We start from the raw sequence: 125,864 nt of genomic DNA, 5'->3' as shown, positions 1-125,864 counted from the left end.
TCCACCCTGCTTGGTACTGGGTAGCCTCTAGTGCACAGGCCTATGTGTGCTTTCAGACCCTTGCCTTAAAATGGCAACTGAGAGGGGGAATAGCAGATAGTAAGGTGGGGGCGGAGGAGAGAGCCTCTACCCCTCCACACACACAGTGTAGGCTTGGCTAAATATCCCTGACTGCTTGTGCCCACCATGGTAGTCTGGCCATTGCTCCATTCAATCACGTGTTCTGAGATCCAGAATGGAAGAACTGACGTAGAGATGGGTCACAGAAGGTGACCTGAAAGCTTATGACCTGAAGCTTCTCTCTGGGCAAATCTGGAGGTATTGCTTCTGGGTTCTGGTTCTTTCATCAAGGCACCATTGCTCTTCTCTAAGGATTGACAAGGCCACCAAAAGGTGAAGGGGCTCCACACACTGCCACACAGTGGGCTGCTCTTGTGGGTGAGTTTAGCCAGGCTGCCCTGTGGGTAGAGGAAGGAGAATGGAGCCCGAGGGTCAGACCCATCTCTCTCTGCCTGTGTTGACAGGACCTGGCCAGATGCTTCGCTTCTGCTCTCCGGGCCTCAGTTCCCCCATACCTGACAACTGGCTTTGTCTAGCCTGTCTTTGTTCAGAAGGGGCTTTCTGGGTTTGTCCTGATTTCTACGCCAGCTCAGCTGGGTGTCCTGTTTCAGCTATGTCCCTGCCAGGAACAGTGAGCCAGTCACTTGTTGGACCAAACCCTGTCCCCAGGGTCTCCGCCCTCTATGTTGGACCATTGTCAGCAATGGAGTCAAAAAAGAACTTTCCACTCACACCACAATGATTCCCCCAGCCCATTGTCCAGCAGTGACGTGGGCCATCTTCCTGCCTCAAAATAGCCCCTGTGCTCATCCTTGGGGCCGCCCTACCCTGCTCCTCACCTCACACTGATATAATTTCCTGAGGCTGTTGACACCTGATGGCTACAAAGCAGCATAAACAGCTTGTTTGGCTGTTCCAGAGGACTGCAGGCCCAGAGAGGGTTGTGGCCCGTTCAAGATCACACAGCAGTCAGAGAAGAGTCAGCCTACATGTGTCCAAAATCACACAGAAGTCAGGGTGAAGCCCAGGCAGAGCCCATAGCTTGTAGAAGGAAACGGCGGGCTGCGTAGACACTCCTCCATCAATAGCTGCTCCTTCTACCCCAGTCATCCTCATCAGCTCTAGTTGGCCTTCAAAGGCCCAGGGAAGTGGGACTCCTAGACATCTAGGTGGCGGGGGGAGGGGAGGTAGCAGGACTGAATCTCTGGTTCTCTTCTTTGAGTAAAGAACTCAGAGCAAAAGCCTGAACTTCCATCCTGAACTTCCAGTCTCATTTTTACCAAATGTGGCTCTTGGGGACTCAATGTGTCCTCCCCAAATTCATGTGCTGAAATTCCAACTGCCCGCCTGCTGGATGTAATGGCGCTCGCCAGTGCCATCCCAGCAGGTGAGGCAGGAGGATCAGGTTCAAGGCCATCCTTGGTAACTTAGAGGGTTCATTGAAGACCTGCTACATAAAACTCTGATTCAAACAAACATCCAACAAATTTTAATTATTAGATGTGGGGAAGGGAGGCCTTGGTGAGGTAGCTAGGCCATGAGGATGGAGACCTCGTGAATGGGGTTAATGGGGTCAGCCTTCTGTTGCCATAACGAAATACTCGGAAGAATAAACTTACAAAGAGAAAAGGTTTGGGGTTGGAAGAGGCTGGGGTTAGGTTGAAAGAGGTTAGGGTTTTTTTGTTTGTTTTTGTTTTTGTTTGTTTTTTGTTTGTTTGTTTTTGTTTTTTGTTTTTTCGAGACAGGGTGTCACTGTGTGGCTCTGGCTGTCTGGAACTTTCTTGGTAGACCATGCTGGCCTCAAACTCACAAAGATCCTCCTGCGCCTGCCTCCCAAGTGCTGGAATTAAAGGCATGTACCACCACTGCCCAGGGGGTGGGGTTGTTTCTTGTTTGTTTTTTGAGACTGAATCTCATGTAGCCCAGGCTATGTGATCTTCCTGTCTCAACTTTCTGAGTGCTGGGATTACAGGCATACATCAAGTCCTAGTAGAAAAGGTTTATTTCAGCTCAGAATAAAGAGTTTCCATTCCACAGTTGTTTTATCCTGTGGCTTCAGGTAACCCGAGAAGCCTAAGTCTGATCACTGGGCCCATGGTGGAAAGAGAGAACCAACTTCAGTATGCTGTTCTCAGACCTCCACACATGCACCACGGTGTACGTGGTGCCACAACACACTCCAGCAAAATGATTCTAAGAGCTGTTAGAAGGGGACCTAGAGAGCCAAGGTTGCACAGAGAAACCCTGTATTGGGCAGCAAAGCATGGGGGGGTGGGCAAGAGACCCCAGGAAGCCCTCTCATCTCTTGGTGTCATGTGAGGGTACCACAGGAAGTTGGTGTGCTGTAACTAGGAACAACCCAGTCATGTGACCTCAAACTGCTGGCTCCCAGATTGATGAGAAATCACTGTCCACTGCGGATAAGCCATTGAGCTCGTGGCATTTGCTGCAGTAGCTTCAGGAAAGACTGTAGCTTGGGTTACAGAGCCAGCTGGGTGGTTAAAAACACTTGTTTCTCTTGCAGAGGACCCAAACTTACTTCCCAGCACCCATGTGGTGGCTCACAGTAATCCCTCACTCCAATTTCAGGGGATCTGATCTCCTCTTCTGACCTCTGCGGACATCAGGCACACATGTAGTGAACATACATACATAGATCCGGGCAAAACACTCATTCACATAAAATAAATGCTATTTTTAAATAGACAGTGGCTTCGTCTGTGCTGAGTTTGGAGTTTGAGGGAAAGCTCTAGGGAAAGGAGTTGGCCAAGGAAACAAGGACACATGGGGACGGGGCAGATACCATTACCCCTACCTAGGGGCACCCCTAATTCCGGCTCCTCCTCTGCCATGCGGGGCTAATCCTTCTCTCCCAGGATTACTGGGATTACTCCCAGATGACTGAGGTCTGCGTGTGATCAGCTGAGCTGCTGCCGGCTGGTGTCCGCGTTCCCTTCCTGGGCACTGTACTCCTCACCGGCTCTAATGCTCTGAGCCACCTTTGGTAACTGATAAAGTGCATTGGAATTGAGGTCTCAGTGCCTGCTGGAATTAATGCTCAGCCTTCCCTCTGGGGTTTGTGTCCTTTCCCACCCCTTCTTCCTCTGGGCACCTCTCTCTGGAGGCCGCTGGGCAGGGAGTAGCCGGAGACTGTCCAAGGCAGGGGCTCATACATCTGGCTTCCTGCTGCCTGAAAGGTTCCTTTTAGTGGCTTCCACTTGGAGGAAGCCAGTACTCTTGACTTTACTACAGAAAAGAATTTCCAGGCTAGCAAGATGGGTATGCTTGGCTGCCCAGGCCTCTGCTAAGAAAGTTAAAGTCCCAGTCCTAGAGAGGCAGATGCAGGAGAATCTCTGTGAGTTCAAGGCCAGCCAAGGCTACACAGTGAGACCCTGTCTCAAAACAAAACAAGACAACACAACAAAAAAGAAATGAGCCAGTCACCAAGCCTGACAGCTTGACTTTGATCCCAGGGACTCACATGATGGAAGGAGAAAACTGACTCACATGTTGTCCGCTGACCTCCACATATATGCCATGTTGTGCGCATGTGCATGTGTGTGCGCGAACACACACTTAAGGCTCGAGGGGGGGCAGGTAATAGGAAGACGAAACTGAAGATCCTGCTCAGTGGGTAAAGGCCTCGTCCGACCCAGGACCACATAATAGGAAGAGAGAATTGACTCCTACAAGTTGTCTTCTGACCTCTACACACACAGCAAATAAATAATAGGTGTTCAGGGAAGTGTGAGTGTGGTCTTCTCGAGAGAAAATCAAGATTAATTGTCTATAAAATAATTGCACACATACACACAAACATGTACACGCAAGCACACACACACACACACACACACACACACACACACACAGTTGTAGAGTGCTTGTCTGTCATGTATAAAGTCCAGGGTTTGAGCTCTAGCACCACATAGAACTGGGCATGGTGGTACATGCCTGTAATCCCAGCCCTCAGGAGACAGGGGCAGGGCTCAGAAATTCAATGCCAGCTTTGGTATCATAGTGAGTTTGTGGTCAGCTTGGGAAATAAAACCTTTATCTTTTGTGTTGTTGTTTGTTTTTCTGGACACTGTTTCTCTCTGTAACAATTCTGGCTGTCCTGGGACTCCACCTGTAGAGCAGGCTGGCTGCTCTGCCTCCCATTTGCTGGGATTAAAGGTGTGAGCCAGCACTGCCCATAGAGCCTCATCTTAAGAAGAGATTTTTATTTTAAAAAATTTAAATCACCATATTAATAGGCTTCCTGCCCCACCCCCTGATGTTGTGGGAAGATGCATTGCTGTGTTTGGTGTAAGAAAGAGCTGAATGGTCCATAGCTAGGCAGGAGGTATAGACGGGACTTCCAGACAGAGAGAACTCTGGGGAGAAGGCAGAGTCGCCAGTCATACACAGAGGAAGCAGCATGGGCAATATGGAGAGATGGGGCAACAAGCCACGTGACAGAGTGTAGATGAAAATCAGTGGGTTAACTTCTGAGAGTCAGTGGGACATGCCGAAGCCAAGGCCGTGCGTTCATAATTACAGTCTCTCTGTGCTGTTATTTGTGAGCTGACTGCATCTCATTAATAAGTTCCTCCATCAACACAGGAGCCGGAGCAAGCCAAACAGAAAAACGTAAAAGCAGCGTTATTGAGCAAAGTAACTCCAGGTCAGAGACCAGAGAAGCCGCACAGCCAAGCCAGTGCAGGAACGTTGTATAGACTGGATGAGGATGACATGCCCGCCACAAACTGGGATTGTGTCCAAGTATGGTCAAAAGCTGAGGACTTAGGCAGGGATGTGGGCTGCTGGCGCAATCGTGGAACTGGTTTTTTGTTTTGTTTTGGTTTGGTTTTTGGTGCCTTTTCTTTGTTGGGAGACTCTCAGAGCAGGCAGGGTTTGGAGAAAGAGTCAGGAATGGGGCTTCCTGGACCATGCAGTGGTGAGCCTGAGACTCCAACCAAACACATATATACAATTTTGATGTTACATTTTTAAGGTTGCTAGAAAATGTAAATACAATCATAGAGTGGTTCCTGATGTATGCTGTTAGTGCTGGTGGGTGCAGTCTGGGGCTGCGTGAAAACGTAAGACTTTTTTTACTATAAGCAAACAGTTATAGTCTTATTTGTGAGAGGCCCAGAACATATCTCGGCAAGGAGGCCGTAGACATTCAGCCTTTAATCATGTCTCATGGTTATTTTAGCATTCTTGTTTGAAAACATCTCCACATCTCCACCAAAAGGCTGTTATCTCAGGGTTGGAGGGCTAAGCCAGCTGTTCAAAGTGCTAACTGCTCCTGCAGAGGACCTGAGTTTAGTTCCAGCACCCATGCCAGGCTGTGACTCCAGCACCAGGGGACTCCAGTGCCTCGGCTTTCTTAGGCACCTGCACTCATGTGCACACACTCACACACTGACACTCATACATACAATTAAAAACGATTAAAATTTAAATTTTAACAAAAGAATATTGGCTGGGTGGTGGTGCATACCTTTAATCCCAGCACTTGGGAAGCAGAGGCAGGCAGATCTCTGTGAGTTCGACTCCAGCCTGTTATACAGAACAAGTTCTAGGATAGCCAGAGCTACACAGAGTAACCCTGACTCAAAAAACAAAACAACAACAAAAAACCCACCAAAATAAAAAGAATATTATCCATTTATGTCCTTGTCAACCTTCACAGTCAATGATAACTGTGCAGATGTTTTTTTGTAACAGACTCTCATTTTATAGTCCTAGATGGCTTGAATCCTGCTATATAGACCAGGCTAGCCTCTGCTTCCTAAGTGCTGGGATTAAAGGCATGCATTTGATTCTCAGCTGGCCAGTGTCTCATCCAGAATCTGGGGTTAGAGTTATTTTCCCCTTCCCACACCCCCTTAATTTGCTATCATTTTAGCATGCCTCAGGACCAGCATGCCTTTTCTGATATGACTACTACCCTGCTTCTCCTACCATGCACAGCCCACATGTCCTTCTGGGTGAAGGATCTAAATACCAATGTGCCTTCATGTAAAAACAAAACAAGAAAACAAACAAACAAACAAACAAAAAACCCTTCAGGCTAAAGAGACAGCTCCACCATTGAGAGTGCTCATTGCAGGAGTAAATCCAGCCCTGGAAGCCAACCCAGTCCCCAGACACTGACAGATCAGGATTGAGCCAGTGACCAGATCCAGAGTCAGCAATGTTCAGCAGAACAGGTACAAGGGAGTAACCGCTAAGCAAGTAAGTCAGAGCCAGAGACCCCTGAGGATCCAGAGGTGAATCTGGGACCTTCAAAGGAGCAGACCTAAACCAGGCCCCCAATGGGTCTGGGCGAGAGTCTAGGACCTCCCGGGAACTAGGCCTGAGCCAGGACCTCTGTCAGCCTGGGTAAGTGAACCTGGGTGCTCTGAGGGAATAGGCAAGAACCAGAGATCTCAGTGAGATTCTGGGTCCTCAGAGGAAATAGGCCTGAGCCAGGACCTCTGTGGGTCCGAGCATTGGTCTGGGACATCAAAGGGAATAGGCAGGAACCTGGAACCTCTGCAGGTCTGAGTGCGAGTATGGGACCTCTGTGGGAATAAGCAGGTCCTCTGCTATTCCAACTGCACCCAAGCCTGGGACCTCCAAGGCAGTAGGCCAGAGCCAGAAACTTTTCCAGGTCCAACACCAACGCAGGGACTTCTGCAGGAGGGGATCCAGACCAGGATTTACAGAAACAGGGTAAAGCCGGCAACCTAGGCCAAAGTAGGCCTGAGACAGCAAACTTCAAGGGAGCAGAGCAAAGCACAGGATCACTGAGCTATCTCCAGGAACATGGAGTAACCAACAGGGTAACTAGAACTGTGGCACTGACTGTACCACGAGGAACAACCACCTGAGCTTTGGATTCACTGTCACCTAGAATATTATTGAACAGAATCTTAGACAGCCCCAACCATACCTATTAGAGAAAAAGATGAGTAGAAGAGATAAGAATACACGCGATACCACAAAGAGCAACACAAAACCAGAAAAACCCAAAGACCCTACAACAGCAAGACCTGAACAACCAAATATGGATGAAGCAGAAGAAAATGACCTAAAAATAACTTCAAGAGAATGTTTGAAACACTAAAAGAGGAAATGAGAAATTCCCTTAAAGAAATGGAGGAGAGGACACACAAAAAATTGGAAGATGTCAGCAAATCACTTAAAGAAAACCAAGAAAAAGAAATCAAACATATAAAAGAAACTATTCAGAACTTAAAAACTGAAATAGAAACACTAAAGAAATCACAAACCAAGGGAATTATAGAAAGAGAACTCATGAGAAAATGATCTGGAACCACAAATGCAAGCATAAACAGCAGAATACAAGAGATGAAAGAGAGAATCTCAAGCGCTGAAGATACAAGAGAGGAAATAGACTCATCAGTTAAACATTAAATCTAATAAGATCTTAACCCAAATTATCCAGGAAATATGGGACACCATGAAAAGGCCAAATTTAAGAATAATTGGTATAGAAGAAGAAGTTCAATTCAAAAACACAGAAAACACATTTAACAAATTCATAGAAGAAAACTTTCTCAACCTAAGGAAAGATATGCCCATGAAAATACAAGAAGCTTACAAAACACCAAATAAAATGGATGGAAAAAAAGTCCTCTTGCCACATAATAATCAAAACATTTAACATACAGAGAAAAGAAATAATATTAAGAGCTGCAAAGGAAAAAGGCCAAGTAACATATGAAGGTAGACATATCAGAATTACACCTGACTTCTCCATGAAGACAATGAAGGCCAAAAGGTCATGGTCAAGCATTATGCAGACATTAAGAGACCACAAATGCCAGCCCAGACTACTATACCCAGCAAAACTGTAAATCACCATAGAAGGACAAAACAAGATGTTCCATGACAAATCTAAATTTCACTAATACCTAGCCACAAACCCAGCCCTATACAAAATACTAGAAGGAAAACTCCAAACTAAGTAAGTTGGCTACACCAACGTAAATACAGACAATTGATTGTCTCATAGCAGTAACTCCCAAAAAAGGGAAAAACACACAAATTAACATCACCAACAATGAAAACTAAATTAACAGGAGATAGCAATTACTGGTCATTAATATCCCTTAATGTAAATGGACTCAACTCACCTATAAGAAGACACAGGCTAACAGATTGGACACAAAAACAGAATCCATCCTTCTTCTGAATACAAGAAACACATCTCAACCACAAAGACAGACATCATTTTAGAGTAAAGCGTGTAAAATATACCAATCAAATGAACCTAAGAAACAAGTGGGCATAGTTATCCTAATGTCTAACAAAATAGACTTCAAGCTAAAATTAGTCAAAAGAGACAAAGAAGGTCATTTCATATTAGTCACAGGAAAAATCCATCAAGAGGAAATTTCGGTACTCAACATCTATGCCCCCAAATACAAGGGCACCCTCATGTGTAAAAGAAGCACTTCTAAGCTTGGTGGTGGTGGCACACACCTTTAATCCCAGCACTCAGGAGGCAGAGGCAAGTGGATTTCTGTGAGTTCGAGACCAGCCTGGTCTACAAGAGCTAGTTCCAGTACAGGCTCCAAAGCTATAGAAAAACCCTGTCTTGAAAAAAAACAAAAAAACAAAAAAAAAAAAAAAAAAAAGAAAGAAGAAAGAAAGAAAGAAAGAAAGAGAAAAAGAAACACTTCTAAAGCTTAAATCATACATTAAACTCCACACACTAATAGTGGGAGACTCAACCACTATCAGCACAGAAAGCTGGGATAATGGCACGTACCTATGACCCCAGCACAGAGGTAGACACAGGAGGACCGGAAGTTCAAAGTCAGCCTTGGCTGCATAGTGTGTTAGAGTCTCCCTGGAATAGTGAGACCATGTTCCTTCATTCTCCACCAGAAAAAGGTTCTGCGGTCAGCGTGCATGCTGCCATGAAGCATGACAACCCGAGGTGGATCTCAGGGACCCACATGGTGGAAGATCACAGACTCTCAAAACTGTCCTCTGACTTTCACCCGTGTGCACAGTACTATAAATAAATAAATGTAATAATGATAATAATAAAGCCAGGAACTGGCAGAGGACAGGCATGGGGGAGGGCACGGAGGGCACTGGCTGCAGAAGACAGGAGTACAGGCAGGGTCCCGCTGCCGTCTCTCCTCTTCCCTCCTCATTCCACTCATTCCTCCGGTTTGCACTTCCTGTCCCCACAATTCCTGGCAGCAAAGGGATGCGGATAGAGGCAGTTCAAAGCTTAATTTTTACCCAACTGTCCGTCCTTAGCTATCTGTGCCCTCTTTCAAGGCTGTGCTTCGACGATGGGGGGAGGGGGGGAAAAAAACAGGGTCATTTTTTTTGACACTGCACTGCTGCACTCTGGTGGCCAAATCCTGCAGAGGCAGGGGTCGTCTATTTCTATCTATCTGCCAGTTTGGCGCTCAGGCTGTTGCTGGATAAGGGGTAACGGTGGGAAAGTGAGAGAAGATTGAAACAGAAGATGCACTATGTTTCTTGTGATTTTCCAACTTGGTGATGGTGGCTGCCTCTGCCATGATTCTGCTTCCTAGCTTCCTAGTCAGGGATGAAAGTCATTCTGTCCTGGGCTTTTAGACACAGCACATCTGTTCCTCAGGTCACGGTCATAAAAGGGTGCAGCCACAAGTAATCTCCAGACGGGGCTCTTCTATCTGCCTTGTTCTAGCTTGACACCCCACCAGAGACCCCTGCCCTCTCTGTCTTCCCACAGTGCGGCTGCCCTGGGAAGTGTGGCTAGCACAGCTGTTTTAGCAGCCTGTGACATCGGCCTTCATCCTATAATTTGGATGCTCCACTCTCAGAAGTAGATACAGAATATCCGACTGATGTAGATGTGGTGTCTAACGTTGGTCCAGGGGCTGGAGCGAGATGCACAATGAAGAGCGAGAAGCCTTGACTAGAGCTCCAGGCCCCTCCTGTGTAGCACGAATTCTAATTGTTCCTAATAAGAAAACTCAGTCAGCTACCAAGGGGCGAAAGCTGAAGGATCAGAGAAGCAGAGCAGCCAGCCAGTCACTAGAGTTCTTACCTCTATCAGTGCCCAGAAGAGCGCATGCTTGTAGGTGACACACAGGTATTTACCAAATGAATGAACACAGTTTGCAATGAGGAATAGATGAGTGCATTGAATGTGTTGGCAAAATACCTTACAAAGACAATTTAGGGGAAGAAATACTTTGATTCGCAGTTTCAGAAGGGCTATGGTCCATCGTAGTGGACCGAACCTGGAGGCAGCTAACACATGTCTGCAGTCGCGCAGCTCGGAGAACGCTGCACTCAGCCCCCTTCGGTTTCTCATTCAGTTTGCGATTCCAGTTCATGAGCGTGCCACGAATCTTCAGGATGGATCTTCCCACCTCAGCTACTCCTCTCAGGAAATGCCTTCAAAGACAAGTCCAGAGGATGTCTCTCATGTGGACTGACTCCTGCAGGTACTCGTTAGACATCAATGCCCTCCTTACAAAGTAAGTACAACCCAGCTGCAGGTACACGCCAGGGCAGGAGTGTAGTGAGCTTTCTTTTGGGCCACAGATCAGCTCCCAAATCATGACATGGAGACTTAATATCTTATGCTTGTCCCACTAGCTCTTACAAACTAAATTAATCTGTTTCTCTTCAATTATGTTTTGCCTCAGGGGTTTTTTACCTTTCTTTAATTCTGTACATCCTATTCTGTGGCTTCCTGGCTGGCTGGCCGGCCTAGTCAAGGTATCTCCCTCTCTTTCTCCCTCACTCATTCTCTCTCTCTCTCTCTCTCTCTCTCTCTCTCTCTCTCTCTCTCTCTCTCTCTCGTTCTCTTCCCAAGCCTAGATTCCTCCCACTTATTCTTTCTGCCATCAAGCCCCACCTATCCCTCTCCTGCCTAGTTATTGGGCATTTAGCTTTTTACTGGATCAATCAGGTGCCTTAGGCAGGCAAGGTATAACAGCAAAACATCTTTACATAATTTAACAAATACAGCATAAACATGTGTAACATATCTTTACATAATTAAACAAATGCAGCATAAACAAATATAACACACCTTTACATAGTTAAAGTAATATTCTATTCTACAACAAAGGTGAAAGCAGGAAGATTGGAAGTTCAAGATCATCCTTAGCTGCATAGTAGAGTGTGAGGTCAGCCTGAGCTAAATAGAGCCTGTCTGAAAAAGGAAAGAAGGAAGGAGTAAGATGGCTCAGTGGGCACAGGCACATGTTGCTAAGCATGACAGCCCAAGTTTGAATCCCAACACCCACATGGTCGCAAAGAAAGCACACTCTCCAGAACCCCGGGAACCCTGCCCACTATTAGTTCTTTCTCACTTTTTCCTTAGTAAATCTATGTTCCCTCTGCTAATAACAGCAATAATAAATACTTAATAATACTATGTGCCATACTTTATACTATAATACTATACTGTAATACTAGTGGCACACAGCTTCAATCCCTCCTCTCAGGAGGCAGAGACAGATTTCTGTGAGTTTGAGGCCAGCCTGATTTACATAGCAAGTTTCAGGTTAGCCAAGGCTACACAGAGAGAACCTGTCAAGAAGAAGAAGGAGGAGGATGAGGAGGAGGAGGAGGAGGAGGAGGAAGAGGAGGAGGAGGAGGAGGAGGAGAAGAAGAAGAAGAAGAAGAAGAAGAAGAAGAAGAAGAAGAAGAAGAAGAAGAAGAAGAAGAAGAAGAAGAAGAAGAAGAAGAAGAAGAAGAAATAAAAATGAACCTACTATCCATCAGGCATTTTCAATATGCTTGGAAATAAATCATTAATGAATAAAAATTTCATAAATGCTGCTTCTGTCTCTATAGGACAGGGGATTAATAATCAATAATATTAAAATATAAATTATATGCTGTAGTAGAAAGGGCAGTTGCTGTGTGGAACAACCAGAGCTGGGAGAATTGAAAGCAGAGCAGTGGTAGTTGTGATGTTGGCAGTTTTCTTTTCTTTTCCTACAGGGTCTTGTGTATCCGGGACTGAACTCAAACTTGCCATATAGCCCAGGATAACATTACTATTTGGATCCTCCCGGCAGTACATGATTGTAAGCATGTGCTGCCCATGCCTAGATTTATGCAGTGCAGGGAATTAAATCAAGGCTTCATGCATGCTGGACAAACATTCAACCAACTGAGCCACATTCTCAGCCCAAGATCCTTGTTTGTTGGTTGGTTTGTTGGTTGGTTGAGACGGGTCCCATGTAGCCCTGGCTGGCTTCCCTATAGCTGTGTAGCTAAGAATGACCTTGAACTTCTGATTCTCCTACCTCCACTTCTCCACAGCAGAGATTACACCTGCACCACTATGCCCAGCTTGAAGCCAAGATAGTAAGGAAGTCTGATGAGGTGTCTTATAGCTTATCGATGGGAAGCAGTGGAGTAGAGGAGGATGGGGTCCAGATGATAAGAAGGCCTCCAAGTTTGGGAGAGGCCTCTGCACAGTGAAGGGAAGGGCTCTTGTCATTTCCACTCATAAACCAGTCCTAGAGCAGCTGGGAGTTGATTTGATCAATGTTTTTTTCCTCTTCCTCTGAACTTCCCCTATGATGGCCTTTTAATTGTGTTTATTTGTTCCCAAAACCATGGGCTGAGCTGAACAGATGCCAGGTTATTTTCCAGTTATTAAGTAGATTAGGAAATGGGTATCCGTCTTGGCCAGAGAACTGAGAGCAGCTGAGCAGTGTACCCAAGGAGCACAGCCCTCCGCACTTAGCACTGTGCCCTCTGGGCACCTGCTTTTCTCACAGCCTTTGTCTGCAGGGCCCTTCCCTTGTCCTGCCCTCTCGTGTGGGTTGCAGTTAACTGTTTGGTGTTCACAGTTTTCTGATGTTGGAAGTACTGTTTCCAGCAATATCTCATCGCAACTAACATCTGCATTCTCTTTCTTGCAGAACTTTTAGTTTTTCCTGGAGTTAATGATTCCTAAGTAGGACATAGTCTAAAGACAAAGAGAAGTATAAATGAATCATAAATAATACTTTCAGCTAGATGGCTCAGTGGTTAAGAGTGCTTGTTATGCAAGACTAAGGACCTGGGTTTGAGGATCTGAGTTCAAATCTCCAGGACCCATGTAAGAAGCTACACATTGTCACATGCATCTGGAAACCCAGCCCTGTGGGAGGTGGAGACAGGGATCACTCTGACTTGTTTGCTGCCAGCCTAGTTCCAGATACAGAGGGAGACATAGTAGTAAGGGAATAAAATCAAGTGATATAGTAGGAAAGGGATGGTCTCCCATGGCCTCCTCGAGTACACGCACCCTCTTACAGACAGATACACATACATAAATGAAAATAAAAGCAGATCTTTAGGGGTTTTTAACTCAGTTATAGACTGCTTGCCTAGAAAGCACAAGGCTATGGGTTCTGTCTTCAGCTCTGAAAAAATTAGGTTAAAAAAATGTTTTCTTTTTTAGAAGTGTAGGATCTACAGTGGACTGAGACAGACACAGATTGGATACTCATAATTCTCTTCCCTATAAACTTTATAGGGATTACTGAAATGTTTAATATTTTGAATATATATATATATATATATATATATATATATATATATATATGTTATGGAATGCTTAAATCAAGTGAAGCATTTCTTTGGGGTCCAAAGAAATTGGAGTCCAATTTGCTTCTGAAAAGCAAAACAGCCAGTCACTGCCTCTTATCTTCACCTCAGTCTAAAGTGGCGATCCTGCCTCCAGGAATCTCAGAATGAGACTGTGTCTGAAAGCTGTCTCTCCCCATTTTATACCCCTCTCTTGGGCTGGGATGAAAGGCATGCAGCTCTGGGATAAAGGCATGCACCACCCGATCTCCATGGCATCTAATGTGGCTACTGGGATTAAAGGTGTGTGTTACCATAACCTGGTCTGTAAGACTGACCAGTGGGACTGCTTTATACTCAGATCTTCCTGCAGTCTTTATTTATTAAAATACAGTTGAAATGTCACTACACTTATTGGTCATTTACACATGATGAAAACTTTCCCAGAGGGCATTTGGTCATCCTGATCTGGAGTACAGGGGATTGTGAAATACTAGACATGGGTACTAGAAACCAAACTTGGGTCCTCTGTAAGAGCAGCAAGTGTTCTCAACCACTGAGCCATCTCTCCAGCTGCCTTTCTAGATTTTTAAAATGTACAATATGATTATGTACAGTGAAACTCATGATTCTACCCCAAAGCAGAGAGAGTCCTTGTAGCACACCTCTGTAACCCCAGCATTTGAGAGGCTGAGACAGGAAGATTAAGAGTTCAAAGGTTAACATGGGCTACAAAGTGAGTTTGAGGTGTTCCAACTAATACAGTCTGTCTGATTATTTCAGGTCTGAGTGACCAGGAATGAATGAGAAGCCTCTGCGAACAGATCGGTGCCAGTGTGGTCGACTATATCCACGAAAAACCTGAGAAAAGGAATTCTAGACCCAAAAGAACAGAGTTAAGTGGGGCTTAAGAAAACAAAGTTTAACACAGCTTCTTGCTCAGCACTCCCTGCCTGGGCAGGCCATGGGATTGGGTCTGCTAGGAGTGCTCAGGCAGCAGGGCATGGCAGATTCCCACCACCATACACAGAGATGTTTCCAGGCCATGTAGTACGCTGCATGATAGATTTAGCTTTTACTCAGATAAAAAGGGTTTATATGATGCACAGTGCTTCCCAGAGTTGAGGTGGCAAGGACGGCTCCTACCTGGCAGTCTCAGAGGCAGTGAACATGCCTCTGCCATGTTGGACTGGGTGGAGCCAACAGGCAGGGCTACTCCAGGTCAGAAAATAATTACAGATATGCACACAATAAAGACAAATTCAGATGGAAAAGACCTCTGAATAGGTCACAGTGTTGGATAAATATATGTAGGCTTGAGAGAGAGAGGAAAAAGAGTATAGATAGTTATAATATAAAAGAGTACAGACATTCATAGATTAAAGGAGTAGAATAATAAAATAAATATTAAACTTGTAGAAAAAGCCACGTAAGGTGGAAAATTCACAGAGAGTCTGGATTATGTTTATTATTGTATTTTCTTTGAATTTTTTGACTGTGAATGAGCTAAGTACAGAGAGCTATTTCATTGTATGGGCTGCTAAGCTAAACCAAAATATAAAGGTATCTTGATTTCAAATTTTGAGTCTAAGGATATGTTGCTTTGGAAAAGAGGTTCTACTTTTGTTTCCACAGAGGATGGGAACCTGTGGATTCCTTCCAGAATAATGTGGGTTGATCAAACAAGACCCCCTGAAACAATGCCCAGATGGTCCATCATCCATGATGGCTTCAAGACTGCTGACTGAGATGGACTACCACACAGAATACCCCATGACAGACCTGATTAACAGCTCCCCCAATCAGCAGGAAGTAGTCTAGACAATAATGCCCAAATTCCCTAAATGATTATCTATAAATGTTTGTTTTTATTTAAAAGGGGATATGCTATAGATACGAATAATTTGCATTGGTATGGATCTTGGTTTATTGATACAAATTTAAGGTCAATTTTGTTATATATTTCTGCTCTTGATTAAGGTATTATGTTTGTGCAGCTCATTTAAAAATGAAATGTATAATTAAGAAATATGAGTTAATAGATAATCATCTATAGTAGTCAAGCCTGTAGTCATGTTAGTTAGGTTTTCTAGATGTACAAAGATATATTTCATATGGATAACTTTCAGATCTTTCAAAGACTTCAGAATACGGCATTTAAAATGTTTTAAGAATTTAGGATTTTAAGAATTTTCATGACAATGAGACACATCTGCTCCTGGCAGCACCAATCTACTTCAAGAAGATGATGGGCATTGAAGAGGATCCTCATGGAGTTTGTTAACCATTTGAGCAATAAACTGCTCTTGCCTGGACTGCTTGATGTTATGCTGTATGAACTGGACATGCAGGACCCATGAAAAAATGACTGCTGAACTTGCTTAAAGGTGAGATGGCCCTTTGGGGTTCCTGCTTCATGACATTCTGCAAGACACAAAAGAAAGTGACTGACACACTGCCAATATAAGTGGAACTGCTTTTGAAATTTCCTACTTCATGGAAAAGTCTGCTGGATACCATGGAACTGTAGGCTGAAGATGGGTGCCCCCCAATGTTACAGAAGAACTTTGGGTGACTGCCTAGGCAGCGAGATATCTCTGTCTACTCTAGACTTTTGGAAGTTGCTTACAATGCACTCCTGTTAACTTAGGTAATATTATGTTCTTCTGGAGTCCTTGATGGAGTTGAAGAATAGATAGTTATAATTATAGTTTCCTTTAGTTATGATAAAAGATAAAGCAGATATAAATATTGTAATTATAATTCTTGCTTGATAACTGTTTTGTTAAATGTAATTCTACTATGTTAAAGTTAAAACCTTCTTTTTTATTTAGACAGAAAAGAGGAGATGATATGAGAAGTCCTTCTGTATATGTGTTGCTTTTATTGGTTAATGAATAAAGAAGCTGCTTGGGCCTATGACAGGGCAGAAAAGAGTTAGGCAGGAAAACTAAACTGAATGCTGGGAGAAAGAAGGCATCATCAGTTGGATGCCATGTAGACACCAGAGGAGACAGACACTGGGACTTTGCCTGCTAGACCATGACCTAGTAGCAATACACAGATTAATAGAAATGGGTTAATTTAAGATATAAGAGCTAGCTAGCAATACACTTAAGTAATTGGCCAAAAAGTGTTTTAATTAATACAGTCTGTCTGATTATTTCAGGTCTGAGTGGTTGGGGAACAAACAAGTGGCTTCCACCAACAGCTTGGGCTATATAACCAGACCTTGTTTTAAACAAAGAAACAAAATATTAAAATAAAAGCAAACAAATAAAAACTTCACAGTACATTTTTTTGTTGTTGTAGCATGCAACTATGTTTTTCTGTACTGTGAATTAGACAGAAAAGGGCCTAACATTTTTTTGTTCTCTTTGTATTATCTTTATTTATTTTCATTGAGCTCTACATTTTTCTCTGCTCCCTCCCTGCCTCTCCCCTCTCCTTTAACCTTCTCCCATGGTCCCCATGCTCCCAATTTACTCAGGAGATCTTATCTTTTTATACTTCATGTAGATTGGATCCATGTATGTCTCTCTTAGGATCCTCATTGTTGTCTAGGTACTCTAGGATTGTGATTTGTAAGCTGATTTTCTTTGCTTTATGTTTAAAAAACCACTTATGAGTGAATATATGATATTTGTCTTTTGGGGTCTGGGTTACTTCACTCAAAATGATGTTTTCTAGCTCCATCCATTTTCCTGCAAAAGTCAAGATGTCATTTTTTCTGCTGTGTAGTACTCCATTGTATAAATGTACCACATTTCCCTTATCCATTCTTCAGTGGAGGGGCATTTAGGTTGTTTCCAGGTTCTGGCTATGACAAACAAAGCTGCTATGAACATAATTAAGCACATGTCCTTGTGGCACGATTGAGCACCCTTTGGATATATACCCCAAAGTGGTATTACTGGGTCTTGAGAAATGTTGTTTCCTAATTTTCTGAGAAATCGCCACACTGGCATCCAAAGGGGCTATATCAGCTTGCACTCCCACCAGCAATGCAGGAGTGCTCCTTTTACCCCACAATCTCTCCAGCATAAGTTGTCATCAGTGTTTTTGATCTTAGTCATTCTTACAGGTGTAAGATGGAATCTCAGAGTTGCTTTGATTTGTATTTCTCTGATGACTAAGAATGTTGAACATTTCCTTAAATGTCTTTCAGCCATTTTAGATTCCTTTGTTGAGAGTTCTCTGTTTAGGTCTGTATTCCATTTTTAAAATTGGAATGTTTGTTCTTTTGATGACAATTTCTTTGTATATTTTGTTCTTTGTATATATTGAGTTCTTTGTATATTTTGGAGATCAGACCTCTGTCTGATGTGGGGTTAGTGAAGATCTTTTCCCATTCTGTAGGCTGTCGTTTTGTCTTTTTGACCATGTCCTTTGCTTTACAGAAGCAGCTCAGTTTCAGGAGGTCCCATTTATTAATTGTTTCAGTGTCTGTGCTGCTGGTGTTATATTTAGGAAGTGGTCTCCTGTGCCAATGCATTCAAGTGTACTTCCCACTTTCTCTTCTATTAGTTCAGTGTGGCTGGCTTTATGTTAAGGTCTTTGATCTATTTGGACTTGAGTTTTGTGCATGGTGATAGATCTATTAATAGAAATATGGATCTATTTTCATTCTTCTACATGTTGATATCCAGTTATGCCAGCACCATTTGTCAAATATGCTTTTTTTCTGTTAGATATCTTTTGGTTCTTTGTCAAAAATCGGGTGTTTGAAGGTGTGTGGATTAACATCTGGGTCTTCTATTCAGTTCCATTGGTTCTTCTGTCTGTTTTCATGCCAATACCAGGCTGTTTTCAGTACTGTAGCTCTGTAGAGGAGTTTGAAGTCAGGGATTGTGATGCCTCCAGAAGTTCTTTTATTGTATAGGATTGTTTTGGTTATCCTGAGTTTTTTGCTTTACCATATGAAGTTGAGTACCGTTCTTTCGAGGTCTGTGAGAATTTTGCTATGATTTTGATGGGCATTCATTGAATCTGTAGCTTGTTTTTGGTAAGGTTTAAGGGCCTAACATTGATTCAGTCCAAATTACGTTAGACTGAAAATGATGAGGAAACTTCAGTGTTTGGCCTCTGTTTATTTTTCCTTTTTGGGGGGGGGTGTCTCTCGTATTTCACTCTGATCTATGTAGCAGAGGATGATGTTGGACTTCTGGATCTCCTTCCTCTGCCTCCTGAGTGTTGAGATTGTAGTGTGTACCAAACCTGGTTTTATGTGACACAGGGGCTCAAACCCAGAACTTGTGCATGGTAGGCAAATGCCCCATCAACTGAGTGCTCTAAATCCCCAGACGTCTGCGATTTTGTTTGTTAAATTAAGAAGAGTTGGAATTTATTAAAAGACATTTTAACGCCAGGTGGTGTTGGTGGATGCCTTTAATTGCAGCACTGGGAAGCAGAGGCAGCACAAAATCTCTGTGAGTTTGAGGCCATTCTGGTCTACAGAGTGATTTCCAGGACAGCCAGATACACAGAGAAACCTTATCTTAAAACAACAACAACAATCTAAAAGTCATTTTAACATATATTGTATTTATCGTTGGGGGAGGGTTTGTAAAGCAGTCCAAGGATAACTGAACAAGGTCAGTTCTCTCCCCCGCCTTTAGCTTCCCAGGCATTCAGGGCAAGCACCTTTACCCGCTGAGCCGTCTGCCATCTCTGAGCACAGATTTTAATCACTAGGGTTAAGAGGAAGATAAACTTTCCGGGAGAAAGTGAGACATGTCTGAGAGCATGGTGTGGGCGACTCAAAAGAAGAGTTACAGGGTCTCACTGAAGAGCCCAGACTAAACTGGAACTCACCCTAGCTGGCTGCTTCAAACTCAAGACACTCCTCCTGCTGTGGCCTCTTGAGTATATATTTGTTATTATAATAATAATAATTATTATTATTATTATTATTAAAAATGTCTTATGGAGCCAGGGCTGGCCTCGAACTCCTGATTCTCCTGCTTCTGCCTCCTAGTGATGAAGTCACAAAAACGAACCACCATATCCAACAATAATTGAGTGTTCTTATTTTATGTGTGTGTGTGTGTTGTGTATGAGTGTGTGGTATGTGTGTCTGTGTGTGTTCTATGTGTGTGGTGTCTTAGTTTAGTTTCTATTACTGTGATGAAGACTAAGAACAGCAGCGACCTAGAAAGCAAAGAGTTCATTCATAATCCCAGCACTTGGGAGGCAGAAGTAGGTGGACTTTTATTATGGTCAGGGGCCTCATCCCAGCCCCTGGGACCCATCTTTGGAATGGAGCAGGAAGCTCCATTTCAAGCCCCCTCCACTGGGAGTTGCCTTGGTCCAGACTCCACCTCCAGGAAAACCTGCCAAGCAGTGACCCCTCCCCAAAGAGGGTCAGGACCACTCCCACAGGCTATTTAGGCTGCCCCCAGAAAAGGAACATGTGGTTTCTGTGTTTTGCGTGGTCTCCCCTTCTCTCTTCCCCTCTCCATGCTTTCTCGGGGCCACCCAGGACCACTGCATTAGACATGGGCATCTTTTATTTGGTCTAATTTGGTCTGATTGAAATTATTTGCTTCAGCAGAGAGGCTCATCTTAAGAAATATTCCTAATATATGGAGGTTCCACCGAGGGGGTTGTTTTTCCCACAGGCCCAGGGTCACATGTTGGAAAATGCCCTTATTGTGCCTGCTGTCTGCCAGGCTAAAATCAGCTTCTGGGCTAAGATCAGCTTTGTCTCAGTAAGTCCCCCTTATTTTTTTTTTTTTTGCTTTATAGCAGTAGAGGCATTTATTTTTGTCGATTTTTCAGGCTATCTGTTAAAGTCGCGATTGTGCTGTGAAAGTCCAACCCAAGTATGGAAGCTGGGCTTCGCTGAGGTGGGGAATTGCATGGATCAGAGATGTCTGCTACTCATTTCTCATGAACCCCCATTTTTGACTCAAGAGCATTGTCTGGTGGATGCATTGTGACAGGCTTGAGGGCCATAATTTGGTATGGGCTTCTAAATGGGTTCTTGCAATTCCAAGCCAAATCCTCAGACGCCCTTGGGTGGCCTTTTACAAAAATCCTTGTAAATTGGGGCTATCTAACATCTAACTTAAAAGCAAACAAGTCTTCAAAAGCCCATGGTCTCTGCCACAGGCTCCCGCCCCTCCCTGCTGTTTGCTGTTTGTCTCACTGTGGGATTCTCTAAAATGGACCTGTTTCCCTGTCCTTCCACTCTGTCCTTCTGTTCTTGCTCCCCTTGCAACATCTGCTAATCCAGGCTTTAATGGGACTACCTCTGTGCTTCCGCAGCTCTGTCACCTAGTTACATCAGGATTTTAAGTTGGTCAGCTGACACAGGTTTCCAAAAGTGTTTTATTTGTCTGTCTGTTAGAATTATGTGGCCACAGTATGTCTGTGTGAGTATGTGGCTGTATTTTCATACTATGCTTGATTTATGTTTCTGTGTGCATGTGTGTTTGTTTTAAGATCAGTAAAAATTATAATTCCAGATTACAACAGCTCTGGAAAATACAAACATGTGGGTAACCCCCATTTTGACCCCACCACCATCTTGGATAAGAGTACCCACATGTGCTAGTATTCTTTGACTTATTAAAATATCCCTTTTAATCTTCTTACATTTACTAGCATTGGTAAGCTGTAACTAATTGGATAAAATATACATCTATATTTAGATTGTGCCCAGTTTAAAAATAACAGGTAATGGTACCCAATTCTCAAGTGCCTTTACAGATCTGAGAGTGTGGCATTTAATAAAAGAGTCTCCAACATAGAGACATGCCAGCTCCCGCAGCACCCTTTAGCTCCTCCAAGAAGATGCATGGTTACAGAAGACCTTCCACCTCCAGGCTTGCCTTTGGGTTTGGCAAAGCCACCCACACAGCAAAAAGCGGCCTTTCACCTCTTCATCTTCCTGGATGCCACCCAGGTAATTGATCTTCTCATCCTGCCAAGACAGGTAGACTAAATCTTCCCCCCTACAGGAAAATCTTTGGGCCTTTTGTCCTGAGCAGCTGACAGCAAGCACTGCTTGCTGCTAGACTGGTGTTTTCCATGGACTAAGCAGATGCTGGGGATTGCCTGTGTAGCAAAAAAAAAAAAAAAACTGTCTCGTTTTTGCTCATTTATCCCCTTAGATCTGTTAAATGGCATTTGATGACTTAAGGTCCTGTTAACTTATTACTTCATCCATGACATTTGATGACTTAAGGTACTGGTAGCTCATTACTTTACTTGTTAAGTTTCCTGCTAAAATACAGAGAACTGTGCCTCTTTAACAGCCTTCATAGTTCAGGATTAACAGGCTTCAGGTGTATCTTTAAAAAAAAATTCAGAGTTCCCAATTTCTTTTAATTGTCTTCTAAAATGTGCATGCCTTTTAACCTAAAGAAATAAAAGAAATAGTCTTTTGCTATAACACCAAGATGTAAATCTGTTCCAGCTGTTTTATAGATATCTGCAGGTTCCTGGAAAAAGTTCTGCTGCTGTATCAAAATCAGGTCTGGAAAAAAAAACTACCAGTCTTCAGAGCGTATTTTAACACCACCCAGTTTTTAAAAATATTTATTTACTTATTATGGATACAATATTCTGTTTGCATATATGCCTGCAGGCTAGAAGAGAACACCAGACCTTATTACAGATGGTTGTGAGCCACCATGTGGTTGCTGGGAATTGAACTCTGGTCCTTTGGAAGAGCAGGCAATGCTCTTAACTGCTGAGCCATCTCTCCAGCCCAACACCACCCATTTAAAAGCATATTTTACAGGTTACTCCTGCTGTCTGGGCCAAGACCAACTTACAAAGGGCTCTCCATACAAAGCTAACACCTACACCAGTTCCTGGGACTTCACCTTTGGTACCAACTTACCAACTAAAATCTGGTTTTATCTGCTACTGTGTCCCAGTTATACACCTGAGCCTGACCTGTACAATCAGGGCACTTCTCTTACCATTCTTTCTGGCAGTTAATGACTTCCCATGACAAGCCCCGTTCATAGGGCCAAAGTAACAATATTTCTTTTCTCTTTCCACCTGCCTTTTCATCTCCCTCAAGAAACAGCTGCCTGAGGTCTCCAGGATGACAGTAAACTGGATGCCATTCCAGCCATGCCTCTCACTGAGCATGAGCCCACCAACTCCCTCTCCAACGTTGCCCCATGCCCGCAGAAAGTAGCTAGATTTGAGCCAACTCCCCTATATCCAAGGAGTCTGGGCTGTTTAGTCTGATTGAACCCCAGCTTCCTAACACAAAGAGTCTGGAATATTCGAGTCAGGCGCCTCATCCCAGCCCCTGGGACCCATCTTTGGAATGGAGCAGGAGTTGCCTTGTTCTGGACTCCATCTCTGGGAAAGCCCGCCAAGCAGTGACCCCTCCCAAAGGCTATTTAGGCTGCCCCCATGAAAGGAACACGTGGTCTCCGTGTTTTAGTGGTCTCCCCTTCTCTTTCCCCCTCATCATGCTTTCTCAGGGCCACCCAGGAGCACTGCATTAAACATGAGCATCTTTTATTTGGTCTGATTGGAATTATTTGCTTCGGCAGAGAGGCTCATCTTAAGAAATACTCCTAACAACCTTTATGAGTTAGAGGCAAGTTCCTGGAGAGCCAGGAATGTTATACAGAGAAAGATTCTCGCTCCCCTGATGTGTCTGTAGTTTGTGTCAAGTTCACACAAAAGCAATCAGCACACGTAGTTTATGGATACATATGCATGAGAATACTCACCCATCCTGGTGACCTATATGAGAAGCATCCTCCACAGGCTTAGGCATTTGAATACCGGTACCCAGTTGGTTTGGGAGGTTGTAGGGAGACTCGGGCTTGCTTGGGGAAATACCTCTCTGGAGCCAGTCTTTGAGAGTCTGAAGCCTCACCGGACTTCCGGTTTGCTCTGATAGCTCAACATCCTGCTCCTACTGCCGCATCTCCCTCCAGAATAGGAAGCAAACAAACTTTTCTCCCGTAAATCGCCTTGGTCGTGGAGTTTGATTACAGCAGAGAAGAGTGACTAAGACATCCGTGCAGTCAACTGCAGAGGCCAGAGGACATCCAGCTCCTGGTCCTCCTGCCTCTACCTCCCAGAGGACCCAAGTTCCACTCCCAGCTTATAGCTGTGTGTAATTCCAGTACCAGGGGATCATACGCCCTCTTCTGGCTCCTGTGGGCACTGCAAAACAGACAAAACACTCATATACATAAAATGAAAATAAGTATTAAGAAGAAAAAAATGTCATCACTACGTCCATGAAGGAGTTTTGGAATATTTCTAGAATGACATAGCCTTCCTTGCCTACACCGTGATTGGTGTCACTTGTTCCCTTCTAGTAAAAACAGCCTGCTGATACAGACGTCTTCAGGAGCCAAAGGGACTGAAAACATTGGCTTTTCTTTACTACATACTTAGAAAAGTACTTAGTACTTTACTATTGGTGGGTGAATCAGCACTTGTGTGGGCAGCTGGGATGCAGTGAGACTGTGAAGGGGCAACTTTTAGGAGAGGTCTCCCAGTAGGACAAAGGCTGGTCATGCTGCTGGCCTACAGAGCTATCTTGGGGCTCCTGGACCTCAAGAAGGGAGGTGGGTGCTGGGAACATGCTGTTTTTGAAAGTGCAGCATCCGAAGGCTGGGAATGATAGGGTTAGGGAAAGACTCAGTCTCTGGAAATGCCAGACATAGCCTGTCCAGCAGCACGTCTTGTTGGGTGCCTGCCAGCTGTTCTGGCCAGTCTCTCCAGGCTCTGAGGCAGAGGGCTGACTGGAGGAGGAAGGGGGAGGAAGTAAGTTCACTGCCAGGCATAGTTTGAGGGAGGGCTACTGACCTCTCCTGGGACTTAGGGCTGGGTCTGGTTCCTGAGCCAGCTCCTGCAGATCTCCCCCATCCAGGCCACTCACTAATCCTCAGTGACAGTGACCAACTCTCTCCTCTCACTTTGCTGGCTGCACTCCTTCAGTCTCAATCTCTTCTCCTTCACCTCTCCATTCCAAAGACAGCTCAACCAGTCTGGGACCACACCTGCGTCTCCAGCCAGTTGTGCTTTGAGGTGAGCGTTGGGATCAAATCTCTCACTGAGTTTCATGGGGATCAGGTGTGGCAACTGGAGCTCAATCTCTATAGAAGTTTGGATGATGTTCTGCACACTCAGAAGGATCAGGGACAGTGGGTCAACCAGGAAGGATTGGGCTAGGCATTGGAGCTTATGCCTTTAATTACAACACTTGAGAGGCAGTGGCAGGCAGATCTATGTGACTTCAGCTCCCACCCTCCTCTACATAAGGAGTTTCAGGCCAGTCAGCCAGGGCCACACAGTAAGACTCTGTTTCAAAAAAAAAAGGAAGGAAAGGAGAGAGGGAGGGCCAGAGGAAGGGAGGGAAGACAGATGTTAGGAAGCTGTCGGGGTGCTCCCGGTCCAGATCCATCTCCCACTATGGCTCTTGCAGAATTTTTCCAGGCACCACCTGTAGAGCCTGTACCCCCGACCCTGCAGCAGCTGCTGTGGAGTCATTTGTACCCATCTGCACCTGATGGAGAACTCTCATTGGCTAATAAAGAAACTGCCTGGCCCATTTGATTGGCCAGCCCTTAGGCGGAGTAGACAGAACAGGAAGAAGGAAGTGAGGTAGATGGCTCAGTCAGATGCTATGCCTCTCCTAAGTTAGACAGACTGCCATGCCTCTGCTCAGGGAGAGAGATGCGATGGAGCCAGCCGTTCAGACATGCTGAATCTTTCCCGGTAAGAAACCACTTTGTGGTGCTACACAGATTATTAGATATGCGTTAGTCAAGATGTGAGTAAGAGGCTGAAAATAATGGGCCAGGCAGTATTTAAAAGAATACAATTTGTGTGTTGTTATTTCGCGTGTCGAGCTAGCCGTGCTGGAGCCAGGCAGGATGAAAAGCAGGCCTGCCCGCAGCACCTCACTACATGCACCCACCCCTACCCATGGGCTCCTCACCAGGAAAGATCAGCTCAGCTCTGCCCAGTGTCTTTCACCAGCTTTTGTAGCACCCAGGTCCTAAGATCAATGCCACCATGCCAGCCAGCATCGGTAGACAGATGTTTCAGCTTTCTTGTCCTCAATGGAGGGTGACGAGACATATTAGAGACATTCTGTGGGGCTCCCCACCCCAGAGATTCCCAACAGTTCTGCTGGGTCACCACCCTGAGTGGCCTCCTTCCTTTCCCTGGATCCCCTCCCAAATAAACCACTTGTGCTTGAACCTGTGTCTCAGGGTTCCCAGAATTCATTATGCTCAACCTTACCCTGGGTTGGTTACTTGCTGTCCGCTCTCCAGAAACTTGTCCCCTGCCTCTGTCCAGAGAACCTAGTCACTTTGAAAACTCAGCTAAAGACATTCTTGAGCCTCAGTTTCCTAAGCCTGTGCACACGTCTCTCTGCCCCAATACCCACCACGACAGCCATGAACTTTCACCTTTGTCTACCCAGTGCCCTACACAGGCAGGGACTCATAACAGGCATTAGTTAATACATGAAGGAGGAGGACAGCTCCAAACCTCCAAAGAATCCTATGTGATTCCTTCACTCAGACATCTACAGAGTACTGGGCCAAATGTGGGGAGTCTGGCTCATAAATTGTAGACACAGTGACTGTCCAAGAGAGGCAGCATTGGACCAGAGTGGTGGGTGTATGACAAGCCAACATGGGGCATTTCAGGTCCTGAGGGAACCTCCACAGTGTCTGAGGTGGGGGGCAGAGAAAGCCTGATTTGGGGGTTCTGCCCTCGTTGTGCTAGCCCCACTCATCCTTTTCATCCTCACAGAGCTGGAGAACCAGGAAAGAACGACTCCTACAGTCAGGCCTTTCTTTTCTTCAAAGACAACATCTACCCTGCTGGTCTTGCCTAGTCATGTCTTTGCATGCTTTCTGTATGAGTATAATATTGTTTTGTATATTTTGTTTTTACTTGTTTGCTTATGTGTGTATTTATTTTGAGATAAAGTTTCACTGTCTAGTCCTGTCTGGCCTAGACCTCAGTATATAGACCAGGCTGGCCTTGAACTCAGAGTGACCTACCTACCTCCCCTGAGATTAAAGGCCTGTGCCACCATGCCTGGCCTTACTTTGCATATTTTAAAACTTTATGGTCCTAATATCATACTGTTGTACTCTTCTCTCTGTATGTACGTATGTTCTATCACACTGTGCTTTTGTGATCTTAGCTTTTTTGATGTTTTTTTCCTAGTTCATTCATTTTATCTAGTATGTGTATCCACCACTATGTGTGTATGCATACATATACATATGCATAGCCCATAATTATGTGTATACAGTCACCCTGCAACAGTAAAATAGTTATTATTTTTATTATGTTTTCATTTATTTTTTATTAAATTTGCTTCTTATTTATTCATTTGTGGGAAGGGGGCATCCACATCACCACACACGTCTGTTAGAGGACAATGTTATGTTATCTCTTCCTATCTTGTGGGTCTCTAGGGTCAAACTCATGTCACCAAGCAGTAAGTGCCTCTGCCCAGTAAACTATTTCATAGGCTTAAAATGATATAATTTGTTTAAATCTGTCTAAACTCTCAATCGTTCTAAATATCATCACAATTCTTTAAAAATATTAGTAATCATTTCTGCATACTATCAAGTTTCACGGTCCAATATGGCATCTATTAGTCACATGGGGGCAGGCTTTCTCTCTCTCCCTCTCAACTCTGGAGATGAATTCAGGGCCTCCACACCTGCTCTACCACTGGGCTACATGCAAATCCACAGCTTATTTAAATTTAAATATAAATTGTTGACTTCCTGTGCTTAGACTCTGTATTAGTAGACAGAAAACACACTGTGCTGGACTTCTCGTTACAGAAGACTAAAGCAGTCAACCACCGATGACTTTGCTGGGACCTACAGGTCAAAGGATGAAACTTTAGAGACAGGAAACTGGAGGTCGCTTTCCACTAGCCAGATCGATCTGAAGAGTCAGAGCAGGAGGAGAAGGAAGGACAGTGGCAACCTGAGGGAGCACCAACTCTGTCAGGCACTGCCCTGTTCTGCTGCCCATCATCATTCCCACCTTTAGTCTGAGGCTGAGTCACCACTGAGTGGCCCAGAACAAGCCACAGTCTCAGAAGTCCTGTTTCTTAGTCTGTAAAATGGACGACTAACACTGAATTCTGGATGTCCTGAACGCCAGGAGGCTGCTTACCATGTAGAACCTGTGTAGAACATGTCGGAAACCCATATCGGGCTCTGGAGTCAGATTACCTGGCTCCAAATCTTAGGTCTGCCACTTACCAAGCCATGTGACACTGGTAAGTCACCTCAACTCTGTGTCCCAGCTTTTCCACTTTTAAAACAGGGATCATGAGAACCCAGTGGTGGTGGCACACACCTTTAATTCTAGCACTCATGAGACAGACTTCGAGGCCAGCCTGGTCTACAGAGCCAGTTCCAGAGCAGCCAGGGCTACACAGAGAAACCCAAGAAAACAAAAACAAAAACAAAACACTCTCCTAGGGCGAGGATGCGGCTCTGCAGAGGACGTGCTTCCCCGGGTGCAGTGTTTGACTAGCATGCACTCAGCACTGCATAAATCTAAAGTGCTCGCTCATGCTTGTAATTCCAAAGCACAGGAAGTGAAGGCAAGAGGATCAGAAGTTCAAAGTCATACCTGGGTACATATCAAGTTTGAGGTCAGCCCAGGATGTAAGAGACCCTGTCTCAAAAATACAGATAAACACATAAATAATAAAATAAAAGCATAGCCCCTGACACATAGAAGATAATGGTAAAGTTATACTAAACCTCTCCCTTCCCCACCACTCCATCCTCATCACCCCAGAATTATAAAACTCAGAGCTGGGGAGTTGGGGAAAATCACCATTCTCTCTCTCTCTCTCTCTCTCTCTCTCTCTCTCTCTCTCTCTCTCTCTCTCTCTCTCTCTCTCTCTCTCTCTCTCACACACACACACACACACACACACACCACAAAATAGGGGAAAGAGGGAGGAGAGGGAGATAGGGAGGGAAACTGAGACCAGGAGAGAGCTGGAGTAGCTAGGGAATCCAGAATTCAGCATAGCGGCACATTCCCAGCCCAGGAGCCCTCCTCTGCAGACTGCTGCTTGTTCAACAATCTGTCACCGCCTCCCTGCCCCACCAAGGGCGGGCAGCCCAGCCCTGTCCTAGCTGGGCGGGACTCCAACGCTCTGTGCCAAGGCCACCGGGCTACAGTCTTGCTCTGGTACCGCAGGGGCCCAGGGACTCTTAGGGCCAGAGCTGCAGTACCACCCACGGCCCCTAATTCAGATGATGAGTTCACCTCCCAGATCCGGAAACCCTGACTCGGGACCGCGCCGGTTGGCGCTGAGCAGCTCAGGTGAGCGTGCAGCGGGGCGGGACACGCTGTCGGCTGTAGGATCGTGGTCCCCTCCCTGGAGGAGAACTAGGGGAACAGTTTCTTGGGGGTAACAGTGTAAACAGTGCCTGATTACTGTGTGCAGTTAGTGTATGTGCGTGTGTGCCTAGTGTGTCACGTGTGGCGGACGAATTGTGCACCTGAGTGACTCCAAGAAGTGTGTGGTGTCTATGACTAGGAGTGACTTTGCCAGTGTGACACATAGGTTCCACAGTGTGGGTGCTGGAACACCATGGTGCATGGCTTTGCTAGTTGGGGTTGTGAGGTGTCTGCTTTGTCGGGTATAGGTGCCACCATTGCCAGGTGCTGCACTAGATGAAGGAAGGCGACCAGCATCTGTGTATTGGTACCACTGAAAGCCTTCCTCCCCTCCCCTCGCCCTTTCTCTCCCCAGATGGGGTCTGCTGTCGCCCTGATGAGCCCTCCCTCCATCCACCTCCTAGTACTAGAGCAGTGCTTCTCACCCTTCCTAATACAGTTCCTCATGCTGTGCTGACCCACAACCACAAAATTATTTTTCTTGCTACATCATAACTGTAATTTTGCTACTGTTATGAATGGTAATGTAAATATCTGTGTTTCCCAGTGATCTTAGGAGACCTCTGTGAAAAGGTGGTGAGGATCCGGTGTGCTAGAACTCCTGTCCTCGCTCAACCAGCTGCTGAAAGGGCTTCAGAAACTGCAGGCCACTCTTGCTTGCTTACCCAGGGTTTGGGAGAGTGCAAGCTCACCGTCCATAAAGAGGAGTGTCAGAAGCCAGGCTCCCTGACCGGCTTCATCTCCTGCCCCTTCAATATGCAAGAGACACTTCTCTGAAACCTCATCCAAAATGCCTGTGGATTCCTCTCTAGTGTTCCAGCATTTGATTTCTAGTGAAAGCATCTCTCTGGCAGGGCTTTGTCTGGAGGAAGGACTTAAGCTTGGCAGTGTTTAACCAGGGATTGGGTCATCCAGCACCCTGCAGATAGACAGCTTCCCTCACCCCCAACTGACTTGGAAGGGCCAAGCACGTGACTTCCTAGTCAGGTATGTAGTGTGTGCTATAGGAGGGTGTCTTGGTCACTTCTAGTGCAAGAACAGAAGAGCCGGATTTCTAGGGAGAATGAGGGTCTCACTTTTATGGCACCTGCAGGACCCTGGAGGGCCATAGAGAAGGAGCTTCCATAGCAGCCTGGAACAACAAGGGCACCTTCTCATCCCAGTGTGTTTCAGCCCCCAGCTCTTCTTTTGTACTTACAGGTCTTTGGGGAGGTAGTGATGTGATGCCCCCAGTACCTTAACTCTTTTCTTTGTAGAATAGAGATGTTAAGAGTATTTGTCCTATAGGGTTATTGTGAGGCCTGGCCAACTTCCAGGATAGAAAGTGTTTGTACACTACCTGACTCATTAAAACACTTAACAGCTGGTGTCAAAACTATGATAGTAGTGGAGGTCCCCGCACGAATGGGTCCCTGCGCACCTCCGGGAACTCACTTCTCAGAGTCAATGGCTCTGGGAAAATCTCAGAGTCTTCCAGTTTGGGCATCTGTGGAGTCATTCCTGTCCCCAAACTGCATCATCTCAGTTGCTTTCTCAGCGACTCTGGCTCCTAACAAGTCACAGGCTAAGAGGGGAAGTTCCATGGCTGGGGACAGAGCGTGGGAGAGAAGCTGAAGAGACATGAGGGCAGCCCAGGCCTTAGATGGGTGTATCTCCATTCTGATAACCACTGTGAGGGACAGACAGATGACCTGTGCGCTTGGAAACTATGAGGAGCAGAGGATAGCGTCCCCCTGCATAGAATAAGAAAAGCTGAGGGGTGCAGGGTGCAGATGTTTGATCATTGATCCAAGGCAGTTTTTGGTAGTTGGGGCAGGCTGAGATCAGAGCTGAGCTACTGGTCCACACGGACCAAGAAAGTCTTCAGGCTAGACTTTATTTCTGGGGTAAAACATTTGTGTTGGCAGCATAAGAGTCCCTATTCCTGCTGACTTCGTAGGGCCAGTTTGGAGATGGTGTGCTTTGGAGGATAAGGGGACATAAAAGGCAGTGTTGGGAGCTGTGGGACTATTTTGGGGGAGGGTATGTAAGTACATCTCCTGTGTCAGGGTGCTGTAATGGAAGCTGGAAGGCTCAGACAGAAGCAGGGCCAGTCATTGTCCCTGTTGTCCACTGTCCCCAAGCAGGGATCACTTCTTTCCCAGAGATCCCTTGTGCTATATTCCACATGGTCTGGAGGACAGAGCACAGCTGAACAGGAGGTCTGGTCCTCACCGGACGTGCTGAGTGCCAGTGAAGCCAGTTCTTCCTTCTCAGCTGTTAGAAGGTGGGACCTGGTGATGTCGACTACTTTTCTGGCCTGCTTTTCTTTAAACTGTAATTCTGGATGTACTTGCTTATGGTTCTAGTCCTAGTGTTACTTGGAGATCTGTAAACCCACTGTCTCCATTTCCCTGTATTTCAAAAAGAAATTGGAAAACAGAAATTGGTAAAAGTAAATGAATTTATTAACAGTTTGGCCAAACCATGAGGGGTGGAGGTCTAATTTCCACTATGCCTAGGACTATCTTAGAATTTACAGAAAGCCGCAAGAGGGCCAGGTGTGGCATGTACCTTTAGTCCCAGCACTTGAGAGACAAAGCCAACCTGGTCAGGATAGCCAGGACTACATAGAAAGACCCTGACTCAAAAATAAACAAATAATAAATAAAAAGCCACAAAACAAAGGTAAGGATGCACATAAGTTTAGCTGTGAGACAAGACAGGTTAAAGGATCTGTTCCAGAGTCGCAGGTGGCCTGGCCTGAGGTGGTCTCCATTCTCCCTTATACAGAGAATTTCATTTAAACCCAAAGAGAAAATAGAATCTTGCAGATCCTGCACGATTTTTTTTTTTTTTTTTTTTTTTTTTTTTTTTTTTTTTTTTTGCTTTTGGTTTCAGGGGTGTGGGGATTTGAGAAAGGATCTTGTGTAGTTCAGTCTGACCTGGCACCCATTACAGTAGAGGTTACTGATCCTCCTGCCTCTGCTACCCAAGTGTTGAAATGACAGGTGTTGGCCACTATGGCCTGCAAGAACTGCCCCTCCTGTTTTGTTTATAGACAGGGTCTCATGTATCCCAGGCTGGTCACGAATTCACTGTGGAGTAGAGGAGGATCGTAGAGGAGGATCTGGAACTTCTCATCCTGTCTCCACCTCCTGAGAGCAGGAATCACAGGCATGGACCGCCACACTCAAGTTGAGTCCAGGGCTTCATGTGTGCAAGAGAGGAGCTCTGCCATCTGTGCCTTGTGCCTCATGCCCACGCTGTGCCCAGCCTTAGAGAAAACACTCCTAGGGTATCGTGAGGTGTAAGATTCCTGCCTATTCTGGGCCCAGAAGAATTCCTAGTTGTTGGTTCTGCTCTTCAAGACTGAAGAGAAACCTTTTCCAAGTCTTTGGAGGTCAGCATCAAGCCTGACTCCCGTGTGCCCATGAAGCACACTCATTTTTGCACGTGAGGAAAGAATGGAACAGGAAGAGACTCAAATGTCTTTTCTGTTTGTTGTTTTGGTTTCTTTGAGACAGTGTCCCACTATGTAGCCTTAGCTGGCCCGGAACTCACTATGTAGACCAAGCTGGCCCCAAACTAATAGATATCCACCTGCCTCTGCTTTTGTGCTCTCCCAGCTATGGATAAGTGTCTTTTAGAATATTTCCTCTCCCACCAGGGCTTCAGCATACTCACCCTGAGTCCATGACTATCCAAACATTCGAAATGGCTGGAGCCTAAACTCCAACTTTCTATGCTCTTACAGTAACATACCCCCATTCCCGTTCTAATGCTCCAGAGTTCTGCACCCCAGCACCTCCCATCTTCCTTGGAGAGGCTCAGGAAAGGTCTCTTCCCTTCCAGGTAGACTGAATAAAGGATGGCCAAGTGGTTCCCAGGAATGACGACAGTGAGCCCAGAGCCTCCCCTGCCCCCCCAACACACCAGGCAGTGAGCGTGGCTCTCAGGGTGACTGAACTCAGTGGAGGGGAACATGTGGGTGCTGTTAAGGTTACACAGGACACCTCTGAAGGCCGTTGAGAGGAGAACAGAAGAAAAGAATGGATGCAGCGAAGGAACCCCAAGGCCAGTCTGTCCCTCGGAGACATACATACCTGCCTCCCCATTGGGTGGACAAAGAGTCTCCAGTGGCGCTGCAGGAGTGGGCTTGTGCAGCTTTAACTGTGTGGTTTTTATAAGTCTGGTCCCCTCTCCTGGACTGAAAACTTGGCAAGCAGGACTAAAACTGCCCATGGTCCTCTTTTCAAAAGTTTCTGTGCGGCAGAACGCCACAGAGGAGGGCAGTCCTCAGACACTAGCTGAGTTATCTGACGAGAGAAGCAAAAACAACTACCTGGTCATTCCCTCCTCTACCAGCCTCCGCCCACAGAGAACCTGATCTCAGAACTAAGACTAACAGCCTGTGGCTTGGCTTGTCCTCTGGGATAACACAGAACCCCTGAAAGTTCATGTGGGGACTGGGCGTCACCCCTCCCCCCGAGGCATTTCCACACCAGTCCTGTCTGTAGCTTCAGAGGCAGTCCAGACAGCAGGCAGGAACACTCTAAAGATAAGGAATGAGTGGAGGGGTCCTGGGTCCCACAGCTGGGAAGCAGGATGAGTGTGGGGGTGGCCCAGGTCCGAGGAGTAAAAAGATAGACGGGAAGGGTGAGTGGGCAGGGCTCAAGCTCTAGGCTCCCCACAGTTGGCTTCTCCAGGCTCTTTGACAGGAAGAGCCTATTGGATACATCCTGGGCCTCTACCTTCATTTCCCCTGCTTCCCCATCCAGCTCCACTGGCATCTCTCCATCAGTTCTCTCATCTCTACCCTTGGCAGGATCCCAGCTCTAGAGCCCTCCCCAACCCCTCCCTTGTCCTTTCTTCTATGCTCCCATCTAGCACAGGGCTTCTCCAGCACACTGCCCTGCGTCTCTGCATTCTTCACAGATGCCACTGGGCTCCTCACTGTCACCCAAGGTGACTCACCCCACTTAACATGTGTCTCTTCCAGCTGTGTTTAACACCTCTTCTTCCCCACTGCCTGCCGTGCCCTGAGGTAAGAGTGGAAAGATTTTTTTAAAAAAGGAAAAGTGGGTACCTTTTGGTGGGACCCTGCAAAGGTATGCCAGCAAGCAAACACACCCGGTCAGCCGAGTTAGTGCAAGAGGTTTTTACTGAGGCGGGGCGGGGGGGGGGTAAAAGAGTGAAAGGGCATGTCATAGTGGGGACAGGAGGGAGGCAGCAGACAGACAGACAGACGGAGCGAGCTGTGCCTAGTGGGCACTTGTGATGGGTGCACAAGCCGCATAGTGGATGGTGGAGAGACACCCGGAGACAGGTAATGGCATAACTGCTTTGGCAGCAAAAGCAGGTTGCTGCCATGGTGGAAACTACCAAAGTGTCATGGCTGCGGGTCCAGCTCAGGTCTCTCCACAGGACAAGGCCCTGTAGCAAACAAACCCTTCCACAGGTAGCACCTGCATGCCACACACACCCTTAGTGAGCTCTGACTATGGAACCCTTCACTGCCTCTGACCATGGCACACTCCCCATTCCTGATGGCTAACCTTGACCTCACCAGAGGGCTGGAAAGTAGGGACATTGGAAGAGAATCACAAAGAACCATTCTAAGCCAGTGCACTGGCATCTTGGCTCCTGGACTCCAGCTGGAGGCCCCCAAGCACTCGATCTTATGTGTTCTTTAGTTCTTCACTTAACTTCAGGGAAGAGTCCTGTTGTGAGTGCACCTCCCCTGAAGGCCCATCACCTTGTCATTCCTGCCCTGTGACCAGGGCCTTTATCCCCAACCCCAGGACCACAGACAGAAAGAGGAAAGCCCTTCAATCCCGCGGGCCACTCAGCCTTCTTCCTGGAAAGCTCCTGGGTGCTGGAGTCCCCATCAATCACCCAAGGCAAAACTGAAAGGCAGCCAGAGTGTTTCCCCAAAGCACATGATCCTCATGGGGCACACAGATACCCCTCACAGAACGCAAAGACCTTCAGATATAGAGAGGAGTCGCGGGCAGGCTTGCTTTTCATCCTGCCCGGCTCCCGGCCACCGGCTAGCTTATGCCCCAAAATAACAACACACAAACTCTATTCTTTTAAATACTGCCTGGCCCATTAATTTCAGCCTCTTACTCACATCTTGACTAACCCATATCTAATAATCTGTGTAACACCACGAGTGGTGTCTTACCGGGAAAGATTCAGCACGTCTGACCTGGTGGCTGGCTTCATGGCATCTGTCTCCCTGAGGAGAGGCAAGGCAGTCTGCTCCAGAGAGGTGAGGCATGGTGATTTATCTCACTTAGGAGAGGCGTGGCATCTGACTGAGCCATCTACCTCACTTCCTTCTTCCTGTTCTGTCTACTCCACCCACCTAAGGGCTGGCCAAGGCAGTTTCTTTATTAAAACAGAAGACCCTCCCACATCATTCAGAGCTCAGCAAAGGACGTTCTCTTATGTTCTTCAGAACGTTCTTTGGCTCAAGGTAAAAAAAAACTTCTATCCCATCTCAGTAGCCCTTGCTCAGTAGCCCATAGAAGTTTCACCAAGCACACATCCTTGATAGTAAAACGATTGTAGGAGAGTCTATATGGTGACTTGGAAATGTTACAACCTTGTCCTTTCCCTGTACCCTGTGGTAGTCTCTTTATTCCTATCTATCCGTCTATCTACACATCCATCTATCTATCCATCTATCTATCTATCCATCTATCTATCCATCTATCTATACATCCATCTATCCATCTATCTATCCATCCATCTACTTATCCATCTATCTATCCATCCATCTATCTATCCATTCATTTATCTATCCATCTACTATCTATCTATCTATCCATCCATCTATCTATCACCTAGCATCTGTATCTTTATCTATCATCTATCAATCAATCTATCATCTATCTAACATTTATCATCTATCTATCTATCTATCTATCATCTCTATATCATCTCTATATCTATCATCTCTATCTTTATCTATCATCTATCTAACATCATTTATTTATCTGTCTATCTATCTACCTGTCTATCTCTGGCAACTGGAACTCACTAATGTTTAACTGATTGTGGTGCCCTTCCCAATGAACACAGGATTATCCTCATGGTTGGCTCCACCCCCTCAAGCAAATATTTGCTTTCTTTTTATCTGGGAGTTTTTCTCTTTCACTTTGGCTTCTAGAATATTTGGTTACCATCTTATCCTGTGTTTCTGCCTTTGATGGGATCATGTGGTACACTTGGCTATTGTCTGAGCCATCCAGCTCTTTCTGGACAGGAATGGAGTAAATCTAAAGCAATCAATGACCAACTCTTCTGAGAAAGTCCACTGGCTTCTTGGACGTTCTCCTTTTTCCTATTGTCTTTCCAGCAGCATGAGTCGTGAGACACTGCTCAAATGGGACAACATGGACCAGTTCAAAGCACTGTGCTCAGATCCTTGATCTGCCACTTGAAACTTTGAGAGTTTCAGAGAAATCACCCAGAACATCGAAGCTAACACTGCAGCTACCTTGGCTAGTATGGGAAGGCTAGCTGGGCCAGTCTCATCACTCAGAACCATCAGTTCCTGGCCCATCCCAAGTGTTGTCCTAGAGAGCCTCTGGTGAGGAGCTGACTCTGTCTGGAGCTAAGCTCCTCAGATGTTAGAGATGCCTTTTGGTAAGTTAGGTCAGGGCTTCAGCCTGCAGCTCTTACACTTCACAGGATGCTCTCAGACACAAAGTTCACACCGTTAGTTGACTGAGGTTGAGATGATCTGTGGCCAGGATTCTCCAATAGTTTCAGAAGGGAACGGAGGAGGCTGGGCTAGTGCCTTTGCCCTCATGCCTACCCTGAGTTCCCCAGTGGCTGGATTCTGAGCTGGGCTCTAGAATTACCAGTCATTATCCGTATAGAGATTGGGTCTCCATATTTAGCCCAGATGGACCTCTGCCTTCCTAGTGTTAGGATTACAGGCACGCACCACCACATTCAGCAAAACTGTGTAGTACTCTTGCTCATTGCTAAGTCATCCAGAAGAGCCCACCAAGCACAGACAGCAGGAAAGAACCCAAAACACGAGAAAGTGGAGGGTGAGACTTCACTAGCGTGAGAGGCCTCCTCTGCCTCCTCGGCCTGGGAACGGCCCTCTCCCCTCCACAGCTCCCACTAGCCCCCATTCTGTCCTTTGAACTCCACAATGCAGAGTGGCTTTTAAAGATGTGTAGAAGGAGTGGCGGCCTGTGCACCCAGCCACCGGCTAGCTTTACCCAAAATAATTACACGGAAACTGTATTCTTTTAAAACACTGCCTGGCCCATAGTTTCAGCCTCTTATTGGCTAATTCTCACATCTTCCTTTAACCCATATTAGTGATCTGCATAGCACCACGAGGGGTGGCTTACCAGGAGAGGTCTTAACCTGCATCCATCTCGGAGAGGAGAGGCATGGCTACTGCATATGGCGACTGCCTGAAGTGTCTTCCCACTCCTGCTACCCAGCATTCTGTTCTGTCTACTCCGCCTACCTAATTTTCTGTTCTCTTAAAGGGCCAAGGCAGTTTTCTTTATTAATTAACCAATGAAAGTAACATAGATAACTCTCCTCCATCAAAGATGTCATTCATTTTTACGTTGGTGTGCATACACATGCCTGTGCCACGGTGCACACATGGAGGCTGGAGGATGACTTCCTTGTCTCTACGGCTGCACTGTGTACTTTAGGCTCAGATGTCCTAGAGGGTTCTCAAGTGTCTCTCCTGTCGTTGCTGCCCGTCTCACTGCAGCGTTACAACGCATTCCACCCTACGTGGCTTTTTATGGGGTTCTGAACTTAGGCCAGGCTGTACAGTGATATTCTGCCCACTGAACCATCTCCTAGGTCTAGCATATTACTTTGCACCAGCGACTGAGAGTCACCTTCTGAGGGACTTTTGTTTGTTTTCTCTGTGTGGTCTGAGGTGGGCCCACCATACTACTAAGTGGCTTGCGCCTAAGGGAAACCTTATGGCCTGTGTGTGGGGGAGCGAGGGTCTAGCAGCCCTGTGAGAACTCGGATGCATTCCATTTATCTCTTTCCTGGTTCTGCAAGAGCCTTGCATCATCTTGCTGAACTAAGCTTAAACCCTGTGTGGGTTGGGCTGGACATGTATGTACATGTATGTGGGTGCACATGTGTGCTGTAGATCTGTGAACTGAGTCTGAGTGTGATGGAAATGCTTCAGCGGGGTTTACACCATGGGCACAGGCTCCCTGTTCCTCAGCTAGATGCCTGTACTTCCCTAAGATGGCCCACAGCAGCCCCTGGATCTTTGGATGGGTTGAAGGAGCGGGATGGCTTGGCCAGAGCACCCCAGCGCCTTCCAGTCTGAGTACATCATCCAGCTTACTAGCCAAGAGTTTAAAGTAGTGCCAACACCCAGGGCTACATCTCCTACTGGGCCCCGCCAGGCCTCTCTAATTCCAGACAGAACACTGAAGAGAGTGCTGTCCCTCTCTTACCTTTAGGGCAGCAAGGAGCTGCTGGATAGAGATCTTAGAACCTAGGATATACAAGAGAGTGTCCCTGCCAGTGGCACCAGCTTAGTTCCTGCTCTGTGTGGGCAAGAAAGAGTTCTCATCTATCGCTGTAGAGAGCACACTTCTAGACGGGGAAAATGTACCCAAGGAAGGTCAGCAGGGAGACATGAGTTTGAGCTGGCCGTGTTCATCAGGGATGGGAGCACCTGACTTAGAACAGATGATTCTGGCCAGAGAAGACATGTGAAAGGCCACTAAAGGTCTAAGGACAGTGGGGCTTTGACCCTTCCAGAGGAGGCCAGGACTGAACTGGCAAAGCCTACTTGGCCCTCTAAGCCTTCCTCCTTCTCTTGTGCATCTGCCTTTGTTACGGGGAAAGTCGAGGAGCCTGCTATCTTACAAATATCCCGTGACATCTGGGCTGCTCCCTGATTGTGGCCTGGGGTCCCAGGGCACACCAGAGTGAGGTGTGTGGGCAGCACAGGCAAGCACTCCACCCCACGCACTGTGAATCCACATGCTGACTGGCCCACACGTGTGTACCCAGCCCTCCTCCATATTGACTTCCATGTCCTCTCCCCCTTGGGAGCCTGGCCCTCAGATACTTTGGGGATGTGACCCTGCTCCCGGTATCCCTTTCAGGATATTCCCTTACCTTCTCACAGGGACAGAGGGATCTTCCTGTCAGTGGCCTCCTGATGTTTGGAGTGATGGCATCTTTTTCTCTGAAGACAACGTATTTCCCAGCAAGAGAACAGGCCTGTTCCAAGGTCTATTATCTTGGTCTGCACACTGCCTTTTTGTTGCTGTGATGACCACTCTTCATGGCAGCACCAAGATGCAAATGCTTCAGTTACCATCATCATCATTTGATTTGATTTGATTTGATTTGTTTGATATCTTGCAGACAGGAGAATCACAATCCAGAGAGGGACAGACACTTGTTGAGGTTATACCATGCTTGGGTTAGCAGGAAGGAGCCATCAGCCTCTGGAGCTTAGGAAATGAACTTAGTTTGAAGCCCAGGGGATGGGGCAGGCTGGGACCAGTCGTGTGGGGACTCATCTTCCTCTGCTGGTGCTAGGCTCTCTAGGCCTGGCACACAAATCAAAGCCTTGACATTTGGAACTGAAGCAGTCTGGCCTTAACTCCTCTCCTGCTCCGATCCTGTAGGGCAGGGCTTCCTCCAGACTGGGTGGGCTTTTCCAAAGAGAACTAGGAGGTAGCATGGGGAAAGGGAGATCTAGGGAGTCCTGGTGTGCCTGCCTGAGGCGCCCCTGGCTCTTTGCTTCACACTCTTCCCTACAGGACTCACCTCAGTCCCGAGCCCTGGCTTTGCCTTCCCCTCATCTTGATGCCACCAGAAAAGAGCAGGGGCATGGTACATGTGAACAAGAAGAGGAAGGAGAGAAGGAATAATCCTATTGGCAGGGAGGGGCTGCCCAGGCCAGTCAAGGACCCATTGCCTTCTCCTGGTCTTGGCCAAGCTCTAGTATGGACTGAGGCTGGGGATGGGGATATCTATCCTGGTGTTGCCCTTCATCCAAGCTACCCTCCCTCTGAGGATCCATCCATCCTAGTCCCTTGGGCGTGGTGTCTGGACCTGCATGGTTGCAGTCACAGACAATCGATTTGTTAATCTGGGGGTCTGAATCTCTCTTAATGGGCTGAGAAACCATGGTAATTGTTCCCTGTGGCAGTAATGAGCAGGAGCAAGTCTGTGCCCGAACTCAAGAGAGACTAGGAGCAGAGCTGATGTGTAGCTAGGAGCCTCCTTGTGTCCAGTCCTTCATCCTCCCAGCAACCCTTGGGCTGAAAGGATAGTCCAACAGTATACATTGCTTGGGGTGACTGGCTCCTAGCTGGGCAGTGGCCCAGTCAGCCTTGTGCCAGACACGTGAGCAAGATCTCCGGATTGAGTTCTGGTCCTGCCACTCAGAGCTCCCTGAGACAGTGTCACTTCCCTTCCTGGCAACAACAGTTTCCTCATCTGCCACCTCCCAGACTCCTGCAGTCTGTGGCACAGGATCTGCCCGGGGGCAGGGTCTGCTCCAGGAGTCCGGCTTACCCCAACTCTCATGAGTAGCAGGAGTTGCCGAAGCAGGGTGAATTTTCCAGGTAACGGTGCTTTCCTCCCCAGGGCTGGCCCCGTGAACACCACTGCAGCCCTGGCTGGTGTAGTGGCTGAGCAGGTGTGGGTGGGTGTGGGGGCCTCATTCCTTCTCATTTCCTCACCCAGGTCTGCCCAGAACTGAACTGTACACAGGACTCCAGTGGGGGAGACAGGGCCGTGGGGACCTTACTGTGCCTTGGCTGGGGCCGTGGGGAAATACTGAAACAGGATTTGGAGATTTGGAGCTGTAGAGTCTGAGTTTGAGTTCTGAATGTCACAAGACATTCTTCCTTCCTGAGCCTGAACTTCTTTTTTTGTTTGTTTGTTTTGTTTGTTTTTGATTTTGTTTTTTGAGACAAGGTTTCTCTGTGTAACAGCCCTAGTTGTCCTGGAACTTGCTTTGTAGACCAGGCTGGCCTTGAACTCACAGAGATCTACCTACCTCTACCTCCCGATTGTTGGGATTAAAGAATTGTGCCACCACCACCAGGTCTCTTGGCCTGAACTTCTTACTTGGGGCAATGTCTAACTGTGACTTCTAGTAGCTGAGTATTTAAAGACTGTTCTGTGCTAGATGGTGTAGCACAAGCCTTTAAGCCCAGCAGAGGCAGGCAACCTCTGTGAGTTCAAGACCAGCCTTTTCCACATAGTGCATCTCATATGAGTCCCAGGCCAGTAAGACTCTGTCTCAAAAAACAAGCAAACAAAACAAACAAAAAACCTGTTCTTTGTCAAATTCTAAAGAGTACAGAGGGTCCCTGGGAAGGGGCTGGATGGGGTTCTCAGAGCTCCGCAGGCGCCCTGGCAGGAACAAGCAAGAAGGGTGCCAAAACACAATGCAACCTGAAGCTGACCCGGCTGAGCAAACTGACTCCCTGAGTCCAGGCCTGACTTGTGATGGGGAGGAGAAGCAGTGAATGGGTGGGTCTGGGGAGTGGGGCTAAACCTTTCTGTTGACACTGGACTCTGCTAACCTGGATCCAGGGAAGGCAGACAGAGGCCCTGTGTTCAGTACTGGCCTCCTGAAGGTATATGGAATTCATACAACTCAGAGACTATTCTCCATCCCTCAGTATCAAATGAGATGAAAAGTGAAAGGCCCTTTGCAAGCTATGAAGTGCTATACTTTCTTCTTTTTGAGATAGTCGTACTGTGTTTCCCAGGCTAGCTTTAAACTTGACTCAGCCTTCCCGGTGCTGGGATTACAAGCATGTACCAAGATGCACCTTCAGTGGTGCATCTGCTCATGTGTGCAAGGTAAAGGTGTAAATGTGTAGTTTGTGAGCATGTGTGGAACATGTGTGACTGTACACAGTCGCCAGGCCTGCGGTGGGAGCTTCTCTACACTGCTGAGACACGTTTGGCTGGGGATGCGGTCAGCTTGCAGCAAAGCGTGCATGAAGCCCTGGGCATAGTGGTAAACAGTCAACATCCCACAACTCAGGATGTAGAACCACAAGGGTCACATATTCAAAGTTATCCTCAACTGTGTAAGGAGTTCGAGGCCAACCTGGAGAAATGAGACTCTATATTTTTTTCTTTTTTGATATTTTTTTACTATTTGTTAATTTCCTAGGAAGGGGGCAGGGACCACAGACTAGAAAGTAGCCCTAGCTGCTGTCTCTAGCTTGTCCCCTTGCCTCATTCTTAGACTGCTTCTACAGACTCCCCTGAGAGCTCCCTGCAGGTCATCTGCAGGGCTGGCAATCTGTCTGACTCCTCTGTGAGGTCCACCAGCCGCCACCTTCCCTCTGAGGCTCAGATATGACCAGGAGCCTCAATTGTCCCATTGAATCTTTGTGATATCCAATGTCTTCTGGCGGTGCTACTAGTATCCCATTTTACAGACAAGAAGATAGAGGTCTGTGGGGGAAATGCCTGTCTCAGGACTTGGGGATCCAGCTGGCTAGCAGTAATACTGGATTTCAACTCCTAACTCCAAAATTTAGTTTCATTGTTGCAGCCTGGTCAATCTTGGCTGTTTGGCTAAGTGAACAACAGAATGAAAGAGGAAATGACTCCTTTGACCCAAAGCTGGAAGTGTGGGACTGGGGGGGATGGCTCAGTGGTTAAATCATTTGCCAGACAAGTGTGAGGATGGGAATTCAGATCTCTAGAACCCAAGTAAGTGAAGTAGCCCCCTGTAATTCCGGAGCTCAAAGACTACAGCAGTGCCAGGCTGGCTGGCCAGGGTAGCTGTGCTAATGAGGCCTGGGCCCAGTGGAGCCCATGTCAGTGAATAAAGTGGAGAGCAACCGAGGAAGATTACAGACGCCAAATCTCAGGCTTCTGCGTGTTTGTGCAACACACAGCCATGTATCCCCACACATGTGAACATACATACACAAATATCATACATATATACACATGATAAAAATAGAAAGTGCCTGTTACTTTATTGAGTACCCAGCGATGGCAAGTGTCTCCATGAAGTGTGCACAGCCAGGATGAGCTGGAGCTTACAGAAACTGAAGCACCTTTCTGACTTCGGCAGGATGGCCATGCTGCAAAACCAACCTGGCTCCATAGTGAGCTCAAGACCAGCCTAGACTATCGAGTAAGTCCTTGTCTCAAAAACAAAGCAAAAATATTACTCGGATGAGTAAATTAATCAAGCTAAGGATAGAGGCACACATCTGTAATTCCAGCCCTTAGGAGGTGGAGGGAAGATCCGCCATTTGCAGAGTTCACATTCAGTTTGAATGACCTTGTTCAGACCTAGGGTCTGGGCTGAGTTTTCTCGTGTCTCTGGAGGAGGAAGGAACTGACAGAGTCTGTGACAGGCTCCCATTTGGGAAAGGGCCTGGGGCCTGTCACAACTCTTGTGGAACTAAGTCCATAGGGTGTGTCTGCATGACAGGCCCCCTCAGTGCCCCGTCCCTGGGCCATTTCCCCATTTGTCTTTGAAGCAGGTTTCTATTTCTGTCTGGGTGGACTGGCAGCCCAGAATCCGACTCTTCCGTTCTGACTGTTGGTGTCTAGTTAGTGCCCGAACCCTGACCTGGGCATGTGGGCATGGCGTGTTTACCTGCTTTCCCTGCTCAGTGCTGATCTGATGGTAATAGCTGTGTGGGAGGCAGGCCCTGTGCCAGGCATGTGTGACTACATCAGTGGCCTTTGTGCCCAGCCATGTGCTGGGTACCAGAGCCCCAGGAACTAAGAGACCCACTGTCCGCTTAAACACTCATAGGCTGGGGACAAGTGCAAGAAGTCTGCAGCGTGGACTGGTGAGACTGCTCACTGGGTAAAGACACTTCCTGCAGATCCTCACCTGAGTCCAATCCCTGGGACTCAGGAGGAGCGATGGCAGAAAGACAACCAGCTCCTGAAACTTGTCCTTTGGCTTCCAAATATATGCTGTGGCAAGTGTACATACACACACACACACACATACACATATACACACACATACGCATGTATGAACACATGCATACACACATGCACACACATACACACATGCGTGCACACATACACACAAACATACATGCATACATACACATATGCAAACATTTACACACATATACACACAAATATACATATGACATACAAACGTATACACACATGAACACATGCACGCATGCATGTGCACTCGTAGATAATAAATAAATAAGCGTAACGAACAACAACAAAGTCTGTAGCAGCTGAGCCAGGCATCCCATGACAGCACTGGTTTCCACGGCCTGGGATAGGGTAGGACTTTTCTGTGACACTGAAAGTAGCTTTCAATCCAGAGTGAGGGAAATGCTCTCTGTCATATCAGAGAAATAGGAGTCCTGGGGTCCTGAGTGCCCTGTGCCTCCTAAAGGCGGATGGCAGAGGTGCTAAGGGGCATTGGAGTCTAGGGGAAAGAGAAACAGCTGGGTAGGAATCCAGAATCTGCCAGTCATGTGGTTCTCATACACATTATTGTAACCCTTAGGATCTTAGTTTCTTCATCTGTAAAATGGGCTCCTAGGGCAGGCAAAATGAGAACATGTAATTAACATGACTTGCAAGTTCTTAGGAAGGGCATCCTGGAGGAGGATTGTCTCTGAGCAGAGCTGAAATCTGAGGCAAAACACGAGACTCCTAAGATATTAAAACCTAGGGCCAGTTCTGCTGCCTGCTGTGTTATGGTTTGGATCTTAAATGTTCAGACTCAGAAATCCCCCTGCCTCTACCTCCCCAGTGCTAGGATTAAAGGTGTGCACCATCAGTGCTGGCTTAAAATTTATTATTTTATGTGTATAAGTGGTTTTGCCCGCATGTTTATCTACAACTTGTGTGCAGCACCTGCAGAAGTCAGAAGAAGGCACTAGATCCTGAAACCGGAGTTACAGATGGTTGTGAGCCATCATGTGGGTGCTGGGAATTGAACCATGTCCTCTAGAACAACCAGTACTCTTAGCCCCTGAGCTATTTCTCTAGCCTAAGGAAGGGTTGCAAATATATATATATATATATGTATATATGTATATTTGCTATATATATAGTGTGTGTGCATGTGTGTGTGCGCGTGCGCGTGCGTGTGCGTGTGTGTGCAGGTACCTGAGGAGACAGAAGATAGCATTGAATCCCTCGGAGCTAAGGTTATGGGCAAGTTGTGAACACCCTGCTGAGGGTGTCTAAACCTGGGCCCTCTGTAAGAATGGCAAGCAGTCCTGGCTAGTGAGCCCTCTCTCCAGTCCCTCACTTTGTTTTGAGACTGCATCTCAGAAGCGTGTCTCAGGCCGTCCTCAAGCTGTGTCAGTTCTTGTGTCTCAGCATCTCGAGTGCTGCTACTATGGAGAGTTGCCACTGTGCCTGGTTTGTGGAGCTATTTTCACTTTTCTTGGTGTGTACCTGGAGTGGAACTCCTGCTTTATATGACAATTTTAGGTTAATTTTTGAGGAACTGTTTAATTGCATTCCTAAGAAGCATCACTGGGTTTCCTGGCAATTGATGTGAAAAACGAGAAGCAGCCTCCAAGAAGAGGATCATGATGGATCCTTAGAGAAGCTAACCTTTCAGGGGTGAGAGTCCCAGAAGGGCCATTGCATCATAAAAATAGGTTTCTTATGCCCCCCACACACTCCAAAGTTCTGATGCAAAGAGAATCAAGAACTTTGAGGGGCCTGTTTTTACCACATGTGTGTAGCCTGCTAGCCACATGCTAGCCTGCACCACTTTCATGAGTGCTGGCCAAAGACATAAAGCTGGTAGTTAAGGAACTTAGTTCCTCACAGCACAAGGGATGAGCAGAATATCAGTCCTTGGGCCAGCTCTTGAGCTGCCACAGACCAAGGCAAAGGTGGCCAAGTAATACCTGTGTGTATATGGGCTGGGGGGGACATGAAAGGAACCTGGAGCTTAGACATTGTGTCTTCTGTGATGGGCGGTCAGCATGCTTGAACTTTGTCTCAGAGGAAGACATCTTTCTTGTACCAGACGGTTGACAAACCTGACACTATCACTATCTTCCAATGCTGTTTCTCTGCTCATGAGCTCTGCCAAGCTCTGCTGAACCAACGGAAAACTGTCCCCAGTGCAGATGTGCTGGTCAGGGCATCCTTTCCTCCCTTCGTTTGTTTTGTTGTGAATTTGTTTAAAGCTATACACAAAAAAACTTATGTCATTAACTTTTTGTTTGATTTTATCTTGTTTTGAGACAGGGTCTCACAGTGTAGGCTCAGCTGGCTAAAATTTGTTACACAGATCAGGTTAGCCTTGAACCTGTGGTAACCCTTCAGTGACTTCCTGGTTCTGAGAGGCTATAGGCACAGGACAACACACCCAGCTTAACCTCTTTAAAAGAATTTTTTTAGATTGTATTATTGTTTTATGTGTGTGAGTGTTTTTGCTTGCATGTATGTAAATGCATCATATGTGCACCTGAAATCAGAAGAAGGTAGCAGATCCCATGGAACTGGAGTCATGGATGGTTGTGAGCTACCATGCGGGCTTTGAGAACTAAACCCAGGTCCTCTGCAAGAGCAGTTAGTGCTCTTACTGCTGAGTCATCTCTCCAGCCCATTTAACCCTTCCTGAGAGCATACAACTAAGTCATATTCAGCACATATACATTATTGTACAGTAACTGCCAACATCCCCAGAGCTGCAATACAAGCCTGAGGCCAGCCTCAGCCACACAGTGAGACCTGGTCTCAAGCACAAAATACTCTGGTTCCCCACTGACCCCCGGTCCCTGTACCACTGTTCTGTCTCTGAGTTTGTGGACTCTAAGTTCTTCCTGTAACTACAAGTGTCCATTGTTTTACTTGGCACAATATGTTCACAGTCATCCATGTTATTACAGGTCATTCTCAGAACTTCCTCCCTCTTTAAGACTTTGGTTTGGATTCTAGAGGTGGAATTGCTAGACAATCTGCTAATCCTGAGGTATGCATTTATTTATTTTAAGAAACTTTCGTACTGTTTTTTTTTTCACTGTGGCCGTACCATTTTACATTTGTGCAAGTAATGGGAATCCAGATTTCTCCATCTCCTCATAAATATCAAATGGTATTTTCTAGTTTGTGGTTGGGGATTTTTAAAAAAGTATTTATTTGTTTTTGTTTATTTATTTATTTATCTGTCGTGTGTGTGTGTGTGTGTGTGTGTGTGTTCACACTGGTGAGTGTATAAGTGGAGGTGATCATGAGCCACAGCGCACACACACACACTCTCTGGAATAAGTTCCCTCCTTCCACTCTGTTTTGGAGGCAGCCTCTCTTGTTTCCACTGCCGCGCTACATAGAAATGACCTTCCAGCCATTTTCCTGCCTCTACTCCTATCTTCATAGAAGTGCCAGGCCACAGAAGCATGCCAGCACATCTGGCTTTATATATGCATTCAAGGAACAAACACTTTTACTGAGGGAGCCATCTCCCTGGTGCTCATCCCCTCTTCAGTGGTAACCCTTGTCCTGGGAGCCTCTTGGCTTTGATTCACGTTCCTCTGATGATTAGTGAGGTAGGGTATCCGTTCAGTTCTTACTAACCACTTGCAGATCTTCTTTGGAGAAATATTCATTCAGTTCTTCACTGAGTTTGGATTTTTTTGTTTTGGTTTGTTCTTTTGTGTGTGTATGTGGTTTGTTTTTGTGTTTTGAGACAAGGTCTCTTCATGTACCCTTGGCTGGCCTGTTATTTGTTCTGCAGACCAAGCTAGCCTTGAACCTGTATTAACTCCTAACCAGACAAGATTTTCAAATACCATCTCTCATTTTGCAGAGCTTTCTACTCTGATGACAATGTTTCTTTTTGCACAAAGATCTTAAGTTTTTTTTAAAGATTTATTTACTATGTATACAGTGTTCTGTCTGCAGGCCAAAAGAGGGCACCAGATCTCATTAGGAATGGTTGTGAGCTACCATGTGGGAACTGGAAATTAAACTCAGAACCTCTGGAAGAGCAGCCGATGCTCTTAACTGCTGAGTCATCTCTCCAGCCCAAGATTTCTAGTTTTGATGAAATTAATGAATCCCATTTCATTGTCATCACCTGTGCATTTAGTGTCAGAGTGGCAAGGGCTGGTTTAATAGAACAGTTTGTCAGCTCACGTAAAAAAGGTTTGGGTCTGCCACATTCTCTTTTTCTGTTCTCCCTCCTATCTTCGCGGTGTTTCTACACGCTCACTCAAGTTCTTCCCCGAAGCACCACGTTGTCGCCATTCTCACGATGGCCTAGGAGAAAAGAGAGAAGTCTTCCAAGCTAGGCACATAAAAATTCTTGAGGCACAGTCTAATTGGTTACCTCCGCAGCCATCACAGGTGAGTGGTTTGGAGGGTGGCTCTGATTGTTCAGCTCTGGGTCAAGTGGAGTAAGATTACCACTAAGTAGGAAGAGCCCCTAAACAGGCAGAAGGTACGTAGGAAGCTGATGGGCATCCTAGGTTGGTCAGGGAACTCTGCTTCAGAGGACAACCCTCATGTTGGTCTTTCCATGGATACAGGGAGATTCCTTCTAGTTGGTTCTGAAGACTCCCTGGAGAAGGCAGCTCTTATGGAGATCTGTAAATGATAGAAAGGGTGAGCCCAGGGCTGCTTTCTCCGCCATCTCAGGCCTCCATAGCACAGCCATGGTGATGTGAACTCTCGAGTTCATACTCAATAGCCATTCCTCTGTGTGTCTTGTGTCTCATCCCGAGGAGATAACGAGCAGTCCTATCTCACAGCGTCTTATGAAGCTGGAATGGTTACGCAAAAGTTCCAATCATCTGTCTCATGCTTATCTCTAGTTTCTGCCTTTTTTACCCATAGTTGCCAGTATACTGCCTGGCTTCTCCTGCTCTGCTCACCACCTTCAGGGCCCTCTGCCCTCTGTTTACACTGCCTGAAGTACCCTTGGCCTCCTGATTCACTTAGCTGTTTCCCTGCTACTTGCTCCTTGGTGAGGCTTCCCTGCCTGCAGAACCCCTTGCTGCTTAAGTTTCCCACTGTCTGCTTACAGTAAAGGGCAGTGTTCCTGTCCACACTGAACTCCAGAGGGCAGGACCTGGTTGCCCTGTCAATGCATTTGCTTTCAGTGGGAGCCTGCCAGCCACCAGTATGAGAAGAGTGCAGGCTAGGGACAGAAACACACTGGCCACCCATGGAACAAGGCAAGCACAGCTGGTCCCAGGGTTTGGGGATGTTGCCTGCGTGTGAGAGACAGGGTGGGTGGGTGCTAAGAAAAGAAGTCAGCAGCCTGGATTATGTGGAACTTGACTCTGGGAAGTTAGAGGACAGGGAAGACAGTGAAGATGTCAGGGTTTTGCTGAGCCAGGTCTGCTGGTTTGTGAAAGAGGATGAGCTGACAAGTGAAAACACAGAGGACAAGCAGAGCCTGGGGGCTGCTGCAGAGCAGGGCCCAATGCTCCCAACAAGAAAAAGGCAACAGACATGCTCCAGTCTATTAGCCTCTTCTTGGTAGGATGGAAGGACTTTTTTTTTAAGTGTCTTGTGTATCCAGGCTGGACTCAGTCTCACTGTGTAGCTGACTCTGGATGTGTGTCACCATGCATGGTTTATGCAGTGCTAAAGTTTGAACCCAGGACTTCAAGAATGTAAGATAAATGCTTTACCAACCGAGCCGATCCCAAACTAAATAGTAACTATCTTCCTCGTGTCATTCCCTAGATTCTCTCTGTCCCTTCCCCACCCCGCTTAGGGTCCAGATCAAACGAAGACTCAGGGACTTGGTCAAATTTGTAGGCTCCAAGACAAGCCGGGAGGGTGGGGAGATGCAGGACCAGGACACCAAAAGCTGGTACTGTTGATGATATCACCACACTCCAACTCCGACTGACTGGGTGTGACCCTGAGCTCCACCACCCAAGAAGAAATCAGACCAGGTCTACAGTACTCTGGAACAGATGGCCCAAGGTTCTTTCTTGTTTTTCCCTGTCCAGCCTGCCATTGCAGAGACAAAGCTTATCATGGAAGGGAAGAGCTTCTCGGGAGCCATGCTGAATGACAGAGTCAGGCAGGGGCCAGAGGCTTTTACCATTTGAACTCTGCCCTGCCCCAGCTGAATGTCTTTGGGGTTCATGAGCCAGCTGCCCTCACACCCACCCCCAACAAGCAGATGACTGTGATGTCCCAGAACCAAATGCCTCTCTTCCCTTGGTCTCAGTTTCCTCTCCTGCAAAAGTGGGTGCAACACAAACAAATGAATTCTAAGGGCATCCCTCTGCTCTCACAGACGGATGACCTACATGGGCCTCAAGGGGATCAAGTACTGGAACCTTCCAAATTCCCAGAAACCTGAGTCAGTACCTTGCTTTTCCTGGAGCAGGGAGATAGACCAAAGCAGTGGGAGTGGGGATGGGACACAGAGGTGCAAAGGTCCCTCCAGGTCCACTGAGGGCTCCTCCAGAGGGTACCATAGAGCCACCTAGTCCCAGAGTCCTGCTAGTCCTGCTGCCTTCTTTCTTTCTTTTATTTTTCTGTTTTTGTTCGTCTGTTTGTTTGTTTTTCAAGACAGGGTTTCTCTGTAAAACCTTGGTTGTCCTGGAACTCATAATGTAGACCAAAATGGCCTCAAACTCACAGCGATTCACCTACCTCCTGAGTGGTGGGATTAAAGTCATGTGCCATCATGCCCACCCAGCCCAGTCTCCTCTTTCTAAAGTTCCCATGCCCCTCCTATAAGGTCCAGGCAAGGGCTAGGCCTTTTCCAGAAGCCACGGAGCGGTGCTCCTCAGCTGGCCCCACATCAGCTTCACCTGCAGCTTCTGCACCCCACACCCCTCCAGGGTTGTCAGGTCATTCTGGAGAGTTCTTTAGGAGCGCCTTAGTCTCATCTTGACTCATCTAGGGGACTGGGAGCTTGCTGTCTCTCCTCACTGTGCCCTGTGCTTGACCATGGGGGTGTGAGCAGTGGGTGCAGGCAGGAAGTGTTGGATTCATTCACAAGCATGACTATGAAGGAGGAAGAAGCACACACAGCTGGAAAGACAAGTGAGGTCAACGGAGAAGCTTTGTTGAGATGAAGTGCAGGCTGAGGGTAAGGAACCAGCATCAGGGAGCTAAAGAGTGGAAGGGTACAATGTAGGGGGGTGGGAGAAGAGGGAGGGGGAAGAGCAGATGGTTCATTAGGTGGCAGGAAGTTGAAGCTGGCTTATCTGAGGGCTTCTGGGATCAAAGGTGTAGAAGTGAGAAAAGAGATTAAGTAGAGGGGAGTGAGTTCATGACAGATCAGGCAAAAGGTTTAAGAGTCAGCACGGGGGAGACAGCGGGACCCTCATGTCCTCCAGCCATGCTTAGCAAGGTGTGAGGCTGAACCGTCCTAATGGTGTCATGCTAAGGGATAGTGACTTTACTAGCTGTGTACATGTAGGTCTGGGTCCTGGAGTGGGGTGCAGGTGGCATAGAGAGTTTGGGGTGCTACTGCACCAGGGGCTGGATCAGGGGCCAGACAGAAGCAGCTCCAGGAATAGCCTGTACACACACCATCTCTGCTGATCCTGGTCCCCCAAACCACATACCGCAAGCTCTCCACACAAAGTTCAAGCCAAGTTCCCTGCACCTCCCAGAAGATTTCTGTTCCTCGTGCCAGTGTACACGTACTTGAGCCACGCCTGGAATTCAGTTCTCCAACAAGTACTACTGCACACCTACTACATGTCCGGCACTGTCCCAAAGGAAGGGCGAAAGCCTGGCAATAACATCCCGGTGGAGGAGGCAAATCAAATCAATCTACAAATAACTCGAACAGTTGTTCACAGATGTAAGTGCAGCATAGTAACGTCCACCTGAAATCCAAGCACTTTAAGAACTAAGACAGGAGGATCACCATGAGTTCCAGATCAGTTTGGGCTACAGAGTAAGACCCTGCTTTAAAAACACAAAAAATAGTGTATAGCTCAGTCAGGAAAGTGTTTATCTACGAATCCCTGGGTTCATTCTCAGACTGCATGAGCTAGGTGTGGTGGCACACACCTGGGAGGTGGAGGCAGGAGGATGAGAAGTTCAAAATCATCTTCAGCTACATAGTGAATCTGAGGTTAGCCTGGACTATAAGACTGCCTGTCTCAAAAAAAGGACAGGCAGTGAGGGCAGACACCTTTAATCCCAGCACTTGACTTGAGAGGCAGAAGCAGGCAGATCTCTGTGAGTTCAAGGTCAGCCTGGTCTACAGAGCGAGTTCCAGGACAGCCAGGGCTACACAGAGAAAACCTGTCTCAAAAAAACAAAAAAAAAAGGAAAGAAAGAAAGGAAGGAAGAAAGAAAGAGAAGAAAAGGAAGGAAGGAAGGAAGGAAGGAAGGAAGGAAGAAAGGAAGGAAGAAAGGAAAGAAGGAAGGAAGGAAGGAAGGAAGGAAAGAAGGAAGAGGATGTGGTAAAGAGGGATTGCTGATGACATGGCCCCCAAGCTTACCTAAGGTCAGTCTCCTAGACACGCATACTAGGAGAGAACTGACTGACTCTTCCGAGTTGTGTTCTGACATTAAAAAGCACACATATAAATGAGTAAATGTAGTAATAAAAATCTAAAGGTACTGAGAAGAAAAATATAACAGATTGGGGAAATCCCTCACATATGGAGGAGGTTGTGATTTTAGCTAGAGTGGCAGAAGAGAACCTCCCAGGGACAGTGTGTCCTTTGAGTGACACTTGAGTCACCAAACAGCCTCCCCCATTTCACACTGAGTCAGGTTTGATACCCTCCTAATATCCCTCCCAGCCCAGCCTCAGACACCTACAAACCCCTCTTCCACCTCCATGGGTTGGCCTCGGGTCCACAAGGTTCACAGCGGAGGTCGAGAGCTGTGTGACAGAAGGAACTGCCTACCTCTCTGGTGCTTGGACTCCAAGTATGTACCACACTTGACCACAAGATTTGTTTTGACGTTTTCCTGTCAACATAGTGTGTGGCCCAGGACACACTATGAGTTCGGAACCCAGTAGTAGCAATGAGGAGCTGCTGACAAATGGTCTTGGCGCGAGCTCCCCAGGGTGTCTCAGGTCCCAGACACAGGCAGTGCTGGAGATAACTGGTAACTTAGCAGCATAGTTCAGGTAGCTTCGTTCTCAACAGCGAGCATTCTCTACATAGCCTGTGGTAACCGGGGAGAGGAATAAGCTCCACGTCAAGGGGCGTATGCAAACAGGGGCCAGACAAGTCACTGGGGAGGCTTCAGGGGTCTCCTCTTGGGGGAGAAGAGGGGTTCTCAGATGATCTTAAGACCTGTCTGACCCAGCAAATCCAGAATACAGAGTCTGGCACTGACCCCTGGTTCTGGGGTCAGAGGACGTCTTGTCTCTGTCAGGTGGGATCAGGCTTCAGGAGATGCGAGGGTCTAAGACAGGACTCTGCTTCTCATGAGAAGAGAGGGGTCCTCTGAGGATCCCTCTGACCTAGCCTTACACACAGAACCTTGCATGGAACCAGGTACCTTTGAGCCTCGGTGTCTTGTCTCTGAAATGGGCAATAGACAGTGTGTGTGCACAGGCTGTGGAATTAGGCAGGCTAGAAGTAAACTCCTGTGGCCATTCCCCTAGCCCCCGGAGTATATGTCATCAGTGAAGATGGCTCAGTGTGTAAAGGTGATGGCCACCAAGCAACCTGAGCTCAATCTCATGTGGTGGAAGGAGAAATCTGACCTGTGGTATGCACACACACACACACACACACACACACACACACACGGTAATTGATTGAACCCAATGGCATCGAGGATGGAGCCCTGTGGCATATCTTCATGGACAGGATTCACTCATCCAGGATCCTCCAGTATTTCCAGGGAGCTGGAGACCTAAAAGCAAAGCAGTTCTTGTGTCCAGTATCTCACAAAGTAGGAGGGAGGAAGTTAGTCTTTCTGATCCAGACCCGTGGCCCTGACTCTTAACCTCCATTGTTTTAACCTATTCCCGGGAAATGGTGCCACAAGGGGTCTATTGTGTACACTGACAAACTCCTGAGCACTTTGGTTTCAGGTTTCTGGTAGGGAAATGTCACCTCTCTTCCCAGCACAGACTCTATCATTACTCAAATCTGCATCCAGCTCCCAACTGGCCACTGAGTCACTGTCACCTTGGACAAGCCATCAGCTTGTCTAAGCCTCGTCATCACTGTGACAAAATCAGAGAAACAATCACTTAAGGATTCATTTTGGTTCATGATTTCCAAGCTTGCTCTCTCTTGGCCTGCAGCAATGCAGAAACGTTATAGCAAAGGGCATGGTGGAACAAAGCCGCTCCACTGTGGTGGCCAGCAGGTAGAGAGGGAGAAGAGGAGGAGGAGAACAAGGCATGTACTTTAACGTCTCACCCTCTTAACCCACTTCCTCCAACCTGTCCCTACCTACCCATCCAACGGGAACCGTGCGAGAGCCAATTCATAGAGGTCAATGCCCGCAGCATCCAGGCACCAGTCCAGTGTTACCAGCTGGGGACAAAGCTTTTAACACAAGGTTTTGTAGGGCGACAACACATCCAGACAACAGCTACCTGACTCCTTATCTGCAAAGTGGGACCAGTATAGCCATCCCATGTAAGATCCTGGTACCAGAGTCCTTATCCCAGTTCTGGCTTCCATTGAACAGTCATGAGATTAGCAGTATCAGGGACGATGGGGACCCAAGGATGTAAAGTGACCTTTCTAGAACATAAGCAGGTGGAGCCCAAATGGGTTCTGCTGTTCCACCAGAAGCTACTGAGGTGACTGTGGTCACTCTGAGAACTGCCACCGTGCTCCACCAGACAGTTCCTCTGCCCCACCTGCCCTGCTGTTCTAGTTTCCCAGGCAGAGATGATGGGATTCTGGACAAAACTCTGTGAGAGAAGGTGGAGACCTTACTGCAGGTCATAACTACAAACAAGATGGTGATTTAAAAATATATTTTTAAAGCAAAGTGGTGGTGACTTACGACTTTAATCCCAAAACTAAAGAGGCAGAGGCAGGCAATCTTTGTGAGTTTAAAGCCATCCTGGTCTACGAAATGAGTTCCAGGACAACCAGGATTGGTGCACAGAGAAAACCTGTCCAGAAACACACACACACATTATTTTTTCCTTCCACGGGGTTTCTCTGTAGCTTTGGAGCCTATCTTGAAATTAGCTCTTGTAGACCAGGCTGGCCTCGAACTTATAAAGATCCACCTGCCTCTGCCCTCCGAGTGCTGGGATTAAAGGCGTACGCCAGCACTGCCAGGCCACACACATTTTAACTATATGTATAGATATGTGCAAGTGAGTGTGGGTGCCTGCAGATGTCAGAGTATCAGACTCCAGAGAGTTATAGACAGTTGTGAGCACTTGACTTGAAGGCTGCGAACCAAACTTTGATCCTCTGAAAGAACAGTATAAGCTCTTAACCACTAAGCCATCTCTCCAATCCCTTCTTTTCTCTTTCTCTCTCTCTCTCTCTCTCTCTCTCTCTCTCTCTCTCTCTTTCTTTCGTTCTTCCGTTCTTCCTTTCTTTCTTTTTGAGATAAAAATTTCATGTATGCCAGGCTGGCTTTGAACTCACATAGCTGAGGATGACCTTTGACTTCGGGTCTTCCAGCTCCCGTGCCCAGCGCCTGTGCTGTCCCGCACTGTGAACTGGAGCCAGGGTTTGGTGAACGAACATTAAGCGAGCACTCTACTGACAGCTACATCTCCAGCTCTTCTTTCTAATTTGCTACGTAGCTGAGGATGACCTTGAACTCCTAATACCCCTGACTCTACTTCCCAACTCTAAGGATTTCAGGCCTGCACCACCACACCTAGTTTTGGATGGTTGATGTCAAAGGACAGAAACCCAGGTCTAGTGGACTGAGGCAAAACAAGAATTGATTGGCTTGTACCACTACAGTCCAGTAGGAGGCTAAAGCCTTCAGCATAGCTGGATCCAGAAGTCCCATGGTGCTCTCTGTCCTTACTCCACCACCCTTGGATTTTGACAGCCTGCTCCTCGTGGTTGTATCTCCAGGACACAGCATCATGCCTGGCACACAATCCAGGCAGCAGTGGCAACTCCAGCCTCACTCCTCCCAGCTTTGCAAGCCTGACAAAACCTCTCTCATTCTCAACCATTGGTCAGAACTCCAGTCTGGACTTCCAAGAGCCCAGCAGGAAGTCCCACCATCCCTGAGGTGGTCACAGGGCCCAATGATCCCACTCCTCTCACATGGGCAGGTCATGTTCCCACATCCTCAAGGCTCTGAAATGATCTTTTCCAGGTTCACCCGCAGGGCAGGCCAAGTGCTAGGCCTGAGCCCTCTCTTCCACCACCACCGGAAGCCTGGTTCCTGGGGCTCTATGCTCTGCAGTCCTCAGAGCTGAGCAGCAGGCCCTCACTGGGTCCACAGTGAAAGGAAGGGATGGCAGAGCCTGTGGTCCCAGAAGGAGGGTTATGGAATTTCTACCCAAGGAAACAAAGGAAGAGGCCCCAGTCCCAGGCTGCAGCTGCTTCTTCATACTCAAAATGAGCTTTCAGTTCCACTTGGTCCCGGCTCCACAGAGGGGAAAAGGGAAGTAAAAAGAGAGAAGAGAAAGCAGATGCCTGTCCCCCTGCTGCCTTGTGCTGGCTTTGCCAACTGTAGCCTGGTGGGACCAGAACTGTCCTAATGGGGATTCTGTCCCCTACCTACTGTCCCCCAGGCACCAGGGACTGGCATAAGGAACCGACCTCAGTCTGTCTGGAGGTGGGTTCCAGGGTACTCAGGCTGGGTGCCACACAGGGTCAGGGCTGTGTGGTACCTGGAATAGAGGGTGTAACCCTGTAAGGAAGGAAACACAGCTACCGTAAGTTTCTCAGGCTCAGAGGGGTTGGATAGGAGGCCCTAAGCCACACAGCAGGCTGGGTCTTAGCCTGACTCAGAAGAAGGAAGCCAAGTCTTAACCCCACCATCCTGCACCTTTGCTGCTAAATTCACAAGGCTGGGATACAGCAAGGGGGTTTCCCAGCGTGACTTCCCAGCAGGCAGGGATTCCAAGTTTGGAAGCCACATCTCAGGTCCAGCGGGAGCAGGGAATGTTAGTAGGTGGTGACTAAGGCTTCCAGCTCCTGCCTCTGTCCCACAGGCTTCCTTGTCCCTCCAGACACGGAGGATCAGTCAAAGGGCGTCCTGCGACTCCGGGATCTAAAAGTACCAAGAGCGCTGAGTCAGTTCTTCCTGGCGTCTGCACTCAGTTGACGGTGCTGCAGAACCGACCTCATAGTTGTGATCTGGACTAAGAAAAGGAAGCAAGTAGAGGTTGTCCCTCGGTGGGGTGAGGGCTGCAGTGTTTTTGCTGGTGGTTTACCCAGGTACCTGGAGTAGAGATGGGCAGAAGATGCCTGGCATCATAGCGATACTCCTGGCTGGACATGCAAGTGGCTGCTGTGAGCTGCATTGAGAGGGTGAGGTTCAGACAGAGGCCTGAGCTTGCTGAGGTGGATAAATAAGAGGAAATCTGAGGAGGGCCAGAGGAACGGGGCTTGCTCAGCACAGGCCTGACAGGAGGCCCCTGCAGCACGGGCACTAGTCTTGTCCTCGTCAGCTGTCCACTAGCGCCATCTCATGGCTTCAGGCTCTTATTGCAGGAACCATCTCAGTCCCGGCAGGAGCCACAGCTTTTAGAAGTATTAACCCATGCTTTGCTCCAGGGCCAGCACCCCATCTTCCCTTAGGTCTTCAAAGTTGCCTCAACCCTGACTGACCCTGGGCCACAGGAGACTGTTCTGGGAACACCACAAGGAGCTAACTACTGGGAAGAAGGTAAGATTGCCGAGCCTGCTTGGATCTCCTGGCACACACCCAAATAAACTGTAGGTGCCCAATTTATACACAGCTGGCCAAGTTTTTACCTGCAGTTCAACCTTGATCTTTCTTTGGTTCAAAATTTTGGCTCTCCCTTGGTTCTCCAGTCCTGTAAAGTAGGCTTGGGGTAAGCTTCTGCATGGATGGCTTTCTAAATGTCCCTTCTACAAGTGACAGAGTAAGAAGAGTCCTTGTCTATGGTATTTCATCATACAGGTGGCAACTGTCACATTGTAGCCAGCAGCTGAGAGAGGCAGTGGGAGCAGAGGACCAGCTTGGATCCATTACCTGAACTGCCCTCCTAACCAAAACCCATCTTCAGGCCACCCTCCCTGAAGAACTGAAAGATCTCTCATCCTTTCTCTCATCCTCCCGTTGTAACAGCAGCTCCAAAGCCTCATTTCTGTGCCCGTCTCCACACCCACTCTCATGCGCCTGGGTTTTTGTACTGTGACTGTTAATAGGGATGTGTGCGGGGAGTTGATGACATACAGTAGGTGCTTAATAAAGGCTTGTGGCAAAGGGGCATGTGGGAAGGGAAGCATGAGAAGCAGCTGGGTAAGGAAGGACCTTACCAGTGGATTGCCATCTCGAGAGAGGTGCAGACAGGATGTTAGTAGATGACCTACCAAATGGATGGAAAATGGAGGATGGGTCCAGGATACAGGATCAGAGAAGTGAATGGATTCCTGGTGGCTCAGGTGTTACAGCTAAGGGAAAGACTGGGAACTGTCATAACACATTTAACAGATAAGAACACTGAGGGAGAGCTGGGTCTGTGAGGCTGGGTCCCTTTGTGCCCTCCTCTCATGGTTGGACAGAGTTCTGGGAAGGATGCCTTTTTTCAGCTGTTTCTGCCAGGCTAAGGTGTGGGAGTGGCAGGGAGGTGCCCCCCCAAGGGCTATTTCAGTCAGAGCCAGCAGGGTCAGGGAGCAGAGGAAGCTGTGCAAAGTGATGCCAGAGATGCTACAGTGTGGCTGAGGACAGGAACAAGGGCAGCCCGTGTCTGAGTATCCTTTGCCCCAGCACATTGGTACCATGGACCCAAGATGGTGATGGAATGCTGCTTGTGAGTCTGTGTCGTGAGCAAATGGGCCAGTGCTGGGTGGGACAGGCATGGCTGGACACCTTGGCCACCTGGGTGGGTTCTGTTCAGCTGGGAACTCAAAAGGAGGGCCGAGATGAGACGGCCCTGAGCTTCAGAGGTGGACTAGGGCACACTGTGAAAGATCAGCACAGATGAACAGGCCAGCGATGGTGCAGTGTTGGGAACAGTGTGATGAGTGAGGAAGAGCAGGAATGAGAGGGATGTGGAGAGGACTTGGGGATCTTCGGACAAAGCCAGAGGGCTATACAAATTAGGTGTTTCCTCGAGAGCAGAGGAACCTATTGCAGGCAGCATAGCTGGATTCCGGAAAGAAGCTGTGATTTGATAGTCTAGGCCTTAGGGCCCAAGAACAAATGACAGATATGATAGCCAAAGTCAGTTACCACTCACAGTTGGGGTCAAAGGATCCCTCCCTCTCTTCACCCCCTGCAGGGGTGGGAACACTCAGCTCTTGGTCCTTCCCAGGGGATGAAGTCCTAGAAGGACCAGTGTCTCCGGAGGCTGGAGAAACAAGAGGCCACTACAGTTTCATCCATGTGAGACCAAAACTCTCTCTGGCAGTGTGGTCAGAGAGCCACCGGCCTCCCTAAGGAAACTGCACAAATGCACAGGAAACTGCAACAAATGCACTGTGAAACATTGGGTCATCTGAGCCATCTGTTCCTACTGGAGATTTTTCAGGGGGTCTTCCTTGATCAAACCTTATTTTTCTTAACCCAGAATGAATCCATAGACTCTCACTTCCTGTGGAAACAAAAGCAAAATCTCTTCTCCAAAGTAACATATCTATTGACTTAAATTTTGAAGTCAAGGCATTTTCAAAATATGTAGGTTGGATTAATCCAGCAGCAATAATAATCAAATGTCTTTTAGCAGCTGCTGCTCCTTCCTCAAAAGTCAATCAATTCAAAGACAACACAGTAATATACAGTACCCAGATTCTCTGTGTATTTTCAGTCTTTATATGGAAGCTAAGCTAGGGAGGATGGGAGCTGGGAACACTAGTTTTTCTCTTGAACCAAGGTAGCTAGGTTTGGGTTCCAATTCCTAGAACTGAAATTTCAATCCCAGCTCTGGTTTGGGCTCATGGCTAGAAAACCTCAGGCAAATGGCTTCTTTGTAAATTTGTGCCCTAAAATGTTGGATGCCAAATGAAGCACGTTTAATAACTCAGGGTCAGAAATGGGCTCAACTTGAAGATCTGAAAAGCAAAACAGCCAACTATTGGCTCTTACCTCAACCTCAGTCTGAAATGGCTATCCTTCTTCCAGGAATCTCAGAATAAGACTGTGTGTTGAGAGCTCTTTCCTTCTGTTACATATTCTTCTCCAGGGCTGGGATTAAAGGCGTGCACCACTGGGATTAAAGGCACGCACTGCCCAGTTTCTATGGCAACTAGTAGCTATAGGGATTAAAGGTGTGTGTCATTATGGCTACTGAGATTAAAGATGTGTGTTACCATAACCTGGTCCGTAAGGCCGACCAGTGGGACTGTTTTACTCTCAGATCTTCAGGTAGTATTTATTTATTAAAATACAATTGAAAAGCCACTACATACGGAAACATTCTCCTGGGAAAGCTTTTTATTTATTTATTTGTAACATTTACATCTAGTTTCCATCTCTGTAATGCTGGGTCAGCATGATTCCTGATTGGTTTCCCTCTGAAAACTGGAGTTTCCCTCTGGCCACCAGGAACCACCTTTGCTTGTTTTTTTTTTTTTAATGCCTTTTGTGTGTCTTGCCTGCTTGAATGTCTTTGTGAGGGTGTCAGAGCCCCTGGAACTGGAGTTACAGACAGCTATGAGCCGTAATGTGGGTGTCAGGAGTTGAACCTGGATCGTCTAGAAGAGCAAGCAGTCAGTGCTCTTAACTGCTGAACCATCTGCATGTATGCCTGTGTATGTTCATTCATGTGTGTGCAAATAACACAGGTATTGGCTTCTTTGAAGCTGGAATTACAGACAGTGTGAGCCTCCTGGCTTGGGTACTAGAGCAGCAGGGAACAACCCGAGCTGCTCTAGCCTCTGCCCCACACTCATCCACACAACCCCACTCCCATCCACTAAAGTCGACTGGAAGGCAGTTTCCCGGATCACCTGAGTCACCTCTCCTGTTTTACAGATGAGCTGTGACCGAAAGAACACGGGTTTTGAAGGTAGCATTCAGGCTGGCATCATTGGCGTTTTCCTCAGTGAGCTCTCTGTGTGTGCACTGTCCACAGGAGTAAACTAAGAGCCACCAGAGCTTTCTGTCCTGGACCTAGTGGAGAAACACCAAACCTGGTACTTCCTCATAAAGGTCTTCCATCTGCATGAGACAGGTACATACCATTACCACAGTTCTACCCCCAGAGGTCTCGGACGTCTTCTAACTCAATGACAACATTCTTATTCCTCCAACAGTAAGAGTGGGGAGGTAAATCCCCACTCCAAGGTCACAGCTGTGATTGGAACTCAAGCCCACCAATCCCCACACACAGAGAGAAGAGACAATTGACTAGGGTTGTGAGAGATGAAGAACTTCACTAGGAACACTGAGGGAAATGAAATACTAGAGAAACGAAATGACTTTGATTTCTCTCAGGCTTGAGCTTCATTGGAATACACATTTCCATAGGAATTCTGTATGGATCTTTATGGGGCAATGAGCCTTAAGAGGAGACAAAGTTAAGGACTTAGTTGTTCAGATATCTCAAGGCATAGTGCCAAGTGAGTTAGTGAGCATGCCACTGAGAGGGTGTGTTTTACTTCCCCAGATACTCCAAGCATAGGAAAAGCAGTTGGGCAGTAATGGAGCGGGACAATGGCACCATCCAGGCACCAGGCTTGCCGCCCACTACGTGTGTCTACCGTGAGGATTTCAAGCAACTGCTGCTACCCCCGGTATACTCAGTGGTGCTGGTGGTCGGCCTGCCCCTGAACATCTGTGTCATCGCTCAGATCTGCGCATCCCGTCAGACCCTGACCCGCTCAGCTGTGTACACCCTGAACTTGGCACTGGCAGACCTGCTGTATGCCTGCTCACTGCCCCTTCTTATCTATAACTACGCCAGAGGGGACCACTGGCCCTTCGGAGACCTGGCCTGCCGCCTCGTGCGCTTTCTCTTCTATGCCAACCTACATGGTAGCATCCTGTTCCTCACCTGCATTAGCTTCCAGCGCTACCTGGGTATCTGCCACCCCCTGGCCCCCTGGCACAAGCGTGGCGGCCGCCGTGCTGCCTGGGTGGTATGTGGAGCTGTGTGGCTGGCTGTGATAGCTCAGTGCCTGCCCACCGCAGTCTTTGCTGCCACGGGCATCCAACGCAACCGCACTGTCTGCTACGACCTGAGCCCACCCATTCTGTCCACCCGCTACCTGCCCTATGGCATGGCTCTCACGGTCATCGGCTTCTTGCTGCCCTTCACAGCCTTACTGGCCTGCTACTGTTGCATGGCCCGCCGTCTGTGCCGCCAGGATGGCCTAGTAGGACTTGTGGCCCAAGAGCGGCGCAGCAAGGCAGCCCGTATGGCTGTGGTGGTGGCGGCTGTCTTCGCCATCAGTTTCCTTCCTTTCCACATCACCAAGACAGCTTACTTGGCGGTGCGGTCAACACCCGGTGTCTCTTGCCCTGTACTGGAGACATTTGCAGCTGCCTACAAAGGCACCCGGCCCTTTGCCAGCGCCAACAGTGTACTGGACCCTGTCCTCTTTTACTTCACACAGCAGAAGTTCCGGCGGCAGCCACATGAGCTCCTACAGAAGCTCACAGTCAAGTGGCAGCGGCAGAGTATGAGGCCCCAGGGCAAGCCCTGAGGCATGGCAGCTGTGTATTTGCCGTGGGGGCCATGGTGCCAGAAGCTTCCCCCACAAGCCCAAATTATACAGAGAAGTAAAACTTGGTTCAACCGGCCTGGATCCAGCCCTAAAGAAGTTCTACATCAACCACAAAGCTAAGACACCCGTATTTCAGGGGCTGGTCAGTTCATGCTTCTTATCCCAGAACTCAGGATGTTATGACTGGAGGAAAGCTCCAGGCCAGCCTGATACATGGGGAAACCCTGCCTCAGACAATCCAGAGTTGGGGCTATAGTTCAGTAGCACATGCCTAGAGTGTGCTAGCCCCTGGGTTCAATCCCTAACACTGCAAAATTCAATAAGGGTCTTTTCCCCCCAACCCTTCTTGTTTACAAGGTGAAGGGGAAGGCTGGGGCATGATCATGAACATAAAGGCAAGGTCTTGATCCCTGGGACCCACTTCTTATAAGGAGTGAGAATCTGGGGGAGGCTCGTGTTCCCATTCATTTGCCAAAACTTTTGCATAAGAGAGATAAATAAATATAATTTTGTTGGTTTTGTTATTTTGCTTTTGTTTTTAGGCCATGCCCTACCCCCCAGTAAAAATGAACCCTTTAGTCAGATTTCATCACCCCACAGACAAAGGCAAAACAGTGATTTAATTGAAACAGGGTTTAAGACATAGGCTGGAACCTGCAGGGAACGAAGAACTATGGTGTAGTGCGGGGTAAGCAGGCCTGCTTTTCATCCTGCCCGGATCCTACATGGCTAGCTTTACACCCGAAATAACAACACACAAACTGTATTCATTTAAACACTGCCTGGCCCATTAGTTTCAGCCTCTTACTCACATCTTGACTAACCCATATCTAATAACCTGTGTAGCACCACGAAGTGGTGGCTTACTGGGAAGGTCTGACCTGGTGGCTGGCTCCATGGCATCTGTTCCACTGAGAAGAGGCATGGCAATTACCCGAGGCATCTGCCTCACTTCCCTTCTTCCCAGCATTCTGTTCTGTCTACTCCACCCACCTATGTTCTAACCTATCAGGTCAAGCAGTTTCTTTATTAATTAACCAATGAAATCATCAGATAGATAGAAGACAAACCTACATCACTATGGGTTGGAAATACCCAAGAGGCAACCTCCAGATGGCTGATGACCTGCAAGTGTCAACCCAGTGTGGTTTGATGCTTAGGGGAAGTACATACATTTCATATAACAGAAAATCCAGATCACCCAAAACCACGCAGGGCTATTCCATCCTGGCTTTCATGGTACCTCCTAATGTCACAAGCACCTTTGTCCATGAACTCAGAGTTACATTGGAGTTCACTGATACTGCCAATATCTGAATATCCATTAAGACAATGAATACAATACACTATCAATACACTAGAATATCAATACACTAAAATGGCTTACACATCTAGAATTAATTTTAGCAACATGCAGCACTTAAACCTTAGCAGTATTATTATTTTTTTTTTTTTTGGTTTTTCGGGACAGGGTTTCTCTGTGGCTTTGGAGCCTGTCCTGGAACTAGCTCTTGTAGACCAGGCTGGCCTTGAACTCACAGAGATCCGCCTGCCTCTGCCTCCCGAGTGCTGGGATTAAAGGTGTGGGCCACCACCGCCCGGCTGACCAGATTCTTTCTATGAAGTTATGAAGAACTAAAGTGGGGCACAATGGTTCACAGTATATGCCAGCTCAGGCTACCTAGTTAGCTGGAGGTGAGCCTGGACTATGACACTTTGTTTCTTTGCATTTTTTTCAATTTTTAAAATCATATTTTATTTATTTTGTGTGTGGTGGTCAGAAGACAACTTTAGGAGTTGGTTTTCTTCTAACTCAGAAGTCAGGCTTGGCAACAGTGCCTTTACCCATGGACCCCACGCGCATTTCAAAAATCTAAAGCAGTTACAGAAGTCTATAATCCTAGTTACTTGAGGGGCTGAGGCCAAAGGATTGAGATCAAGACCTGACTAGGTTACAGAATGAGTTCGGAGCCAGCTTGAGTAACTTACTAGAACCCTGTCTCAAAAAGGGGGAGAAGACATGTGCCGGGGATATAGTTCAGTGGTATAGAACTTGTATAGTATGACTGAGGTTCAGGGTCCAATCCTAGCAACACATACATACATTCAGAGAGAGAGACAGAGACAGAGAGATACACACAGAGAGACATTTACACACACACACACAGAGACATTTACACACACACACACACAGAGAAAGAGAGAGAGAGAGAGAGAGAGAGAGAGAGAGAGAGAGAGACACTATGAATGCTGATTAGCACAGATCTTAGATGGTCCGAGGCTGTCCCTCAGTGGTGGGACACAGGAATGAGACAAAGTTACTATAAAGACCCTGGCTATTTTGTTTTTTGGTAAGAGTCAACCGAGCAACTGATGAGAAAGTAAACTGAACAAGAGATGCAAACTAATAAATCCTATCCACTCTAGGTCTAATATGGGGGTACAGGTAGTGTCTGAGAGATCGTTTAGCTTTGGAAAGGAGTCTGAAGCCAGCTCTCCCCTTCAGGTAGCTCCTTTCCAAGGTTCATCCTGCAGATGACCTTGGCCATGCAGCCTTTCCATACTGATTTTTCCCAAGGACTTCTACAGCTCTGACCTCCAAGGGTTACCTGCGGAGTGAGCGACTAGCCAGGGTGCCCATCCATTCTTCACAGATGAGAGGCCTCGGGTCACAGACACCCTCATGGCATCTTACAATTCTCCATAACTCCAGCTCCAAGAAACCCGGGACACATACAGGCAAGCAAAAACTCCCATACACATAAAGCAAAATAAAAAGAGTCCGGAGTAAGATGCCACTCTACCTAGCCAAGATCCTTAAATATTCTCTGTTCTCACAAGTGGGGCCAGAGGCCAGGCTAGCGTACTATAGCCAAATAAAGGTGGCAGGGCCTGTGGTTTGAGTCTCCATTTCTCTCCATCAGCTTGCCCATTCATGGGATGAAGACCTGTCTCAGAAGGGTCCCGCAGGCAAGATTTCCCAGTGTGTAGGCCTGGAAAAGCACACACTCCAGAGACGGGGCTGCTGATGGGCCGGAGAGTGACTACCAAGCATTCCCAAAGGTCTAGGACTGATCCCATACAACAAAAGAAAAGAACACATCACGCCATAGGAACCGTCATTATGGAGGGGTTCAGTGACTCCATACACACCTGAACTTGTTTGGGGGAAACCTGACCCAAAGGCAGTTGAGGCCCAGAGAAGCATGGAGGTTTATTCATTATCACCAAGCAAGGTAGAGCAGAGAGGCACAGACCTGGCAGGGATCTCTTCCTTGCCCACTAATTTGCCAATGGTGAGGACAAGATTTACCCCACATACCCTTTGAGGCAGAACTGAGATAAAATTGGGTAAGGGAATAGCAGGAGAAGGCTGATCTCAACTCAGAAGGGTGGTCTCCACACCTGGGCGGTCCAGAAGAAAGATGAATAGCTTCTTACCCTGAGGTTGTCTGAGCAGCAAGTGCTCCTAGGGTCCTGCTAAAAGCGGCCCTCCCTTATTCCTCAGCCAGCATTCTGCTCTCTCCACATTGTTACTGCCGCTGAGTATCTGAGTGCTGATACGGCCTTGGGGTTGGTTGGGTAAAGCCAGCACCATTGACCTTAACTGCTTATGAGGCAAGCGTGGGAGGAATAGGGCTTCCACATAACAGAGCTGAAGGAGTTTGTCTTCTGTTCCCAAGGAGGCTGAGCTCTGCCTACAGCCCACTGACAGAGAGGCTGAGCTGCTGGGGACAGACCCTCCTTCTCCATCAAGATCTGAAGCCAGGGAAAGCTTTCTGAAGGAGTGTGAGGATTGCAGTCCTTAAAGTCTGAATCTGAGCCACACATTTGAGCTGCCCTTTCCCTCCGACTTCTGCAATGCCATTATTACTTCTTCAATAGCATTTATCCCCAAGAAGGGTAGCTTGAGAATTAAATAAAATACATAAAATATTGCCCGTACGTCCTAGGCAGTCCATATATTCTCACTCATTTAGATGTAGAGTCCTACATTTAAACCGTCTGTGCAAAGAGAGACCTGCTTCTGTTGAAGCAGATAAGGGTGGGAAGAAGTTGACGCCCCAGTAACCAAAACAACCAAAACAATTTTAGACTTGCCAGACTGCAGCAGAGGTAGGAGGGAAGTTCTAGGGTAGATCATTGTTGAAGCAATAGAGACCTACACCTTCCTGGTCTGGAGGGCGGAGGGTGGAGCAGCCGCAGGTAGGAGTATAGGTTTGGTGGTTTGAGGGCGTTCCCGTCCAACTCCTTTTGTGCAGAAAGGGCAGAGTGCTTTGCAAAGTAGGGGGGCCGGGGAACGCCTGAAAGCAAGTGAAACAAACCTTCCTAACTCTGGATGAGGTTTTATCTCTACAGAGCTTGGAAGGAGCGGAGAATCCGGCCCGCAGAGGGCGCAAAAGCCACGTACCCCGACCGCAGGGAGAAGGGGGAGGCGGGGTGTAGAGATAAGCGCTGCCAGGATTTAAAGGGTAGGTGCGGGGCGTGGCACTTAGGAAAATGGAGGGGGGAGTTATGTGTAGTAGTCTTGAGAGGTGGGAATTCTAGAATAGCATTGGGTGGGTTAAGGGACTGTCAGAGATGGACAGGCCACAGGGAGGTGGGATATAGGTGGAGCGTTTGAGCGCGGGGCGGAACATGGGCGTGGTGCAGCCGGATTCGCCGCTGAAGGGTGGGTAATGGGCGTGGTCTGAGCAAGGTGGGGCGCCTCGAGCTCTCGGGAGGGCCTGCCCCGCCCACGTCTCCCTGGGTCCCACCTCTTTCCCGGCCAGAAGAGTTTCTGCGTGTACCTGAGTATCGGTGTGTACTAGAGTCTGTGCTTCTTGGGTTGCCATGTTGGAGCCCCTCTTGCAAAGGTTCCCCGTGAAAGAGGCTGAACTGCGTTCTGCGGAGTTGTCCACTCTCTGAGCTCCCGTGTATCCGAACGAGTCCCCGGGGAGGATCAGCCCGCAGCTTTCCCGATGGAATCCTCTAGAGGGTCGTTTAAGTCTACAAATGTTCAATCATCTCGTTTCTCCTTCGGCTCCTCCCCGATTCCCTTCCCCCACAGTGTTCCCAGCCGCGCGCGCTCCCGGAGACCACCCCCTCTTTTAGGCGCCAGGCGCCAGGCCCCGCCCCCCGCCCCCTTTCCTCCGCCTCAAAGTTTATTTGCAACAAAAGGGGGCAGAGAGCGAGCAGTCTAGGGGGAGGGAGAGGGAGCTGGAGCGGGAGCTTGTGGAGGTGGGGGGGAGAGGCAGGCCCGCCGCCGGGCTTTGCAGTCGGACTTTGTGAGCAGGAAGCAAGCCTTGGCCCCTCGCCGGCCGGGCCGCGATGCCCCTGTCTGCTCCCGCAGAGGCAAGGGCTGGGCCTGGGGTCGCAGCTGGGGCGAGAGGGGCCGCCCAGGATGAAGCCGCTGCTGTCCGCAGCCGCAGAAACTTGATCCTCGATTGATAAACCTCTGCTTAGTTCTCCGCACCCTCCTATCCAGCCGCCGCACGCCGTGGGTGCCGGATCCAGGCTCTCGGACAGTGGCCCCTGCGGGCCCTCGGAGCGGGGCTGCAAGGGGGGGGGGTGGCCGCGGGGCCCCGAGGCCAGCCCCCCCGGAGTGATGGCGGAAGGGTCACCTCGGCCCGCACTTTATCGCAGCGTCTCGTTCAAACTGCTGGAGCGCTGGAGCGGCGGACCGGGGCCGAGGGAAGAAGAGGACGCAGACACCCCTGAGTTACGGCGCCGAGCTTCGTGCCGGCCAGCTGCAGCAGTCCCGGGCCAGCCCTCCCGGCGCGTGTCCAAGCTGGCGTCGGGGCACCCGGCCGCCCCCGCGCAGCCGCGCCCGCTCCGCAGCCTCTCGCCATCGGTGCGCCAGCTGTCCCGGCGCTTCGACGCGGTGCGTTTGGACGACGATTCCGCTGGTACTCGGGACGAGGGTTGCTACCCTGGCACGACAGAAGAAGCCCCTGAAAGCACTGACCGTGGGGCCTGGCCCAGCGTCACCGAGATGCGCAAACTCTTTGGCGGCCCGAGCTCCAGGCGACCCAGTGTGGACTCTGAGGCCCTGGGAACGAACAGCCCCAACGGAGCTTCGTGGGAGCCCCCAGTTCGCGAGCCCCGGCAGCCTCCGACGCCACCTCCTCGTACGTGCTTCCCTCTGGGTGGCCTGCATTCGGCGGTGCCGCTGTCCGGGCCGGGGATCGAGGGGTGGCGACGTCGGCAGCAGCAGCAACAGGAGCGAGCGCTGCGTCCAGCGGATGGTTTACATTCTTGGCATAGCTTCTCTCAACCGCAGGCCGGGGCCCGGACCTCCGCCTCCTCCTCCATTACCTCCTCCTATCCTGTCAGCCGCAGCCAGGGTGCTAGTTCCAGCGAGGAGGAAGAGGAGGGACCGCAGCCACAACTTGGGCCTCAGAGTTCAGCTTACCTCGGCGGCCACTCTTCGGGCAGTGACGAAGACGCAGACGGTGAGGATGGCCGTCGCTGGAAAAGGAGAGGGTTCAGGCCTGGAAGCTCTCTATTGGTTCATGGCTGTAGCCAGGACAGTGGCGAGCTAAATTCGGGCGGTTTGGGATCAGCAGGGGGTGTCAAGAGCCTCGAAACTCCGAGGTCTCCAAGAACCTCTATGGAAGAGGCACTCCGGGAGTGGGGTACTGGCACGCAGCATTACGTTCCAGGTCCCCAAGAGAGCTTAAGGCCTATGTCTGACACTGGGGGAGCACCTTTCCGTGTGGCTAAGGTGAGCTTTCCTGCGTACCTGGCCAGCCCGGGTGGTTCCCGAGGTAGTAGTCGCTATTCTAGTACTGAGACCCTCAAGGATGATGAGCTATGGTCTAGCCGCAGTTCTGTGAGCTGGGGAGTGTACCGCTCCCCAAGTTTTGGAACCGGAGAAGGGCTCCTTCTGCGTCCCCAGACTAGGTCCCGCAGTAAGGGACCTGTAGGCACCACCAGGCCACCGAGAGATGGAGGATTGGAGCTAGATAAGAACCGACAGCGCAAGTCACTCTCAAATCCAGATATCGCCTCCGAGACCCTGACGCTGCTGAGTTTTCTGCGTTCAGACCTTTCAGAGCTAAGGGTTCGAAAGCCCAGCGGCAGCCCTGGGAATAGCCCCCTAGACAGCAGAGACTCACCATCAGTGGATAGGCCAGTGGAGCAACTTGAGTCCTTACCGTCCCAAAGTCCAGCATCACTCACCACTCGACCCACCCTCAAGGACCTGACAGCTACCCTGCGCAGGGCAAAGTCATTCAGCTGCTCAGAGAAGCCCATGGCCGGAAGAGTGCTCCGCACCAGTGCCTTGAAGCCCAGCTCCTCAGAGCTCCTACTGGCAGGCCCTGGGGCAGAGGAGGACCCATTGACACTCGTGGTCCAGGATCAGTATGTGCAGGAGGCCCGTCAGGTTTTTGAGAAGATACAGCGCATGGGTGCACAGCAGGATGATGGAAGCTATGTCAGTCCTAGAAGCCCTGATTGGACGGGTGACATGACCCAAGGGCAGCGGTCTCAGGAGGAGCTCTCTGGCGCGGAGTCCAGCCTGACAGATGAAGGCATTGGGGCAGACCCGGAGCCTCTTCGTGCTGCCTTTTGCAGCCTAGATCCTGCAGGGGTATGGCGACCTCTTTCCTCAACCTCAACTCAGACAAACCGTGGATCTGGGACAGAAGACAGTCTGGGTGGGAGGGCTCTTGTGTCTCCTGAGAACCCTCCAACACCAGGTGCCCTCCGCAGGAGACGCAAACTCCTACCCTCGGGTCCTAGTGGAACTGAACTAAGCAACGGGGAGGCAAGCGAGGCCTACAGATCCTTGAGTGATCCTATTCCACAGCGTCACCAGGTTGCCACCTCTGAGGAGCCCTCTGGGTTCTCTGTGGACAGCAACCTTCTGGGCTCGCTGAGCTCTAAGACAGGGCTTCCAGCGACCCCAACTATAGATGAGGGCCTGACCAGTGGCCTCAGTGACTGGTCTGTGGTTAGTGAAGAGAACAAAGACTATCAGGAAGTCATTCAGAGTATTGTTCAGGAACCTGGTGCCTTGGGGCGTATGGGAGAAGACAGGATTGCTGGCAAGACCCCTAAGAAGAAATCTCTGAGTGACCCTAGTCGCCGTGGGGAGCTGACTGGTCCTGAATTTGAGGGCCCAGGAGGGGAGCCCATTCGAGAAGTGGAAACCATGCTGCCTCCATCCAGCAGTGAACCTATTCTTGCAGAGCATTGGGTGGAGCCAGAAGACCCTGGTCCTGCCAGGGGCAGGGCACAGTCGGAGAGGGCCCTCCCTGCCCCACCTGCCTCCTCTACTGCCCACCATGACTTAGTCCGTCTTGACCCCAAACTGGCCAATGTTCTCTCCCCTCGGCTCACCTGCCGAGGTTCCAAGAAGCGCCCAGTCCGGAGCAGTCACCAGGAGCTCCGGAGAGCGGAGGACAACCAGAACCAAACTGGTAGCCTGACACAGATCCAGTCTTCCTCCAAACATGTTCGCCATGCCAGTGTGCCCGCTACCTTCACACCTATTGTGGTGCCTGAGCCTGCGACTTCTGTGGGACCAGAGCCTGTGGGCTTCCCTGCTAGAGCTCTGCCCGCATTGCAGGCACCATCACTTGAAGAGGCCACTAAGAAGTACATGCTGACCCTTCACTCCGGTGACGTTCCCGCCCCGGATCCTGTGGAGTTACCCTTGCCTCCCTCTGCACCACCGTCTGCTGAGACCAAGCCCTTTGGGGCTGCCAGAGCTCCAGATGAGCCTGTCCCAGCCAACAAGTGCTGTAGCAAGCCACAAGTGGTAAGTCTTTTGGAGACATTTGACAGCAGCTTTTGTGTCTTCTCAGTGGGCAGATGTCCAGGTACTGAAGAGGGGGCTGCTAGTGTCAAAAGATCTGTCTGCCCCAGGGTGTTCTGGTGGTGGCTGCAGAGATCCTTGGGATGTGCTGTGCTGATCTCATCCGAGGTCACATTTAATCTGCTCTTTTAAGTCTGCATTAGAGAGGCAGTGGCCTTACTTTATGAAGCAGAAGAGGATCTCGGGTCATGTTCTAGTTTTCTGACATTGGCCTTTCTTGTGACTTAACCTTCCCCATCTGTAAAACTGGGTCTGGGGGAATGCAGACAAAGCAGCTTCCACCCAGGTGCTATTGTGCAGAGGTGGGAGAGTCTGTTTGGTGAATTTGGGACCCCTCAGAGGCCTGCCGGGTTGAGTCAGGGTGGATGGTCTGGCCCTGCAGGCCCTTCATCCGCCGGCCTGCATCTGTTCACCTTCCTACTTCTTTCCCATTGAGACCTCAGGGTCTTGTTCCCACCCCCCACAAAGCTCTCATTTCTATTATCTTGCCTCAGCTATGCCTGGATTTTGGCTATGGGTTCATATTGGCTCCAGGCAACACCTACCCTGGCATGGGAGTGTTGCAATTAGATTTGCAGCTCTGGGCTGCAAGCTGAGCTCAGGATTGGCCTGGGATTATGTCAACTGTGGCCTGTCTCAGCTCCCACTGTGTGCTGACTTCAGAAGCTGGGAAACCCTACACCCTAGACTAATTTGGTCACTTGGCTTCTCAGAGCTCTTCAGGGCCCCTCTAACTCCCTATCTTTGTTTCTCTCCCCTCCTTTCTGCTTCCTCTGTTTCAGCTTTGCTCTTCCTTACACATGTGGCTGGGATGGACAGACGGGGAGTGGGCAGAGGGGACATTTGGATCTGGCTTTTCTTCTTAGACCCCGTTAGGGGAGCCTGAGCACCAGTTCTGTGCTTGGAGCATGGGGGATGGGACCCCCAGCTTCCTTTTTCAGGTAATGCTTTCCTGTGGGAGTTGAGGGGCAACCAAAAAATTTGGGAGCCTGGGGAGCAGGCACTGAGGCCAAAGAGGAAGAGTTTTACAGGTCTGGCTTCCGCCCCCTTCACATTCTCCGATGACCCCGCCCCTCCTGGGAGCTATGATGTGGAGCAGTCCTCTCATACAGAGGCTCCTCCTGTCCCTGAAAGAGACTTTCTGACATCTTAGCTTCCCCTAAGGAAAGAGAAGGGTGAGTCTGTAATTAGAGGAGCCAGCTGGACTGGAGATCCCCAGGACCTGTCCCATCCCTGTTATGTGGATTGCTTTCCCTTTCTGTAAAATCGAGATAGTGGACTCTGCCCAGAAGGCTCTGTAGGTGGGTGGTAGTGTGTCCATTCCCTTACTGGGAGCACAAGAGGCCTGAACAGGCTCTGCTGCCTCGGCTGCTTCTCAGTGACCAGGCTTGGCTTCCTCCTCCCTGACTGCTCCTAAGTACAAGTCTCAGTGTCACCTAGTGGACTTTATTAGACTCAGAAAACATTTGCCATGCCTCATTCCCCATCCCCTCATTAAGTCTGGAAGTTCCATCTGCTACCGTAAATTTTCTCTTGCTATCCCTTTCCTTCTGGCTTCACAAAGATGGGGAACAGCTGTCCCCTCCCCACTTGCTGCTGTCTTCTCTTGAGCAGACAGTGTTCCCTTGTCTCAGGCTTGGGGCTGCAGTCATGAACCCTGTCACACAGGTGGTGTGGCTTGGTCTGCAGAATAAAGAGGGGACGAGAGAGGAATTGCCTTGTTCTGCCTATGGAGCATAAACCAGTGTAAAGTGCTAAGAGGAGATAACTGTGGTCTCAGGGAACCCCAGGCTGAGTCCCTCACACTCAGCCATCTCCCCACATTGTGAGGAGGCAGGGAGTCTCAAGAGTCCCGGGCACTGCTTAGCCTCTGACTCTATCTGGACCTGGACAGTCAAGTTTAGGACTTGGTTGTCCTATCTTTGCACTGGAGACCTGGACAGTCATCTTTAGGACTTAGTTGTCCCATCTTTGCACTGGGGACCTGGACAGTCATCTTTAGGACTTAGTTGTCCCATCTTTGCACTGGGGACCTGGACAGTCATCTTTAGGACTTAGTTGTCTCATCTTTGCATTGGGGAATTGGGCAGTCTGATTTTTGAGGCTCTGTATGTAGGAGGGGCTCATTCTGCAGCCTGTCTGAGGGGATGAAGCAGGGAGAGTATGCCTAGAGGGGAGAGTCTGCTCTCTGTATACTGTGAATGAGGGGCAGCTCAGCTAATGTGTCACTGAGTGTGTTGCGTGGGCCTTCCTAATTCTCCTATTCCAGGCCTTTTTTTCCCAGTTGGGTCCATAGTTGCCATTATGTTGTCCATGGACCGCCCTTTGCACCAGGCTTCAGAGAATTCTTACATGGTTTATTTTTTCTGCCCCTTGACGCTTGTACCATCTATAGCCCAGAAACAGGAAGTGTCTTGTCTCTGAGATTGTAGATGCTGAATTCATGAGACTTTGGCATTTGAAATAGCTGTGGGTGTTGTTCATTGCATGCCCATTTTATGGCAGACACTGGTGATTTCTTGTGTGAAAGATTGTTGGGGTTACCCTGAATCCTAGTTTATCAGTGCCTTAAAGAAAATGGATCAAGGGGTTGTTCCCAGTTTCCAGTGTAACTGGCCTGCCATCTGAAAAGGGGCATAAGTCAGGGACAGTTGGGCTTCACTCACGTGCCCCATTGTGTCAGCCTGAGAGTGTTCACAGGGCCTAGTGTTGGGCAGGAAGAGCTCTGAGACCCAGAGAAGAGAATGCGGAGTCCAAGGTCACACAATAAGGCCAGGCAGAGCTGGATCCAAGCCCTGAGCCACTGGACTTCTTCCTCTCCCACTCACCAGCAGCCCTGACACCCCACCCCACCCCAGCTGCCCTGCTGCCCCTGCCTTCTGCAGGCCTGCCCTGCAGTTCTCCCCACTGCTCCTGTCTGCCTGTCTCCCCATGACAGGGACTTGCAGAGACAAGTTTCCCTCCTGCCCCTCCTTTACTCTTTGCTGTGATTCTTTTTCCCCCATGCAAACTGCTTCCATGGGGAGGAGATGAGTGGTTAGGACATTTGGAATTCTGAGCAGTACCAAATATCTATAATTAATGTCACCCAGCAGGAGGGCAGGACGGGGGAGTACAGGCAAAATGGTTGTCCCTTTCAGGGCTTATCCCCGGCCCTGCCTTCTTCCCTAGGACACTGTGGTACTGGGGGAAAGGGGCTGCTCTCCAGGAATGAGTTCACCCAGCAGGAAAGAGTTATGGGAGGGAACAGAGTTGAGTGTGATAATTTCCAGCCCAACATTTCTGGGACCAGCTGGATTTGAGACGCTGCAGCTAATCCTGTCCTCAGCCCCCACTCCCAATATAGGGATTTGTCCTTCCTTCTTCCCTCCCTCCCATCCAATTGCTAGGACTGCACATGGTACACAGCAGTGGGTGGAGCCATCCCCGTGCAGCCTGGGAGCTGAAGCACTCAACTGAGAATCTAGAAGCAATAAGGTCTTAAAGGAGCTCAGATGTTAGTCTGCATGCTGGCAGGGGAGGCTCCCAGGAGGCTGCTTCAGCCTGCATCAAGGCCTGGAAAGCTGGGGGAAGGAAGGGGATGGCATGCACAGAGACTGGAAGGAGGCCTTCCCGGCAGGTCGTGGCAGTAAAAGCTTGGTTTTAGCATCCATGCACTGAACAGATGAAAGACGACAGCTCAGAGGCCTGCTCTTACGGACCTTCCAGACTGGTGAAGACGCATGTCTGCAAAAGAGGACACTGTCAGGGAACAGAAAGTTCAGGGGAGAAAAATAGAACAGGGTAAAGAATTGGAGATGACAGGCTGGGGCACTATTTTAGATCATGTGGTCTGGAGAGGCCTGTGAGAGGACGTGATAACACCTGATGCCCAGAAGAACTGAGGGAGGGAGTCAGATAGCTGGGGTGTGGGGTTGTGGGAAGAAAGAACAGGAAATACCAGGGCCGTGGGACGAGGAATGGACATTGGGGAGTGTAGATAGACCTGAGTGGTAGGAGGTCAGCGAGCAGAAGTCAGCCAGGGGGAGGACTTGGCATCGACCTGAAGTGAGAGCTCTGAGTAAAATAGCGACCCAAGCTGCTGTGTGGGGCTTGCAGGGCCCAGCGTGGAAGCAGTAGAGCGAGTCAGGAGGCCACAGAAGTAAGCAATGATGCTAGGCTAGGCTAGCAGAGACGCAGAGGAGGCTGTTTCAGCTGAAGCCCTAAGAGTCTAGACATCTAGCACCCAAGTGAACAAGCTGCTGCTACCTACTGGAGGTGGTGATGCACAATTTTTATCCCAGCTCTTGGGAGGCACAGACAGGCAGATCTCTGTGAGTTCGAGACCACCCTGGTCTACATACATAGTGAGTCCCAGGCTATGCAGGGCTATAGAGTAAGACCCTGTTTCAAAGAAATAAAAGATACTACTACCATGTACTCCAGAGGCTGTGAGAGGGGTCATGGAGGAGGGTGAGATGACAGAGCTACCTACTGCCCTGTGGGGGCTTAGCTCAAAGACTAGAGAGGAGAACCTTGGGCCCCACTGTGGCCCCTCCCAGCTCTGACTTGTGACTTCTGGAACAGGGAGCTTGTGCCACAGCAGCCCTGGCCCTCCCATCTAATCTCAGGCTTAGTGAGGTAAAGAAGCAGGCTTGGAGCCAGCAAGGTTTTGTCCAGGGCCCAGGACTCACGAGTAATCTGGCCCTAGGTGTCCTGTCTCCAGGTCATACACTGGTCCCAGAATTCCCAGTGAGTCAAGTTGGCAGAGCTGGTGGTGGCAGTCAGGGGAAGGGGGAGCTTGTGTTTCCCAGAAAGACTCGTAAGCCTGGCACATTCATTGGGAAATGTGCCCAGAAAGCTTGGCGCCTTGCTGGCAGACTCTCAAATGGGGGCCCTAGGTCCTCTGGGAAGCATGAACTACTCAGAGATGATATCCTCTCCCACAGGAGTTGATGCCCCCACCACCTCTCAAGCCTCTGGGGCCTCACATGGGTGAACAAAGGCAGAAGGACAGTGTCAGGCTGCTGGGCTTTGAGCCCCAGTTCATGATGTACAGATTGTTTGAGCCCCGAAATGACCCCCCAGTAACTGTAGGATTCAGTAGGGGTGACCTGGAAGAATACAGGGAGGTCTGCAGGGAGTTAGGAGGCCAGGGATGCAGCCGAACCTTACCCCTTCCCTCCTGTGAGGCCTTAAAGATTCACATACACTTGGAGCCACAAGTGCTTTCGTGGCCTTGAGCCTTGAGCTGTTGGGGCTGCAGCAGCTGGTCTGGGCAAGAGCATCTCTTGCAGACCAGGAAGGACTAGCAGTCTGGGTCCTAGGCTCCTGAGGACTCTGCTCCACTCATTCATTAGCTGCTACTCTTGGCTTCCCCTGCCACAGAAAGAAGGGTCTTTTCTCGTAATGGGGCAGGCCATGGTGCTTTCTCTGAGGAGGTCTGTCCTTCAAATAGTGATGTTTCTGTGTACAGAACACTAAAACTTCTAACTCAGCTTGGGGAAAACACTCTTTTTTATTAAGGGCCTTTAAATTTTTTATTTTTTGTGTATTAGCGTTTTGTTTGCATGTATGTATATACTCCACGTGCACATTTGATGCCCAAAGAAGCCGGTAGAGGGTGCTGTGTCCCCTGGAATTGATGTTATGAATTGTGAGTCACCATGTGGGTGCCTGAAACTGAACCTGGGTCCTCTGCTAGAGCAAAAAGTGCTCTTAACCACTGCACTATTTCTCCAGCCCAAATCAGCAGACTTTAAAACCATCCCTCTGCATGGAGAGGGTGAGGGGGCTACAGTGGGACTTGAGGTGGGGAAGCCTTGGGCTGCTGTGGGGCAGCTAGAGTAACAGGTCATTACATTTTATAGTTCCTGAGGTTGGAAGCCTGATGTGGGACTCCCTGAGCTAAAATCCAGGTGCTAACAGGGTTGCTTTCTTTGGGTTTAAGGGAAAACCAGTATCCTTGCCTTTTCCAGGTACTGGTGGGTGCTGGTACTCCTTGGTTTGTTGCCTCTTCCTCAATTTTAGAGCCAGCAGCATGGCATCTTCAAACCTGTCTCACCCAGACCTTCTTTTCTGCCTTCCTCCCTAAGGACTCTGTGATTACATCAGCCCCCCAACCGCTGGGTAACCCAGGACCCTAATGGCACTTGCAAAGTCCCTCTTGCCTTGTAAGACGCCATATTCACCAAGTTCTGGAGATTGGAACATAGCATTTTGGGGGGACTATTATTTTGCCTATATCACAGTTAAATAAGGACCAGGCTATCTGCTTTTGAGATCTAAGACCCTCTGTAGATGCTGGTCCTAGGGATGCCTCAGGCCTGCTGCATTTAATTCTGCCTTTACTTCTTTCCTTGCTTCTTTGGCATCTATCCACGCAGCAAGTCCACACTGAACCATTGCTGGCCAGTGGGGACACACAGGGAAGGTTTGGATTCAGGAACATTTGTCAAAGGCCCTAGTCCCTGACTTAGGTGGACTTCAAAGGAAGACTGAGCCGAGGCCTGGAAGGGCAGGGACAAATGTGTCAGTGGGTCCTTTAGGACTAGGCTTGGCCTCTACAGGTGGCTAGCCTAAAGTTTACTGATCAGACATTGAAGTAAAGTATCGACCAAGGGGGACAGTTGGCTGAAGAGCTCAGAGCCAGGGAAAACAGGGAAGGTGGGAGCCTTGGGAGGGAGCAGAAGCCATGTCTGGACCAGATTGTCTTCACTAAGGGCAGAACTGAGAGCTGGGAAGCAGATAAAAAGATGAGAGCTACGTGCTGGAGATCTTGGCTTCATCCTGAGAGCTAGCCTGTGGTAGGAATCAAGACAAGCACTTCAGAATTTCCCCAGTGTAAGAGATGGGGCAAGGTCCATTCCATGATGCTTTATTGCTAAGATTAAGTGACATCATTCAAGAGGTTTGCTACCTAGTAATGCCCAAGAATGTCAGTTCCACCAGACTGGCAGGGTTGCTCAGGAGTTAGAGGTGCTTGTCACCAAGCCTGACAAGCCGACTCTGATCTCTAGAACTCACATTGTAGGAGAGAACCAACTTCTGTAACTTACCTGCCTCCAGACCTACATAGATGCTGTGTGTTGTGCACATGCACATACACAAACAGATAAATATAATAATCTTTAAAAAGCAATCTTAATCCCTCCCTCCCTTTGAGCCTGAGATTCTGTGATTCAGCCGTGAAACAGAAGACAGAGCTCTAGATGGGAGACCACATCAGCTCAGCAACCTAGATGTTTGGAGTTTGGGGAGAAGGAAGAGGGACCAGCCTGCAGAGATGCCCATGGCCTCTTCTCTCTGGCTCTCCCTGTTTTGTTCCCACCAGCCCCAAGGACAGCTTGGATGTCTAAGCAAAGTGTGGGAGGCAGGGCCGAGCCAAAGCCCTCTCTGGGTCAGCCACCCAGGCCCCAGGGGCTCGGACCCTGTTCTTCCTTTCCTGGGCCCAGAGCCCACGTGCCTGGTGGGCCATCTTTGCCTTGCTTGCTGGGTGATATTTAGCAATGTTAATATTTAACATTGGGCTTCAACTGTGAGTCTCAGTTTCTTGCTCTGTAAGATGGAGTTACAGAGGAATTATGAGGACAAAAAGGTAAGGTTCACAAGCCCTTCAGCCCAGGACCTCGGAGCTAGACAGCTCTCAGTGACCATCACCACTCCCCCCTCCTCAAGAACCCAGGGGCCTCTTAATTTGATTTTGTTGGTTGATGTAAGATTAATGTCCTTTGTCTTGAGATTCTGGGGCCAGTGGGAAGCCTGGAGGACCGAGGCAGGGGAGCAAGTGCAAGATTGGTGTCAGTTTCCTGTTTATTGGTTCCCAGGGGGTGACAGGCCCTGCTCTCTGCAGCCCTGTGGAGCAGAGGAGAGGAGACCATGCTCCTGGCTGCCAGCCAGCCCCAGAGCGGAGTCTCTTGGGACTGCCGAGACCCCATTCCTCCACCTCTGGACAAACATTCAGTTCTTTCCCAGGACGGGGCACTGGAGGTTAAGGAACAGATGTGGAAGGGAGGGAAAGATGAGAATGACCCTCCCCCTAATAAAAGCCCTGCGAACTGAACTCCATCTTTCTTGGCTGCTGGTTTTGGTTCTGGTTCTGGTACATGGTTGGCTCCCTGAGTGGGTGTATTGAGACTCCTGGCGGACCAGGAGGCCAGAAGGAAGAAAAGGAGGGCTAGGGCCTTGGGTTCTGGGCTCGCCTGTCGGCAAAGACTCCAGACACCTCTAGACACCGGCCTTGTCCTCTCACCACCCCCTGCCCCTGCTTTATTAAGAAAGTGAAACTCCTGACACCCAGTGATGATGAAGCAGACTCAGTAGTCTTCTCTGTGGTTCCCACCATTGCTCCAGCCCAGCCAGTGGATGTGGAGGGGAGTCACTGAGAGTTCTAGAGGGGAAGCGATATGGTTCACTGCCATTTGGGGGAACTAGTCTTGGCCAGAGCAGGAAAAGAAAGCCATTATATGTGTCCAAGGTCAACATTGCGTGACCCGCAAATGGAGAGAGACTGTATGTGCAGAGACCAGCTCAAAGGCCTTGGGTGCTGAGTCCCACCCTAGGCAGTACAAGCTATGGAGCACACATTGATGCTTCATGATGGTGCTCCGTGACGTTAAGACTGGGTGGCGTGATGAGCTCAGGAGTGCGGGATGTACCAAAAGAGGACTGTGTGCAGAGAGAGTTTGGAGGTCCAATCTGAGGGTTTCAGTTTAGGCTTCGAAGCTCTGTGAGAAGCTGGGATAAGGGAGTGGGACTCCTTCCTTTACCTGAGTCAGAAATGGCGGCAGGGGGGCAAGAGGAAGGGTGAGTCATGCCCCTTCTCCCAGTCAGAGCTTCTCTTTGCTTTCTGGAAGGGTGAAGAACAAGCTTCGGGCTCCCTGCTGGTGGAAGTGCCCTGCCACTCAGAAGGGTCCCCAGGGAACAGCCAGGCTACAGCTCCAATTGGCTCTTTTGGAAAAGGCCTGATGAAGGGAGCATGGGGGGGTGGTGCAGGGGAGTGGCGCGGGCTGACTTGTCCCATTCACTCTGGTCCAGGCCAGGTCATCCTGCCTCAGTTTTCCTGTCTGTGAGGTGAGGAAATCCCAGATATGTTTCTTAATATTCAGGCTCTCAAGAGGTGGGGGGTAGAGTAAGCAGTGTGGGGATTAGTAGGCAGCCTGGAAGCATTAGCCACAGTGGGGCCTGAGGTCAAAGCTAAGAAGTTTGTTTCCTGACCCCAGCAGTGCTGGACTGTGGCCCTAAGGAATCCTTGGGAGAGGTCTGGGTAGAGAATAAAGGGAGAAGAATGACTTGGATTTGGTGCTTGACTTGAGCCTGTCTCCCCATCAGATGCCTAAGACCCCTGCTTGCTCCTTGATGCTTAGATGACCCTCTCCTCCACCCTTGCCTGGACCAGCCACTTCCAGGCCTCTCCCCACGGCCAGCCCAACAGGGGCGTTGCCTGGGGCGGGTGCGGAATTTCCAAGGGAATGGCTAAATTCAGCCCAGCTAAAAATAGCCCAAGGCTTAGCCCCAAGCTAGAAAAGGAGGAGGAGGAGGAAGAGGAGAAGGAGGAAGAGGAAGAGGAGAAGGAGGAAGAAGAAGAGGAGGAGGAGGAGGAAGTGGAGGAGGAGGAGGAGAGGCCAGACTAACCCCTAGCTATCTTCTTGTCCCACAGACATCATCACCTGGGTCTGGGCCTCTTGTGACCTCCCAGACATCTCTTCTTCCTCTTTACTCCACAGGCCTTCTCTCTCCTGAGGCTTCTCCCCAATGAACCCCTGTCCTTCACCTGCTCTAGTTCCTCTGTCTTGTGCTATGTTCTGTATGTCTCCCTGCCCTGGACGGGGAAGAGCCCCCTGTGTTCCTCGGCTTCCGTCTCTTGTGTCCTGCACCAGGACCCACAGCTACAGCACCTATGCCCCGCTTGCCGGGCAATACACGTCGATGTCCTGGGGCAAGAAAATGTGAGTGGGAGCCCTGGACCACCCAGTGACGTAGTGCCCTTGCCAGACCCTGCTGTTCCTGGTACACAATGGAACTCCAGTCAACATTTATTTATAAATCAATGGTGTGGGAAGGCCTGAGGAAGCCAGCAGAGCCCTGCCCTGGATCTACTTGTTCCCAAGCTTCCCTAAGCTCCCCTATACCTATGCAAGCCTTATATTCACTCTGGGGGAAAAGGAAGTGAAAACTGGCACAAGGGCCGTAGGGGCATGGTGGCAATCAGACCCTGAGGCTAGAAAAGATAAGATACCTAGTCCAGGTCTCAGAAACCACGGGTGGTGGGATTTATAACCTAAACTGGCCTCATTTCAAGGCTGGGGAGTGCATTTTCTCAGATCCACAGTAGCTGACTGTGAGCTCAGGTCAAGGTGTTCCTTGGGTTCCTGACATCAGGACTGCCATTACCATGGTGAGCAAAGGCTGTGGCAGCCACATCCACTGGACTCACAGTCCATGGTCCCAGCAGAAAAGCTTGCCACGCGTTTGACCAGATACAGTTCTGAGCACTTCTGTTCTTTTTAAAATTAACTTTATATTCAATGCTGGGGATCTAGCTAGGTCTCCGGCAGGCTAGCCAAGTGCTCCAATCACTAGGTTACGTCCTCAGTTTGATGGAGCACTTTATATGTATTTGCTGAGTCCTCTCACTGGTCCTGTGGGTAGCAGGGACCATCACTCTGTGTGAGTGCATGGCACTGCGAATAGGCTGGGACAGCTGAGTAGCCTCACAGCCCTAGAACCCTGGCATCTGAAGGTGTTCATTGGGTTCCTGACTTCAGGACTGCCATTACCATGGTGAGCAAAGGACGTGGCAGCCACGTCCACTGGACTCACAGTCCACGGTACCCGGAACCAGCACAAAGCAATTGCTTAGTCAGTATTAGTGAATGGCTCCTCTGCGCTGACAGGCTGGTTCCAGGCCGCAGGAAGAATGTGCTCAGGAGGTTGGGAAGGTGCCGATATAGCTAGGAAGAGGAGTGGGTCTGCCTGGCAGGGCTGGCGCAGTCCTGCTTTCAGTATCTGGAAAGCAGATCTCTTGGGCCATGGCCGGCGTGACTCAAATGGAGACAAAAAAACCTTCCATATTTGGATAAAGAGCCCAAAGAGGCCCAGGCCGACTCCCTCACTCAGGCCTCCTGCCCTGGCTTCTTCGGGGCCCCCAGGCCTGAGTCTGTCTTTCAATTTTAAGTCCTGGGTCCAGGCAGCCATGTGCTCCCCTCCCATCAGTCATCAGACCACCTTCTATGTGGCTAAGTCCTTCCCTTTCCTCCCCTCCCCTCCCTTCCCCTCCCCTCCCCTCTCTTTGTAGACCAGGCTGGCTTCAAGTTCACAGGGATCTGCTTGTCTCTGTCACCAGAGTGCAGGAGTTAAAGGCCTGGGCCACCACTTCGGTCTTACTCCTAACTTTTCTAATCAGTCCTGGTAATTAACTCTGGGAACAGCTTTAGGTGATAGACCTTGGGAACCTAGGTAACCATTAGAACCCAATTTAGCTGCTGTCCACTGGATGAGCCTGTGGCAATAGCTCGGACAAGAAGGGATTCCAGCTCCTAGGAACCTGAGGGCTGTGATCAAGGAGGCCAAAGCAGGTGAAGGTAGGGGAGGCTGACTTTAGGAAAGCAGGGCCACTTGGAAGGGCCAGAGGGTCTTACAAGTCAAAAGAATCCAGGGTCCTCAAAGCAAAAGGAGCTGTGAAGGCAGAGATGTAGGACGGAGCAGCCCTGGTGTGTCTGGGAGCTGTGAAAGTTCCCAGCTTGGAGCCGTGTGTAGGTGCCTCAGAGACTGAATGGCTAGGTCTGAAATTCTAGATTTGATCCAAGGCCAGTATTCGTTAGTTTTCAAAAAGAATAAAACCCTTTCTCTAGTGGAAGCTTGGCACAGTTCTATGAGGCAGGCCAGTCATTGAATTACGTAAAGACTTATTCCCTGGACCACTTCTTCTCATGCAATGCCCTAAAAATACCTTGAACTCAGGGGGAAAAGTGCTTGTTGGGGCCGGGCAGAGGTAAGCCCTGACTGAGGTGTAGAGAGCAAAGCAGGCCTGCCCATCAAAACTTGAGTTCAGTCAGCCAAGTGCTCTATGTAGGGCGCATTCTGTGTGACTAGGTCTCCAAGGGCCTGGCTGACAGCGTCCCCTTGTCCTGGGAACTCCTTCAAGCAGGTGATGATCCCTACCCAGGCCTGAGCCAACTTGGTCAGGAGGACAGCTTGTGAGTGGTGGAAGGGTCTGGGGAAGAATGAGTTGGCAGCCAGCCACACTTTTAGAGCAGGTAACCCGCCCCAGTGCGGCTCGGGGCAGGCAGTGATGACATGTTCTTTAGAAACCCAGGAATCTTGGCTTCTCTCTTGGAGGTGATTTAGGTTGGAGTCTGGAAGAACTTCGTCGAAGCTAAGAATGAATGAAAAGTATGAATGAAGGTTTCTAGGAAAAAGCCGGAGCCCAGAGGCTGGCAAACATGCGGTCCTTTAAGACATGGGCTTTGCCGTCTCAGACAGCAGCCGGTTGCACATAGCCAGGCCCCACTTCTTCAACATTGGATGAGGTCGGGTGTAGTGGCTTATCTTTATAATCCCAGAACTCTGGAGGTGGAAACAGAAGGATCAGGAATTCAGTATCATTTTAGCCTACATCTCAAGTTCAAGGCCAACCTGGGCGCTGGAGACCCTGACTGAAAAAGGGCAAAGGCTAGAGCCACGGGGCTTCCTCTTCACATCTGTTCATTTTCAGTGTGTGACTATGAGACCTTAACCTCACTGTGGTCCAGCATATGGCGTAGGTGCATGTAGAATGCGGAATATGACTGCACCTATTATAGGGTTGCTCTGAGAATTCAATGTGATAATGTCTGGAGGCTGGTCTGGAGATCAGTGGTAAACCATAAAGCGAGTTAGAAGGGGAGGAGAGTGGTGACTGGCTTGCCTGAGCAAGGACCATGGAGATGGAGAAAGTGGCTTTGAGATGGGAGTTACTGACAGTGGCCTAGAGTCAATTTTGTTAGGGGCATGGGCCGAGCTCCTCAAGGAAACTTTGAAGTCCTCCTCACAGCTACTTCTAGGAAATGAGTCCAGAGCGGGTCCAACCCTGTGGGCTCGGGTGCTCTGCCTGACTTTCATTGGGACACCCTCCCCTTGCTCTGCAGCTCCCCATTCCTAACTGGATGGGGGCCCATACTCCTTACTCTGCAAACTGGGGCCCAGAGAGGGGCATAATTGCCAGCCTCACCTTGTAAATTCTGACTCCAAAGCTTTCATCCTGGCTGGGGACTCATTTCAAAGCACCAGACTGTGGGAACTCAGTCCTAAAGCAGATAGGGATGGTGCTGTGGCCTGAAGAAGGGTTCTCACTACCTCTGCAGGAAGAGCGAAGACAGGTCTTGCTTTGCATGCAAAGGGAACTGCTGGGCTTCCTAAAGAAATGTCACCAGAGGCAGAGGCTGGGCCCTCAGTGGCAGCCAGCCACCTTGGGTTCTGTGGTTACACTAGAGACACAGCTCAGTACCAGGAAAACAGGAGACCTCCTGAGCCAGGACCGAGATCCTTTAGTCTGGGGAGCCTAGAAGTTCCTGACCAGGGTGAAGAAGGAGAGCAAGCAGGAAAAAGCTGTTCTCAGCTGAGACAAGACCTGAGCGGCCTTCCATATTCTTTTTGTACTACATAATGTTTTTACTGTGTGATTACCCAGCTGCCTGGTGCCCCACACTAAAGGGCGTGTAGCTGGGTGTAGTGCATCATGCCTGTAACTCCAGCACTCAGGAGGCCGAGGCACGAGGATAGTCTCAAATTTAATGCCAACCTGGGCTATGTAACAAAGACCGTCGCAGAACAAAACAAAAATAAAACCTGAATAAGGCTGGCCTCTGTGGGTAATAGCACTTGCTGCCACACACAGTAATCAAGTAATAATAATGTTAAAAATACGGGCTATTTTCAGGTCTTTTGCGTTATAAACTGTTTGAGGAGACAGTCCCTTGAGGGCGTGAATTGCTAAGACAATGTGATTTACATTTTGATGCTACCTCCTGACTGGTGCCCCTCACAGTAGGAAGAGGCATTTCCTCATGGCCTTCCTTACTGATCTAGACTTTTGGATAGCTGCCAGTCCGATAGGTACACTTGACATCACACTATTCTAATGCACATTTTTCTCATATGGAGCAGGATTAAGTCTCTTCTCTTCTCTCTCTCTCTCTGTCTCTCTCTCTCTATTTCTGTCTCTGTCTCTGTGTGTCTCTCTCTGTCTCTCTCTCTCTCTCTCTCTCTCTCTCTCTCTCTCTCTCTCTCTCTCTCTCTCTCTCTCTCTCTCCTCTCTCTCTCCTGGTTGCTGGTGTCTGACAGCCATTTCTAGGAATCCTTTAAACACTGGAGTGGAGGATCTCATTCTTTGAGTTAGGAGTTGCAGATGCCTTTCCCTGATCTCTCACTTGACTTTTGACTTTGTATAGGATATATTTTTGTCCTGCAGAACACCTTGCTTTTAGTGTTTGTGAATTTTAAAAAATTTGATTTGTTTGTGTGAACACATGCCAGAGTGTGCGTGTGGGAGTCAGAGGGACAACTTTGTAGCATCAGGTTCTCTCTTGTCTCCGTTGAGTGGGTTCTGGGGACCAGCAGGCTTTTGCCATAGCCGATGTTAACCACGGGGATCATCTTGCTGGCCCAGAAAGGTTTTTGTTAATTAAAATTTTAATTTAATTTTAATTTAAAATTTTAAATGTGGTCTAATTTATCAAGTTGCTATTTTCTGGCTGCTCGATTTGGAGCCCTGATTAGAAAGTCTCCCATTCCGAGGCTGTAAAACAGTTCTCTCAGGTTTTCTTCTGATGCTTCATGTGTTTTGTTTTGTTTTGTTTTACACTGCAATCTTTGATCCACATGGGCTGTATCCCATCAGGCAATGTGAATTAATGCACCAGCTCTCATTTTAGCTTCCCCCCCCCCCCCCCCGCGGCTGGTGTTTTAAGCTGAGAAGTCGCAGTTGTGTTAGCTTTCTGAGGTATGTGTGAAGGTCAGTGGGGGAGTGAGGCTGTGACTGCCCAGGGTCAGGGACAAAAGGGATGAAGAAGGAGCTGGGGTGGCACTAGAATAATTCAGTGGCATTTGGAGGTGAGGGCACAAGTTGGCTGCACGGCATTCCTAAGTTCTGTGTGCTGCCTGCCTTTGGACAAGTCCCATCCCCTCTCCAAACCTCCCGCAGCGCACCTGGATGGGGACCCTCGATGTCTCCCCACTGCTTTGGATCTGCTACTTTCTGGGACTTGGTGGAAGTACACAGAAGGCTGGTAGCAGAACTCATTGTCCTGGAGTGGGCAGGTGGGAAGGCCAAGGCGTGGGCACCTCTTTAAAAATACCCACAGCAGCCTGGCACAGCAAGCCAGGAGGGGCAGGCCCTCGACCCGCCCTCAAGATCCAGGAATGTCAAGGGTTACCCAGAGCAGACACATTATAAACTGTCTCAGGGGAGGTGACTCAGTCTAACCATAGCCATTCTTGGGGTGCCCTCTCGCCCCACCCTAAGCAGGCACCCCCATCCTCTGTGGAGGTACAGGGATGCCAAGAGTGGACAAGTCACATCTTGGAAGCTCTCCCTGCCACGGCTCTGGACTTGGCATTTGATTTTCCCTTGGAGTCCCTGGTTATCTATCAGAGGGGACAACTGGCCTTGCCCGGGCTGTCTCCTCCATCCATCAATTATAATGAAAAAGGGAGATGCTGAGGGCCATTCCTCACCCTTTTACAGAGGGGGAAACTGAGGCCATTGGAGAGGCTTTGGATTCTTGTCTCCTACTTCTTGACTTTCTGGGCTTCTGGACCCTTCTCCCTGCCCCCAGCATGGCCTATACCAACTCCCCACCCCCACTCCAGGACTTCAGTGGTCAAATTCCAGGGCTGCCATTGCTATGGCAACAGCAGTTCACAAGGCCTCTCCTCTGGGGTTTTCCACAAGGCCCTTGTCCAGAGAGGAGGCAGAAGGGCCTCCCACCCTTAGGGACTAGGGAGTCGGAGGAGGAGAAGGGAGGAGGTCAGACCCAGCTGGCTTCTCATTTATTTTCCAAACATGAAAATGGGAAAGGCAGATAGTACTGCCAGTAAATATTACACTTGTGGCACAGAGTGGGCTGGACAGAGGTGGTCATCTAGGCAGGGTATATAGAAGCCTCCCAGAAAGCCAACTTTACTTGAAGACTCACTCCATAGAAAAACCCTAGACCAAAACATTTTGGAATGGTAGATGGAGGAAGATCCTCCTGAGGTCACAGCCATCCCCTTGACCTGAGCAGTCTAAACTGGTACCCAGAGACTGGAGGGTCAGCACACCTGACCTTCCAGGCAGACCTTCCCATTGGGTAAGAAGTCCCCATAGCACCACGGGTGGGCTCCGCAGTTCTAGGAGCAGCCAGCAGGAACTGCCAGGGACTATCCTGAAAGAGGCGGAGCTGATTGTTAGACACCTGCCTTCCAAGAGTTCTGAGTCATCTTCCTGATGTAACGACACTGTCGTATTCGGAACAGCCAGTGTTTGTTGAGTGCCCTCTTGGTTCCTGGCCCTGTACTAAATAAGCACTTTACAGTCTATAGATTATAGATGAGAAAACAGGCACAGATCAAACTTCCTGAGGTCAGCCATCAAGAGAGTGTCCCTGCTGTAACCTTCTTCTCCCCAGCCCCATCCGCTGGGCCCTGCCCACGGTTGACTGCTGCTGTCTTCTTACAGGTGTGCCTGGTCTGTCTTAGTCTCTATCTTCCTCTATTTTCAAATAATGTTGAGACTTCCAGTGTGTGCATGTGAGTGCTGCTTGCTTCCTGTGCCTGAGCCCAGGATGGCACTCCGGATGGGTGTAGCCGTCCTAGCTCCTCTTCTACCCAGGATTCCCTGGGACTGGAGTCCTGTCTGTTTGGAAGATTTCAAACCCTGCCTTGTCCTCGGTGACACAGGGCCCACCCAGGAGCTTGTTTTGAGGTTAAAACCAACACCTGTGAAGGTGCTGAGCGCAGAGTGGGGATTCCTCCAGAGCTGGAACTACTGTTCTTAGATGTTTGCTGTCTTCCTGTCCTCAGGCTCTGTGAAGCTAAGAGATTCATCCAAAGTCCCAGCTGCTTAGTAGTCAGTGGCAGGGGGAAGATTCAAGACCCAGTCCACTGCCTACTCTTGAGAACACAGTAAATTCTAACTTGCGAGTCTCCGTGACCCTGAGTCTATGTGAAATCTTATGAGATTTGGGCTGTAGCGGTCTGTAAACTGTGGTACTAAGCAGTGCCACTTACTGTTAACAACCATGACAAGACAGGAGAGACTCTGAGAACTCCAGGAGCTCAGGGTAGGGGAGTGGTGTCTCTGTTGTCAGGATGGCTTCCTGGAGGCGGTGATATTTGGTCCTAGAATGTGAGGAGCAAGTTTCTCTGCCACACCCCTCTGCCTACATGGCTGACCTTCAGATAGACTCTCCCACGAGCCTCAGCCCGGTCACTTCTGTGGTCAGGCAGAGGCAGACGTCACCTGTGCCAGTGTGATTCAGGTCCAGTCACAGCCCTTGGCTTGCAGGGATCTTCGAGCTCCCCCCGGGTAGGAAGCTATGAAAGCTGGCCTGGTGAGCTGACAGGAACTTCTGCGGGCTTTGAGTGAAGTTGGGCACACCAGGGCTGTAACCAGTGAGTAGCAGTGTCCCCTGGAATACAGGCTTGGGGTGAGGAAAATGAGGCCTAGCTACTTGGATACTTCTGGCCAAGTGAAAACTAAAGCCCTGAGGTCCTGAGACATTTTGTATTAGGACTTTAATGCCCATATGACCAGTAAAAAGAAATGGTCCCTCTGTCCCGTCATCTCAGGACAGTTGATCATGGACATCATGGCCTCACTGTGCCCATATCGACATCCGTGTGCTGCATGTGCACCCAGTGGGAACGGGGCTCTTTTCAAGGCTTGAGTCAGGGCACACAGTCAGGGTAGAGGAGTCTGGAACACCCAGATTTTGTTACTATCCTTTGGTGCCCTTGGAAGCTTCCTAGTGCAATCACCTCGTAGGATTGTAGCATAGGACAAAGGACAGACTGACTGGGGGTCATCACAGTGCAGCTGGCTCCTGTCCTGGTCTCAGGAACAAGAGGTTGGTAAGGAGAAAATTCAAGGCTTCCTGGGATTTGGTCCAGCCAAGATCAAGGAGCATCCAGGGGGGTCCTGTGCTGAGGAGGGGAAGACACTGACGCTGGCAGCCAGGACAGGCTGGCACGCTGGGCACGCTGGGCTGGAGGGCACATAGCAGCTGCTGGAACCACCCACCTTGTTTTCCTGGGCCTTTGGTGGCCCGAGCAGGATTTCTAGCATTGTGTAAGAGGGGAAGATGGCCTCCTTTAGTTGTGGGGCTTTGAGAACCCCTGGGCTTTATACACAGCTCAGTCAGGCCCTGTCCTTTGCTCCCTGGGGCTCTGGCCTGAAGCCGGTTTGGCCTTTCCCAGGGTGCCTGGCTCATGGCCCAGTGAGTCATCTTCCACCCTACAGGCAAGACAACCCATCTCTATCAACAGTGCATAAATGGACCCCTCTCCGCTCCCCCCCCCCCCCCCCCGCCATTTGTGCCTGGGTCTAAAGGAAGGAGGGAATTGGTGGGGCTGGAATCAGACCCTAGGAACTTCCGTTCCCATGACCCCTCACCCCAGCCTCCCTGCATGCTACCAAACTGGATGGAGAGAGAGTAAAGAGCCCTCCTATTAGAGCAGCCACTGAGTTACAGTGTTCTGGCACATTTGAGGCGGGGAAACTGAAGCTGAGGAAAAGACATTTGCAGCTAGAAGGTGATGGTTGAGGATTAGCCCGCGTGGGCCCTGGATGGCCTGGGAAGGGTTCTGAACGAGGTTTGGATTCTTGAATGACTTTTCAGAGCTGTTAGGGGGTGTCATCACATCCTGGGGTTCTCAGCCACGGCAGGGCACAGACATTTTGTACAGGGCTAGCAGGTATATCATAGGGGCCCCTAAAATTGAAACTTGCCGGAGTTAACAAATCCTGCTCCTCCCACCAAGGTGTAGGTTAGCCTCACATTCAGGCATGACTTGGCTAGGCATGACTTGGCTCGTTACCGATAAAATGGTGGGAGGGGAGGCAACACCAGGCAGAGAAGATTGATTTCAGAGAGGACAAGCTCTTCAGCTGTTTTTCACATCTGCTGAGGTCTGAGGTAACTCGTCAGCCCCCATCTCCCACTTCTGTTATCTGGGATAAGAAATTTTTCCTTCTCAGTCTAGAAGGTTCAGCTGTACTTCTTGAAACTGAAGGGGGCGGGGTGACAGAAAAACGAAAAGAAAAATCACGGTAGTTAAATTCAAACCACATGGCCTGCAATCCCACTCCTGCGGGCCTCTGCTGCCATCTATGAGTGTTTCATGGAAGTGTATGACCTCATCACCCTCTAGGGAACCTTGTGTAGGAATTTAAAGCCCATTTTGAACCTTCCTGCCTCCCTTGTCTGTTTACAGAAGGGGAACCTGAGTCGCAGTAAGAAGTCAAAAGACATATAGCATGTATCTACTGTATGTGTATTATATACTAGTCCCTAATTTTTATTATTACTGTAGCCCTGGGGGCAGGCAGATATTAAGACCTTCCTTCAATTTCCATCTATTTATTAGTCATTCAGGAAAGAAGATACAGCTCCCACCCCACCCTCACTTCCTGATTCAGGGTGCCCTAAGCTCTGCAACCTGGTGAAGTCATCAGCTGCTCTGATATGCTGTGACTCCTGCTTAGATCACTCCACTCGAGTTCTCTTTCCTCGTCTGTAACACGGTTTTAATGCACACTGTAGGAACGGGGCTCTTTTATAGACTTTGGTGCTCCTGGGACAAAGGCAGAGAGGTGCTCCCAGATGTTTTGTCTTCTGGGGTCCTGGGTAGCCCTCTAGGGCAAGACAGGTACAGTGTAGATGTGTAACATGTTGAAGAATGGCTAGGGAGCTATCACAGGGTACTCGAGAACAGCATGAGGCATACACAGGACAATGCAGAAAACCACCTCATTAAACATCAGCTAACTGCACCAAGGACAGGGTGGTGTATTCCGTGCTCTGGGGGTCTGGGATGGGCCAGAAATGTGGTGGTCAGGGGTTTTCTTCTGGACTGAGAGATGGGCCAGCCAGGTTCAGCCAGCAGAAGCCAAGCTTGAGCCCCAGTCTGGGGAGGGATGGCTGCCTCTTGCTCCCTGCAGCCCGTGGGTCTCTGGTTTTCTGCTATTACCCATGCTGGGGTCCCAGTCGGACCCCTCTGGGTCAACAGATGATTTCAAGCAGAAATCTTCCTGGCTTCATTTTTCTGTCAGTATATTGAGAGCTCTGGGTTCGAGCTCTGCCCCTTACAGTCTGCACAGCCCTGATTTCCTTGTCTGTCTCACTGACTTCCATTTCTTCTCACTGTGAGTCTTTCAGGTGGTCAGGTGGTGCCTGGGCTGGAGTCCATGGAGGATGGGTCATCTCCAGGTTGGCAGTTGATATTGATGTCGGGGACTCATCAGAATTGTCAGTTAGAATACCTGCCTACGCAGGGTATGTGGCCTGGGCTACCTCCCAAGATGGAGGCTGGACTGGAGAGATTGCTCAGAGGTTAAGAGCGCTGGCTGCTCTTCCAGAGGTCTTGAGTTTAATTTCTAGCAACCACATGGTGGCTCACCACCATCTGTAATGAGATCTGGTGCCCTCTTCTGGTATCCAATACATGCAGGCAGAAAACTGTATACTTAATAGATAAAGATTTTAAAAAAAAAAAAAGAAAGAAAGAAAGAAAGAAAGAAAGAAAGAAAGAAAGAAAGAAAAAGAAGGAATGAAAGAAAGAAGAAAGAAAAGAATGAGCAGGCTGCCAGGCCCCATGGCACAAACCTGTAATTCTAGTTACTAAGGAGACTGAGATCAGAAAGTTCAAGGCCTGCCACGGCTAAAAGATGAGTTCGGAGCTAACTTGGGCAACTTAGTGAGACCCCATATGAAAATTAAAAAATACTGTTTTAAGTCTAGAGGAAGCCAGATGTGGTAACATACACTTTTAATCCAAGCACTTGGTAGGCCGAGGTAGGAGGATTTTGTGAATTCCAGGCCAGCAGGGCTATATAGTAAGATCTTTTCTCAATAAATAAATAAATAAATAAATAAATAAATAAATAAATAGGGGCTGGAGACATGGTTCGGCAGTTTAGAGCATTAATTGCTATTGCAGAGGACTTGGATTTGGGTCCCAGCACCTACATGGTAGCTCACAACCATCCATAACTCTAGTTTCAGGGGATTCAACACCCTCTTCTTGCCTCCCAGAGCACCAGGCACACATGTGGCACATGCAGGCAAAACGTTGGTGTGTGTGCAATAAACAAACCTAAACTTTTTAAATAAATTAAATAAATACAAAGAAAAGAATAGAGGTACAGCTCAGTGGTGGAGTTCTTGTTTAGCACACAAGAATCCCTTCCACCACAAAAGGGGAGCGTGGAGCAAGTTTTAGGTGTTATGTAGCCTCTCTCTGCCTGTGTTCTGTATTCAAGGGTAGCAAAGGCCCACCTAGTCTGAAGGACCCTGGTCTCATCCCCATATGAAAAGAGTGTCAAAATCTGTTGTAAGGAGCTGCTTGTTTGTCCCAGCCATCCAGAACCAAAATAATCGCACAGAAACCATATTAATTAAATCACTGCTTGGCCCATTAGCTCTAGCTTCTTATTGGCTTTTACATCTTAATTTAACCCATTTCTATTAATCTGTGTATCACCACGTGGCTGTGGCTTACCAGCTAACGTTTCATCCAGCTCCGGTGGGGTTACATGGCTTCTCCTGACCCTGCCTCCTTTCCCCAGCATTCAATTTAGTTTTCCCCCGTCTACCTCTGTTCTACCCTATCAGGCCAAGCCAGTTTCTTTATTCATTAATGGTAATCACAGCATACAGAGGGGGATCCCACATCAAGCATCACACTGGAAGACGGCCCTGTCAGATGGACAATTTTGTGGACACTAGCTTTGACAAATGTCACTGATATATCGACCTGGGATGACTGTGAGAAGAAAATGACTGTCCATGTCTCATGTATAGCAAATGCTCTGTAAGTGAGAACCCGCCCATCTGCTGTTATTTGCTATTTGTGATTATTTTGAATGTGACTGGTTTAGGTCATTATTGAAAGACCCTTCAGTTTTTAGCCTCTTTCATATAACCACATGCATGGTCAGTTACCCCAGATGGCTGGGTGTCTCCAGAGCTGCACCAAGCACAGCTGGTCCCCAGAGAACTTTGCATCTTGGACACTTTCCTTCCAGCGGCCTATGATGTAGCGCACCATGCCCGTCTGCGCTCAATGCACCACCATACAGTTCGTGAACAGGGCAAGGGGCTGGAGATTGAAATACACAAAGACACACAGACAGATACACAGGTCATCCTTGAAACAAGAATGCTCCAAGAATGCCCCCTTTATTGTTTCCAGGGCCGCTTATATACAGAATCTTAACTGATAGCCATGCCCTAACCAAATCCCCCAGAAACCATTCCCCTGCCATCAGGAACTCCTGAGGGTCTTGTGCTCAGAGCAGCTGCAAGCATTACAAGTTGTTTACCAGAAATTCAGGATCTGGGGGGTTCACAGCTCCCAACATTATGAGGCCTGGGAACTGGGAAACCTTTAGAGGACTCTCCTTCCAGAAGGGAGGGTCTCTAGAGAGCAGGAAGTGGCCTAGGAAACCAAGGAGAATGGATGGGTGATGGGAAGGAGGGGCAGAGGCCCCAGGAAATGAAGTGTCATATCCAACTCACATTCTAAGGAAGTGGCACAGTGAGGATTTGAACCTGAAATATGTGGCTATAGAGCCAGTCATCTTGGTGTCCATACCACAAACTCCTTTGGGAACTTTTAGCTCCTTGATGACTCTGGGGACCAGAGGAGGTGGCAACCATTGGGGAACAAATGGGATGGCCTATAAGGCTGGGAACATGTAGTACCATGGATATGGTATCTACTCTCATGGATATGGGTGGGGCCAGGAGCACCAGACAGTCTGTCTGGGCTAGGAACCAGGGCTGAGTTCCCAGGGACGATCAGCCTTGATCCTGGCCTGACCTGTGCACAGCATTGTGTTCACCTCCAAAACATGCCTGTTTATATCATTGACTTGGAATAGAAGAGACCAGAGGAAGGTGACTTGGATAGCCAGTGAGCCTGGGAAGTCCAGGTGAGCTCAACCCCACAGGAGAGGGACTTGAAGGCGGTTAGGAGGACACTTACTAGCAAGATGGTATCTCTAAGCATTGCTTTCCTGGTTTATAAAATAGGAGAGTTACAAGAAATTGAGCCTGATGTAGGTTGGGGACTGAGGCACCAGTTCTCGCAAAGCAGTGCTGAGCCTTGGCCCTGAAAGCTGTGCAGACAGCATTTGTGATGCTGAGGAGCCCTCATGAGACTTCCCATGTTACCAGGGTGAGCAGCTCTGAGGACAGACAGGCAGGAGAGGCTCCCGGAACTGCGTGTCTCTCTTGGAACTGCCTTTGTTCTTTTGTATCTCTGGCTGGTCTCCATCTTACCTATTGGGAATGACCTTGAGTTCTGATCCTCCTGCCTCCACAGTGCTGAGATTACACCGTGCCGGGAATATGTGATGCTGGGGATCAAACCCCGAGCTTCATGCATGTGAAGCAGGCCCTCTACCAACTGGGCTACATCCCCAGCTGCCTTTGTTTTTTGTCATTTCTTTCAGGACTGTGTATGTGGCACCCACAAGGCATACACATCCCTTTTCTTTCCTTTTTTGCTTCTTCTTGTGGGAGGTGGAGGGGGGACGGAATGTGCACGCATGTGTGGCATAGTGTGTGGAGATCAGTGGACAAGTTCTTTAGAGTTAGCTCTCTCTCTCTCCTTCCACCTTTTTGAAGCAGGCTCTCTTTTGTTCTCCTGTTTTGTTTTGTTTTCCTCAAGTCAGGGTTTCTCTGTAGCTTTGGAGCCTGTCCTGGAACTAGCTCTGTAGACCAGGCTGGCCTCGACCTCACAAAGATCCGCCTGCCTTTGCCACCCGAGTGCTGGGATAAAAGGCGGGCGGGCACCACCACCGCCAGGCTTCTCTCTTGTTCTTTTATGCTGCACTATATGTTCCAGGCTAGTTAGCCTTTGAGCTTTGTAATTTCTCATTTCTGCCTCCTGTCTCACCCTAGGAATGCTGGGGTTACAGGTGCATGCTGCGCCATCTGGCTTTTTATGTGGGTTCTAGTGATGGAACTGAAGTCATTAGACTTCAGTAACAAATACTTTTACCTGCCCAGCCATATGCTTAGCCTTCTCCTAACCCAAGACCTTATCTTTAAATTCCTAGAATGATGTTTGGCATCTGGTAGGTACTCATTAGGAGTTCATTGAATAAATCAAGTAGACGATACAAAACTCAAAGCAGCCGCTCATCACTGAGTGCAGCCAGTCATGTGTTTATCTCCCACTGAGCCGGTGATGTCATCCCTCCATTTATTTATTCATCTTTAATCATTCCAGCTATTCTGCCACTACCACCACTCTCATTGGTCCATCCTACATCTAGCCTTTATCATCATTGGTCCCACAGTAGCTGTAGCTGCAGGACCACAAATAGGGTCTTGTTAGCACTCAGAAGCTGAGTTGAGTGGATGGTGTTTGGGGGCCCGTGAGCAGGATGCAAGGATTCCTTCAGAGATGAGGGAGTTCTCAACAGACCTGGTGGAAGTTGGAGGACCAGGTATTCCCTGGGACTGACAGAAGGGTGTTCTCAGAGCTAGGGGCCCAGCGGTCTTGTCTGGAATGAGTATTGGTCTAGTGTGGCTGAACCCTCTCATGCCTCTTGTCGCTTCCTCTGACCAAAGAGGATGTGGAGTGATCCACATTCCAGGGAGATGCCCAGGGTGGGATGTGGGTGTAGTATGGAAACAGGACAGGCCTTCATGCTTACAAAAACTCTTCTTGGGGCTGGCAGGATGACTCAGAAGTAAAGTCTCTTGATGCCAAGCCTGAAGGTCCAAGTAAGGAGAGAATCGACTGCCAAAAGTTGTTCTCTGACCGCCACACATGGACATATGTCCACCCACCCCCACATATAAAAAATAAATAATAGATAAATAAATAAGTAAATGTAAATTATGAGAACAAAACTGTTCTGTGATCTGTTCCAAACATCTACAGAACTCTAAGAGGGGGATAAGCCGGGCAATCAGGGCAGGGTACATGCCTTTTAGTCTCAGCCCAGATTGGCACTCAGGAACCACAGAACTTTACCTGCGTCAGGTGCTGGGTACCTGGTGCCCTCTACTTCACTCTGGTAGACCCTGTCCTGAAAGAGCTCTAATGATGTCCTGTCTCAGCTGCTGTGCTACTGTTCCCTCCCTCAGCTTCCATTCACGTATCTGCACCATGGGCACCCAGTGCCATGGCAACAGGCTTGGATCCAGTTAATCACCAGTGCACTTCTGTGTCACTTGACCTCCGTACCTGTTCAAGGCCTCCTATGACTGCTTTCCCCCAGAAGCCAGCAACAGTGGCATCATTCTTCTGAATGCTGTCCTGCTGTCCTGCTGGATGGATGGATGGATGGATGGATGGTTGCGCTGCTCTCTGCTAAGACCCCTCCCACTCCACACGTACTATGCACTGTCTCTCAGCCACTAAGAAGAAATGAGGCCAAGATCAGATAGTTTGATAGAGGGCCAAATAGGGGAGGTATTCTGCTGGCCGAAGGCGGTTTAAGAAGATCAGTGACCAGGCAGCCAGCCCTCGGGCCACCTGTGAGTCCTGGCTGCCCACCACGTACATGGACATTCCTCCTCCAGCATGCCCACGCTGATGTGGTGTAGGCGTTCCTTCTGTTTGTGTGTTGCTTTCATTCGTTAAATAAAGAGACTGCCTTGGCCTTTTGATAGGGCTAAACTTATGTGGGTAGAGTAGACAGAAGAGAATTCTGGGAGGAAAAAAGCAGAGACAGGGATTGCCACCATGGAGCCAGCCACCAGGTCAGACATGCTAAATTTTTTCCGGTAAGCCACGACTTCATGGTGAACACAGATTATTAAAAATGGGTTAAATCAAGATATGAGAGTTAGCCAATAAGAGGCTAAAAATAATGGGCCAGGCAGTAATTTAATTAATACAATTTCTGTGTGATTCTGGGCCCGCTCTCTCTTCTACTACACTGATGAGGAAGAGGAGGAGCAAGCTGTGGGGAGGAAGTGTGGGCAAGGCAGTCCCCTGGAAAGAGAAGAGACAGATGCATGCAGCTGGTTCCTGGCTCCAACCTAGGGTAGAGTTTGAGATCCCTTGGGGGAGGGGTGACTGGGTTTTTCAGCACATTCCTAGGAGATCTTAGGCACTCAGTCCAGGGACCAGGAAAGGGCCTGCCACACTCCCTCCTGCATTCGTTCTTTCATTCAGCGGATCCAGGGGGGCCCAAGGGACATAGCCGACTCCATTCATTGATGCAACACAAATTTACTAAGCACTACCCAGTATTGGCTCTGATCCATCTGTGCTGCTCTTGCTGCCCCAGGATCCTAGCCCCATGGCCTGCCTCTTCAGGCATAACTGGGTAAAATTCACTTGTGTCAGGCACAAGCATGCATTCTTGTAATGCTCATACTCAGGAGGCAACAGAATCATGAGGCTTTTGTGTGCTTGTTATGCAGTGCTGGAAACTGAACCTAGGCAAGAGCTCCACCAATGAACTGTATTCCCAGACCTGTTGTTTTTGTTTTTGTTTTTTTTTCTGAGACCCAGGCTGGCCTTGAACTTGCTATATAGTTGAGGATGACCTTGAACTGTATTGAACTGTATTGAGATTATAGGTGTATACCACCTTGCATAAGCAAAAGTTATAAGCACTTTTTTATTAAAAAAAGGTGTATTTATTATGTATGTTTTTATTTATTATGTATTTTATGTTCTGCCTTCATGTATGCCTGCAGGCCAGAAGAGGGCATCAGATCGCATTACAGATGGTTATGAGCCACCATGTGTTTGCTGGGAATTAATCTCAAGACCTCTGGAAGAGCAGTCAATGTTCTTAAGCTCTGAACCATCTCTCCAGCTCAGCACTTTAAAAAAAAAAAAAAAAGGTTCTGTGGGATTGGACTCATGACCTCCCACAGGGTAGGCAAGCTTTCTACTGCTAATCTACATCCCCAGCAGGATCTTGAATTTGAGGGTAGCCTGAGTTACATAGGAAGACCCAGGCTCAAGCAAACATCCACAGGAAGGAAGGAAGGAAGGAAGGAAGGAAGGAAGGAAGGAAGGAAGGAAGGAAGGAAGGAAGGAAGGAAGGGAAAAGAAAAGAAAGCCGATCTGCCCTTTGCTTGGCATTCTGGAGATTTCAACCTCAATCTTCAGAACTGGTAAGGAAGCAGGACTGGATACAGGGATGAGGGATGGATGTCAAATGGATACCCAGAAACTTGCACAGGCTGGCTGGAAAACGGAGGACAGCTATTGGAGACTGGTCTGTCAACCGATCATCACATGTGTTCAGTGCCTTGTCTTATGAACGACATGGGCCCTTACCTCAGGGAGCCAGCAGTCTCCTGGGATAAGGGAAGGATCAATCTAGTCATTGCTCAAATGCATTGTTACAGACTGCCTGTGGTTAGGATAAGGAAAGCCAAAGATATTGGAGACCACAGAACAGACACACAAGACCTAATCTGAGGACACAAATCTGAGGACACAGGAGGTCTTCCTAGAGGAGGTGACTTAGGTTGAGGCCCTGAGGCAAGGGAGAGTTGGGTGGAGAGCAGGGAAGAAGGCTAAGCCTGGCTTGGGTGATGGAGGTCCAGTATCCCATTGCTCAGGAAACCCAGAAAGAACAGGTGGTAGAAAGGGGGTTCTGGGAGCACGGTGAGTGCGGAAACCCCCAGCATTCAAGGAGATGGAACTAGCCAGGGTTAAGATACAGCTGCAGGGTGTACGGACCACCTTTCTAGTGTCTAGTGGGCATTGGTGTCAAAGTTGTTCACCACATTCCAAGTGGGTCTGTGTTGCACAAATTCTAATTGGTTATAATAAAACCCAGAGTCAGGTATTAGGGGGTACAAGCTGAGAGATCAGAGAAGCAGGGTATCCAGCCACTAGAGACCATTTATCTCTACCGAATCCTCTTACTGAAAAGGCGATCCTGTCCTCAAACTGCATCTCCAGATTGCTTCTGTCTCCACCAAACCTCAGACTGCAATGAGCACCTGTATCCTCCCACCTTATATTTCTCCCCCCACCCAGCCATATCACTCCTGTCTCCACCTTCCAAGTGCTGGGATCACCTTTGTGTGAACAACCACTGCCTGGCTCTGTTTCTTTTTTACACAGAGTCAATCTTGTGTAGTTCAGTGTAGTAAGAAGGAGCTGCTTGTTCATCCCAGCTGCCCAGAACCGAAATAACCACACAGAAACTGTATTAATTAAATCACTGCTGGGCCCGTTAGTTCTAGCTTCTTATTGGATAACTCTTATATTAATTTATATTAATTTAAGCCATTTCTATTAATCTGTGTATCACCACATGACAGTGCTTACCGGCAAAGTTTCAGCATGTCTGATTCTGGCGGCAACTCCATAGCATTTCTCTGACTGCCTTCTTCCTTCCAGCATTCAGTTCCGTCTTCCTCGCCTACCTAAGTTCTGCCCTGCTACAGGTCCAAAGCACTTTCTTTATTCATTAACCAATAAAAGCAACACATAGACAGAAGGACCTCCCACACCAGTCCAGGGTGGCCTTGAACTAACAGAAAACCCTCTCTACCCCTGTCTCTTGGGATTAAAGGTGTGGGCCACCACTCCCTGGCCACTAGTGGCTTAGCTCTGCATTCTGATCTTCAGACATGTTTTAGTTGTTAAAAACACAAACAAAATATCACTACAGGTCTGGGGTAGGTTCTGACCTTTTCCTGGGATTTGAGGAGAGTCTGGGGATCATGGGGAGAAACACTGGAAGGGCTGGAGCCAGGTACACTGACTTAGCCAAAATGGTGCTTAAGATGGGTGAGGTGGTGGTAGGGCTGGGGGTGAATCGGTGTGGGGTGCTTAGGATGACAGCCCCTTTTCTATTACATCAGAGCCAGTCAGATTTCCAGAGATCGGAACTTGATTCCCGCATGGTTGCCTGCTTCTGCCATCCTGTCTGTAGTTGTTGAACAAGGAAGTCCACATGATTGTGAGCTGTGTTGGGTCAGACTCATGGGTGTAGGGATTTGGGATCTTTTTGGGTAACGTACATATTAATGTGATTGCCCTTGACCCTGACCGACTCTAATATACCCAGCACCTGGGCCTGTTCTGTACTAACTGAGTTCGTCCATGGCTCCTGAGTGTAAATCTGTGCGTGCGCGCTAGATACAGCAGTGGACGCGTCTTTGTCCGTGGGTGTGTGTGACTTGTGTCCTGGGGCGGAGTGCGAAGCCTGGCGGCGCTTTGCTTATTGCGGGAGAAGGGGCGGCGCGCAGGGGGCGGAACTTTCCCCCTGCTAAGCTGAGCGCTCTCCAGCGCGGAGGAGGCCGCAGTGCCACCGCGGGCTGCGCTCTCACCGACTCCGCTTTTAACACCCCCACCAACACCCCCACCGCGGCTGGGCTGAGGCCCCAGAGGAGCGCGGGTGGGAGGGGGCCTGCCGACTCGGCGCAGTGTCCGCCCCGGCGGCGGCCAGGCCGCATGCTGCAGATGGTGAAGACCCTGGCCCAGTTCACCATCGCGCTGGAAGACATGGGCGATCTGGGCCCGGCTGCCGCCTCCGGGGAGTCCGCCGGGGGCGGGGGCTCTGACACCACGGAGGAACCAGGGGAGGCCCAGGTACCGGGAGGGGAGGGGCAGCCGGGAACCTGGGTCTTGGCCTAGGATGTCGCAGATATAGGGGACGCGTGGGTAGATGTTGGAGAACAGGGCCTGGAACTTGGATCAGGCACCAGGAACCTGCCTGCCTCCCTGCCTGCCTGCCTGCCAACCCCGAGCTTGGGGAGGGCTGACATCAGATGCAGGCAGAGAGATTGATGGTGAGGACTGTGCTTTCGGGTTATCTGGGCACTAAGGGTCTAGGTTGTAAAGAGAATCAGATTTAAGATTTGTTGCTGGAATACCCTGGGTTTCCAGGAAAGCCAGATTTCCAGCCTCCTTCAGGTTTGAATGTGCTGGGAGCTTTGCTTCCTCTTTGCCATCTCCTCACTGGAACTACGGGACCTGGGGATGTCATACTTTGGTGCTGTCGAGAAGGTGGTGTCCCCATTCCTGCCTCCAGCTGCCTCTCTGGAGGGGGAGGGTTCCAGGGATGTGCCTTGTTTTTGTAGGTTTGTCTGGGCCGATACTGTTCCATGCCCTGGGCACAATGGGGACTAAGGCTCTAACCTCCTCCGGGGACCTTACTGTGTCATGTGCTTGTGCCTCCATCACTCTAGGGCTCTAGGCAGGAGGTCCTAAGTCGCAGCTGGATAACTGGGCTGCATTTTCATCTTGATACAAGGCATCTTGCCTTCATGGCCTCTCTCTATGTCTTTCTTTGTGCTTGGGTTTAATGACAGAAGAGTTCCCCCACCCTCTTCCACCTTCCCACACATCCTGGTCCCTATGCCGGGGCCCTGCCTGTGGTGAGGGGATCTGGAGGGAAGCAGGACTGAAGGGTTGGCCTTCCTGGAACAGGTGGGCCTGCCGATCTGGTTGACAGCTGCATTGTCCCTCCATCTCCTACCCCCGCCCCCTCCCATCCTGCCCCTGTGTCTGGACACGTGCAGTGACAGGAGCTGGCCTTGTTTTCTGTGTTTTACCTGACAGCTGAATGACAGCCCACTGTGCTTTGCAGCAGGGAGGAGGCTGGGAGAGACGACATTGCAGTGTTAGCTCCCACTACCACCCCTGCCTCCTGGCCAGCAGGCCCAGCGCCAGCCCTGCCGCTCAGGAAACTTCTCTGACCATGACCCAGGTTGGGGCTGGCAGGCCAGTGAGTGTGGGCAGAGGGAGGTCGTGGTGAGGTCCAAAGGCTGATGTAGCTACCTTATAGTCAGAAAGCATCTGTGAGATCTCAGTGATGTGAGATGTGAAGGGATGGTGTGTGGACACCTCCTGGTCCCCATCGTCAAGCTTGGATGGTACCAGGAACAAAGGGGTTGGAAACAGGGCCACCAAATTTACACAGATGGGAAGAGTAGATTGGGAGAACTCAGTGGCCTGACGGTGCTGGTCGGTGGAAACAGGAACCAGGTACCAGGTACCAGGGCCCTGAGGCTCTGTGTGAGGTGGCTCGAGAGGCTCTGGGCCTTGCTGTGTTTGTCACTGGCTGTATGGTCTCTTAGGCAAGTTGTGTCATTCTCTGACTTGACTCATGTGTGCAGTGGATGACAGCACTGTGTCCTGAAGCTGTGTACGGCTGAAATGAGGTTGCACGTGCTTGTGAGGTACTGGGGTATTCTGGGAGCTGCCCGCACAGGAGTGCACGCGCAAGACCCAGCACTGCTTTAAGTCTTTAAAGGCCCCAGAAACACCCAGTATAAATTGGCCTGCTCATAGTTGGGGTCTCTGAGGTAGGGCCTCAGGCACACATCACAGCCCAGAGCTTGCAGAGATGGAGCAACCCAGCCTTCTGTGTCCCAAGGAGATGTCACCTCAGTAGAGCCTAGTATGGGTGCCCACTTCTGAGTGTGCCTCCTTGTCAGCTATTAAGGAGCAAGACTGATTCCTCAACTCATTCCAAAATCAGAGGGAACAGCACCTGGGCTAAGCTCACCATGCTTAGAAAAGTAAGCAGGCAGCTAGGTTGTGTCTCTGGCACGAGGGAGGCCGAGGCATCCTTGGCTAAATACTGAACTACAGAGCAAGACCTCTCTCAACAAGAAACAAAACAAATGCTAATAACTTGGATCCCTGAGCAGACTGGATGGGGCAGAGCAGTGACAAATGTCAGCCCCGCTTATCTCAAGGGGCTCCTGAGTGAAGACTGGAGGGATATTCAAGCATGAGCACTCATTCTGGAATTTCCACACAAAAAAGAACCTCCAGGCCTTGATGACTGGAGCCCTAGGCACGGCCCAGCCAGATTGTGAGCCCCACACCTTGTCTAGGGCCAGTCTAGAGGCTAGTGTCAGTACGGAGTTCTGGGGTCGAGTCCCTGCCAGAGCAGAGAGGCTGCTTTGGGACGGGTGCTATGTTGTAAGGTCCCCTGGATAAGATCGGGGACTACTGAGGTTGGCAGCAGGTGAGTTCTGCCTCGGGCCAAACCAGGACAAATTCCCAAACTTCTTCTAACAAAGTCTTCCCATAGGGTAGACCGTATCTTGACAGAGGCAGGAATCCATTTCCTCGGGATGTGTGTGCAGATGCTGAGCAGCCCCCAGGGGACTCCCCTCCCCCGTTCTGAAAATGAGGAGACATGGTCTGGACTTGTAGCTCAGTTGGTACAGTGCTTGCCTAGAGCACAGACAGGGCTCTGGGTTCTTCTCCATCAGTGCTATAAGCCAGATGTGGTAGTGTATACGTGTAACCCCTAGCACTAGGGAAGTGGAGGCAGGAGGATCAGGAACTCAAGGTTATCCTGGTCACAAGGAGAAAGAGGCTTGGTGAGATGGCCTGAAGGGTAAGCATGAGCACCTATGTTTCCATCCCAGAATTGTGAAAGTTGGGCACAGCAGTGTGCATCTGTAACCCTAGTGTGTGTCTGTAAGCCTAGAGCTAGAGAGCAGAGATGGGCTCCCTGGCCTGCCAGGCTAGTTGAAACAGTGGGCTCCAGGTTCAGTGAGAGACTATGTGTCAAAAAGTAAATAAGTAATAAATAAATAAATAAAATAATGTGGGAATCAATAGAGGGAGACACCTGACACTGGCCTCCTGTGTTCACATATGCATGCGTGGGTGATTGAACCTGTACGTGTGTGCACACAGATCCCCGCCACACATACACCTGTACATGCACATGCAAAGAAAACAGAAGAAATGGGAAAACTATATACTACACAGGTGGTCAAGAGTACTGGGAAAAAGAAGTGCCCAGACTAGGCCTGATACGAAGGAGGGTTCTGTAACCTTCTAAGCCCTAAGCGTCAGAACTCTGACACTCCCGACTCTGCGACTTCTAGCACCAACTTTCCTTCCCTGGGCTGCAGTGTCTTCACCTAGCAGGACGTGACAGCATCTACTCTGAGGGATGCTGCGACATACAACCAGGTCAAACATGTCCTCCTAGCAGCAAGCTGGAACTTGGCATTTCCAGAGTAGTTCCTGGAGTGGGTGTAGCCGGAGGCATCGTTCTTTGTAAATATGAGGGTTTATTGTTGTTGGGTTTTGGTCTTTGTCCAGAACCTGTTGGGTTGGGAGAACAGGGAATGCCCAAGCAGAGACCTGGCAGGATGGAGGTCCAGGATGCTTTGGGAAACTATTTCTGGGGGCAAGAAGCAGGCAGGGAAAGGATCTCGGGATGTGTAGATGAGTTTGCATGTAGCTGCAGGTGCAAGAAGCTAAGGGGAACAAAGGACCACTCACCTTCTACTCCTGTCCCCACAGGATATGCGGAAGCACGTTACCATGACCCTGCTGGACACAGAGCAGTCGTATGTGGAGTCACTGCGCACCCTGATGCAGGTGAGGCCCATGACCTAGGCCTGAGAGCAACATTCCAAGTATGGGCAGCAGACATGTGGGATCACCCATTGCACAGGGGTTGAAACCAAAGAGCTGTGTCCTTGGCATATACCACCAATGTGTAGAGAATCCCTGACGTGGCCACCCCGAAGGAAGAGGTCACCCCCTGCAGGGTAGGTGAGAATAGGAGTCACAGAGAGAGTGGGAGCCTCTACCCCATTGCTTCTATGTTCCCGCAGCAGCCCTGGACAGCTTTGCACCTCCTTGATCATGGCTTTTCTGTGACCAGCATTAAATACTGAGTATCTACTGTAGGCAGGCCCTGGTCCAGGTGCATGAAGCCCAAGGACAAGGGAAAGAAGAACCCTACTGAGTATATGGGACTTGCTAGAGTAGTGATTCTCAACCTGTGGGTCTCGACCCCTTTGATCTCCTGCATATCAGATACTTGCATTAATATTTATAACAGTAGCAAAATTACAGTTATGAAGTAGCAATGAAAATAATTTTATGGTTGGGGGTCACCAGAGTGTGAATTAAAGCTTCACAGCATTAGGAAAGTTGAGAACCACTGCTCTAGAGGCATAGAAGATGCTGGACCAGAATCCACCAGAGAGGTTCAGTGGGGTGGCATCCGCAGAGGGAGCCGCATGGTACGGAGTCTGAGGGGCTGGGTCTTAGGTGGTATTGCAGGAGCCAGAAGGGGTCTTGCCATGGGGTCCTTGAACCCCAGGAGAAGGATTTGTAACGCAGTGGGGTTCTGGAGATTCAGTAGGGAGTTTTGAGTCTGGTGGGCATGTGGTTGGACTTGCACGTGGGGAGTTCTATGTGACTTCTGGAACGATGAGTGGCAGGAGAGGAGGCCAAGCAGGGTTATGGAGTTCCAGTAAGGGCACCAGCTATAGGAGGACAGGGCAGGGACAGATGCTTAGGAGGTGAGCTGCTCAGGTCAGGTGGGTTCCAGGGACTGTGTGGTGGGCATGGGGTGGGAAGTCAGGTCTATGCCTGGGCCCCTAGCCTGGGAAAGGTGGAGAACAGAGGAGGGGTGGGCACATCTATGGCAGGACCAGCTCTGCATAAATGGCAGAGGCCCAGACCCTGGGTGTGTGTGCCTGAATGGAGCTCACAAGCACAATTAAAGATGAACTTGCTCATGCCACAGCTCGGGGTGAAATAGAACCCAGGAAATATCTAGAACTAATCAGCCTTCCTACTTCTCTCCCTCTCCTTCTCTGACTTCTACAAATCCTTCTATAGACTAAACACTACTCTCTGGGAAGGGCAGGGGGCGCCATTCAGCTGTGAGCCGGAGGGACAAGAACCTGTTCCCTGGAGCTTATAGGCTGTTCAGTGGGACAAGTCACACCTCCTGGCTGCTGGTGATGCAGAATTCAAGGGCGTGTGTACATACATGGGTAGTTTCCACCCCACACTGCAACACTGACAAACCTCGAAGACACTGTGCTAAGTGAAACATCGAACAGCCAGTACTGGATGATGTGCATCCCAGGGCTTTCAGAGAGAATGTGTGATGGTGGTGGCAGGGTCCAAGGGAGGCTGGGGCTGGGGCACACTGTGGGGAGTTAGTGTGCAGTGGTCCAGAGCTTCCAGCTGGGAGATGAAGTTGATGTTTACACAAGAGTATGAATGTGTGTGTGCTAATCTGTGCACTTAAAACTGATTACAGTGTGGCCACAGAAGTAGATCAAAAGAGTGCTATCTAGCATGCAAGAAGCCCTGGGTTTGATCCCCAGGACTTCATAAACCAAGTATGGTGGCTCACACCTGCGATGCCAGTGCTTAGGAAGCAGAGGCAAGAAAATCACAAATACAAGGTCATCTTTGACTAATAGATAGTTCAAGGGTAACCTGGAATTCACGAGAAACTATTTTTAAAAAAACAAATGAAAGAAATTTGTCAAAGTGACAAATTTTATCTTTTGTCCTGTTTCATCACAAAGAAATATATTACCTCTGTTTTTTTTTTTTTTTTTTTTTTGGTTTTTCGAGACAGGGTTTCTCTGCAGCTTTAGAACCTGTCCTGGAACTAGCTCTTGTAGACCAGGCTGGTCTCGAACTCACAGAGATCCGCCTGCCTCTGCCTCCCGAGTGCTGGGATTAAAGGCGTGCGCCACCACCGCCCGGCATTACCTCTGTTTTTTATAAAAATGTCCATAGATATAAGAGCATAGAATGAATACTTCCTTGTGTGGGTTCAGGGAAGGTAACTTTGGGTTTGGAGTGTCCAACAGAGACCTAAAAAATGGGTAGGATATCAGCAGAGACCCCACTGGGGGGAATGGGCAGAGGGCACAACACAAGCAAAAGCCAGGACAGCGGAGGAACCTGGAACATTTAGGAGATCAGAAGTCCCTAGTGTGACTGCCAAGGAGAAAGACAGGAAACCAGGCAAGGGCTGGGGTCTTCTGTGGGCACAAGAAAACCTGAGGAGGGATTCCCAAGATGTCAGACAGGAAGAGTAGCCGTGGCAAGGGCCCATTGCCATCCCCTAGTAAGGGTGGTAGGGTCAGATAGCCCTGGCTTAGGTCACTTACCTCCTTCTGGACGACAGGAGTTTGAAGCACTTCAGTTTTCCAGGCCTTGGTTTCACCTGTAAAATGAAGTTATTCGCATATTCTCTTGGAGTATTTGAAGATGGAAAGATGGTGTTGCCTCTCGGGCCTGTTGGCAGAGAGAAGTGGTGGGGTACAGATCAGGCAGGCCTGGCATCTGAGACCGCTGGGCCCTATTAGCAAGCAGGACTGGAGGAGAAGGCCTCTGGGTGGGAGGGGAGTGGTAGCGGTGAGCAGTAGATTATTATCTGAACCTAAGGCCCAGGGGTACCCGCAGCCTGGGAGTATGGATGGAAGACATCCCTCCAGGATTCTGGAGCAAGACTCTCCTGCTCAAACTTTGCTTCACTTCCTGGTTACCTGTGTAAGCTGGAACAAATCTTGGGCGCAGTTGTACCTCCCCTGCCTTGGCTATAGAGTGGAGAGCATAATAGCCATTTTCCCAAATGCACATCTCAGGAGAGATGTGTGTAGCATCTCACATACTGCCTTCGTGTGTTTTGGCATGAGTATGTGTGCAAAATTGCTTCAACCTTTGTAAACCTTGTGAGATAGAAATTATGAATTCTCTGAACAAGGAAACAAGAAGTTCAGTAGCAGACTCTGAAGCAGAGATGGGCACTACTCCCAAAGTGAGCTGGTAGGATTCCTGCAAGACAAGGATTTGAGTAAAAGCATTAAGGCCTCTTGTGGTGGCACCTGTCTGTCATCTTGGTATTTTAAAGGTGACAGAATGGGGAGTTTCGGACTAGGCTGGGCTGCAAAGCAAGAGCCTGTCTCCAAAACAGAAAACTATTGTTTTTTTTGTTTCTGTTACTAAAGGAGCCTTGCGTGCCTGCGACCTCAGCTTGAGTAGACAACAAGGGGATCGGGATTCAGGGCTGGCTGACTACTTAGTTCAGATAAAAACAAACAGCAGAAAGGAACCACATGCCAAGGTCAGCAGCCAGGAGGTGGGGTTTGAACCTGAGCCCTAAGTCTATTTCCTTTTCTGGTGTCCTGCATTGAGTCCCAGTACTTTCAGCCAAGAAACAGCCTTTTCCTGAGCAGTTTTCCTCCTCTTGGCTCCCTGCACCCCTCCTCTCCGGATTAGCTTACTCCATTTAGCTTACTGTGTGATAGCTCATTTATTTCTTACATTGGGTGGCTGCCTCTGCTCGGGTTCCAGCTCAGATGTGGGACTTTGAGCTGATACTCTTTGAGGGAATGTGGGTGTTAGCAGGGGCTGTATTGATGTTCAGTCATTTCATCTGTTATCCTGTGCCTGTTCCTCTTCAGGTGGCCAGAGGTGAGTGGTGTCACTTCTGCCCTGTGAGAAAAAACAGATCCTGACCCAGTCAGAGAGCCCTGATAGGGAGGACAAGCTGCTAGCTACTCAGTCACCCTGAGCCTCTTCAGAATCTTCAACCAGCCAAGAGAATTATATTCAGCTTGACTTTCAAATTTGTTTTACAAAGCAAGCAAAATGTTTTTAAATGTTTAATATAAATGTTATTTTATAAATTAGCATCACAGAACCGCCTTCATCTTTTTTGGCTTGCAGTTGCAGCATGGACCAGTAGAGGGCGATCTCTCCATAAGCTTGCCAGCAGAGGGGCCGGTTGTTCAAGCTTAGGAAAACACCACTGAATGCAAATGTGTGTGGAAAACAGGAATTTTAGTCACAGACTGCCCCGGAAATCCAGAAACTTTTTACCTAGTATTCAGTACAGGCCTCTAGTAATGTCGGAGTTGACTTCCAGGGCCCTGCTTGCCGTCTCTTTAACTCTTCACCCGAAGTCCACATGCATCCTGAGATGGAAGGCCTTCACATTTTAGTGAATCCAGAGTTCCCCGTACAATTGGTAGCATAGCATAATTTAATTGTTTTTTTTTTCTCTTAAAGGTAACTAAAAAATACCATAGTGTATCTTAGATTTGGTGAAATGAGGTTTTGTTTTCCATATTCCTTCCTTTCATTTGACTAGATGTATAAACTCTGCCAGGTCTTTTTATTGGTTTTCTCTTTCTTCTTTTCTCTCTCTCTCTCTCTCTCTCTCTCTCTCTCTCTCTCTCTCTCTCTCTCTCTCTCTCTCTCTCTCTTTGTTGCTGTTGTTTTGTTTTGGGGTTTTTGGGTTTTTTATTTTTGTTTGTTTGTTTGTTGTTGTTGTTATTTGAGACAGGGTTTCTCTGTGTAGCTCTGGCTGTCCTGGAACTCATTCTGTAGACCAGGCTGGCCTTGAACTCACAGAGATCCGCCTGACTTTGCCTCCCGAGTGCTGAGATTAAAGTTGTGTGCCACCACCTCCCGGCTACTGGCTATTTTTTGAGATAAGATCTCACTGTGTAGCCCAAGCTGTCCTTAAATTTATGGTAAGCCTCCTGTCTCAATCTCCTGAGGACAGATTGCAGGTGTAAACCACCACACTCATCTTTTGGGTCTTTCTTGTTCAAGGCCTAGCATGTGGTGATTATCAATAAAATATCTATTGCATCACTGGGAAGGGTCCCCTGGAAAGCGCCCCACCCTCCCATCTTCTTGCTTCTCTCCAAGTCTTTTCATGCCTCTGGCATTCTTCCCTTGTGCCCCCGTCCTCTGCTAAGCCCTGGGCTAGGCAAGAACACCATTCTAGAGGATGGAATCTTCCTGCCCTGCCGAGCTGCAGGCGCTGCGAAAAGACAGGGCAGGTGAGGTGGGGTGCCACCTCTGTAGGAAGACACACTGACCCTTGGGTCCTCCAGGGCAGGTGAGGTGGGGGTGCCACCTCTGTAGGAAGACACACTGACCCTTGGGTCCTCCAGGGCTGGTGAGGTGGGGTGCCACCTCTGTAGGAAGACACACTGACCCTTGGGTCCTCCAGGGCAGGTGAGGTGGGGGTGCCACCTCTGTAGGAAGACACACTGACCCTTGGGTCCTCCAGGGCTGGTGAGGTGGGGGTGCCACCTCTGTAGGAAGACACACTGACCCTTGGGTCCTCCAGGGCTACATGCAGCCCCTGAAGCAGCCGGAGAACTCCTTGCTGTGTGACCCGTCTTTGGTGGACGAGATCTTCGACCAGATCCCTGAGCTTCTGGAACACCACGAGCAGTTCCTGGAGCAGGTGCGGCACTGCGTGCAGACGTGGCACGCCCAGCAGAAGGTGGGGGCCCTGCTCGTCCAGTCGGTGAGTGTCCTTGCTGCATGGACTCCAGCTGTACACCTTGGCCTGGTTGCTGTGCTGCTGCTGAGCCAAGCTCTCGTTCACAGGGACTTGACATTGATACTCACCCGTTCTGGCTGCCTCTATTTAATAACCATAGTCTATACCCTCTGGCACTTTGTACATGTGTATATCCTACACAGTATTTATACCAGAGGCCCTGACTCTTGCATGAGTTTTTCAAGGTCCCTCAGTGGTGGCTCGAAATTTCAAAAGAACCACAAAAGCAAAAAGCAAAGTTACTAAAAAAAAAAATTCATTAAACTCCTGTAAACGTGCTATTTCTTAAAAATGGCACTTATTTATGTGACTTTAATTATATTTAAAAAGACCTTTATGCTACATTTTATCACTCCCAAGAAACTCTTTTTTTGTTGTTTGTTGTTGTTGTTGTTTTGTTTTTTGTTTTTTGATTTTTTTGAGACAGGATTTCTCTCTGTAGTCCTGGTTAGGAACTCTCTCTGTAAACCAGGCTAACCTTGAACTCATAACAGATAACCGCCTGTCTCTGTCTCCCATAAAGGCATTAGTCACCACCACCCAGCAAGAATTATTGATGATAATTAATATATCATAACCAAACTCAAATAAATGGTTACTTAGAGCCACATAATTATAAAAGCAAAACTGTAGCGAATCCTTCCAGAAAATTCAGTAAACTAAACCAAAAAATAGTTTACATAGCAAGTTTAAAGCCAATCAGAGTTACATTGTGAAATCCTATTTAAAAAAAAAATAAATCCAGGCCTGGAGAGATGGTTCAGCCATTAAGAGAGTTCCTGAGTTCAATTCCCAGCAACCACATGATGACTCAAAACCATCTATAATGAGATCTGGTGCCCTCTTCTGGCATGCAAGCATGCATGTAGGCAGAACACCCTATACATTATAAATAATCTTAAAAACAAATCTTGTTTACTTTGGGATGAGCACATGTGTAATGTGGTCTTTATGAGGTGGAATGTGGCCTTTAACCTAAGCAGATCTTAGTTTGTCCTTTAAGTGCTGTTATCTCCATCCTCAGTGTCACTTAGCTCGACCTCTGTCTGGACCTGGATGGTGACTGTGAGCTGACTGGAGACTCAACTGTCCTCCCTCATCCACTCAGGTTCAACCCTGTCCTGTCCAGAGACAGGAGCAGTTGGCACCTTAGATAAGCAGGGACTATAATTTCGTATCTTAGCCTGTTGGTGTAGAGACAGGAACCCAGGTGTCCTCACTTGCAGGCAAGTCCCTGGCCTAGCACCTACCACCAGCCAACCAGACGAATTAGCCACCAGCACGTACCCTACCCAGAGCCAGAGTCAGCCATGGAAGCAGGCTGCAGCTCGGTGCCCACAAGGGGCTGACCGGGCTGGGAAGGGTGTTCCTGGTGGATGGCCTGTGTTGGAGACCTGGTGACAGATGGTCCAGAAGTAAACAAACTAGGTCTGGGCTCGCACACATCCAGGCACATGTGCATGTGCTTACATGGAAACACACAAAGGATATACCATGTACACACACACACATCTGTTCATTCAGTCATGTGTCACACATGCAACATGTATACATTGAGACAAAGACAGAGTAGTTAAATGGAGGGAAACAAGGACAGGGTGAATGGGTGAGGGACCTGAGTCTGCCTAACCTGCCTTCTCACCCACAGTTCTCCAAGGATGTCTTGGTGAACATTTATTCGGCCTATATCGATAACTTCCTCAATGCAAAGGATGCTGTGCGTGTAGCTAAGGAGGCGAGGCCAGCCTTTCTCAAGTTCCTGGAGGTATGTGGACTAGGATCGGGATGGAAACACACTCACCTCAGGCTAGCTATGGAGCATCTCGGGAGCTCTTGACCAGAGCACCATGGTGCTAGCAAGTGTGTCAGTCTCTGCCCCTGAGCTCAGCTGGAGGGACTTGTTAGGAGCCTCTCATCCTGACATGTTATCCCTCACATGGGGACTCCCTACACTTCGTCTTGGGTTTCAGCAAAGCATGCGTGAGAACAAGGAAAAGCAGGCCCTTTCCGACCTCATGATCAAGCCTGTGCAGAGGATCCCACGATATGAGCTTCTGGTGAAGGTAGGCATGGGGCTGGTTGGGCAGAGAGGCAAGCACAGAAGTAAAGGGCAGCTAAGCAGATTCCCATTTCCACCCCAGGACCTTCTGAAGCACACACCTGAAGACCATCCAGATCATCCACTCCTACTGGATGCACAGCGGAACATCAAGCAGGTGGCTGAACGCATCAACAAGGGAGTGAGGAGTGCTGAGGAGGCGGAGCGGCATGCCCGTGTGCTGCAGGAGATTGAAGCCCACATCGAGGGCATGGAGGATGTATGTGCCCACCCTGCCAGGCTCCGCCCCACTGCTGTCTGTCTGGTCTGTCCCTGTCTTTCTGCTGACTGTGGCCATCCACATCCAGATCAGGGTCTGTGGCGTGCTTGATTCTGTGACCGCAATGCCCCACCCTTCTGTGTCTCCCTCCCCATCTGTCTGACCTTGTGTCCCTGGCTTGGCAGCAGTACAGCGCCATGAGCAAGGACAGGATGTTGCTCTGACTGACTTGGTTTATAGAGTGAGGCAACCAGATCATTGCAGGATTAATGGACTAATAATTAGTTTCTAAGACCCCTTGTTTCTCCCACCCAACAGCTCCAAGCCCCCCTGCGGCGGTTCCTGAGGCAGGAGATGGTTATTGAAGTGGTAAGAAGTATCCCATTGGCTGCTTCCCCGTGTACCTCCACCCATTCAAGTTAATTCTTCCAGCATCTGGTGCCCTCAGGTCTCCCCCAACCACAGCAGGAGCACTGGATGAGTCCTGACTCAACATAAACTGGGGGAGAGCCCTTCCTCCCCTCCTGGGACTTGCTGTCGCTGTGGATACTAGGAGCATGTGGGTAGGCCTCTGCACTGTGCATACTCAGCCTGAATCCCACTTTGAACCCTACAGAAGGCAATTGGAGGCAAGAAGGACCGATCCCTCTTCCTGTTCAACGACCTCATTATCTGTACCACCCTGAAACGGAAGTCAGGCTCCCTACGGCGCAGCTCCATGAGCCTGTGAGTGGCCAGGGTGGGGCTGGGTGGTGCAGGCAGGAGAGCCATTGATCTACCATGGGCTCTACTCCCTGCCCCAGCCAGAGCACCCCATTGGCTACCCACAGGTACACAGCAGCCAGCGTCATTGACACGGCCAGCAAATACAAGATGCTGTGGAAGCTGCCACTGGAAGACACAGATATCATCAAAGGTAAGACTGACTTGAATCTGCAGAAAGATTCTGGTGATGGGTTCTTCCTCCAAAAAGTCTTTCAGTGAGAGCTCTGTCTGGCCTGTCCGGCAGTTTTCCTGCTTTTGTGCCTTACTTTCCATCCTATATGAGGGGCTGGTTTTGAAAGACTAGGTTAGTGTCCATGCAGCCAGATCCAGGTATCCATATAAACCATCCTTGTGGGGCTGCAACGCAGTCACCGTAACTGTAGGGAGCCATTGAGTCAGCTGCTGATTGAAGACCTGCTGTTAGCTGGTCTGGTTCCATTCCCGCCTAACACCCAGGAGCAAAGTCCCAATGATGGGTTGATTAAGGGGACTCCGGTGGCTTGGGGCTGAACCTGCCAGGAGCTGGACACCCTGAGGACCTCTTCTGCTGTCCTTCATCCCATCCCCTCTTCCTGTGTGATGACCCCAGTCTCTGCTGGCTTGTCACTCCAGAAGTGACTCTAAGCCTACCTGAGACAGGGGCCCATGGTGAGGACTGAGCCCGCCACATCTCTTCTCACTAGGAAACAGAGCAGCTGATAGAATGACCCACTCCTGGGCATCCAGCTATGTAGCCAGGAATAAAGCCGGGTGGAAATGGAAGAAAGCAGACTCTGGCGTAGGAGAGTAACCTTCACCAGTAGGAGACTGTCTTAGTATGGCTCCGTGTAGCGACAATAAATACCAAACCAAACACCAAAGACCAAAAATTCCAAAGTAGGAATTTATTGCTCCCTGTCCTGAAACCTTCCAGTATAAGACACAGGCCCATCTGGTGTCTGCTGAGGGGCCTGTTCCACCTACACGTCCTCACTGGGTGGAAAGGTGAAACAAGCTGTCCCAGGTTTTGTGTTGTTCAGACAGTATGGTGCTGACTCACTGTATAGTCCAGACTGGTCTTGAACTCACAGAAATCTGCCTGCCTCTGCCTTCTGAGTGATGAGATTAAAACCATGAATCCCATTCATGAGGATACCACCCATATGACTTTGTCACTTCCTACACCAATACCAAGGAAGCATTTCAACATACAAACTCCAAGGAGACACAAACATTCAACTGTGGCCAGGTTTTCCAAGGCTTTGTTGGCCTGTCAGGTCCACAACCCTGCCCAGCACATATCCTCTGAAACAGTATCAGAGTCTGTGTCCATGCCAGTCTCCTGGAGTGCTGTCATGACCCCATGGTCGTTTTCCCATTCTGGGACCTGTGACAGCTGCCCATATGTACTGTATAAACAGGAGCAGAGAGGACAGCAAAACCTGTCATTTAGAAAAGAGCAAGGAGAACAGCTTCCTGTCCCTCAATTTCAGCACTTAACTGCCCAGCCTTGCAGTGAAGACACAGCCCCTCTGATTGTTTACTATCCTGGAGTGGACGTACACCCCAGGTAGTGAGGTGAATGTTCTGAGCTGGTCTATAGGGTTGACCTCTTGGAATGGTCAGCTGTGGGAGAAGATCAGGAAATCAGGGCACCAGGACCTTGTAACCTCCTTCCCAGGGAGGCAAGTCTCTCAGTCAGCAGACTGAACTGCCAGGGCTGTCTGTTTGGCAGTTCCCCCTTGAGGCTGCACCCTGGTGTCTTCTGGAGCTCACATGACCTACTTACTGAGCCAGCTCTACTCTTCTAGCAAGTTCTCCAAGAGTCAGACATCCTGTGTGTGTGCTTCTAAACCAAGCCCAGACCCTCCTCCCAGGCTTGGGACTTTTCTGGAAGCTACCTGCTAACCTTGTTTCTGAACGCTTGGGTCTGGAGACTTTCCAGTTGCTAGACCCGTCTCCCGACCAGCTTCAGGAAGTGTGTCTGTCCAAGTCTGACCTTGTCTTACCTGTCCTCGGCTTTCTTCTGTCCCTGCCAGGGGCGTCTCAAGCCACCAATCGGGAGAATATCCAGAAGGCCATCAGCCGCCTGGATGAAGACCTTGCTACCCTGAGCCAAATGAGCAAGCTCTCTGAGAGCCTCGGCTTTCCCCATCAGGTCTGTGCCCTGAGCTGAGACAGGGTTGGGCTGGGACTTCCCCTGACCTTGTCTGAGGGAGAGACAGTCTTGGCATTTGCCTGAGGAAGCAGTTGGTCCTGTCACTTATCTGAAGGGGAAAATTATAGTCTTGCTCCCACTTAAGGGAAGTGACAGGTCCCAGGTCTGAGAGAGGCGACATCTAGCAAGGAGAGGCCCAGCCCTGTCTGTGGTGGGAGGAAGACATTGTCTGAGGAGAGAGACAGGTCCTTATGTTCCAAGTGCAGATGCTCAAGTGAGACTTTGGTCTGAGGCCTGGGGTCTTTTCCCACAGAGTCTGGATGACGCGCTGAGGGACCTCTCTGCTGCCGTGCACAGGGACCTGTCGGAAAAGCAGGCATTGTGCTACTCGCTTTCCTTCCCACCCACCAAGCTAGAGCTGTGTGCCACCCGGCCCGAGGGCACCGACTCCTTCATCTTTGAGTTTCCCCACCCTGATGCCCGCCTGGGCTTTGAGCAGGCCTTCGATGAGGCCAAACGGAAGCTGGGTGAGCCAGGATTCATGCTGGTATCTCCTCAGAGCCTCTGGGCAGTCCTGACTTTAGATGTCTTCCAGCAGTGGATTAGGACTGGTAGACTGAGACTTCTTCAGTGGAACAGCGGGCTGGGCATTAGCTCTGGCTTCCAGCTCCTCCCTGGCTGGGAAGGGGCTCCCAGACATAGTCATTTTAGGACAGGGACTCCAGCACAGACCTGAACAGCCAAGACCTTCCTCTTCCTCAGTATGGCTGATTCCTGGGAAGTTATCGATTAATTCTGTAGCTATCTCCTCATTGTGCAGAAGGTGAAACTGAGGCCAAGAGCAAATAGGGTGTAGCCCATAACCTCTCATTCTAGCAGGCCTTCCCTAGGGAGATTCTGATGGACAGGAGGAAATGGATGGTGGGAACAAAGGCAGAGTAAGGTGGGTGCTAAGCGGTGTGTCCCCCTCTGCCTGTTTCCTCTACTACAGCATCCAGTAAAAGCTGTCTAGACCCTGAGTTCCTGAAGGCCATCCCCATCATGAAAACTCGCAGTGGCATGCAGGTGTGTGTGTATGTGAATGCGCGTGCACACGTGTGAGCCATGTAGATGTTATCCATTCAAAGCTACTTGTGTATGAATCTTTGTTTTCTGTGCCACATCTCGTATGTGTTTGAAACATTGTGATTGCTCCCTGTGTCTGAGTATATGCGTGTGCACACTGCATGTGTATCATATGTGTATGAGCATGTGCATTTGAACACAGACTGATTTAACTTGAGGTCTAGTCTAATTCATGCCCTTGTATGAGTTTTCACACCTAAACAACAGTACCAGCATCATATATGAATAGGTTCATATATCCATGGTCCTATTTAGGGTACACTTATGTGCAAGTACAGATTAGGGTGCTATTTGTATCACAAGCACGGTGCATTTGATGTAGAGCGATCTATGCAAGCTTGCCACCCCTCTGTTCTGCTGGGGACTGTGGTAGAGTGAGATACTGGCATAATTCTAACATTCCCCTTTCCCTGTCCATTGGGGTTTCCCACAGTTTTCATGTGCTGCCCCCACCCTCAGCAGCTGCCCAGAGCCAGCACCAGAGGTGTGGGTATGCAACAGTGATGGTTACGTGGGTCAGGTGTGCCTGCTAAGCTTGAGAGCAGAACCAGACGTGGAGGCCTGCATTGCCGTTTGCTCTGCCCGCATTCTCTGTATCGGAGCGGTGCCAGGTCTGCAGAATCGCCCGCGGTAAGGCCTTGGTGAGCCTAGGAGACTAGCCTCCGTCCTAGAACACACAGAGGTTGACCTTGGAGGTTGGTGGACCCGGCCTGGTGGGCCGGCTGTCTGTGGGCGGGGTCGGGTCAAGCTGGTATCTCAGACGCCTCCTAGCGGCAGCGTTTGTTCCTTTCCCCTTTGTCTCTAGAGAGCAGCCAGAGCCCTTGAGGGGTCCTCCAGAGTCCACCTTGGAGCCCGCTGGGCCCGAGCTAGATGTGGAGGCCACAGCTGATGAGGAACCACTAACACTGGCAGAGCCAGGGCCTCAGCCTTGCCTGCACATTTCCATCTCAGGATCTGGGTTGGAGATGGATCTAGGCCCTGCCAAGGGTAACCCCCAAGCTGAATTGGTGCCCTTTGACAGCGACTCTGATGATGAATCTTCACCTAGCCCCTCTGGGACATTGCAGAGCCAAGCCAGCCAATCTACCATTTCCTCCAGCTTTGGCAGTGAGTGTGGGTGGAAACTGGGAGCAGCGGGTGAGGAGACACTCATGCAGGCAAAGGCTAGAGTCTGTTCACTAGGGGAACTGTAATAGTGAGGACTCAGAAGGCAGTGAGTCAGACGTGGGGTCCTGGAGACCTTGGAGTACACTGTTAAGGGAGATGGGCATTGGGTATTGGGAGAGTGGCTAGTCCCTCCATAAGGGTGTGGCTGAATTTAAGATGGCCAGATGAGGACTAGGACCTGGAGTATGTGCTGAGAGTGCGCAGGGGAAAGGCCTTAGCACATACAGGGACCAGGGTCAGGGAGGATGTGGCCAGGAAGGACTCAGTGAGGCCTAGGAAGATGTTAGATTCTGCCTGGTGGAGTGGAACAGAGATAGAGACCTTTGTACCTTCAGATGAGGAGACCCCAAGCTCCAAGGAAGCCACTGCAGAGACAACCAGCTCTGAGGAAGAGCAGGAGCCTGGCTTCCTATCACTCTCTGGCTCCTTTGGGCCAGGCGGTCCCTGTGGCACCAGCCCAATGGATGGAAGAGCCCTTCGCCGCTCCAGCCGTGGTTCTTTCACAAGGGGCAGCCTTGAGGACTTGTTGAGTGTGGACCCTGAGGCCTACCAGAGTTCCGTGTGGCTGGGCACTGAGGATGGATGGTAGGTAGGGGCAGGGGAAGGTCTGGGACAAAGCTCTGGAAATCGTATGGTGGCCTGAAGCAGAAGCGAGAGTGGAGGGGTTGAATCGAGTCTTGGGGGTCCTGCCAGCTGAGGATACTCAGGAGATGCTAGTGAGTTGTGTCAGTACCTGGTGTAGAGGAGGTGGGGAGAAGGAAAAAGTGAAGGAATGGCTTTTGGGGCTGGTAGGTTTGACTGCTTGTCACAGATGCCCCCCATCCACAGTGTCCACGTCTACCAGTCCTCCGACAGCATTCGTGATCGCAGAAACAGCATGAAGCTCCAACACGCAGCCTCTGTGACCTGCATCCTGTAAGGCCCCCGGTTGCCCTTCCCACCCAGAGTCTTCTTGGCCAGCGTATAGGCCAGCTCTATTCATCTACCCCTGCTCTGCTGGCCCCTCTTTTCTGGGGAAGATGCAGAACAGAGGCCTGCACCAGGGCCAGCTGTGCATCTGGGTATGTCGCTGCTGCCTCTCAGCCTCAGGTCCCCTCCCACACACACATACTTTTGAGGGTAAAGAATAAAAAGAGGTAAACTCTCGAGACCAGAGCGAATGTCCCCTTGAGTGCCTTGGCCCACAATGCCCACTTCAGCCTCTGGAACTGCATTGCCACTTCCTTTTTCTCAGGTATCTGAATGACCAGGTGTTTGTGTCTTTGGCCAATGGCGAACTTGTGGTTTACCAAAGGGAAGCAGGTATGTGCCCCACACACCCTTCCACCCTTATCCCTTTTGTGGTAACTGAGTTCTCTTCTGGACAAATGGGAACTTGTAGGCCGCAGACTTCGGGCAACTCCCGGGAAATGAAAGCATCACTAGGCGGTGGTGGCCCACACTTCCATCTCTAACTCTCGAGTGGCAGAGGCAGGTGAATCTCTGAGTTCAAGGCCAGCCTGGTCTATGTAATGAGTTCCAGAGTAGCAGGGCTACACAGAGAAACCCTGTCTCTAAAACCCAAAAGATAGAATGGAACATTCAGGCTTCTTTCAGGGGAGGCTGAAACAAATGTAGGACTACACTAAAATTAATGTTTTCTTTAACCCATTTCCTTTCTAGGGCGTTTCTGGGACCCCCAGAACTTCAAATCAATGACTCTGGGTGCTCCAGGGAGCCCCATCACCAAGATGGTGTCTGTGGGTGGACGGCTGTGGTGTGGCTGCCAGAACCGGGTCCTTGTCCTGAGCCCGGACACGCTGCAGCTGGAGGTAGCTGGGCTGGGGAACAGAACTGGTGATCTGGGATGAGCTGGGCTCACAGAAGAGAGAAATGAGACCAGAGAGACAGAGAAGCATCCAGCTGAGGACCTCTCCCTGAGCCCTCTCTCTTATCATGCCAGTCTCTGCTCTTCCTTGAGCCTCATTTCCGTTCTAGCTAATGAGGAAGACAGCAACTTCCCATATATTTAGAATTCCTCATTCATGCCCCTGTTGTATCCTATCTGTGCAATACTGGGATCCCTGGGGGACATAAGTGTCCTTCCTGATGTCACCAACCCTTAAGATAAACTTTTGGCCTTTACTCCTGCTTTGTTTACATACAAACCATAAGTTCCCAGCCTACGCAGTACCTAAGAACCACAGATTTCATGGATTTCATTGACTGAGTTGAAGGTTGAGGCTTGGGGTCAGGCCCTGGTTCTGTGACTAGCCTGGCATGTGACCATGGGCTTTTAGAGTGTGACTTTTTCCTCCTAGGCTAACACTTGCCCATCCATTCAGGGAGAGACCAATGACTGGTCTTAAACCCACACGAGCTTTAGTCACTCAAGTTTCATAGGGAAAGGGCACCCCTTTTTACTTCTGGAGGATTAAGTGGGCAAGCTTTGATCATCCAGACCCAGGGCCAAGCCTGCCTTGGCTGTCAATCTGGGCAAGTATCTAGAGGGGTTTGTGGGGAGCTCTGTGTGGGGTGGACAGTGGTGGGGTTCAGGCAGAAGAGCAGCTTTGCCAGCTACCACCTGATCTGTGCCCTCCTCCCCTATAGCACACATTCTACATGGGGCAGGATTCCAGCCGAAGTGTGGCTTGCATGGTCGATTCCAACCTGGGTGTGTGGGTGACCTTGAAGGGTAGTGCCCACGTTTGTCTCTACCATCCTGACACCTTTGAGCAGCTGGCGGAGGTAGACATCACCCCTCCTGTGCACAGGATGCTGGCAGGTACTGACTTTGCTCCTGTCCTGGGGGAAGGCCTAGACAGGGCCGGCCTCCAGTGCAGTGATGCCGTTTCTCCCCCAGGCTCCGATGCCATCATCAGACAGCACAAGGCAGCCTGCCTGAGAATCACAGCGCTGCTGGTGTGTGAGGAGCTACTGTGGGTGGGCACCAGTGCTGGGGTTGTGCTGACCATGCCCACGACCCCAAGTACCATCAGCTGCCCACGAGCACCTCTCAGCCCGACTGGCCTAGGCCAGGGGCACACTGGCCATGTCCGCTTCTTGGCAGCAGTCCAGCTGCCTGATGGCTTCAACCTTCTCTGTCCAACCCCGCCACCTTCCCCAGATACAGGTGGGTCTGTACCTTCCACTTCCGTCGAGGGGCTCTGCCAGCAGAGGCTCTGAGAGGGTGAAAAGTGTAGAAGTGGAGCCTGTTATAAGAAAGATCGCAGAGCCCACAGATGAACCTGTGTGCATGCCTGTGCATGAGCACGAAGAGCTGTCCACGGTGGCATCGTAGGAGACAGGAAGTGAACCATAAGCTAATAAGGGGCAGTTATGCTCATGGGAAGGATATCCTGTTGTATGTGTTTCTTAACCAGGAAGTGGGGCTGGAGATATGGCTCAGTGGTTAAGAGCACTGACTGTTTTTCCAGAAGATCTGGGTTTAATTCCCAGCACCCACATGGCAGCTCACAACTGTCTGTAACTCCAGTTCCAGGGGACCCGACACCCATGGCAGAATGCCAGTGTACATAAACTGGAAACAAAGAAATTTTAAAAATATATACTAGGAAGTAAAGCGGAGCTAGAAATGAGGTATAGGAAGGAAATCGACTCAGGAAGTGATGTTCAGAACAGGACATAGAAATAGCACCAGAAAAGGATACAGAGTGGTATAGGGAATAGGATTAGAGAGTGAAGCAGCAGGAAATGAGGTACTTCACAGAGGTCATGATGAGCGGAGTCTTGCTTTGGAGGACAAGATGGGGAGTCAGGAGGCAGTGAAGCCTGAGTCAGGAGCTGTGTGGACCAAGAAAAGAGTGAGCCGCATTGACTGGAAAGGGTGTCCGGTGCGCTCACGCATCAGATAGCAGCAGCACGTGTTCTGAGTGCTGTGTGCACATAGATGGCTCACAGAGCCCTAGGTGGTGTAAGCCCACACAGCTGTGCTATACAGTATATATAGATGGAGCAGCCTGTTCCTGTTAGAGCCTGATGAATGAAACAAAAGATTTAGTCAAAAGCAAGAGAAAATGATGTAACCAAGAGCTACAGTAAACACAGGTGGACAAGGCCCACTGTTTACAGTAAACTCTCCCTTAAGGTAACTAGTGGGGTATACTTTGGGAGAGTTAAAATACTTAGCATAGTCCCGTTATAGGAAAAGGCTTTGCATGCATGTGCCTCTGGGATCAGTCCCCATCCAGAAAAACAGAGAAGATAGAAAATAAATATGCACTACATACTCATAACACGTGTTCTACATATGAACAACGTGCTACATTTCTATGTGGCTGGCTGTACAGTAGGTCTATTTATACCAGCATTATCCTAGACACGTGACTGGTGTGACATGTTGCCCAGAAGATGGCTGCCAACTTCCCTAAGAGATAAGGATTTTCAGTTATTGTGCAGCACATGTCTGTAATTACAGTGGAGGACCTTACATATGCAGAAGTCAGTAAAGATGGAAAGTGACCGGAAAACATAGGGTGGGTTGGGGATGGGGTGGCTGGAGACACAGCAAGCGTGAGGACTCAAGTTCAAATCCCCAGCACCCAAGTAAAAGCCACAAGCAGTGGCACTTGTCTAATTACAGTACTGGGGAGGCAGAGATGGCATCCAGGGCTCGTTGGCCACTCAGCCTAGACTAATGGATGAGATCCAAATTTAGTGAAAAACCTTGACCTGTAAAAGAAGGAGGAGAAGGAGGCCTCGAGAGATGGTTCAGCAAGTAAGAGCACTTTTTGCTCTTATAGAGGACCAAAGTTCAGTTCCCAGCACTCAAATCAGGCTACACTGTCTCCTGTAACTCCAGCTCCAGGGACTCCAATGCCTTCTTCTGGCCTAGGCCGGTACACACACACACACACACACACACACACACACACACACACACACACACACACGCACAAATAAAAATAAAACAAATCTTTAGAAATTCCTTTAAGCTGGGCGGTGGTGGCGCACGCCTTTAATCTCATTACTTTAGAGGTAGAGGCAGGCAGATCTCTGTGAGTTTGAGGCCAGCCTGATCTTCAAAGTGAGTTCCAGACAGCTAGGGTTATACAGCTAGGGTTATATATTTCGGTAGGAAAAAAAGAAAAGAAAGAAATTCCTTTAAAAATAAGTAAGAAAGCTGAGGGTTGTGACAGAACCTTTAGTCCCCGCACACAGGAGGCAGAGGCAGGTGGAACTCTGCAAGATCTAGGCTAACCTGGTCTACATAGTGAGTTCCAGGCACCTTTGGCCTCCACACACATGCACGCACACTGCATGCACACACACTCACATGAATAACAGAAAGCATAAATGCACATGTGTGTGCACTCACACATAGCGGAGATAAGAAAGGTGACTGCCAAGAGAATGGACTTTTGTTCTGGTACAGGAATTAGTGGTTAACAGGAAGTGTGTGTGTCTTACTATCTTCTGGGAAGTAGAAGGAGAGGCCTCAGCCTGGGAAGAGACAGACAGGATGAGGGCAGGTGGACAAGTGAAGCTACAAATTGCTTCAGGTTGACCAGTCCTCCTCTTTGTTCCTCAGGCCCTGAGAAGCTGCCATCCCTGGATCACCGGGACTCCCCTCGACACCGAGGTTCCACCTCAGCTAGGCCTAAAATGCTGGTTATCAGTGGTGGTGACGGCTATGAGGACTTCCGACTCAGCAGCGGGGGTGGCAGCAATAGTGAGACTGTGGGCCGAGACGACAGCACAAACCACCTCCTCCTATGGAGGGTGTGAGCATGCTCACTGTGGCCCAGTACTCGCCTGTCCACCTGCCCTCAGCCTGCCTGTTTTCCAAGGCCATATGCAGCCCTTGAGCAGAGTGTCCAAGCAGGGGCACACCGCGTGGACACTCTCTCATCTTTGTGGAAACATTCCTGGTAGAATACTGCCAGCCAGGCCGAGGCTTCTCCTACTCGCTGACTGCTCCGGGGCTCACATTTGGAACCAGGGTGGAGATGTAGGGGCTCCCCAGGACCTTAGTGCCTGGAGCTTCTACCAAAGACATAGCTGGGCCTGGACCCCACAGGGCTGGGAAGGCCATGTGCAATATGTGGAGGGATTTCTGGGGCAGTGGGAAAGCTAAGGGACAGCATCCTTTCCTATGTACAGTATTTATGTTACTTTTTAGATGAATACTTTCCAAAGCACTTATTTATGCAGTAACCTGGGGCCGGACATGATGTGAGGAAATGACAGAATGATAAAAGTCTGTTCTTGTGTGAGAGAGAGACCACCCTGGAACCCTAACCAAGCTCTCCTGGAAGGACCAATGCCCATCACACACACACACACACACACACACACACATTCACTCTGCATGTTCAGGGCACTAAGACACTGTCCGTTAAGATAAACTCCAGCCCTCCCTGACAGGGCTGCCCATCCTAATGCAGAAGCAAAGTTTGCTCGAGTGCCCTCAGACGTACAGACAAAATGACCGGGGCCGTAACTCTCACTGGGCAGCTTCTCAGCTTTAGCACTTCCAAGGTGTTGGTGGGGCCTAACGTTTCTTAACTTGGGAACATTAGTGGATCTGGGACAGGGCTTTCTCAGGTAAGAGAAAGGGCCCTCCCTCCTCACAACTGGCCCTAGCCCAGCTCCTGCCTCCCATGTCTTATGCACTGTCACAATGGTCACCTTGGGAGTGGACCTATGGGTCCCCTTTCTCTGACCACTGAATTGAATCCCTTTCTAAACACCCCATCCTGCCAGGACCAGCCGCTTTAGGAAGAACCCCCCCTGACAATGTTGAGGAACTAGACACAGCCTTTTTAACTGGGAAAGCTTCCACTTTGGGGCAGTCTCTCCCTCACCTCCAGGCTGCAGGGAGCCACCCTGCCCCTCAGCCCCTTGCTTCAGCTACAACTCCAAAGGTCTGGTTTTCAGATAGGGTTTGTTTGTTCTGTTTGATTTTGTTTTTCTTTGGGGTGGGTGGGTCATTGCGGTCTTAGAGTATGTTTCTCTTGCTACCAAACAGTCCTGTATTAACTCTCCTCGGATGATGAAATTTAAAGTCAATAAATAGAAACACCAAATGATGGGTCCCCCTTGGCCTTGGCCTCTGGGCTCTGTCTCCCCAAGGCTTCCTGATTCTGACTCACCTAGACTGGAGGAGCAGGTGAAAAGTGCTGGGGTAATAGGGTCAACACTGGCCTGCTGTGTTTTCATGAGCAGGTAACTGTGCCTGTCTGGGCCTTAGTTTCCTCAGAAGATTAAAGAATTTTGAATGTTAGAATTACCTACAGATCGTACACATCAATAGTGTATCGATCAAGAGCTTCGAAGTCAGTCTAGAGCTAGGCTTGGGAATTGGGAGCAGTTGTGCACAGTCAAGGAGCCAGGGCAGTAGAGGTCCTATCTAAGGCTCCTGTGAAGCAGAACTAGAACCCAAGACTGTCTGATTCTGGTCCAGAATGGTATGCTGTTAAACTAGACTGCAAAGCATGCAAGCGCCCAGCAGCACAGGACAAAGAGCCCCTCATGCCGTGGTGGCCCTCCCAACAGTGGAAAGGTCATGCCTCATCTCCGCATAGTTAATCCAAATGACTTCCTTCAAAAAACAGTTTCTGGG

The 125,864-nt window shown here is 49.3% G+C and overlaps 2 protein-coding genes across 12 annotated transcripts; both read left to right on the top strand.

The window, feature by feature from the left end:
• The first annotated feature begins 40,474 nt into the window (after window positions 1-40,474).
• P2ry6 (pyrimidinergic receptor P2Y6) lies at window positions 40,475-63,229 on the top strand. 11 transcript variants are annotated; one of them, XM_038333502.1, is made up of 5 exons: window positions 40,475-40,616; window positions 46,887-46,969; window positions 57,651-57,738; window positions 61,012-61,210; window positions 61,646-63,229. In XM_038333502.1, the coding sequence occupies exon 5, from the start codon at window positions 61,680-61,682 to the stop codon at window positions 62,682-62,684; it is 1,005 nt and encodes a 334-aa protein (XP_038189430.1). In that variant the 5' UTR covers window positions 40,475-40,616; window positions 46,887-46,969; window positions 57,651-57,738; window positions 61,012-61,210; window positions 61,646-61,679; the 3' UTR covers window positions 62,685-63,229. The 11 variants fall into 11 exon arrangements, with proteins under 11 accessions (XP_038189430.1, XP_038189413.1, XP_038189475.1 ...); XM_038333485.1 differs by having other exon boundaries at window positions 57,062-57,738; XM_038333547.1 differs by lacking the exon at window positions 46,887-46,969 and having other exon boundaries at window positions 61,112-61,210.
• Window positions 63,230-67,900: 4,671 nt separating this feature from the next.
• On the top strand, window positions 67,901-125,344 carry Arhgef17 (Rho guanine nucleotide exchange factor 17). The gene is made up of 21 exons (XM_038339155.1): window positions 67,901-71,454; window positions 104,959-105,036; window positions 110,570-110,752; window positions 112,437-112,553; window positions 112,759-112,851; window positions 112,930-113,106; window positions 113,425-113,475; window positions 113,723-113,832; window positions 113,937-114,022; window positions 115,890-116,008; window positions 116,322-116,535; window positions 117,000-117,073; window positions 117,567-117,763; window positions 117,939-118,240; window positions 118,636-118,885; window positions 119,129-119,215; window positions 119,535-119,602; window positions 119,963-120,111; window positions 120,890-121,064; window positions 121,143-121,412; window positions 123,831-125,344. The coding sequence occupies exons 1-21, from the start codon at window positions 68,293-68,295 to the stop codon at window positions 124,025-124,027; spliced, it is 6,159 nt and encodes a 2,052-aa protein (XP_038195083.1). The 5' UTR covers window positions 67,901-68,292; the 3' UTR covers window positions 124,028-125,344.
• The last annotated feature ends 520 nt before the right edge of the window (window positions 125,345-125,864 follow it).

The sequence above is a fragment of the Arvicola amphibius genome, chromosome 1 (assembly GCF_903992535.2).
Source record: "Arvicola amphibius chromosome 1, mArvAmp1.2, whole genome shotgun sequence".
Taxonomy (NCBI): domain Eukaryota; kingdom Metazoa; phylum Chordata; class Mammalia; order Rodentia; family Cricetidae; genus Arvicola; species Arvicola amphibius.
This window is presented reverse-complemented; position numbering and strand designations above follow the sequence as displayed.

Bases quoted from the DNA above. Each gene is read 5' to 3' on its own strand.
- P2ry6 (XM_038333537.1), top strand. From the start codon at position 61,680: ATGGAGCGGGACAATGGCACCATCCAGGCACCAGGCTTGCCGCCCACT.
- Arhgef17 (XM_038339155.1), top strand. From the start codon at position 68,293: ATGGCGGAAGGGTCACCTCGGCCCGCACTTTATCGCAGCGTCTCGTTC. The intron at 117,074-117,566 runs GTGTGTGTGTAT...GGTTTCCCACAG, and splicing joins AAACTCGCAGTGGCATGCAG to TTTTCATGTGCTGCCCCCAC. The intron at 119,216-119,534 runs GTAAGGCCCCCG...CCTTTTTCTCAG, and splicing joins GCCTCTGTGACCTGCATCCT to GTATCTGAATGACCAGGTGT.